At 43.8% G+C, this 144,179-nt stretch overlaps 2 protein-coding genes across 18 annotated transcripts; one reads left to right on the forward strand and one right to left on the reverse strand.

Annotated features, from left to right (window-relative positions):
• Window positions 1-26,351: 26,351 nt before the first annotated feature.
• Window positions 26,352-79,418, reverse strand: LOC147986251 (uncharacterized). The gene is made up of 3 exons (XM_087541935.1): window positions 79,393-79,418; window positions 26,833-26,993; window positions 26,352-26,758 (listed from the first exon to the last, which is right to left on the reverse strand). Exons 1-3 carry the CDS (start codon window positions 79,416-79,418, stop codon window positions 26,352-26,354), a joined length of 594 nt encoding a protein of 197 aa, XP_087398061.1.
• A 5,462-nt stretch (window positions 79,419-84,880) lies between these two features.
• LOC125539233 (uncharacterized) lies at window positions 84,881-93,387 on the forward strand. 17 transcript variants are annotated; one of them, XM_087544588.1, is made up of 9 exons: window positions 85,134-89,117; window positions 90,461-90,571; window positions 90,647-90,820; window positions 90,881-90,916; window positions 91,034-91,132; window positions 91,214-91,281; window positions 91,361-91,880; window positions 92,256-92,532; window positions 92,608-93,387. In XM_087544588.1, exons 7-9 carry the CDS (start codon window positions 91,863-91,865, stop codon window positions 93,261-93,263), a joined length of 951 nt encoding a protein of 316 aa, XP_087400714.1. In that variant the 5' UTR covers window positions 85,134-89,117; window positions 90,461-90,571; window positions 90,647-90,820; window positions 90,881-90,916; window positions 91,034-91,132; window positions 91,214-91,281; window positions 91,361-91,862; the 3' UTR covers window positions 93,264-93,387. The 17 variants fall into 17 exon arrangements, 16 of the variants coding, with proteins under 16 accessions (XP_087400705.1, XP_087400706.1, XP_087400710.1 ...); XM_087544579.1 differs by lacking the exons at window positions 92,256-92,532; window positions 92,608-93,387 and having other exon boundaries at window positions 84,881-85,956; window positions 86,086-86,171; window positions 86,456-86,563; ... (3 more) ...; window positions 90,647-91,281; window positions 91,361-91,850; XM_048702628.2 differs by having other exon boundaries at window positions 85,134-90,571.
• Window positions 93,388-144,179: the final 50,792 nt, after the last annotated feature.

Below are 144,179 nucleotides of genomic sequence, written 5' to 3' on the forward strand. Positions count from 1 at the left end.
ATATGTTACTACATTTATAGTGGAGAGTAACATATGTGAGGTATCGTGCAACACTTCATTTATTAGGGCATGTACAATGGTTGATAAGATAGTCTTATCTTAAATTTTGCATGTAATTTAGAGATGACAAAAAACATGTCTACAATGAGTCATCTCTTAGCCTTTATCTCCAATAACTAGTTATTCTAAAAACATGGTGAGACATATTATGCTAAGAGATCATCTCTTGTCTTCTATTAAATAAGAGAAGACAGGCATTTTCTTATAATTTCTCTCTCCTCCACCTCATCATTTATTCTACGTGACATTGATAAGATAAAACCATTGTACATGCCCATGTTGTAGGCTCATCTTGTCTTGGTATGTGTGATGTTACTCATACTATGAGTAACTAGTTATGTTACCACATGGCTATATTTCTTCATTAATTACTTGCGACATTATCTATTTTGCCTAGATATGTGTGATGTTACCACGTATGTTACTCCCACTGTGGGTAGTCTTATGATAGTACCATTATGATCAACCTAACTAACCAATTAAATCGCCCTATTAACTGTCACCGGCGCAAATGAATAAGAAAAGGATGCGACCACACCTCAAATTCAACTTTGACCATAAATTAGAAAATCAAATATGAATTATATGTAGCGGCCCGACCCCAATGGATCGAAGTCTCTGTGCGTAAGCGTCATCCCTAGATCGGTATGCCGACATTCATGCAAGTAGCGAGAGAAATAATAATTAAGGGTAACTTTAAGGTGGCCACATTAACACAACTCTGGGTGGAATGGTTGGGGCACCAGGGGAATTCAGTGCTTGCCCTAGGGTATCCCGGAGGACCCGTGTGATCACCTTACGGAATGCCACCTAGACTCAAAGTGATCATATTGTTGACACCAGATTTTGGCATGGTCAAAAACACAATTAAGACGGCCTCAAATGGAAAAGTGCTCAAAGTGAAAAAGTTGTGTATCGTCAAAAGGAGAAACTTTGATATTTGGGTCATAGCCATTCGATCTCATCTCTAAGGCAGAATTTGTGTTCGAAGTACTGAGATTTTATATTCAGAACACTATTCGGCTGATTACACCACCAAGACGGACTCATATGGAAAAATGATCTACATGAATTGTCTTTGTCTCGTCGAAACAACCGATTCTGATATAAAAATTGTCCCACTCCAAGTTCGTATGCAAAATTTAGAGCTATCGGAATGCAGCCCTGTCAAAAGGCGAAATATGGCGCGCCCCACCAGACACATGTCGTATGGGTAGCGCGAGCAAATGAATGCTTTGCATGACCGTTTTGGCCCATAAGATGGCTTCGAATCGAAAAACATTCAACATGAAAGTTGTCCGCCTCGTAGAATCGAGTAAATATGCTTTTAGGCGCGTTTTCATTTGAGGTAGTTTACTGCCACAAAAAAGACCCGCAAGGTGCAGCCAGTTTAAACCGAACAGTTTTGGAAAGTTCGAACAAAACCAATCCGAATTTAACTAGGGTGTTGGACGTGAATCCAAGCCTTTTCCTTGCATGGGAAGTCCAGCCGCCTCTTATATACCTAAGGGGTGACAGCCGATTGAACAATACACAATCGAACAAACGCATCTACTACTTTTTCGTGTTCATCTATCCCCTACCCTTGTATCTTTCTTCTCGTTCTACGTCTTTCTTCAGCAATGGAGGGCTGCGAATCCACGAGGCTCTAGGGGCGGTCAGGACGACCTAGGGCAGCCCATAGCCTCCGCGCACCCCGACGGGGTCCCTCCCGGGCGTGTGGGGCTTCGGGTCTACAAAAGCATCTGCCGGCTGACCTGTGTATCGCGCTGCTGGTCAGATCTCCTTCGACGTGAGCTGCGGTGCATCACCCCCGGCGTCGAGGGTACACGGTGACGTGTTCGTGTGCGAACACACTTTTTGGTGACTCCGCTGGTGACGAAGCTTTGCACGGTCTCCGGTCCGTTCTTGCTACGAAGAGATCGTCATCAAGTTGCTGCAATCTACAAAGGTAATATGAATACCCAATTCCCCTCTGTAGATGCAAATAATCCGTATGTTGTTGCTAGATCACCTAATGAGCATAATGTATCGGCTAGCCCTAGTTTTACCAATCATGCATCTAATTATGCGCAAGGGCCGATGCAAAACAATCTTCATGCTTCAAATTCTCACGATTTTAGCAACGTACAACATATGTATCCAAACTCCCATGCATCGGCAACCCCACAAATCCATATGCCGATGAACAACATTATGGGTTTGGCTATTCAATTTGAAACACCTCATGTTAAAACTTCCAATAGCATACAAGAAAGTGTTTCACCCTTTTATTCATCGGCGACTAATTTGCAATATGTGAATCCAACCTTGCCGGTGGATGGGAGAATTGGCCATGCTACCACTAGCTATTCGGCCAGTTACTCTCAACCATCATATGCTACACCTCATGTTAGTAAATTTTTAGCACCGTCTGCAACTGTAGATGTTCATAATTCGGCTCCGCACCTTCATGGTCATAGACGAATATGTTGGGGAACGTAGCATGCAACTTCAAAAAAATTCATACACTCACGCAAGATCTATCTAGGAGATGTATAGCAACGAGAGGGGGAGAGTGTGTCCACGTACCCTCGTAGACCGAGAGCGGAAGCATTTGACAACACGGTTGTTGTAGTCGAAATTCTTCTCATTCCGACCGATCAAGCACCGAATGTACGGCACCTTCGAGTTGTGCACACGTTCAGCTCGATGACGTCCATCGAACTCTTGATCCAGCAAAGTGTCGAGGGAGAGTTCCGTTAGCACGATGGCATGGTGCAGGTGATGGTGAAGTGATCCGCGCAGGGCTTCTCCTAAGCACTACATGAATATGACCGGAGGCGTAAACTATGGACGGGGGGCGCCGCACACGGCTAACAATGTTTGTTGTGTGTTATAGCGGTGCCTCCCCCACATATATATAGGTTCGAGGGGAGGAGAGGCAGCCAAGGGGGCACCCCAAGTAGGAGGAATCCTACTTGGGGTCCTCCCAATTCGGCATCCCCCCTTTCCTATTCCTATTCGGAGTAGGAAGGGAAGAGGGGGAAGGGGGAATCCTATTCCCTTTTTCCTTTTCTCCTTCCCCTTTTCTACTCTAACTTGGCCAGCCCATATGGGGGGAGCACCAGCTCCCTAGGGGCTGGTCTGTCCCCTTCTTGGCCCATTAGGCCCATATAGCTTGCTGGGGGTTGCCCGAAACCCCTTCCGGTGACCCGATACGTACCCGGTACCTCCGGAACGCTTCCGGTGTCCGAATACTATCGTCCTATATATGAATCTTTACCTCTCGACCATTTCAAGACTCCTCGTCATGTCTGTGATCTCATCCGGGACTCCAAACAACATTCGGTCACCAAATCACATAACTCATATAATACAAAATCGTCATCGAACGTTAAGCGTGCGGACCCTACGGGTTCGAGACCTATGTAGACATGACCGAGACACCTCTCCGGTCGATAATCAACAGTAGAACCTGGATGCTCATATTGGTTCCTACATATTCTACGAAGATCTTTATTGGTCGTACTGTAATGACAACATATGTTATTCCCTTTGTCATCGGTATGTTACTTGCCGAGATTCGATCGTCAGTATCTTCATACCTAGATCAATCTCGTTACCGTCAAGTCTCTTTACTCGTTCCGTAATGCATCATCCCGTAACTAACTCATTAGTCACATTGCTTGCAAGGCTTATTATGATGTGCATTACCGAGAGGGCCCAGAGATACCTCTCCGATACTCGGAGTGACAAATCCTAATCTCGATCTATGCCAACCCAACAAACACCTTCGGAGATACCTGTAGAGCATATTTATAATCACCCAGTTACGTTGTGACATTTGATAGCACACAAGGTATTCCTTCGGCATCCGGGAGTTGCATAATCTCATAGTCAAAGGAATATGTATATGACATGAAGAAAGCAATAGCAATAAAACTTAACGATCATTATGCTAAGCTAACGAATTGGTCTTGTCCATCACATCATTCTTCTAATGATGTGATCCAGTTCATCAAATGACAACACATGTCTATGGTTAGGAAACTTAACCATCTTTGATTAACGAGCTAGTCTAGTAGAGGCTTACTAGGGACACGATGTTTTGTCTATGTATCCACACATGTATCAAGTTTCCGGCTAATACAATTCTAGCATGAATAATAAACATTTATCATGATATAAGGAAATATAAAATAACAACTTTATTATTGCCTCTAGGGCATATTTCCTTCAAAATAAGTGAAAATTTGGTAGGAACACATGTGTCATCATCTAATACTGTAGCATATAATGCATGCTCTATGCAATTCAAGAATTTCGGCAACACTCACGAATCATTGCCGAAAGAATCTGAAAGTATTGCGGAGCAATCCCTTCCAGAAGCGGTTGTGGCTGCATTAAAAAAGATCTTGGCACAAAACAAGAGGATTAGTGCTCTTTGCCTTGAACAATATGAAAAGGGGTTGTTTCCTGATTATGCTGCAATAAAGGCTAGAGTGTTCGCAAGAAGATGAAACTTCATCAATTGATAGAATTGGCGAAAGAACATATGGTTATATAGGAGTGCATACACCTCCACCTTGTACCGCAACATATTATACACCCCCTACACAATTGCAAAATTTCGGCAACACTAACAATTCATTGCCGAAATATCCTAAAAGCATTGGGGGGCAACTGATCTAGGGCGGGATGAAACTGAGAAGGGAGTTAAAGCTTTGTGCGATAGGGTACAAGTGCTTTGCCAAGAGAGAATTAATAGGGATTTGGCCCAAAGAAAACAAGCCTTGCCAATTTGTGAATCAATAAAAAGAAGGATGATTCAGAACATGAAAGTGCTTCAGTTGAAAAAGCCAAACCAAGTAGTATATATTTTTGAATACATCAAATCCAAAGAGGCAAGCATCATTGAGAAAGGCATGGCAAGCATAGGAAAACAACAGTGCTTGATTTTTCTAAAGTTAATGGAACCTACTTCCTGCCCTATGAATTTCATGCCATAAAAATTGACAAGCCTCAAGGACAAGAGCAAGTAGACGAACAAAGTTCGGGAGACAACGATCTTCAAAGAAATGATGCATGAAATCAAGAAAAAGATGATGGCAAGGCGTTGGGGATCCATCCAAAGATGGAGCAAGATATTCTTCAAGTCGCACCACCATCATGCTCTCCCAACATACTTGAGGAGGTATGTCTTGTAAGTAATTTACCTGTTTTCAGATTTGGTCACAACTTTATTGTTGATGCATCTATTAGAAAAATCCTCATAAATAATTTTGAAAGACCAATGAAGAAGGGTAATTTACTTGTTAGGGATAAAATTGTTATTGAGCATATCGGTCAACCCATTGCGCTATTTTTAAAGACCGATAGTGACTTATTGTTGCAGCCAAGGCTTTCCCCGTTGCTTTATCTAAAGTTCATATCTATTTGGGTAGCTTTCCTTATTTATTACTTGGCTTGCTTTAGTCTCAATTGAGACATGTATATTCTAACTATGTTCGTTTCAGAAATTTAAAGCTAAGGTTAAATTATTTTGAGAAAACCGATGCTATTATATATCTTATCGGAAGACATCGGATATAGAGTGCAAAACACATTGCATAGTCAGATGGAGAGATTCCAAATCTGAACCATTCATTTGCTTGCCTCCAAAGCCGTTCCCACACCAAGATCGGCTAGAAAATAAGAAGTATACCTTCAATTCAAGCATGTGTAATCAAATATTTGATTTGTTGTTGAAAAATAATTACATAAGAATTCTTGATCACCATGTCAAGCCATCAATTCAAGGACGAATATATTGTAGGTTGCATCATTCATTCAAACATAATTTTGAGGATTGCAATATGTTTCACCAAATAGTCAAATCGGCCATTGATAAGGGACGACTGAGAATTGTTGAAACACGAAAGGATGACCAATCTATTTCGATTGGTCTTGATGGCAAAAAGTTTTAGCATCGGCTACTTCAAGCCGATCCATCTAAAGAGAGGGTAAAAACTACAGGTGACGGGATCAAGCTTTCAAGTAAAGAAATTGTTGAAGAGCACAATGAACATAAACTTGAGGGTGAGAATTCCATTGAAGCTACAATGAAGATGCCAAGGACTGGGGGGCAACAAGCAAATCCAATGATCGAGGAAACCAAACCAAAAGAAAACAGAGGCCGGAATAAGTGCAAGTGTAAGAAATCAAAAATAACTTTCGCTGAACTATTGGATAAATATCAAAAGAAGAGTGAAGAGAAGAATGCTTATCGGCCAAATCATGCAAAGAAACCAAGATCACCCCAAGGCGCAAACATGAGGATAGGTATTGGCAAAGTGAGAATCTTCATGCAACATATTCATATCCTTATTTTGGGCCGCCAATGCCAAAGCCTTGGATGCCTCCCTATGCTCATGTAGATCCATATCCATCATGGGACAAGTATGATACAAGGGCACATTCTCCATCTTATTTTAGACCATCTCACCAATATTATGCAGTTCCGAGAAGATCAACATTTGAACAATCACATGTTAAAGACCGTTTCAATCATAAGGAATCGGTCTGGAGCTTAAGGAAGAAGAAAGAGGTGGTCAAGCAAGTTTACCGTGTTAAAAGAGATGGTCGTAAGAATGCAACTTCAGATTTGATCTCAAATGAAAAAGAGCCAATTATAGTGTTGACATTGGCTACTAAAGGAAATGAGATGAAGCAACCAATTATCAAAGTGCCAATCTGAAGAAAAGAAGTTGAGAGTGCACAAGGCCAAAAAGGAATTGCCATTAGTCAAGACAGAATCACAGCCGAGATGCCCACTCGGCTTATTGTATTGGCAAAAGAAGAAATTACAAAATCTTAGCGCACAAGAGCTGAGACAGAAGAATATGGCATGGGTTCCCAAGAGGATGAATCATAACAAAAATCATGTGCATACTTCTATTGCAACAAGTACAATAAAAGTGAAGAAAGAGAAGAATGGAAGCAACAAACAATTAAGCCGAAGGTGTGCATCACAACATCAAAATCTTTGGTTAGCACATCATCCATTTTCTTCAACAATGCCATTGATGCCTTTGCCATGGAATTCATCCATAGGTATGATCGATTACCCTCCGTGGATTTATTGTGATCCATGGATGCAACATAATTTTCTATATAATGACATGGTATTACCAAATCACTATACATTTGGTTAGTTACATTTTTGTTACTAATACAAAGGGGCCGTAATATTTTATTTCTATTTCATTTGTTTATTTCGGCTATATATACTTTGGTGGGTGAATTCTACATGGACCTCATGGTAATGGCCGATATTTATCTATCGCCCTAAGAATATATCTAAGAATGGCCGGTGTGGTGTTCTAACATCGTCCTTAGTTTGAGTAGAGAATGAGATAAGTGCTTGCATAGAAATTTGTCAAATTGATGCCATTGAAGATATTATGCATAGACCAATTCACCAAAACTGCAAAGTGAACTTATGTTTTGATTGGGTGTGCTTTGGCTTATTAGTTTTCAGAATTTACGTAAGGCCAAATCATGGTTGATTTTATTACTGAGCATGATATTTACATCATGGATAGTATTGGTGAAAGATCGTGGATGTCGCCTAGAGGGGGGGTGAATAGGCGTTTTAAAATAATTACGATTTAGGCTTGAACAAATGCGGAATAAACCTAGCGGTTAATTGTCAAGCACAAAACCTAAAACAACTAGGCTCACCTATGTGCACCAACAACTTATGATAAGCAAGATAAGCAACTATGTGATAGCAAGATATATGACAAGAACCAATATGGCTATCACAAAGTAAAGTGCATAAGTAACGAGCTCAGGTAAGAGATAACCGAGGCACGCGGAGACGACGATGTATCCCGAAGTTCACACCCTTGCAGATGCTAATCTCTGTTTGGAGCGGTGTGGAGGCACAATGCTCCCCAAGAAGCCACTAGGGCCACCGTAATCTCCTCACGTCCTCGCACAATGCAAGATGCCGTAATTCCACTAAGGGACCCTTGAGGGCGGTCACCGAACCTGTACAAATGGAAACCCTTGGGGGCGATCACCGAACCCGTACACTTTGGCAACCCTTGGGGGCGGTCACCGGTACCCGTCAAATTGCTCGGGGCGATCTCCACAACCTAATTGGAGACCCCGACGCTTGCCCGGAGCTTTACACTACAATGATTGAGCTCCGAACAACACCAACCGTCTAGGGCGCCAAGGCACCCAAGAGGAACAAGCTCTAGGGTGCCCAAACACCCAAGAGTAATAAGCTTCTCAAACTTCACTTCCACGTATCACCGTGGAGAACTCAAACCGATGCACCAAATGCAATGGCAAGGGCACACGGAGTGCCCAAGTCCTTCTCGCTCAAATCCCACCGGAGCAACTAATGCCAGGGAGGAAAATGAGAGGAAGAACAAGAAGGAGAACACCAAGAACTCCAAGATCTAGATCCAAGGGGTTCCCCTCACATAGAGGAGAAAGTGATTGGTGGAAATGTGGATCTAGATCTCCTCTCTCTTTTCCCTCAAAAACTAGCAAGAATCCATGGAGGGATTGAGAGTTAGCAAGCTCAAAGAAGGTCAACAATGGGGGTAAAAACGAGCTCAAGAGATAAGGTTCATTGGGGAAGAAGACCCCCTTTTATAGGTGGGGAAAAATCCAACCGTTATGCTCACAGCCCGCACAGAGCGGTACTACCGCTCCAAGGAGCGGTACTACCGCTAGGGTGGAAGTACCCCTTTGAAAAACAACAGCGAGGAGGCAAAAGGCCAGAAGAACCGCCGGAGCGGTACTACCGCTCGTCCTCATGGTACTACCGCAAATGGTAGCAGTACTACTGCTTGCGAGCGGTACTAAAAAAAACATCCGGGCCTACCACCGCAAGACTTGGGACGAGTTTTTGGTCCGGAGCGGTACTACTGCTGTAGGAGCTGCGGTAGTACTGCTCTGGAGCGGTAGTAAAAAATTACATCCGCTCCAATTCGCGGTAGTACCGCTGCAGCCTTTTCAGAACACCAAAACTGCCACAACTTTTGCAAACGGACTCCGAATTCGATGAAACCAAGTTTGTTGGAAAGCTAGCGACAAGGGCTAACACAATATTCAAAGAAATATCAATAAGAAGCAAATGAGAAAAAGGCCCATAAGAAAATGGTGAGAACCCTTCCTCGAAAAAGACCGGTAAAACCTCCAACACCGAAAACATCATAGAAGATGCATGCGAACTCCGTTTTCGATGAACTCAAGCTTGTCATCAAGATGACCATAAGCTCTAAGACTCACAAAGAGAACCAAACAAGAACCAAGAAAGATGATGCAAGGATGCAATGGTTTGAGCTCTCTACTAACGATACGATCAAGCTACCAACTTGAGAGCCCCCATTGATAGTACGACAAACGATCTTATAACGCGGTCTCCAAACTACCACCATGAGACCGGTAAAATATAAAACCTATCAAGAGCAAACCTTTGCCTTGCACATGGTCCACTTGAGCTAGATGATGACGATCTTGACTCCCTCAAGTTGGACTACCTTTCTTGATTGTGTTGGCTTGATGAAGACTAGATGATTGCTCCCCCATAGTCCACTATGGGTGAGCCACTCTTCGGCACATCTTCACAAGTCCATTGTCACCACAATGGACGGCAAGCTTCAAGCACTTGATCTCTTCGCTATGATCCACTTGAACTTGCACACGGCAATCTTGATGACGATCACCACTTGATGTCATCCTCTCCATGGGTTGACTGATATCTTCCTCTTGACACAAGCCGTGAACACGTACCTAACCCCACGTAGAACTCTCACATAGACCATGGGTTAGTACACAAAGCACAATGAACAATGCTTACCAAACCATGGGATCACTTGATCCCTCTCGGTACATCTTCTACGCTTTGTGAGTTGATCAACTTGATTCACTCTTGACTTAGTCTTGATCAACCTTGAATCTTTCCAACTCCCTTCATTTGGATGATGTCTTGAAGGTAAACATGAATGATCACACAATCTTCTTCTTCAAGACATGATTTCAATAAGCTCAACTCTCACATGACCAAGCTTTGGATAATTCCGTAATAGCACCTTGGTCAACACAAACTCTCCTTGAAACCAACACATGTACTCCAAGAAAAGCCTATGGACAAAACCTTCAAATATAACTCAAGGCAACCATTAGTCCATAGAGATTGTCATCAATTACCAAACCCAAACATGGGGGCACCGCATGTTCTTTCAATCTCCCCCATTTTGGTAATTGATGATAATCACTTTCAAGAGAGTTTATACAAGGAATTATGCATCACATGCACTGCAACAACCAATAATGCATGCAAATGAGATGCAAAAGCTAAGGAAACATAAACCAAAGCTTCTCCACACAACTCTCTGAAACTTCTCCCCCATTGGCATCGATTGCCAAAATGGGCGAAAAGCTTAGAGGGCCAATATAGATTGTGGTCCTCCATAAATTGTGTATTTCCCAACAAGAGATTGGAATGCAATACACACATCCAACGGTAAATACTTGGAGGAAGACAAACTATATTGAGGCCCAAAGATTGCAAAAGGAAGATATGCCACAAAGACATAATCAAAGAGAGAAACAAGCAATCAAGCAATCAAAAGATACCAATTGAAGCAAGCTATCAAAAGATACCAATTGAACCAACTAGGCCAATGATCCTACGAGCCACATGAATAAATGATATTATGATATGAGCAAAGGAGTGTTCTAAAGAAACTAGAGAGGCTCCCCATGATTTGTGCACACATAAGAATATTTGAATATGGAAACAAAGTGCACAAAATAGGATCATAGCTCCCCCGAAATCAATAGAAACTTACAACAAGTGCAAGTGAGCATATAGGAAACTAAGCCTAGTACATGTAACAAACACATGGTTGAGCAATAAGTGAAAGAGGCAACTTAAGAATGGGCTCAACCAAAATGATGTGTGTGAGTCAAGGCAATGCACTTGAGAAGACTAATGTATGAATGAGCATTAAGCATCAATAAAGTCTTGAAAGAATGAGGCAACACAGTGCAAGGCCTATCATTGCCACACACAATAAGCAAATGGGTTCACAAGATTACTAATAAGCATATAGAGAACCTATGCTTGTGACAACCCGCGGTGAAGATAGAAGATGAAAGGCGCGTCAAGACGAGGGATGCCAATTAAGATGGCAAAAACCTCGTAAAGAAAAGCATGAGGAAAATAATGTTCACCACACAAGAGCACATCAAGATGCAACGATAGAAGACACGCACCTCAAGGCAAAAGCTTTCACGGAGCCACCAAAGAAATAACATAAGAAAGACAAGGTGGACATGAAAGAAAGGACATCAGCTAGATATGCAACTTATCTCAAGTGTATAAGATTCTAGGTAGACGAAATCATGATGATATATATCTACAAAGAAGGATGTACACCCGAAATAGTTACAACACGAGGAACAAGGCATCCAAAGGGAGGTCATACATATACCAATAAGATATTTGCTTGGAAGTATAGCACATGGCTAGATATGGTCTTATAGTATATAAATGAATTCCTACCACACACCCATCAAAGACATCACAACTAGCAACAAGACATCATTGTTGGGATGCTTTGAGAAAGGAAACAAGTATCACAAGAAAGAATGGATAACATGCCATGATACAACCTACACAAGGTTGATGCAAGAAATGTGTGCATGAAGTATATGAAGATACTTGTTACCGAGATAATATTGGAAGGATGTAGTAGATACCAATTGAAGGTACAAAGTAGTTCATTGATCATCCTAGCTTGACTCCAATAAGCACATGGTGACAACACCTTCCTTGTGAGTGAGCCGAGCATCCAATGCATCTCCACTTGTTCCTAAAACAATAACACAAACAAAATGGTACCCAAACTCATTGGGACCAAAGAGTTAGAGAACCAACAACACATAGGACAAACTCCACATAAATATGTGCATATAGATATGAAAATGAATTTCATGCACATCTCATCCAATTTGAGACTTGGTGGAGTTTCCCCTATATATTGGGTCAAAGAAAGAAAGCATGCCAAAGATACTACACGAAGTTAATATGCATGCTTAAGACTTTCAAGAACCGATACCAAATGATAGAGAAAAACCAACTGAAGAAAAGATACCAAATGAATAAAACATCACTTGGAGGATATCCATAAAAGATACATCAAGGAATGAGATATCCATTGATACACTCAAAATAGGTATCAAACTCCCAAAAAAGAGGATGGTTCCAAACAAACCAAGCTCTCTACAAAGTTTCATGATGGCACAAAGTACCAAAATGAAAACGGCTTGCCTTCCACCAACACAGACTTGATAAGGATCGCAAGACGAGTGTTTTATAGAAAATAGGATAGCTCCCCCAAGACTAGTGCATTGAGAGAATTTGCATTTGAATACAAAATGCACAAGGTGGGATCACCACTTACACTATATCTAGAAAACACTAAACAAGATCCACAAGTGGTATGGAAGACAAAGGGATATGATACAAACCTTGGCAAAAGAAAAGGCAAATAATAAACAAAAGCCAATGTAAAGATGATCAATAAATTCTACCACAAAAGTGAGTACCAATTGTCAAAAGACAATAAGTAAATGGAAATAATTCCCGGTGGTAGATAGCAAGGATATCCGACATCATCTTCACACCATACAAAAAGCAAATTGCAACTTGTAGAGCTAACATGCCACCTAGGAACAAGATAATTTACAATATCAACTCTAGATGATAATATCTGAAATGTACACATTTTCTAGGCTAGTAATATACACATAGCATATTACTCCCCCATAATGTGATACCAATTAAAGATAGACAAGAGGCAACTAAAGGATCCAACAAGAATAATTAATGGACTATTTAGAATTTGAATTTCTCATGAGAAGACATACCACATAGTGACTAGATAAGCTTGCAATATCAATACTAAGTGGTATTCCCCATGTACACACCTTTATAGGATTGTGAAGTGCACAAAGCACATCACTCCTCCATAATGGGATATTCCATTAATCTCTCACAAGAGCCAACTAAGAAATAAACAAGATGCAAAAGGCTCAACGCATGACACACATGTACATGATGTGCAAACCAACACACACATACTTGATTGCTCAAGATAATCAAGTTGGAAGCACAACATATACAAACACATGCAAGGAACAAAACCAAAACATGCAAGGGGGCAAGTAACTTTCAATGTAAGCAATTGAGGTACAAGTTACCGCAAGGAGGCACATTGGATATAAGATATAATCTTGATGATTCAATTGACTTGGCTTGAGACAATTAGAATGATGAAGTCCCCTTAATTCTTCATAAAGTAGCCAAGTCTCCAGTGCCCTCCAACAACACCTATTGATCAAGTTTGAGCTTGTTGGTCCCCAACCAAGTTGGGTCCTAAGAGGTTAGTCACAATAGGCTTGGCTACCCAAATGGTTCTCTTCTTGACACCACTTTGAGTACCAACAACTTTGGCAAACACATTGCCAACCTTATCCTTCCCAAGAGAATAGATATCATCAATAATAATTGGGTTGGATAAGTTACCACTAGTGCATGAAGAGGCGAGGTGACCTTTCTCACGACATAAGTAGCAACGTCTACTCTTCACTTTCTTCTCACTTGATTTCTCAACTTGAGAAGCATTAGCTTGAGGATTTTTGGGAAGAGGACTTTCTTCAACTTGTGGTTGAGCATGAGATCGAACTTGTGGCCGCTTCCCTTGTTGCTTGTCACTAATGGCCTTCTTCTTCAATGGGCAAGATCTAACATGATGCCCTTCTACTTTGCACTTGAAGCAAACAATCTTGGCCGAATTCTTGACTTGTTCTTGGCCCTTCTTTTTGTTCACTTTGGACTTCTTCTTCTTGTTGGAGTTGAATCCAAGTCCACCTTTGTCATTGGGGGATTTTTGCACACTCAAGATATTGTTGAGTATGAATTTTCCTTCATGAATCTTTTCCAAGTCTTTCTTCAAAGAAGTGACTTGGGTCTTGAGCTCTTTGATTTTCTCTGCATGGTTAGTCTCAACACAAGTACTAGAGGGAGTATAAGCTTCATCGTTAGAGCAACAAGGCAAGGAAAGCAATTCATCACAAGATGTACCAATGTTATGCATGGATGAATCACGAGGACTAGCACAAGGCAATATAGCATTTTGACCAAAAGTAGTGCTAGTATCCACATGAGGCTCACTAGATGTTACCTTAGCAAGCATGGCCTCATGAGCTATCTTTAGCACGTTATGGGATACTAGAAGATCATCATGAGAGCTTGTGAGGTTTACATGATTTTCTTCCAACATCCCATAATTGCTAGATAGCAACTCAAGTTGAGCCCTTAGCTCAACATTCTCCTTTAATATGGATGCTTCACAAGAGATAGAGTTAGTAGCACAAGCATCATCATTAGCAACAAGAGGAGAAGACAACTTGGCAAGCTCTTTTGAATATGAAGCTTTAAGTTGAGCATGAGACTCGGTGAGTTTGATGAGCTCACCCTTGATGACCCTTGAGCCATTTTCGAGGTGCTCAAAATCCTCAAGGAGTCTAGCATGAGCAACTTCAAGCTTAGCATTTTTAGTTTTGAAATCATTGGCCACCTCGAGTGCTCTATCATGAGATTCCTTTATTCTATATAATTCTAGAGCAAAGGTATCCTCAAGAGATTCGGATGTGGTTTGTTCGTGTTCAAGAGCTTGAGATAGCTCCGCGATCTCATTTGCGTAATCACGCTCATGAGCTTCCATTTTCTCAATGGTGACCTCATGCTCCTCTAGATGAGATTCCAACTCCTCAATGTATTTCTTGCCTTCAATGGCAAGAGACATGATTTCCATGAAGTTGGAACGAGCAAGTTTATTTTTGTGAAGAGCTTTAAAAATCATTTCCCCCTTAGTTTTTAAGGAGGCAACATTATCATTCTCTTCATCATAATCAACATCATCATCACTCTTGCCATCATCACAAGATATATTGGGATTCAAAGTGGGAGATACCTTTGAAGCCTTGGCCATAAGGCAAAATGCAATAGATGATGATGAAGGATCCGTTGAAGCACCATTCAAGACCACATCTTGTTCCATGGGGTGTTGGGTTTCCTCTACATTGTTAGCACAACAATTCGAGGACATATATGCATTTTTATCATGGCAACAAGACATAGTAAACATATCATCATGGGATTTAGTCAAGCAATTTCTACATGATATGCAAGGACTATCAACACAAGCATGTGAAACATTTGGAGTGCTCGAAGTGTTAAAGCCCAAAGAAGGAGCATTGCAATAAGATAGTGATGAAGGATCATCCACAATAAACATACTATCATCATTGCAATGACCAACACTACTCACCATATCATTACCTTGTGGCAAGCCACATGTAGGTGAAGTAGAAGAAGTTGAGAAGACTATACGGCCGGATGTGGAGGGAGAACAATCATCCCCACAAAACTTGGACACGCCATATTTATCTTGAAGCTTTGTCCACAACTCGTGAGCATCTCGGAACGGCATGAGTTGAAATATAACTACATTGCTCAAAGCATCGAAAAGCACATTAGAAGCTTGAGCATTGAGATAAGAGTTTTTCTCATCCTCTAAAGATAATCTTTGAGGATCCTTTGGATGAGAAAAACCCATATCTACAATTCACTCTAAATTTGGGTCCATGACCCTAAAGAGATTAAGCATGCGAATTACCCAAACATCAAAATTTGTGCCATCGAAACTAAGAATGTGAGAGAATCCTAATCCCCTAGTCGACATCTTTACTCTCTAGGCGGTTAAGCCTAACAAAGAGAGACGAGGCTCTGATACCAATTGAAAGATCGTGGATGTCGCCTAGAGGGGGGGTGAATATGCGTTTTAAAATAATTACGATTTAGGCTTGAAAAAATGCGGAATAAACCTAGCGGTTAATTTGTCAAGCACAAAACCTAAAACAACTAGGCTCACCTATGTGCACCAACAACTTATGATAAGCAAGATAAGCAACTATGTGATAGCAAGATATATGACAAGAAACAATATGGCTATCACAAAGTAAAGTGCATAAGTAAAGAGCTCAGGTAAGAGATAACCGAGGCACGCGGAGACGACGATGTATCCCGAAGTTCACACCCTTGCGGATGCTAATCTCCGTTTGGAGCGGTGTGGAGGCACAATGCTCCCCAAGAAGCCACTAGGGCCACCGTAATCTCCTCACGCCCTCGCACAATGCAAGATGCCGTGATTCCACTAAGGGACCCTTGAGGGCGGTCACCGAACCTATACAAATGGCAGCCCTTGGGGGCGGTCACCGAACCCGTACACTTTGGCAACCCTTGGGGGCGGTCACCGGTACCCGTCAAATTGCTCGGGGCGATCTCCACAACCTAATTGGAGACCCCGACGCTTGCCCGGAGCTTTACACCACAATGATTGAGCTCCGAACAACACCAACCGTCTAGGGCGCCAAGGCACCCAAGAGGAACAAGCTCTAGGGTGCCCAAACACCCAAGAGTAATAAGCTTCTCAAACTTCACTTCCACGTATCACCGTGGAGAACTCAAACCGATGCACCAAATGCAATGGCAAGGGCACACGGAGTGCCCAAGTCCTTCTCTCTCAAATCCCATCGGAGCAACTAATGCTAGGGAGAAAATGAGAGGAAGAACAAGAAGGAGAACACCAAGAACTCCAAGATCTAGATCCAAGGGGTTCCCCTCACATAGAGGAGAAAGTGATTGGTGGAAATGTGGATCTAGATCTCCTCTCTCTTTTCCCTCAAAAACTAGCAAGAATCCATGAAGGGATTGAGAGTTAGCAAGCTCAAAGAAGGTCAACAATGGGGGCAAAAACGAGCTCAAGAGATAAGGTTCATTGGGGAAGAAGACCCCCTTTTATAGGTGGGGAAAAATCCAACCGTTATGCTCATAGCCCGCACAGAGCGATACTACCGCTCCAAGGAGCGGTACTACCGCTAGGGCGGAAGTACCCCTTTGAAAAACAACAGCGAGGAGGCAAAAGGCCAGAAGAACCGCCGGAGCGGTACTACTGCTCGTCCTCACGGTACTACCGCAAATGGTAGCGGTACTACTGCTTGCGAGAGGTACTAAAAAAATACATCCGGGCCTACCACCGCAAGACTTGGGACGAGTTTTTGGTCCGGAGCGGTACTACTGCTGTAGGAGCCGCGGTAGTACTGCTCTGGAGCGGTAGTAAAAAATTACATCCGCTCCAATTCGCGGTAGTACCGCTGCAGCCTTTTCAGAACACCAAAACTGCCACAATTTTGCAAACGGACTCCGAATTCAATGAAACCAAGTTTGTTGGAAATCTAGCGACAAGGGCTAACACAATCTTCAAATAAATATCAATAAGAAGCAAATGAGAAAAAGGCCCATAAGAAAATGGTGAGAACCCTTCCTCGAAAAAGACCGATAAAACCTCCAACACCGAAAACATCATAGAAGATGCATGCGAACTCCGTTTTTGATGAACTCAAGCTTGTCATCAAGATGACCATAAGCTCTAAGACTCACAAAGAGAACCAAACAAGAACCAAGAAATATGATGCAAGTATGCAATGGTTTGAGATCTCTACTAACGATACGATCAAGCTACCAACTTGAGAGCCCCCTTGATAGTACGGCAAAAGATCCTATAACCCGGTCTCCAAACTACCACCATGAGACCGGTAAAATAGAAAACCTATCAAGAGCAAACCTTTGCCTTGCACATGGTACACTTGAGCTAGATGATGACGATCTTGACTCCCTCAAGTTGGACCACCTTTCTTGATTGCGTTGGCTTGATGAAGACTAGATGATTGCTCCCCCATAGTCCACTATGGGTGAGCCACTCTTCGGCACATCTTCACAAGTCCATTGTCACCACAATGGACGGCAAGCTTCAAGCACTTGATCTCTTCGCGATGATCCACTTGAACTTGCACATGGCAATCTTGATGACGATCACCACTTGATGTCATCCTCTCCATGGTTTGAGTGATATCTTCCTCTTGACACAAGCCCGTGAACACGTACCTAACCCCACATAGAACTCTCACATAGACCATGGGTTAGTACACAAAGCACAATGAACAATGCTTACCAAACCATGGGATCACTTGATCCCTCTCGGTACATCTTCTACGCTTTGTGAGTTGATCAACTTGATTCACTCTTGACTTAGTCTTGATCAACCTTGAATCTTTCCAACTCCCTTCGTTTGGATGATGTCTTGAAGGTAAACATGAATGATCACACGATCTTCTTTTTCAAGACATGCTTTCAATAAGCTCAACTCTCACATGACCAAGCTTTGGATAATTTCTTAATAGCACCTTGGTCAACACAAACTCTACTTGAAACCAACACATGTACTCCAAGAAAAGCCTATGGACAAAACCTTCAAATATAACTCAAGGCAACCATTAGTCCATAGAGATTGTCATCAATTACCAAAACCAAACATGGGGGCACCGCATGTTCTTTCAATTGGTTTTAGCTTTATCTCTCTAGTACCATGGAAATTTTATATTGGCGGTTAAATTTGTAGCAATGGCCAAGGTGTGGGTGTTGTTTATATCTCCTTATGGTGCTCTTTTGTGAAGCCTCATGCCGCTTAAAATATTTATGCACAAATGATCAAAGCCGAATACACATTGTTATTCGGGTTGGAGCTTTTCCTTGCTATAGCTGCTATACATATTGAGGCTTCGGGTGTTCATTATTAGTAGTGCAACAAATATCCAATGGTTATCAATGTTTTGACGAATAATTTTAGTTTATCTTGAGGTATGTCTGGATGTAAAAATTGCATTGGGTTGTTTTAATATTCATCATATATCTAGGCATGAAAACTGGAGAGGGTTGGCATAGCAAACATATGGCTACCATGTTGGTAATGGTGTATTGCACGTCTATCAATACCAGAAGAACATGGATAGCGCGAGCAAACGGATGTTTTGCTTGACCGTTCTGGCCTAGAAGGTGGCTTCGAATCGAAAAACGTTCAACATGAAAGTTGTTTGCCTCGTCGAAACGAGTAAATATGATTTTGGGTGCGTTTTCAACCGAGGTCGTTTACTGTCACAAAAAAGACCCGCAAGGTGCAGCCAGTTTAAACCGAACAGTTTTGGAAAGTTCGGACAAAACCAATCCGAATTTGACTTGGGTTTTGGACGTGAATCCAAGCCTTTTCCTTGCACAGGAAGTCCAGCCGCCTCTTCTATACCTACTAATAAAGCACCTATTGCTTCTGGTGGTACGCCATTTAAATTTCCCCTAAAATTGGCACAAATTACATACTATGCCACCCATAAATGAAGAAAAAAGATTCGTTATTTCTCGAAATCGCACCCGGGATGCATAGTTCTTATAAAATCTGCTGCATTAAGCACAAGGACCCAATCGGCTCAGTGGCAAAGACCTGCACGTTCACACGGGAGACCAGGGTTCGAACCACACTTTTTCCTCCCGCGCGTGGTGATGGGCCAGCCCATTTGCAGGTCGTTTTTTCTTTTTTTCTTTTTACCTTCTCATCTCTGTTTTAGATTTTTCTTCTTTAAATTAACTCTTGATTTCAAAAAAACAAATTTCAAAGTTGTAAGTTTTTTAAAAAATGTTGACAAATCGTAAACTATTAGTGAATACAAAAAAATCACAAAAATCATCATGATTTCAAAAACACGTTCACATATTATATAAAAATATGAATTCATATAAATTTTTATGAAATAAAAAATGTCATGACTTGTTAAAAAAGATCCAGTATTCAAAACATATTTTGGAATTTTATAAAGATGTACATGAAATTTCAGAATATGTTCACAAAATTAAAACAGATACTTAAATCATAAACATAACCATACCCCTTTTCTCTCGCAAGCGCGCCTACTCCTCCCGCACGCGGTAATGGGCCGGCCCATTTGCAGGTTGCGGCGCCCCTATTTTCTATTTTATTTTTTGCTTTTTACGTTCTCGTTGCTGTTTTAGTTTTTTCTTCTTTACGTTAATTCATGATTTCCAGAAGAACCAAATTTTAAAAGGTTGTGAGTTTTTTTTAAAAAGTATTGAGAGATCATAAACTGTTTGTGATTTCAAAAAACATTCGGAAAATGATAAAATGATCATGATTTCAAAAAATATTCACATATTATAAAAGATATGACAATTTGAAGTAAATGTTCGTGAAATAAAAAATGTTCATGATTTTTTTTAAAGATCTAGTATAAAAAAATCGGAATTTAATAAAATGTCCATAACATTTTAGAACATGTTCAAAAAAATAAAACAGACCCGTAAATAATGAACATAACAAACCATCACTTACGTATATGTTTTATTAGGGATCTGTATAGGTCGTTTTATGATTTTATTTAGTCCCTCGCTTTGGGTTAAAAAAAGGTTTCCGTGTCTTGTACAATGCTGAGCCCCCAAAAATTGGCACAACTTTCTATGAATTAGTTTTTGTAAGCTATATAAAAATGACTAAATTTCTATTTTGTCTCCATACACAACTATGTTTATTCTGGTGCCACATTACTGATTATGATAAACTGAGGTACGCTAGGTCGAAGTGAGATACTCATTCATCAGTCTAGCTCAGACAGGGTCCATCAATGCAGTCTGCTCAACAACATTTTTTTCGTTGTTACGCTTTAGAAAATCAAGTCGTGATGAGACCATCCTTTTTTTGTTTTTAAAATGACCTTTTAAAGGTCCCTTATCTCGTCATGATATCACTCTGATATAGTTTCTGGAAAGACATTTTAAAAGTCATTATCTCATCCTGGCATTTGATTAAGACTTATTTTATATCTATCACACGTGCATAATCTAATAGTTTTTATCTCGTTGCAACACATGGGCATATTTTCTAGTATATACCAAAGGGGTAATGGACGATTGAACAACACACAATCAAACAAACACATCTACTACTTTTTCGTGTTCATCTATCCCCTACACTTGTATGTTTCTTCTCGTTCTTCGCCGTTCTTCAGCAATGGAGGGCTACGAATCCACGAGGCTCTAGGGGCGGTCAGGCCGACCTAGGGAAGCCCATAGCCGCCGCGCGCCCCGACGGGATCCCTCCCGGGCGTGTGGGGCTTCGGGTCTACAAAAGCATCCACCGGTTGTCCTGCGTATCGCACTGCTGGCCACATCTCTTTCGACGTGAGCTGTGGTGCATCACCCCCGGTGTCGAGGGTATACGGTGACATGTTCGTGTGCGAACACATACGATACTTCATGCCTAGAAAGTTCCATGTGCGGCCACAAGCCATTATGGGCTCTGGTAGAGTTGAGTAAGTTTGTGTGAGCCTTGCCGGGTAGGCTAGCAGATGTAGGGGAAAGTAGGTGTATCGGCCTATCCACGATTAAGGGGAACACATTCAGAAAGACTATGTCTCGATCTTACGATCATGGAGGTGGTCGAGTCTTGTGGAGAAAAATGCGTAGGCTCAAAATTTATTGACGGTTCTATAATTTCTAAGTGCGGCACTATTTCCGAACGGCATAACGTGGGCATGCTTTCTCGACCGCGTACGTGGCTTTTGCACCATAGGATGCACCGCAATAGGTGATGTCAGCACACGTTTTGTTCCAACAATCGTGCGCGCTTATTATTACCATTGCGCACACTTATTTTAATTAGAATTTGTGCCCGTCTAGCGCACACACGTTGATCTATCTAACTGTTTCTGTTTGTTGTGGCTAATCGCAAATAGCTCATCTGTGTGAAGTGTATGCCGTCAATCGCAAACACGTTAATCTGGCTGACCGTTTCTGTTGTGTTGCCTAATCGCAAACAGTTCATCCGTCTGAAGTGTACGCCCTCAATCGCACACACCTTCATCTGGTTGCCCGTTTCTATTGTTCCGCCTCATCACAAACAGTTAATCCGGCTGAACTATATGCCGTGTATCGCACACGCCTTCATTTGGCTGCCCGCTTTTGTTCTTCTTCCGCATCGCAAACAGTTCATTGAATTGAACCGTATGCCCCGCATCATACACGTAACTAAAATCTGAACCATGTTTGATGTATCCGCCATCGCAAATGATTTGCATCTTTTTGGCGGGTTTTTTACATCACCGTTTGCGATTAATGCATCACACATAGTTTTGTCGAAGGGTCTCTGATTGTAGTGCCGCGTTAGCAGCGTCCTGCAGTAGTCAAACCACTCCAAGCTATTAAGTCTCAGGTACTAGCCGATTTTCTGGCCGAATGGACGGAAGCTGAGCTTCCCCGGAAATACTGCACGTATTCACACTGGACAATGTATTTTGACGACTCCAAAATGTTGGCCGGACTAGGGGCTGGTGTGATCCTTACGTCCCCCACTAGCGACACTATCTGGTACGTACTGCAGATCATGTACACCGAGTCCAACAATGCAGCCAAATGCGAAGCCCTATTGCATGGTCTTCATATGGAAACGTCAATGGGTGTTCAACGGCTCAAAGTGCAGGGCGATTCCAACCTTGCCATCTCCCAGGTCAATGGCGAGTTAGATGTCAAGGCTTTGTTGAGTTTTGTGTGATTGAAGTTTTCAAGTTTTGGGTTATCTTACGATGGATGAAGGAAGGATGTAAGAGCCTAAGCTTGGGGATGCCCCGACATCCCAAGCTATTATCCAAGAATGAGCAACCAAATAAGCTTGGGGATGCCCCGAGTGGCATCCCCGCTTTCTTCCAACAACTATCATGATATGTGTTTTGCTTGGAGCGTCTTGTATGATAAGTGTCTTTACTTGTTTTATTTTGTGTTTTAAGTCATCAATCCTTATTGGACACACCTATTTGAGAGAGCTAAAATTATGTCATGACTTGTTAGAATTGCTCTCTGTGCTTCACTTAAATCTTTTATGAGCTAGGACTTGCTCTAGTACTTCACTTATATCTTTTTAAGCACGGTGTGCTTGTTATTTTTTAAGAAATGCTCCCTCGCTTCACTTAGATTTATTTGAGAGTTAGTAAAATTTTGAAGAAATTCTCTCTTGCTTCACTTAAATTATTTTGAGAGAAATAAAATTTGTTATGCTCATGATCTTCACTTATATTTGTTTGAGCTTATGAAAAACAACACATGAAAATTAGTCCCAAAGCGATAGATATCCAAGAACGATAAAATAAGAAAAAAATGTCATCAAGATCATTGGACAAAATAAACTTGATTCTTAGTAATAGTTTTGAGATATGATGATGTGATATGTGAATTATGTCGATGAGTAATTGTGCTTTAGTAAGAATATTGGTGTTAAGATTTGTGATTCCCTATGCATGCACGAAAGTCAATAATCATGCAGTGAAAATTATATCCTACTAGTGGTGCATTATTCGGTGTTACTTATGCTTAATGCTTGCTTCACGGAATTATTTGTTTCTTGGTTGGTCGCTTCTCAATCTTTTTGCTAGCCTTCATTTTGCACCAAGTATGATCTCTACTTGTGCATCCAAAATCCTTTAAACCAGTTTTTCCACATGAGTCCACTATATCTACCTATATGCGGTATTCTTTTACCGTTCTAAGCAAATTTGCATGTGCCATCTCTAATTTTCAAAATAAACTTCTTCTTTGTGTGTTTGTTTCGCTTGCGGAACGGTAACAGGTGGCTAATATTTTCCATGCTGGATGTGTTATTCTCACGATGAGTGTTTATTCACTTGTCATTGCACGAGAGTAAGGTAAAGTTTTAGGGATTCCCAGTCCCGAAATGCAAAAATGAATTTACTTTATGTTGTCAAATAATAAATTCCTTGGAAAGTGTTGGTATGGAGGGCAACCGTGGAAAGTGAAAGAATGGTGGAAAAAGGAATAAACTTTATTTTCTGCTTGGGAACCGCCTATGGCATATCTAGCATGGAAAGTGTTCGTAGCTCTATGTTGTTTTCATTGGTGGAATGGATACACCTCCCAAAATATTTTTATCTCTAATTTTTTGCTTTGAGCTCTGGCACCTCTACAAATTCCTACTTTCCTCTGTGAACGTCCTTTCTTTACTTTATGCAATTTTTATTTTTGAATTTGAGTCTCCATCTTCTCTTATAAAAGCACCAACTAAGAGGCAATATGATCGTACTCAAGTATTGGGTGTAGCTAATATTCGAGTGTGTTTCATGAATGGATCAATGTTTGAGCATGATGGGCTAGCTTATTTTAGCGTTGATACTTTGAAAGACATGGTTGCTTGTTGATATGCTTGAGTATCTAAATTATTATGTCAAAACTAGACTATTGCTTTGAATCACATAAAAGTCCAAATGTCCATGCTATAAAGAAAAGAATATGATATGACTTGATGAACAACACTCCACATCAAAAATTCTGTTTTTATCACTTACCTACTCGAGGACGAGCAGGAGTTAAGCTTGGGGATGCTGATACGTCTCTAACGTATCTATAATTTTTCATTGTTCCATGCTATTTTATTATCAATCTTGGATGTTTTATAATCATTTTATATAATTTTTTGGTACTAATCTATTGACATAGTGCCCAGTGCCAGTTGTTGTTTTCTGCATGTTTTTTACATCGCTGGAAATCAATATCAAACGGAGTCCAAATGCCCCGGAACTTTTTGGAGATTTTTTATGGGCTAGAAGGGAGAAGATGGGCCCCGGTGGCACCTGAGGGTAGTCCCGAGGAGGGGACAACCCACCAGGGCGTGCCAGGAGGCCCAGTCACACCCTGGTGGGTTGTGCCCACCTCAGGCACCCCCCGGACCGCCTCTTTGCTCTATAAATACCCCAAAAATCCCAGAACCCTAGAAGCGTTGACGAAATATTCATCCAGCCGCCGCAGAGTCTAGAACCACCAGATCCAATCTAGACACCATCACAGAGGGGTTCACCACTTCCATTGGTGCCTCTCCGATGATGCGTGAGTAGTTCTTTGCGGACCTTCGGGTCCGTAGTTAGTAGCTAGATGGCTTTCTCTCTCTCGCTGAATTATCAATACAATGGTCTCTTGGAGATCCATATGACGTAACTCTTTTTGCGGTGTGTTAGTTGGGATCTCATGAACTTCGAGTTTATGATCAGTTATATCTTTTTATATCCATGAGAGTTATTTGAGTTTCTTTGATCTCTTATATGCATGATCTCTTATATCCTCGTATTTCTTCTCCAATATTTTGGTTTTGTTTGGCCAACTTGATCTATTTATCTTGCAATGGGAAGAGGTGCCTGGTAGTGGGTTCGATCTTACGGTCCTTGATCCCGGTGACAGAAGGGGAACCGACACGTATGTATCGTTGCTACTAAGGATAAAAAGACGAGATCTAATATCTGCCGTAATAGATAAATGGATCTTGTTTACATCATGTCATCGTTCTTATTGCATTAGTTCGTTTTTCCATGAGCTTAATACACTAGATGCATGATGGATAGCGGTCGATGTGTGGAGTAATAGTAGTAGATGCGGGCGGGAGTCGGTCTACCAATCTTGTACGTGATGCCTATGTAATGATCATTGCCTGGATATCGTCATGATTATTTGAAGTTCTATCAATTGCCCAACAGTAATTTGTTTACCCACCGTTTGCTATTTTTCTCGAGAGAAGCCACTAGTGAAACCTACGGCCCCCGGGTCTTCTTTCTCATATATTTGCCTTGTGATCTACTTTTCCTCTGCGTTTTTATCCAGATCTATTAGACCAAAAATACAAAAATACCTTACTGCACTTTATTTTATTTGTGATCTATTATTTCAATCTATTAAAATTTTCTCCCGTCAACTTGCCAATTTATGGCGTCGTTACCCGAAAGGGATTGACAACCCCTTTAACACGTCGGGTTGCGAGTGGCTGTTATTTGTGTGCAGGGGCAATTTATGTTTTGTTGCTTGGTTCTCCTACTGGTTCGATACCTTGGTTTCATCACTGAGGGAAATACCTACCGTTGTTGTGCTACATCATCCTCTCCTCTTGGGGGAAATACCGACGTAGTCCTAGCAAACATCACCATCGGTCTCCATGGGGGTTGCGCCCCCCATGTTCTTGGCAGCCGAGGCCTCAGGTGCCGTATTGGCAGCCTCCCTCACCTCTCTGTGGCCCAAAGAGGCCCTTCGGGACAACACTTCGGTGTCATCCGCAATGGTTGGCGGAGAGGCTTGCGGAGGCGTCTCGCTCTCCACCATCTCTTGTGCCAGAGAGTTCCCCTCAGATAGCGATTGTTGGGGGAGCTCGCGGGCCGGACTAAAACACACAACACAATATGTTATATTACAACCATAAAAGACCGGATATCTGTAAAGTATCCTTTGACACTTACGATGTGGCCAGGGGCTTTTCCCTGGGGCGCCTGTTGGGGGTGTGTTCGGCATCTGTATTCGAACCATCCGAGAGGGTTATCTTCTCCCTCTTGGACGCCCCCTCCTCCGGGTCTGCGGAGGCTGCTCTCTTCTTTTTCCTCCCCTTGAGGGGAGAGTCACTTTGTTCCTCTTCGTCTTCATCTCCCTCGTGGGAGGAGGGGACTTCGGTCTCTCCCGACACTATGTCTGAAGTACCTTTACGGCGGAGGCCACCCTTGGCCTCATTGCTCTTCTTCTTGGACTTCTTCTCCGGCGCCTGATAGGGCGCCAGAACCAACATCTTCATAAGCTGGGGTGTGGCTGGATCTTCAGGCAGCAGTGTCGGACACTTGATCTGCTCCGCCTTCGCTGTCCAACCCAGTGAGAGGGATAGAAAACTCATTATGCCAAAAAAATTATGGACCAAGGTGTATGTTCGAATAAAATACTTACCGGAGTGGCCGGATTCGCGCTGTCGAGGCCGATGTCTTCGGTCTTCTTTGGCCACATCTTCTGGGACTTGAAGAGCAGATTCCATATCTCTTCGTGTGTTGTGCTGAAGAAGCGCTGCAGGGTCTGGGGACCTTCCGGATTGAACTCTGATACATCTCCGTCGTATCTACTTTTCCAAACACTTTTGCCCTTGTTTTGGACTCTAACTTGCATGATTTGAATGGAACTAACCCGGACTGACGCTGTTTTCAGCAGAATTGCCATGATGTTGTTTTATGTGCAGAAAACAAAAGTTCTCGGAATAACCTGAAACTTCACGGAACATCTAGTTAAAAATAATAAAAAATCCTTGCCAAAGATGAAGACCAGGGGGGCCACACCCTGTCCACGAGGGTGGGGGCGTCCCCCCCTAGGGCGCGCCCCCTACCTCGTGGGCCCCCTGGAGCTCCTCCGACGCCAACTCCAACTCTATATATTTGCTTTCGGGGAGAAAAAATCAAGGAGAAGAAATAATCACGTTTTACGATACAGAGCCGCCGCCAAGCCCTAAAACCTCTCGGGAGGGCCGATCTGGAGTCCGTTCGGGGCTCCGGAGAGGGGGATTCGTCGCCGTCGTCATCATCAACCATCCTCCATCACCAATTTCATGATGCTCACCGTCGTGCGTGGGTAATTCCATCGTAGGTTTGCTGGACGGTGATAGGTTGGATGAGATCTATCATGTAATCGAGTTAGTTTTGTTAGGGTTTGATCCCTAGTATCCACTATGTTCTGAGATTGATGTTCCTATGACTTTGCTATGCTTAATGCTTGTCACTAGGGCTCGAGTGCCATGATTTCAGATCTGAACCTATTATGTTTTCATGAATAGATGTGTGTTCTTGATCCTATCTTGCAAGTCTATAGTCACCTACTATGTGTTATGATCCGGCAACCCCGAAGTGACAATAATCGGGACCACTCCCAGTGATGACAATAGTTTGAGGAGTTCATGTATTCACTATGTGCTAATGCTTTGTTCCGGTTTTCTATTAAAAGGAGGCCTTAATATCCCTTAGTTTCCATTAGGACCCCGCTGCCACGGGAGGGTAGGACAAAAGATGTCATGCAAGTTCTTTTCCATAAGCACGTATGACTATATTCGGAATACATGCCTACATTACATTGATGAATTGGAGCTAGTTCTGTGTCACCCTATGTTATGATTGTTACATGATGAACCGCATCCGGCATAATTCTCCATCACCGGTCCAATGCCTACGAGCTTTTCTTATACTGGTTTATGCTTATTTACTTTCCCGTTGCTACTGTTACAATCACTACAAAACACCAAAAATATTACTTTGCTTTCATTACTCTTTTGTTACCATTACCACCACTATCATATTACTTTGCTACTAAATACTTTGCTGCAGATATTAAGTTATCCAGATGTGGTTGAATTGACAACTCAGCTGCTAATACTTGAGAATATTCTTTGGCTCCCCTTGTGTCAAATCAATAAATTTGGGTTGAATACTCTACCCTCGAAAGCTGTTGCGATCCCGTACACTTGTGGGTTATCAAACTCCCACATATGGAGAGGCCGGAGTTGGGAGGGGAGGATCCGGCGGAAGAGCATCACCTGAATCAGGTCAGTGAGACTGGTGTTCTTGCTTATCATGTTTTTTATACGCTTTTGTAGCGTCAGCACTTCCGCGCTCGACCCCTAGTCTAGACCCTTGTTGGTCCATGACGTGAGCCGCATAGGGAGTCCGGATCTAAACTCAGGAGTGGCCGCCCATCGGGCGCCGCGTGGTTCGGTGATGTAGAACCACTCCTGCTGCCACACCTTGATAGTCTCCACGAAGGCCCCTTTAGGCCAAGTTGTGTTGGGGAGGTTTCTCACCATGGCGCCGCCGTAGTCCGCATGCTGCCCATCGACCACCTTCGGCTTCACATTGAAGACTTTTAGCCATAGGCCGAAGTGTGGGGGGATGCGGAGTAGCGCCTCGCACACGACGATAAACACCGAGATGTGGAGAAAGGAGTTTGGGGCTAGATCATGGAAATCTAGCCCATAGTAGAACATGAGGCCGCAGACAAAGGGTGGAGTGGAAACCCTTCCACGGAGAAAGTGGGGGATGAACACAACCCTTTCGCCAGGCTCGGGGGTGGGGATGACTTGCTCCTTGGCAGGGAGCCTGTGTGCGATGTCCGCAAACAAGTATCCCGCCTCCCGGAGGTCCTTTACGTCCTTCTTCGTGACGGAGGAGGCCTCCCACTTGCCCTTCGAGCTAGATCCGGACATGGCTGGAGAGGTTGGTGGCGGTGGGAAAGATCGAAGCTTGGGCGCTGGAGCTTGAGGATGGGAAAGCAGGAGAAGGAAGAAGGCGTGGGGAGAAAAGAGGGATCTTTATCCACTTATATAGGCAGTGAATATTACCCCCTCAAGCCTTTAAACTCGCCTATTCCCAAGGGGTCGTGCAAACAACACGGTTGGATTACCCAAACCCGTATTGATGAGGATCCCGCGATAAGCGGACACAATATCTATTTTGACAGGACGTGTCAATGGAGGCCGCGTCTCGAAACACGAAGCGGGAGGTAGGAAACGGTTCAAAATGTTAAAGGAGCCAAACGTGGCGTTTCGCCGAAAAAGTTGTTAGTTGACAGACATTACTTTGATTAAATATTTTGCCTTCGTGGTTGAGGGTTGTGACTGTAATGCAGAGCCGGATATAGTTCTTTTATTCAGAAGATTGCTTTGAAGTATTCGGGAGGAGGAACCCGCTTTGCAATGCCGAAGACAATCCATGTGCCAAACATATCGTCATTGAAGACTGGTTCAGGGGCAACTGAGGGAGTCCTGGATTAAGGGGTCCTCGGGTGTCCGGGCTGTGTGATATGTGCCGGACTAATGGGCCGTGAAGATATAAAGTAGAAGGCCTTCCCCCATGTCCGGATAGGACTCCCCTATGCGTGGATGGCAAGATTGGTGTCCGGATATGTAATTTTCCTCTTCTACAAGCCGACTTTGTACAACCCTAGGCCCCTCCAGTGCCTATATAAACCGGAGGGTTTAGTCCGTAGAGGCTATCAGAATTCATATAGGCTAGACATCTAGGGTTTAGCCATTACGATCTCGAGATAGATCAACTCTTGTAACCCCTATACTCATCAAAGTCAATCAAGCAGGAAGTAAACACTGTGCCCCCTTTGTCTCCTATTACCTTCGATCCTCAGACGCACAATTCGGGACCCCCTACCCGAGATCGGCCAGTTTTGACACTGACAGGGGCCACGTGCTAGGCGACGCAGCCAGGTCGCAAGCAGCGACAGTAGAGCCGGCAACAGTGGGCAGGGCCGCGGGGCGCGACCACCCGCACGCTGGCGAGGCCAGGGCGCGGTAGGCGAGCGGGCACACGCGTGCGGCGGGCGGACGGGGCGGCCAGGTGAATGTGGGCAGCGGCTACGGCGATGGATACGAGGGAGGAGCTCACGGGGAGGTGGTTGTCATGCTTGGGGAGGCCGGGGAGGCGTCGGAGTAGCGAAACGTTAGTGAGGCAGTGGCGGGGCCGACAGGCATGGGTGGGGGCGATCCGCTAGCAGGGGCCTCCGCGGCGTGCAGTGGAGGGCGGGATCGGCATGCGATGGTGCGATGGAGCTCCCGGACAGGGCAACGGGGACGTCAGTGGACGCGACTATGGAGGTAGCACAGTGATGGCTGCGCTCGGGCAAGTGCGGGAAAGAAGAAAAACGACACAGGGGGAGATCGAGGGAGGAGCGTCGGCGTCTTGTAGGCGGCCAGGGCGGTCACCAGATGGTCTGCACATGGCCATGGCGCCGGTGGATGCCTGCCACGGCCCCCTCCCGTGAACAAGAGGAAGGAGGAGGCGGGGGTGTTGCGGCTGGGTTGGGCCTCACTATGCACTTGAGGCCCAAGTGCACAGTGGGGGCTTTTATTTTTCCTTTTTCCCTTTTCTATTTTCTATTTCTCTATTGTTTTCTATTTATTTTAGCTCACAAATGAACTTTGTTAAATGTGCCACTTAGCACATAAATACTGGGCAATGTTTTAAGGCAGCACACAAAGTTATGATTCATTTTGAAAAGGTTAGACATTTATTTAAATTGAAATGGTCAATTTAATTGTTGCTAACCCTGTTTTAAATAGGTTAGTAGCATTTTATCAATTCAAAATATTTGGATAATTTATGATAAAAAGTTAGGAATATTTTCAACCCAGCCTACATTTTTATTTTACTACTAGCAAAAAGGCCCGTGCGTTGCAACAGGAACAAAAATCATCTCATATCTCTAGCTGGGCAGTTGAATAAATTGTGTGTGGCTGGTTGGCAGGTTATGAGATTGAACCCTCCCATCGATTATTTTATTTTTTTGTCAGCTTTTTGGACCTGGGCCAGAGTACGCCGTCAGGCGGGCTTCCTCCGTTGGGCCAAAACAGGTGGCAAGCAACGAAACTAAATAGCATACGTCAAACTAATTAAAGCGGAACCAAACGAAACGGGACGAAACCAAAAATATCACATCCCTTTAATAAGTAGGTATAGATTTGAAAATTTAATAATTTGACTTGCATTTGAATTTGAATTTGACCTTGATTTTTGGACAAGTGGCAATTAGCATAGTAATCATGATGACATGACCACATTTAGAGGGAGATTACTGTAGCATGATTCTCAGGATGTTACAGGGCTGTTGCGTGTATGCACGTATCTATATCGGCCCCACCCACAAATAAGAACATGCAGAGTGGCTTAGGAATCCACGTTGCATTGTGTTTAGGCAGCGCTATAGACGCACACTAGTGGGGAATCCAGACTCTTTGGGAACGTCTTAGTCCTATTGATTTCATCCCTTTATTTCAGGATCGTCATTACTTACTTTTATTTCAGCATTTTACCTTTAAACTCGCTATACCGTTTCCACCCATACTATCGTTGCTTTGGATTTCTTGCAACTCGCAGGCATCACTATTTAAACCTTTCAAGAGACAAAAGGCTGATTCATGTGCTCTATGTGAATCGATACTCTTAGACTGCTCACAGTGGGGAGTAACATAGAGTAGTAACTTGCCGATGTTACTACTCTATGTTACTATCTTCATAGTGGGTAGTAACATATGAGTGGTATTATGAAAGAGTTCATTTATTGGACTATAGACTCATTATTCCTTGAAATGTGTGATGTTACAGTAACTATCTAAATTACCACAAACCCCTCTCTCCTCATTAATTAGCTGCCACATAAGCAATGTTGTATTGAAATGTGTGACTAGTTAAGTTACTTCCATTGTGACTAGTCTTACTTTAAAAATGCTACAACTAAAATATGCGCACTTACAGGACATCATCACACCAGGCGGTTCACTCAACCTTTTTGACCGGGTTCAAAAGTAGTACTATCCAAAGCTTCCTAACTACCCAATTAAATTGCCCTATTAAATATCTCCAACGCAAATGTATACATTTTGAAAGTACTCCGCCATTCTAATGAATAAGATGTGCACGCACCTAAATTCAACTTTGACCATAAATTAGACAATCAAATATGGATTATATGTGATAAAATTGTATTATTGATTTCTTATTTCAGTGGTATAAATTTTAAGTCGTAAAAATATATAATATTGTTTTAAATTATGGTCAAAGTTGGATTTTGGGAAGCATGCACGCCTTATTCATTGGAATGGGGAGAGGATGTGTGATGCTAGCATAGAGATTTTCAGTTATTTGTCCCTCCATCTAGGTGTATAAGTCACCTTACGAAACCAAATAATCCCAAAACACTTAGGCGCATTGCATTTACTTCTACCTCGTTTGTTCTTTTTGACATAAATAAAACAATCAAATAATAAGAAATATGAGGCGTGTATGCTTTAATTGACTTGAGACTACCAAACACGACATGCAGTGGTTATTTCATTGCATACAATGTTATTAATTAGCAAATACTACCTCCATCCTTGCTTTATTGGTCCTCATTGTTATTTGTGTCAAATTTTGACCATAAATTTTATTAACAAAATGTTCATGCATGTCACCAAAAATTATATCAATGAAAACTATGTTCAAATATGAATCTAAAAATATAATTTTTGTTGACATGCATTAACATTTTATAGTTAAATATTTGGTCAAAATTTGGCACAAATTACATAGGGAACCAATAAACTAGGACAGTGGTAGTAAACATTAAGTTCTCTCGTTTTTTCCTCCGCCTTGGTCGCGGTGCATAACCTAAGATGACTTATGCACCTGTACGCAGGGAGTACTTTGTTTACTAGTCATTTTTATTGACAAGTGCTGCGTGGTGGTACTTCATTTGTCTCTTTTCCTTTTTAGTTAGTTGGCACATCATCTTTTTTGCCACATGTTATATGTATATGTTATTTTTAGTACGAGTAGTCTGAGTTGGCTTTAACAGTCCAATGCAGAAATCGAAGCGATTTTATAACAATGCTTCGGCGTAATAAACACATACAACTATATATGGCCCTTCGGCCTAATAAATTAGAATGGAGGGAGTAGTGACGTGCATGGCAACCCAACTATTGGTTTTGTGGGGCCGCTCGACCTCTTTGACATAAGCCTTTTCAATGTTTAGGTGATGTGCTAAGTGTATGAAAGAGTATAGCAACTGAAGTCCTCGACGCAGAGGTGCTTAGTCTTTTCTAACTAGGCTTCCTTATTTAATTATTATTCAGCGAATAAACTATTTCATGGTAAGCTTCTTTTTTATTCAAAAGTAGAAAAAAGCTGACCTTCAACCGACTGATAACGCTCGCGCGTCCGTCGGCTCCGCGTCCGCTGGATCGTCTGTCGATCAGATGGATGAGGTCGTCCCCGCTTCCGCCTCACGCGCGGACGTTTTCGAAACTTACCCGTTGTTCCAGAACTCATTTGTGCAACTCGATAATGCCCATAGCTCAGTTGACTCGTGGGGCTATGACGAAGGGCGACGGTAGTGGGACTTGGGACGGCGAGGGGGCGACCGCGGCGCACGGTGTGGGGTGACCGCGGCGCATCCAGCGTGGTGGCGATGGCAGCGGCTTCGAGATCGGCCGTGGCCGATGACGACACAAGCAGGTACGGCCGCGCGTGATCCTCCTCCACCCCCTATTTTTTCTGGTCGGCCCTGATGATGGTTATCCCCTGCTACGCGGCTCATCGTAGCGGTGCGCCGACGTCGGGAGACGCCCTCGCCGTCGCCACCGAGGCGGATGATGTAGATGATATAGGTGGTGTAGATGTGCAGTAGGCATTTGGATGTCGCAGATCTAGTGTTGCAGAATTTTTGATTTGACTTTCAGATGCGCTGCTGGAGCTCATGCTATCTCCTTGATGTGATGTAGCTGATCCTATCCTTTTCTGGATGTTTGTAGCTCAAAACTTCTGTAGCATTTTTTCACCTGGAAGTTAGTGATGCAGGATTTTGATGTGTTGTAGGGAATTAGTGGTACAAACTTGATGTGCTGCAAGAAACTAGTGATGCAGGATTGATGTGTTTTTCTGATTGTTTTTAGTTCAAAGCTTCTGTAGCTCATGCAGTTATCCAATTTGTAGTTTTAGAGAAACATATGTGTAATTTCAGAGAAACGGTAGCTAAATTTTAGAGAGAACTTACCTTTCTGAAGCTAGTTCGTAGGTTATGTTTATAGCATTTTATCTAGCTATGTGTTGTAGGTTATGCTACAGGGAATTTTTGCAACAACAACGTTGTTTTAGAATGATGGCAGCGAACGTTGACTGCACAAGTGCGCGACGCACCCGAAGATGTGTTGTAATTTTTGCAACATGTGTCTTGTTGCAAAAAATTAGATGCGGCAAAGATGTTGCTGCAATTTTTGTAATAAGGGTCTTGCTCGAGTAAATTAGAGAAGAAGAGATTACATAACATGGGTATTTTTGCAGGAAATTAAAGAAAAGAAAGTTTTACAACAAAACATTGTTGCGGAAAATTATACAAGAGAAGATTTTTGCAACAAATGCCTTGTTGCAAGAGGAATGGACACGTGTCCCTTGACTCCTCCCAAAATTTTCAAGAACAACATCAATGTTGAAGATTTTTCTCCCGTAACATAAGCTATGTTGCAAAAAGGTGAAGACACTTTTTTTTCAATAAACCTCAATTGTAAAAAAAACTGCAACAAGACCTCAGTTACAAAAAAAATCTTTGATACAGACCGTGTTTCAGAAAGTTAAATAGCATTCCTGATGTTTTGCGATAGGCATCCTGTTGCGGGACGTGTTCTGCAACACTACTCTTGTTGCGAAAGGGAGGTAACGCTCGTGGATGGGTAGATCGAATGGACATCCTCACGTCCATCCAACGGCCAGCGAGCCGGCGGATGTTTTCAGTCATCCGCCGGCGGACGCGTAGCGTGGCCCAAAGGGAAACGTTTCCTTTCTGCCGGCGGATCTCACAGGAACGTCAGCCGCCTCTACCGTGTGCCACGTGCCACCATGGCCCACGTCTTCCTCTCAATCTTATCTCTTCCAGAGAAATCAAGGCTTCTTCCTCTCCCCTAAAATATCTCTCATCGCTCTCCTTTATCTCTCAGTCACCACTTCTGCTGCTCCTAGCACCAAGCAGTCATGGCTTTCCTCTTTCCTTGCAGCAAGCAACCCTTACTCCTTCCACTCAACCCTTTTTGCAGCAAGCAATGGCGCCCAAGCTGCCAATGTGTGGATACGCGACTGAGATGTTCATGGTTGCTAGGAGCCACTACTGCGCCGTCTGGCCGCACTTCCATGAAGCTCGTTGCCAGTGCTCGGCTACTATGGCCACCGATGCTCTACAACAATCGGAGGAGACGTCATGTGGGCGACAGGCTCCCTGAAAGGATCGAGAAGAGGTGTCTAGAGGGGGGGGTGAATAGACTCTAAGTAAGAAAAGTTGTAGTTTTTAATTTCTTTAAGTTGAAATGGAGTTTTGGCACAAGCTTAAACATTCACTATACATATCAAGCAAGCATGACAAGAGTATATGAGCAGCGGAAAGTAAATCATGCAAGTTGTAAGAAAATAAAGGGATGGGATTGGAGTGTGCAAATGCAATTTGGAGACACGGAGATTTTTTATCCATGGTTCCGATAGGTGGTGCTATCGTACATCCACGTTGATGGAGACTTCAACCCACGAAGGGTAACGGTTGCGCGAGTCCACGGAGGGCTCCACCCACGAAGGGTCCACGAAGAAGCAACCTTGTCTATCCCACCATGGTCGTCGCCCACGAAGGACTTGCCTCACTAGGGTAGATCTTCACGAAGTAGGCGATCTCCTTGCCCGTACAAACTCCTTGGTTCAACTCCACAATCTTGACAGAGGCTCCCAAGTGACACCTAACCAATCTAGGAGACACCACTCTCCAAGAGGTAATAGATGGTGTGTTGATGATGAACTCCTTGCTCTTGTGCTTCAAATGATAGTATCCCCAACGCTCAACTCTCTCTCATAGAATTGGATTTGGTAGAAAGATGATTTGAGTGGAAAGCGACTTGGGGAAGGCTAGAGATCAAGATTTATGTGGTTGGAATGGAGTATCTTGACCTCAACACAAGTGTAGGTGGTTCTCTCTCAGAAAATGTATGTTGGAAGTGTAGGCATGTTCTGATGACTCTCTCCACAAATGAAGAGTGGGTGGAGGGGGTATATATAGCTTCCACACAAAATCTAACCGTTACACACAATTTACCAACCTCGGTGGGACCGATTCAGAGAACTCGGTGGGACCGATTTGGTTCATATTGTGACCATTAGGATTTTCGGTGGGACCGACATGTCAACTCGGCGGGACTGATTTCGTTAGGGTTAGGGCATAACGTAATCTCAGTGAGACCGATTACACAAACTCGGTGGGACCGATTTGGTAATAAGCTAACCAGAGAGTTGGTCAGGCAAACTCAGTGGGACCGATTCGCTCATCTCGGTTGGACTGAAACGTTACGAAAAGAAAACAGAGAGTTTGCATTGCAATCTCGGTGAGACCGATTGCATATCTCGGTGAGACTGAGATTATTGCAATAGGCAACAGAGAGTTTGCAATCCCATCTCGGTGAGACCGAAAAGACTACGGTTTCTGGCAGTGGCTATGTCAAGTGAACTCGGTGGCGCTGGATAGATCAAATCGGTGGGGCCGAGTTTGACTTTTGGTTTGGGACATATTTCGAAGTGAGAAAGTGGTTGAGGGCTTTGGAGCATATCACTAAGCACTTTGAGCAAGAATCTCATTAAGCAACACTTCACCCCCTCTTAATAGTATTGGCTTTCCTATGGACTCAATGTGATCTTGGATCACTAAAATAGAAAATACAGAGTCTTGAGCTTTGAGCTTGAGCCAATCCTTTGTCCTTGTCATCTTGAAGAGGTTCCACATCTTCTTGTCCACGCCACTCCATTTTTGAACTTATCTGAAATATACTAGGTGAAAACATTAGCCCAACAAGAGATATGTTGACATTAATTACCAAAATCACCCAGGGAGCACTTGTGCTTTCACTCCCTCGAGCAAATCCGCAGCTGAGTTTGTGCAACAACGGCGTTGTTGCGAATGACGGCGGCAAAGCTAGTGCAACTACGACGCAGTGACGAGTTTCCGCAACATGGTCTCTGTTGCCGCAACAAATATCCTGTTGCAGGAATACAACGTGGCAACGAGATTCTGCAACATGATTTCTGTTGTAATTTTTTTTGAAACAAAGGTCTTGTTGTAGAATACAGAAAAAAAGGTTGGAGATATTGTTGCAAATTTTGCCACAAAGGTCTTGTGGCAGAAATACAACATGAGATCAGAGATTCTTTGCAAGAAAGGTCTTGTTACAATAGAGGTTTTGCAATAAGGGTCTTGTTGCAGAAAAGTAAGACAGAGAAACTGTTGGGGAACGTAGTAATTTCAGAAATTTTCCTACGCACACGCAAGATCATGGTGATGCATATCAACAAGAGGGGAGAGTGTTGTCCACATACCCTCGTAGACCGAAAGCGGAAGCGTTAGCACAACGCGGTTGATGTAGTCGTACGTATTCACGATCCGAACGATCAAGTACCGAACATACGGCACCTCCGAGTTCAGCACACGTTCAGCCCGATGACGTCCCTCGAACTCCAATCCAGCCGAGTGTTGAGGGAGAGTTTCAGCACGATGGCGTGGTGACAATGTTGACGTTCTACCGACGCAGGGCTTCGGCTAAGCACCGCTACAGTATTATCGAGGTGGACTATGATGGAGGGGGGCACCGCACACGGCTAAGAGATCAATGATCAATTGTTGTGTCTCTGGGGTGCCCCCTGCCCCCGTATATAAAGGAGCAAGGGGGGTGCGGCCGGCCAAGAGGAGAGGCGTGCCAGGAGGAGTCCTACTCCCACCGGGAGTAGGACTCCCCCCTTTCCTAGTTGGAATAGGATTCGGGAGAGGGGAAAGAGGAGAGAGAGAAGGAATGGGGGGGGGGCTTCGCCCCCTCTCCTTCTCCTATTCGGACTAGGGGGGAGGGGCGCGCGGCCCAGCCCTAGCCGCCTCTCCTCTCTTCCACTAAGGCCCACTAAGGCCCATTAAGTCCCCGGGGGTTTCCGGTAACCCCTCGGTACTCCGGTAAAATCACTATTTCACCCAGAACACTTCCGATATCCAAACATAGGCTTCCAATATATCAATCTTCATGTCTCGACCATTTTGAGACTCCTCATCATGTCCGTGATCACATCCGGGACTCCGAACAACCTTCGGTACATCAAAACATATAAACTCATAATATAACTGTCATCGTAACGTTAAGCGTGCGGACCCTATGGGTTCGAGAACTATGTAGACATGACCGAGACACGTCTCCGGTAAATAACCAACAGCGGAACCTAGATGCTCATATTGGCTCCTACATATTCTACGAAGATCTTTATCGGTCAGACCGCATAACAACATATGTTGTTCCCTTTGTCATCGGTATGTTACTTGCCCGAGATACGATCGTCGGTATCTCAATACCTAGTTCAATCTCGTTACCGACAAGTCTCTTTACTCGTTCCGTAATGTATCATCCTGCAGCTAACTCATTAGCTGCAATGCTTGCAAGGCTTAAGTGATGTGCATTACCGAGAGGGCCCAGAGATACCTATCAGACAATCGGAGTGACAAATCCTAATCTCGAAATATGCCAACCCAACAAGTACCTTCGAAGACACCTGCAGAGCTCCTTTATAATCACCCAGTTACGTTGTGACGTTTAGTAGCACACAAAGTGTTCCTCCGGTAAACAGGAGTTGCATAATCTCATAGTCATAGGAACATGTATAAGTCATGAAGAAAGCAATAGCAACATACTATACGATCATGTGCTAAGCTAACGGAATGGGTCATGTCAATCACATCATTCTCCTAATGATGTGATCCCGTTAATCAAATGACAACTCATGTCTATGGTTAGGAAACATAACCATCTTCGATTAAGGAGCTAGTCAAGTAGAGGCATACTAGTGACACTCTATTTGTCTATGTATTCACACATGTATTATGTTTCCGGTTAATACAATTCTAGCATGAATAATAAACATTTATCATGATATAAGGAAATAAATAATAACTTTATTATTGCCTCTAGGGCATATTTCCTTCAGTCTCCCACTTGCACTAGAGTCAATAATCTAGATTACATAGTAATGATTCTAACACCCATGGAGCCTTGGTGCTGATCATGTTTTGCTCGTGGAAGAGGCTTAGTCAACGGGTCTGCAACATTCAGATCCGCATGTATCTTGCAAATTTCTATGTCTCCCACCTGGACTAGATCCCGGATGGAATTGAAGCGTCTCTTGATGTGCTTGGTTCTCTTGTGAAATCTGGATTCCTCCGCTAAGGCAATTGCTCCAGTATTGTCACAAAAGATTTTCATTGGACCCGATGCACTAGGTATGACACCTAGATCGGATATGAACTCCTTCATCCAGACTCCTTCATTTGCTGCTTCCGAAGCAGCTATGTACTCCGCTTCACACGTAGATCCCTCCACGACACTTTGTTTAGAACTGCACCAACTGACAGCTCCACCGTTCAATGTAAACACGTATTCGGTTTGCGATTTAGAATCGTCCGAATCAGTGTCAAAGCTTGCATGAACGTAACCATTTACGATGAGCTCTTTGTCACCTCCATAAACGATAAACATATCCTTAGTCCTTTTCAGGTGCTTCAGGATGTTCTTGACCGCTGTCCAGTGATCCACTCCTGGATTACTTTGGTACCTCCCTGCCAGACTTATAGCAAGGCACACATCAGGTCTGGTATACAACATTGCATACATGATAGAGCCTATGGCTGAAGCATAGGGAACATCTTTCATTTTCTCTCTATCTTTTGCAGTGGTCGGGCATTGAGTCTTACTCAACTTCACACCTTGTAACATAGGCAAGAACCCTTTCTTTGCTTGATCCATTTTGAACTTCTTCAAAACTTTGTCAAGGTATGTACTTTGTGAAAGTCCAATTAAGCGTCTTGATCTATCTCTATAGATCTTGATGCCCAATATGTAAGCAGCTTCACCTAGGTCTTTCATTGAAAAACTCTTATTCAAGTATCCCTTTATGCTATCCGGAAATTCTATATCATTTCCAATCAGTAATATGTCATCCACATATAATATCAGAAATGCTACAGAGCTCCCACTCACTTTCTTGTAAATACAGGCTTCTCCAAAAGTCTGTACAAAACCAAATGCTTTGATCACACTATCAAAGCATTTATTCCAACTCCGAGAGGCTTGCACTAGTCCATAAATGGATCGCTGGAGCTTGCACACTTTGTTAGCTCCCTTTGGATCGACAAAACCTTTCGGTTGCATCATATACAACTCTTCTTCCAGAAATCCATTCAGGAATGCAGTTTTGACATCCATCTGCCATATTTCATAATCATAAAACGCGGCAATTGCTAACATGATTCGGACAGACTTAAGCATCGCTATGGGTGAGAAGGTCTCATCGTAGTCAATCCCTTGAACTTGTCGAAAACCTTTCACAACAAGTCAAGCTTTGTAGACAGTAACATTACATCAGCGTCAGTCTTCTTCTTGAAGATCCATTTATTCTCAATTGCTTGCCGATCATCGGGCAAATCAACCAAAGTCCACACTTTGTTCTCATACATGGATCCCATCTCAGATTTCATGGCTTCAAGCCATTTTGCGGAATCTGGGCTCACCATCGCTTCTTCATAGTTCGTAGGTTCATCATGATCTAGTCGCATGACTTCTAGAACAGGATTATCGTACCACTCTGGTGCGGATCTTACTCAAGTTGATCTACGAGGTTCAGTAACAACTTGATCCGAAGTTCCATGATCATCATCATTAACTTCCTCACTAATTGGTGTAGGTGTCACAGAAACCGGTTTTTGTGATGAACTACTTTCCAATAAGGGAGCAGGTACAGTTACCTCATCAAGTTCTACTTTCCTCCCACTCACTTCTTTCGAGAGAAACTCCTTCTCTAGAAAGGATCCATACTGTTCGCATACGAACACGTCACGTGTACCCTCGACTCCGAGGGTGATGCACCGCAGCTCACGTCGAAGGAAACCTGTCCGGAAGCGCGGTACGCAAGCAATCCGGCGGGTGCTTTTGAGGACCCGAAACCCCACACGCCCGAGAGAGACCCCGTCAGGGCACGCGGCGGCTATGGGCTGCCCTAGGTCGGCCTAACCACCCCTAGGGCCTCGAGGTTCGCCGTCCTGCAAACGAAGAACGAGAAGAAAGATACAAAGGAGAGGGATAATGAACACGAAAAAGTAGTAGATGTGTTTGTTTGATTGTGTGTTGTTCAATCGGCCATCACCCCTTGAGTATATAAGAGGCGGCTGGACTTCCCGTACAAGGAAAAGGCTTCAATTCACGTCCAAAACCCTAGTCCAATTCGGATTTGTTTAGTCCGAACTTTCCAAAACTGTTCGGTAAAATCTGGCTGCATGTTGTGGGCCATGTTCGGGGGAGTAAACGACCTCGGATGGAAACGAACCCAAAAGCAATCCTGACTGTTTCGACGAGACGAACAACTTCCATGTTGAACGTTTTTTGATCTGAGGCCATCTTGAGGGGGGTTTCGGCTCTTTTCCGAAGTCTGCAGCAGCTAAATTCAAAACCCGGACTAACATACCCGGAGTGTCCGGTCATCCACAGAGAAAATCAAAACCCGGATGGTTGTCCCCGGAGTGTCCGGCCATCCCAGTGCAGCAGCGCCTTGTACTGGCTGTAACTTTTGCATATGACCTCGGATTAAGACGATTTTTATATCATAATCATCCGTTTCGACGGGACACACAACTTTCATGTTGAAACGTTTTCCATTTGGAGTCATCTTAATTGGGTTTCAAGCCATTCTTTAATCTGGTGTCACCATGAGCATCTCTGAACTTGTCATAACTTTTGCATCCGGACTCCGTTTTAGACCACTTTCATATCCATCTTGATCTTCTCAAAGAAAGCCATATCATGGTGACTTCCAATCATAAGTTTGAATTAATCTTGACATAGATTAAAGCAACTTTTACGGTTGTGCCACTTTTGAGCGTCAACACATGCCCCCCTGTTTTTCGGTAAAGCTAGCGTGCCAAAAAATAACTTGTACCATGTTTGTTCTAAGGACGATGTCAACACTCCATCGGCCATTTATATGCTTAGGGCGATAATTATATATCGGCCATTATTTTTTTTGAACCCTTGCTGCAAACTTGGGCGAAACCTTCTCAACTTCATTAACAATCCGATGATAAAGTTCCATAGATATGTGTCTCAAGGTCATCCTCTGAACCGTATTGTTCACCCTTTTGCTAGGATTTTGTAGATAATCAACAATAAAATCTCTCCAATCCTTACTTTCACCTGCATCAAAATTCATTAGTGGCCGAAGCGGTGGGCTTTGGTTCGGCCTTACCTATGTTGACGAGATGAAGCATCAGCTATTGAGAGAAATGCAATACACCATGATTAATGTAGTAGCCGGATGCTTGCTGTGCCAACTCTTTTGAATTTTCATGTCTAAATATAAGAACGATTTTAAAGCAACCCAAGGTAAATTTTGCATCTAGACATACCCCACGATAAACTATAAGTGATTCGTCAAAACATTGATAACCCTTGGATATTTGTTGCACTAGTTATAACGAATCACCGAAAGCCTCAATATGTATAGCACCTATAGCAAGTAAAAGAGTCAATCCGGATAACAATGTATATTCGGCCTTGATTAATCGTGCGTAAAAATATTCTAAGCGGCATGAGGCTTCAAAAATAGTACCATAAAGAGATATATAAACAACACCAACACTTTGGCCATTGCTATGAATTGAACCATCAAAACATAATCTCCATAGTACTAGAGAGACAAGGCTAATATCAACATTATGCATGTCATTAATTCGATGTTCAGTAATAAAATCAGCTATGATTTGGCCTTTTATAGATCTTAAAGATGCATAAGCCAAATCATATCCAAACAAAGTATAAGCCCACCAGTCAATTCTGCAACTATGAATTGGCCTATGCAGCATATATTCAATGACATCGATCATGATGTCTCAACTCCATTCAATCATAATATAGGCATACATATAAATTTCCATGAGCACATACCTTGTCTCGCTCTCCAATCGAACTAAGGACAATGTTAGAATACTACACCGGCCATGCATTGACATACTCTTAGGACGATAGATAAATATCGGCCATTACCATGTAAACTTCATTCAAAGCACATATAGCCGAAATAAACAAATGAAATGACAAATAAAGTATTTCGGCCCTTTGGATCAGCAACAAACTTGTAGCTAATCAAATGTATAGTGATTTGGCAATACCCTTTCATAATGTAAGAAATTATATTGCATCCATGGATTAAAATAAGCCCATTGAGGGTTACCAATCATACCTGATGACGAATTCCATGGCATAGGCGTTAATGGCATAGTTGAAGAATATGGATAATGTATAGACCGAGGATGTTGAAACCTTCGGCTTGGTCCTTCATAGTTTTCACTCTTTTCCTTCTTCAGCTTTGCCGCACTTCTTGTAATGGAAGCTTGCACATAATAATTATTTTGAGTACTTCCTTTGGGAACCCATGCCATGTTCCTTTCTTCAAGTTCTTGTGCACTAAGCTTTTGTAACTCCTTCTTTTGCCAATACGATAAGCCGAGTGAGCACCTCGATTGTGATTTTGTTTCAACCAATGGCAACTCTTTTTGGGCCTTGTGCACCATTAACTTCCTTTCTTCAGATTTGGCACTCTGATTTTGATCAATTGATTGGTTCACTTCTTTGCCTTTTGTATCCAATGTCAACACTTTAATTGGCTCTTTGTCATTTGAAATCAAATCTGAAGTAGCACACTTACGACCATCTCTTTTCACGCGGTAAACTCGCTCTACCACCTCTTTCTTCTTCCTTGAGCTTTGGACCGATTCCTTATGATTGAAACAGTCTTTGACGCGTGATTGTTCGAATGTTGATCTTCTTGGAGCTGCATAGTATTGGTGAGATGGTCTAAAATAAGACGGAGAATGTGCCCTTGTATCATACATGTCCCATGATGAATATGGATTTAAGTGAGCATAGGGAGGCATCCACGGCATTGGTATTGGCGGCCCAAAATAAGGATATGAATATGTTGCATTGAAATTCTCACTTTGCCAATACCGATCCTCATATTTGCACCTTGGGGATGATCTTGGTTTCTTTGCATGGTTTGGCCGATAAGCATTCTGCTCTTCACTCTTCTTTTGATATTTATCCAATAGTTTAGCAAAGGTGATTTTTGATATCTTACACTTGCGCTTATTTCGGCCTTTGTTTTCTTTTGGTTTGCTTTCATTGATCATCGGATTTCCTTGCTGCCCCCCAGTCCTTGGCGTCTTCATTGTAGCTTCGATGGAATTCTCACCCTCAAGTTTATGTTCATTGTGCTCTTCAACAACTTCTTTACCATGATCCTGTCACCTGCAGTTTTTACCTTCTCTTTAGATGAATTGGCTTGAAGTAGCCGATGCAAAAACTTTTTGCCATCAAGACCAATCGGAATAGACTGGTCATCCTTTGGTGTTTCAACAATTCTCAATCATCCTTTATCAATGGCCGATTTAACTATTTGACGAAACATATTGCAATCCCCAAAATTATGTTTGAACGAATGATGCAACCTACAATACATCCGTCCTTGAATTGATGGCTTGACATGGTGATCAAGAATTCTTATGTAATTATTTTTCAGCAACAAATCAAATATTTGATCACACATGCTTGAACTGAAGGTAAACTTTTTATTTTCTAGCCGATCTTGTTGTGAGAACGACTTTGGAGTTAAGCAAACAAATGGTTCAGATTTTGTATCACCCCATTCGGCTATGAATTTTATTTTGCATTCTCTTGCCGATGTCATTGGATAAGATATTATACTAGCATCGGTTTTCTGAAAAGAATCTAACCTTGGCTTTAAGTTTCTGAAACAAAAATAGTTAGAACATGCATGCCTCAATTGAGACCAAGAGTAAGCCAAGTATGAAACAAGCAAAGCTACCCATGTAGATACTAACTTTAAATAAAGCAACAGGGAAAGCTTTGGCTGCAACAATAAGTCACTATCGGTCTTTATAAATGGCGCAATGGGTTGACCGATATATTTTATAATGATTTTATTGCTAACAAGTAAATTACCCTTCTTCATTGGTCTTTCAACATTACTTAAGAGGATTTTTCTAATAGATGCATCAACAATAAAGTTTTGACCAAATCTGAAAATAGGTAAATTACTTGCTAAACATACCTCTTCAAATATGTTGGGAGAGCATGATGGTGGTGTGACTTGAACAATATCTTGATCCGCCTTTGGATGGCTCCCCAATGCCTCTTCATCATCTTTTTCTTGATTCCGTGCATCATTAGTTTGAAGATCTTTTTCAACCGAACTTTGTTCGACTACTTGTTCTTGTCCTTGAAGCTCGTCAATTTCTATGACGAAACTCATAGGGCATGAAGTAGGTTCCATTAATTTCAGAAAAATCAAGCATGGTTGTTTTGCTAGGCTTTCCATGCCCTTTCTCAATAATGCTTGCCTCTTTAGATTTGATGGACTCAGAATATATACTACTTGATTCGGATTTTCCAATAACCGAATTTTCTTTGTTACCTGAATCAATAACTTTATCTTTTTTAATTTGCAAGACTTCTCGCTCTTGTCTAATTTTAGCCCACATCTCAGCTTGGCGAGCTTTAAACTTTTTCATCTCAATTTCCATCCACTCCTCATGAGATTTCCCCCCAATACTTTCAGACTTTTCCGGCAATGAGGTGCCAAAACTTTGCAATTGTTTAGGGGGTGCACTGGATGGTACAACACTGGACGACTGCATCATTTGCACAACTCTAGCTTTTACTGCAGCAAAATCATGAGGCTTCCCGCCTTCTATTAGTTCCTTTGGAATGGAGTTGCACAAATCCCAAGAGAATGTAAGCTTGTTCTCAACTACCCAGTCTGGATATGGTTGCCCCCCGATGCTCTTAGACTCTTTCGGCAATGAGATGTTGCCGAAATTCTGTAATTGTGTAGGGGGAACATGATATGTTATAGTAGTAGGTGAACACACATGTGATCCTATAGAATTTTCACTTATTCGGTCATTAGCAAGAAGGTGCGAAGCCGAATTATGAATACCTTCAGTTGCATATGGTGCCCAAAAATTAGAAGCATGAGGTGTAGCATATGATTGTTGATGGCAATTGGCTGAATAACTAGTAGTACCATGGCCAATTCCCCTATCCACCGGCATGTTCAGATTAACATGTTGCAAATTAGTTGCCGATGAATAAAAAGGTGAAACACTTTGTTGCATGCTATTGAAAGTTCCTACATGAGGTGTTTCAACTTGATTAACCGAACGCACCATGTTGTTCATCGGCATATAAATTTCTGGGGTTGCCGATGCATGGGAGTTGGAATACATATGTTGCATGTTGCTAAAATTATATGAAGTTGAAGCATGAAGATTATTCTGAATCGGCTGTTGCGCATAACTAGATGCTTGATTGATAAAACTAGGGCTAGCCGACACATTATGCTGATTAAACGATCTAGCAACAACATATGCATTATTTGCATCTACATAAGTGAATTGGGTATTCATATTACCTTTGTAGATTGCAAACCCTAGATGACGCTCTCTTCGTAGCAAGAACGGGCTGGAGACCGTTCAAAGCTTCGTCCCCAGCGGAGTTGCCAAAAAGTGTGTTCACACACGAACACGTCACGTGTACCCTCGACGCCGAGGGTGATGCACCGCAGCTCACGTCGAAGGAGACCTGTCCGGAAGCGCGGTACGCAAGCAATTCGACGGGTGCTTTTGAGGACCCGAAACCCCACACGCCCGGGAGGGACCCCGTCAGGGCGCGCGGCGGCTATGGGCTGCCCTAGGTCGGCCTGACCACCCCTAGGGCCTCGAGGTTCGCCGTCCTGCAAACGAAGAACGAATGAAGAACGAGAAGAAAGATACAAAGGAGAGGGGTAATGAACACGAAAAAGTAGTAGATGTGTTTGTTCGATTGTGTGTTGTTCAATCGGCCATTGCTACATCTTGAGCTTGCGTTGGTTTTCCCTGAAGAGGAAGGGATGATGCAGCAGAGTAGCGTAGGTATTTCCCTTAGTTTTTGAGAACCAAGGTATCAATCCAGTAGGAGCCCACCCTCAAGTCCCTCGTACCTGCACAAAGCGATAGCTACCCGCAACCAACGCGATTAGGGGTTGTCAATCCCTTCACGGTCACTTACGAGAGTGAGATCTGATAGATAGAATATTTTTGGTATTTTTGATATGAAGATGCAAAGTAAAAAGTAAAAGCAAAGTAAATAGCAAAACAATATAAAAGTGATGGAGATTGATATGATGAGAATAGACCCGGGGGCCATAGGATTCACTAGTGGCTTCTCTCGAGAGCATAAGTTTTCTATGGTGGGTGGACAAATTACTGTTGAGCAATTGACAGAATTGAGCATAGTTATGAGAATATCTAGGCATGATCATGTATATAGGCATCACGTCCGTGACAAGTAGATCGAAACGATTCTGCATCTACTACTACTACTCCACTCATCGACCGCTATCCAGCATGCATCTAGAGTATTAAGTTAAAAACAGAGTAACGCTTTAAGCAAGATGACATGATGTAGAGAGATAAATTCATGCAATATGAAATAAACCCCATCTTGTTATCCTCGATGGCAACGATACAATACGTGTCTTGCTGCCCCTTCTGTCACTGGGAAAGAACACCGCAAGATCGAACCCAAAGCTAAGCACTTCTCCCATGGCAAGAACTACCAATCTAGTTGGCCAAACCAAACGGATAATTCGAAGAGACTTGCAAAGATAACCAATCATACATAAAAGATTTCAGAGAAGATTCAAATATTGTTCATACATAGACTTGATCATAAACCCATAATTCATCGGTCTCAACAAACACACCGCAAAAGAAGAAGATTACATCGAATAGATCTCCACAAGAGAGGGGGAGAACATTGTATTGAGATCCAAAAAGAGAGAATAAGCCATCTAGCTACTAACTATGGACACGAAGGTCTAAGGTAAACTACTCACACTTCATCGGAGAGGCTATGATGATGAAGAAGCCCTCCGTGATGACGGTCCTCTCCGGCGGAGCTCCGGAACAGGCCCCAAGATGGGATCTCGTGGATACATAAAGTTGCGGCAGTGGAATTAGGTTTTTGGCTCCTGTTCTGATCGTTTGGGGGTACGTGGGTATATATAGGAGGAAGGAGTACGTCGATGGAGCACCGAGGGGCCCACGAGGCAGGGGGCGCGCCCTGTAGGGGGGGGGGCGTGCCCCCTACCCTCGTGACCGCCTCCGGTACTTCTTGGAGTAGGGTCCAAGTCTCCTGGGTCTTATCCGAGAAGAAAATCACGTTCCAAAAAGGATTTTTCTGTTTGGACTCCATTTGATATTTTGTTTCTTCGAAACACTGAAATAGGCAAAAAAACAGCAATTCTGGGCTGGGCCTTCGGTTAATAGGTTAGTCCCAAAAATAATATAAAAGTGGAAAATAAAGCTCATTATAGTCCAAAACAGTAGATAATATAGCATGGAGCAATCAAAAATTATAGATACGTTGGAGACGTATCAGGCATCCCCAAGCTTAATTCCTGCTCGTCCTCGAGTAGGTAAATGATAAAAAGAGAATTTTTGATGTGGAGTGCTACTTGGCATAATTTCAATGCAAAATTTCTTAATTGTGGTAGGGATATTCAGATTAGAAATATTCAAGACGAAAGTTCATATTGACATAAAGAATAATAACACTTCAAGCATACTAATAAAGTAATTATGTCTTGTCAAAATAACATGGCCAAAGAAAGTTATCCCTACAAAATCATATAGTCTGGCTATGCTCTATATTCACCACACAAAGTATTTAAATCATGCACAACCCCGATGACAAGCCAAGCAATTGTTTCATACTCTAACTTTTTCAAAACTTTTTCAATCTTCACGCAATACATGAGCGTGAGCCATGGACGTAGCACTATGTGGAATAGAAGGGTGGTTTTGGAGAAGACAAAAAGAGGGGAAGATAGTCTCATATCAACTAGGCGTATCAACGGGCTATGGAGATGCCCATCAATAGATATCAATGTGAGTGAGTAGGGATTGCCATGCAACGGATGCACTAGAGCTATAAGTATATGAAAGCTCATCAAAAGAAACTAAGTGGGTGTGCATCCAACTCGCTTGCTCACGAAGACCTAGGGCAATTTGAGGAAGCCCATCATTGGAATATACAAGCACTAGTGTGGCCAAGTTCTATAATGAAAAATTCCCACTAGTATATGAAAGTGACATAACGAGAGACTCTCTATCATGAAGATCATGGTGCTACTTTGAAGCACAAGTGTGGTAAAAGGATAGTAACATTGTCCCTTCTCTCTCTCATTTTTTTATTTGGGCCTTTTCTCTTTTTTTGGCCTCTTTTTTTCGTCCGGAGTTTCATCCCGACTTATCGGGGAATCATAGTCTCCATCATCCTTTCCTCACTTGGGACAATGCTCTAGAAAATGATGATCATCACACTTTTATTTTTCTTACAACTCAACTATTACAACTAGATACTTAGAATAAATATGACTCTATATGAATGCCTTCGGCGGTGTACCGAGATATGCAATGAATCAAGAGTGACATGTATGAAAGAATTATGAATGGTGGCTTTGCCACAAATACGATGTCAACTACATGATCATGCTAGCTATATGACAATGATGGAGCGTGTCATAATAAACGGAACGGTGGAAAGTTGCATGGCAATATATCTCGGAATGGCTATGGAAATGCCATGATAGGTAGGTATGGTGGCTGTTTTGAGGAAGGTATATGGTGGGTGTATGATACCGGCGAAAGGTGCGCAGTATTAGAGAGGCTAGCAATGGTGGAAGGATGGGAAAAGGTGCATATAATCCATGGACTAAACATTAGTGATAAAGAACTCATATACTTATTGCAAAAATCTAGAAGTTATCAAAGCAAAGTATTACGCGCATGCTCCTAGGGGGATAGATTGGTAGGAAAAGACCATCGCTCGTCCCCGACTGCCACTCATAAGGAAGACAATCAATAAATAAATTATGCTCCGACTTCATCACATAACGTTTCACCATACGTGCATGCTACGGGAATGAAAGTGCAACTATCCCTAGGTGGTTTTGGTAATTCATAACAACATATAGCTCATTGAGCTAATGCTATTCCAAGATGATTATTTCAGGAAAGCTCAATGATTGGCATGGCATGGATGTGAAAGTGGAACCCTCAAAATGCTAAGGACAAAGGATTGGCTCAAGCTCAAAAGCTCAAGACTCTTCATTTTATATTTTAGTGATCCAAGATCACATTGAGTCTTTAGGAAAAGCCAATACTATCAAGGAGGGATGAGGTGTTGCTTAATGAGCCTCTTGCTTCATGTGCTTAGTGATATGCTCCAAAACCCTCAACTACTTTCCCATATCCACATTTGACCTAAACCCTAAGCCAAACTCGGTCCTACCGATTCTTCCTATCCGGCGCCACCGAGTTTCACTTGTCATTAGCCACTGCCAAACCCTAGCAATTCGGTCCTACCGATAAGGATCTCGGTCTCACCGAGATGGGGTTGCAAACTCTCTGTTTCCCTTTCGTAACTTTTTGGTCTCACCGAAAGAGCGAATCGGTCCCACCGAGATTGCAATGTAAACTCAGTGTTTCCCCTTTGTAACTTTTCGGTCTCACCGAGTTCCACTCGGTCTCAACGAAAGAGCAAATCGGTCCCACCGAGTTTGCCTGACCAACTCTTTGGTTAGCTAATTACCAAATTCGGTCTCACCGATTTTGTGTAATCGGTCTCACCGAGATTACGTTATGCCCAAACCCTAACCATATCGGTCCTACCGAGTTGCATGTCAGTCCCACCGAAAATCACTAACGGTCACTAGGTTTACATTTTCGGTCCGACCGAGCCTATTGATTCGGTCCCACCGAGATTGGAAAACTGTGTAACGGTTGGATTTTGTGTGGAGGCTATATATACCCCTCCACCTCCTCTTCATTCGTGGAGAGAGCCATCAGAACACACACATCATTCCAACTCATATGTTCTGAGAGAGAACCACCTACTCATGTGTTGAGACCAAGATATTCCATTCCTACCATATGAATCTTGATCTCTAGCCTTCCCAAGTTGCTTTCCACTCAAACCTTCTTTCCACCAAATCCAAATCCTATGAGAAAGAGTTGAGTGTTGGGGAGACTATCATTTGAAGCACAAGAGCAAGGAGTTCATTACCTACACACCATTTGTTACTTCTTGGAGAGTGGTGTCTCCTAGATTGGCTAGGTGTCACTTGGGAGCCTCCGACAAGATTGTGGAGTGAACCAAGGAGTTTGTAAGGGCAAGGAGATCGCCTACTTCGTGAAGATCTACCGCTAGTGAGGCAAGTCCTGTGTGGGCGATGGCCATGGTGGGATAGACAAGGTTGCTTCTTCGTGGACCCTTTGTGGGTGGTTGCTTCATCGTGGACCCTTCGTGGGTGGAGCCCTGTGTGGACTCGCGCAACCGTTACCCTTGGGTGGAGCCCTGTGTGGACTCGCGCAACCGTTACCCTTCGTGGGTTGAAGTCTCCATCAACGTGGATGTAGGATAGCACCACCTATCCGAACCACGGGAAAAACATCCGTGTCTCCAATTGCGTTTGAATTCTCCAAACCCTTCCCTTTACATTCTTGCAAGTAGCATGCTTTACTTTCCGCTGCCTATATACTCTTTGCATGCTTGCTTGAATTATGTGATGATTGCTTGACTTGTCCTAAATTAGCTAAAATCTGCCAAGAACTAAAATTGGGAAAAGGTTAAGTTTTTATTTGGTCAAGTAGTCTAATCACCCCCCCTCTAGACATACTTTCGATCCTACAAGTGGTATCGGAGCTTTGGTCTCCATTTGCTTGATCTCCATAGCTTTTGGTGGTCATAGCCTTGGTTTCACAACCTAGGAGAGTATGGCGTCTAGCGAGGGAAATTATCACCGTAGAGGTCCTTACTTTGATGGTACTAATTTTGCTAGTTGGAAGCATAAAATGAAAATGCATATTCTTGGACATAACCCCGCCGTTTGGGCTATTGTGTGTGTTGGTTTGCAAGGTGACTTCTTTGATGGGAGAGAACCAAACCGTGAAGCTACCGCGGATGAGTTGAAGATGTTGCAATACAATGCTCAAGCTTGTGATATTCTCTTCAACGGATTGTGCCCCGAAGAATTCAACAAAATCAGTCGTCTTGAGAATGCAAAGGAAATTTGGGACACTTTGATTGATATGCACGAAGGTACTGACTCCGTCAAGGAATCCAAGTTGGATGTGCTTCAAAGCCAACTTGACAAGTTCAAGATGAAGGATGGTGAAGGTGTCGCTGAAATGTACTCTAGGCTTGCTCTCATCACAAATGAGATTGCCGGCTTAGGAAGTGAAGAGATGACCGACAGATTCATCATCAAGAAGATTCTAAGAGCCTTGGATGGAAAATATGATACCGTGTGCACATTGATCCAAATGATGCCCAATTACAAAGATCTCAAGCCAACGGAGGTGATTGGAAGAATTGTTGCTCATGAGATGTCACTTAAGGATAAAGAGGAACTTCACAACAAATCAAGTGGTGCCTATAAAGCCTCATGTGAAGCCCCTACATGATCAAGTGATAAACAAGACTTCAATGAAGAATTGAGCTTAATGGTGAAGAACTTCAACAAGTTCTACAAGAGTAGAAGAAAAGATAGAAGCTTCAAGTCAAGGTCCTACAATGACAAAAGATCTTCTAGTCGAGAGCGAAACTGCTACAATTGTGGAAGACCCGGACACTATTCCAATGAGTGTATGGCTCCCTACAAGAGAAGAGAAGATTCTCCAAGAAGAAGAAGCAAAGAATCACCACCAAGAGAGAGAAGGAGTAGAGATGATCGTTATGAACGAAGATACTCACGGAGAAGCAAGGATTCGGAAAGGAAGGAAAAATCATCAAGGAGCTACACAAGACGAAGACATCAAGCTCATGTTGGTGAATGGGTATCCGGCTCCGACTCCGACAGCCACTCCGAGAGAAGTTATCACTCCGACTCCGAAAATACTCAAGATGAAGGTGCTGCCGGTCTAGCACTTGTGTCAACCAACTCCTACGACATATTTGACTCACCAAATGAAGGAATTGGAAGATGCTTCATGGCCAAAGGTCCTAAGGTAACACACCCCGAGTATGTTGATTTCAATAGTGATGAAGATGACTTGTTAGGTGATGATTTGCTTGTTGACAACTCTAGTGATGAATATTATAATGAAAGACCAATTAATCATGCTAATCAAGATAAAATGAATGACAATGATAAGGAGAAGATTGAGGCTCTAACTAAAGAACTAAACACTCTTAAGTTAGCTCATGAAACTATCTTCGAAGATCATCGAGAACTTTTTAAGAGCTCATGAGAAATTACGCTTTGAAAAGCTCAATCTTGAGCAAGAGCATGAGTTCTTAAAGGCAATCAATGATGATCTCCGCAAGAAAAGTTCTTCTTACATTGCCAAGCGTTTACTCTTATCCACTTACATGCCTCAAGTCAAGTCTAGTAACAAGAACAAGAAAGATTCTTCCTCTAGCAGTAACAATGATCATGTTAAATCCAATATTGTTGCTTCTAGTAGTTATCTTGATTCCACTAATGATTCTCTTAGCCAAGTTACACTTGAGCAAGAAAATAGTTTATTGAAGGGAATTATAGAGAAAGGAGTGTACAAAAGCCTTGCCGGGAGTAAGCAATTCGAGGAAATTGTACGCAAGCAAGGAATGCACCGGAAGAATCAAGGTGTTGGTTTTGAACGAAAGTTCAATGCCAATGGAGTTGAGTGGGAAGAAGATCAATACCCCAAGACAAAGTTTGTCCCTCAACAAGAGAAGTATGATGCTTCTTTCAAGGGGACACAAGCTCAATATGATCTTCCACCACAAGACTACAAGCAAAAAGGCAAGGACAAGCTTCAAGAGGAAATTGATGCATTTGAAGAAGCTCCTAAGACCTTAGTCAAGTGGATTCCCAAGACTACTTCAAGTTCCACTTCATCAAGTACGACTACAACTCCAAGGATTCCCATCAAGATGATGTGGATCCAAAAGAAGAAGAACTAGAGAGTTCTTGAGGGTGACTCCGCCAACATACTTCACTCTCATCATTTTGGCAAGAACAAGTGCAATCAACTTCCACATCTTGCACTAGTTCAAGGAGTCACAAACCCTCTTGTTGGTAAGACAAGGGACAGGGTAACGTAAAAGTTTTCATGGACATCATCTTGTGTGTGCATCACTCTATGTCTATGGATATCCTTGTTTGTTCCTTGTGGGACTAACCTATGTAGGTATTGAAAGTGCAATTCACTCAAATGGATAGCTCCAAGTGATCTACATCAACATTGAGCATCCACATCTTCAACATCTACATGAAGTCATAATCGACAAAACCCAAGGTTAGTTCATCCCTCTTAGGGGGGATATCACATCTAGGGGGAGCTTTACTCTAAGACTTGAGCTAAAGCAACTCTAAAGATGTGAACACAACAATGCTTTATGTAAAAGTGGTAACCCCACTTGAGCTTAAATGATGAGTATGACCTATGATCAAGTGCTCTCACTTGACTCCTAAGTCAATATACTCATATATAGATGCCCCAGTCATCACAAATTGCTTGATAGATGCTAGAATTGGTTGTGCATGCCTTATCACATATTTCATTTGCCATCTTATTGTGTGAGCATGCTGGTTGCATATTTTACTCATTCGAGGACATCCACTTGTTGTTTTGATTGTTCGGCTTTATTTATTTTTGCCAAGTGGATGGACAAGAATGCCTAAGAACCTCCTCTAGCTATCTATGCTTTTCTCGTCTCAAACTCTATTCATGCTGCATCACAAAATTTGATCAAGTCAGATTCGAACCACTCTGTGTGAGGAGCGCTCGGAGTCCCCGATTCGTCATAGACTTAAACTAACAAAACCTCTTTATGATTCTCGGTCTGACCGATACTCCACTTTCGGTCCTACCGAGATCATTAAGTTGATCTAGGTTTTCGATCTCGGTGCAACCGATTTGAACATTTCGGTCACACCGAGTTTCAGTAACTGCATGCGGTTATGAATCTCGGTGCCACCGAGTTGTTCCACTCGGTCACACCGACAGGGTCGGGCTATATATAGTCACGGGCAAAATTTTGGAAATTTCTCCGAACCCCTTCGCCTGCGCGATAGCCTGCTCTGCCCTCGTGGTCTTCGGATCGTCTTCTCGCCGCCAGACGCCTCCAGTAGCTGGTCTCCGTCACCGTCAACGGGAATTCTGCCCCGCCGTTGCCGCCGTAGCAAGTCCCCGCCGAACTAGGGTATGGACTTGATCTTTGTGCTATTCCTCAATCTGATTCCTAGCACATTGTGATCATCATGATTCTTGCCACGATTGAAACACTCCTATCCAGTCAAAACACCCGTAGATTAGGTTTGATTCGAAAATTCTAGGTTTAGGTTTCTGCCGAAACCATCTCGGACCCACCGAGTTGAAAAACTCGGTCCCACCGATTTGGCTTATGCCATTGCACAAGTGAGACTCGGTCTGACCGAGAATTACTTATCGGTGTGACCGATTTTGGAACTCTCTGAAACCCTAGCAGTCTCGGTACCACCGAACTGTGACTCGGTCCTACCGAGTTCACTAGTTTAGGTTCCAAAACTGCTTCGGTATCACCGAGTTTGAAAATCGGTAGATCCGAGATGATTTCAGTGGGAAACTAAAACTAAGTTTTTGGATCATTCTTTTTGCAAAAATCTCTGCATTTTGTGATGCTCATCCTTTCTACCTCATCTATAATCTGTTCACAGGGTCAGCAGTCAGAGCTTGCAGCATGTCAGACCAGAGTGATAGCCAGAACATGTCAGAGCAGCAGGTGCACATGAGTGAGGGCACTAGTCCCTCCAGCTCTTCTGATGAAGGCAGCAGGAGCACTCCTAGCAACTTGCCAAAAGATGCCACGAGACAGAGAAAGAAGAGGACTTCAGATTCCGAAGATGAAGACTATGTGGCAGAGGAAGAGGCCACTTCCAAGAGAGTTGAGCCAGCTCAAGGCACCAAGCCTGGCCTGAAAATCAAAAGGCCAGCAGGCAGGCAGCCAATGTCAAAGGCCAGAATGTCAACTGAGAAGCCCATAGAGCCAGTTGCAGCTGAGAGCAAGAAAAGAAAGGAAAGGGTGAAGAAGACTGTGGCTAGAGTGCTTGGCAAAGCTTCCATCATGGAAGAGGAAGAAGAAGAAGAAGTAGCTGCACCAGCACCCAAGGCACCCAAGCTAATGGGAGATGCCATAAAATCAGGGGGAGCTGCTTCCAAGGCCAAGCCAGCTCCAAAGCCAAAGCCAAAGAGGAACACAAGAAGCATTCCTGCAGCTGAGAAGAACAAGGCCCCAGTGCCTGAGACTGTTGCTGAAGAAGAGGAAGAGAATGTCCTAAGGAAGCTAAAGCCCAAGATCCCAGACCACAACGATGCTCATCCCGTGGCTGAGGACATGAAGCTTAGGAGAGATTCAGGGCTAAGGAAGTGGAGAGAAGCAGACCCATATGCTTCAAGGAGAAGGACAGCAGTTGACTACAGGTTTCACACCAAGGAGCAGCAGGATTTTTATGAGACAGTGTTGCTAGATAAGAAGCCCATTGTCTGTGATATGAGATGGGTTGATTGGACATACATCAAGGACAATGAGGAGCACTATCCTGGAGTGCAAGATAGCTTCGTAGCTTGTGGAGTAGCTAACTTTGTTGGGCAGAAGCTCACAAAGTGGAACGAGGAACTCATCATGCAGTTCTACTCCACAGCTCACTTTTATCCAGATGGGAGGATCACATGGATGTCTAAGGTTACAAGGTACCAATCCACAGTTGCTGAGTGGGCACAGATCATAAATGCCCCAGAGGAGCATGATGATGACATGGACATATATGCCAAGAAGAAGATGGACCACAACTCAATGTCAAATATGTACAAGGAGATCCCAAATGAAGCACTTGATACCTTCAAGTTTGGCTCAGTACATTACCTTCTGTCAGGACTCCCGACTATCAATTGGATCTTGAGGCACACCCTATTGCCTAAGTCTGGAGATCACAAGATGATCAGAGGCCATTCTATCAACTTGCTACATGTGTTTGATGTGCCCCAGAAGTTCAAAGTGATGAGCCTCATAGTGGAAACAATCAAGAGGACTGCAGCAGACCAGAAGAGGAGCTGCGGATATGCCCCTCAGATTCAGGAGCTCATCAACTCCAAGATGGGCACGGGCATATATTTATTGGACAAGGAATACCTGCCCATCCGTCCAGATTTTGAGAACAATGAAGTTGTGATGACTGAGAACGAGCCATCGTCTGCACAAGCGTACGCAAAGAAGGAGAAGGCGAGGAAGGAGAAAGATGCCAAGATGCCAACTCAAGAGGAGGCATCTGAATACTTCTTGAAGACCAAACAAGAGCAGCTTGGTTACTTGATTGAATCCACGCTGAGGATTGAGCAAAGTCTGGCCACCCTCACTCAGAATCAGTAGAGCCTAGAGAGAATCATGGAACAAAAGTTCTATGACTTGGATGTCAAAGTAACGGAAGTTCAGTCTGCAGTGGAGCAGCTCCAGGAGTACATGCAGGAGAGGAGAGGCAGGACTACCACTCATGCCTTTGCCAGAGTGCCAAGAGGTCCAAGGTCATCTGCCATGCCAGTTGCTGACACAAGAGCCACCACCTCAGCACCAGCCACAGCCTCAGTTCCACCAGCTCCATCATCTACTTCAGCTCCAACCCCAGCGTCTACTTCAGCATCTACCGAAGCCTTCGTTCTTGGAGTGATCCGGACTCCACCACCACCTGAAGATCAAGCCTGAGCGTCGACCTAGTGCTATGCATTTTCTAGGAACTTTTTGGTAACTTGTTGCCAAAGGGGGAGAAGATGTATAGATCATAGGCTTCGAGAGAGAGAGAGTGTTGCTTTTCTCTCTTGCTTTATTTGGTGGTTTTTCAAACTTGTTTGCTTTTGAGTGCTTGAGATACTATGCTTGTGAGACATTGATGATCATGTGTTTGATCATAAGCTGCACTTAATGTTTGCTTAATGCTATTATCCTATCTATCTTATGTGATCATTCACTATTCTTTGTGATGAGTGCATGTATTTCATTCTTATCATTTTAAGCGCTCCACCAAGATGTATGTGACATGGAAGAGTAACCCATGACTCTAACTCCTTGTGCATTTAAAAGTCCAAAGCAAATTTTAAATATGCACAAATTTAGGGGGAGCTCTTACTTATCACATACTTCTCAAAGCGACGATATATTTCATGCTTATTATCATTTGTCGAAGCTTTGATCTATATGTTGTCATCAATTACCAAAAAGGGGGAGATTGAAAGTGCAACTATCCCTAGGCGGTTTTGGTAATTCATAACAACATATAGCTCATTGAGCTAATGCTATTCCAAGATGATTATTTCAGGAAAGCTCAATGATTGGCATGGCATGGATGTGAAAGTGGAACCCTCAAAATGCTAAGGACAAAGGATTGGCTCAAGCTCAAAAGCTCAAGACTCTTCATTTTATATTTTAGTGATCCAAGATCACATTGAGTCTTTAGGAAAAGCCAATACTATCAAGGAGGGATGAGGTGTTGCTTAATGAGCCTCTTGCTTCATGTGCTTAGTGATATGCTCCAAAACCCTCAGCTACTTTCCCATATCCACATTTGACCTAAACCCTAAGCCAAACTCGGTCCTACCGATTCTTCCTATCCGGCGCCACCGAGTTTCACTTGTCATTAGCCACTGCCAAACCCTAGCAATTCGGTCCTACCGATAAGGATCTCGGTCTCACCGAGATGGGGTTGCAAACTCTCTGTTTCCCTTTCGTAACTTTTTGGTCTCACCGAAAGAGCGAATCGGTCCCACCGAGATTGCAATGTAAACTCAGTGTTTCCCCTTTGTAACTTTTCGGTCTCACCGAGTTCCACTCGGTCTCACCGAAAGAGCAAATCGGTCCCACCGAGTTTGCCTGACCAACTCTTTGGTTAGCTAATTACCAAATTCGGTCTCACCGAGTTTGTGTAATCGGTCTCACCGAGATTACGTTATGCCCAAACCCTAACCATATCGGTCCTACCGAGTTGCATGTCAGTCCCACCGAAAATCACTAACGGTCACTAGGTTACATTTTCGGTCCGACCGAGCCTATTGATTCGGTCCCACCGAGATTGGAAAACTGTGTAACGGTTGGATTTTGTGTGGAGGCTATATATACCCCTCCACCTCCTCTTCATTCATGGAGAGAGCCATCAGAACACACACATCATTCCAACTCATATGTTCTGAGAGAGAACCACCTACTCATGTGTTGAGACCAAGATATTCCATTCCTACCATATGAATCTTGATCTCTAGCCTTCCCAAGTTGCTTTCCACTCAAACCTTCTTTCCACCAAATCCAAATCCTATGAGAAAGAGTTGAGTGTTGGGGAGACTATCATTTGAAGCACAAGAGCAAGGAGTTCATTACCTACACACCATTTGTTACTTCTTGGAGAGTGGTGTCTCCTAGATTGGCTAGGTGTCACTTGGGAGCCTCCGACAAGATTGTGGAGTGAACCAAGGAGTTTGTAAGGGCAAGGAGATCGCCTACTTCGTGAAGATCTACCGCTAGTGAGGCAAGTCCTGTGTGGGCGATGGTCATGGTGGGATAGACAAGGTTGCTTCTTCGTGGACCCTTTGTGGGTGGTTGCTTCTTCGTGGACCCTTCGTGGGTGGAGCCCTGTGTGGACTCGCGCAACCGTTACCCTTCGTGGGTTGAAGTCTCCATCAACGTGGATGTAGGATAGCACCACCTATCCGAACCACGGGAAAAACATCCGTGTCTCCAATTGCGTTTGAATTCTCCAAACCCTTCCCTTTACATTCTTGCAAGTTGCATGCTTTACTTTCCGCTGCCTATATACTCTTTGCATGCTTGCTTGAATTATGTGATGATTGCTTGACTTGTCCTAAATTAGCTAAAATCTGCCAAGAACTAAAATTGGGAAAAGGTTAAGTTTTTATTTGGTCAAGTAGTCTAATCACCCCCCCCCCCTCTAGACATACTTTCGATCCTACAAGGAATCACAAACTTTAACACAAGTATTCTTTAAATTCACAACTACTAAACTAGCATAACTCTAATATTATCACCTCCATATCTCAAAACAATTATCATGCTTCAATCTTCTCTTAGTATTCAACGCACTCAAAAGAAAATTTCACATATCTTGAACACCAAGCATATTTATATTAAGCAAATTACCATGCTATTAAGACTCTCAAAATAATTTAAGTGAAGCATGAGAGATCAATAGTTTCTTTAAAACAAACCACCATCGTGCTCTAAAAGATCTAAGTGAATCACATAGAGAAAAATTATAACGCTCAAAAGATATAAGTGAAGCACGTAGAGCAAAACTACATAGCTCAAAAGATATAAGTGAAGCACATAGAGTATTCTATCAAATTTTAATTCATAGATGACTCTCTCAAAAGGTGTGTACAGCAAGGATGATTGTGGCACACTAACAAACAAAGACACAAATAATACAAGACGCTCCAAGCAAAACACATATCATGTTGGTGAATAAAAATATAGCTCCAAGTAAATTACCGATGGAAGTGGACGAAAGAGGGGATGCCTTCCGGGGCATCCCCAAGCTTTGACTTTCTGGTGTCCTTGGATTATCTTGGGGGTTCCATGGGCATCCCCAAGCTTAGGCTCTTGCCACTCCTTGTTCCATAATCCATCAAAAAGAATTCACCCAAAACTTGAAAACTTCACAACACAAAACTTAAAGTAGAAAACTCGTGAGCTCCGTTAGCGAAAGAAAACAAAAGACCACTTCAAGGTACTGTAATGAACTCATTCTTTATTTATATTGGTGTTAAACCTAATGTACTCCAACTTCTCTATGGATTATAAACTATTTTACTAGCCATAGATTCATCAAAATAAGCAAACAACACACGAAAAACAGAATCTGTCAAAAACAGAACAGTCTGTAGTAATCTGTAGCTAGCACAAGATCTGTAACCCCAAAAATTCTAAAATAAATATATGGACGTGAGGAATTTATCTATTAATCATCTTCAAAAAGAATTAACTAAATAGCACTCTTCAAATAAAAATGACAGCAGTTCTCGTGAGCGCTAAAGTTTCTGTTTTTTACAGCAAGTTCAACAAGACTTTCCCCAAGTCTTCCCAACGGTTCTACTTGGCACAAACACTAATTAAACACAAAAAACACAACCAAAACAGAGGTTAAATAATTTATTTATTAAATAACAGCAAGGAATAATATTGGGTTGTCTCCCAACAAGCGCTTTTCTTTAAAGCCTTATAGCTAGGCATAATATTTCAATGATGCTCACATGAAAGACAAGAATTGAAGCACAAAGAGAGCATCATAAAACACGTGACAAACACATCTAAGTCTAACATACTTCCTATGCATAGGAATCTTATAGGAAAACAAATTATCAAGGCAAGCAAAAACTAGCATATGTAAGGAAGCGGAAAGAAACAATAGCAATCTCAACATAACGAGAGGTAATTTAGTAACATGAAAATTTCTACCACCATATTTTCCTCTCTCATAATAATTATATGTAGGATCATAAGAAAATTCAACAAAATAGCTATCACATAAAAAAATTTCAACACGATCCACATGCATGCAAAGTTGACACTCTTCCAAAATAGTGGGATTAACATTAACTAAAGTCATGATCTTTCCAAAGCCACTTTTAATATTATTGCAAACATTATAATCAATCTCATATTCAACATGGGGTTTAAATAAATTTTCAAGATCAAAAGAAGAATCACCCCAATCATGATCATTGCAACAAGTAGAGGACATAGCAAAACTAGCATCCCCAAGCTTAGGGTTTCGCATATTATTAGCACAATTGACATCAAGAGAATTTATAATAAAATCATTGCAATCATGCTTTTTATTCAAAGATCTATCGTGAAGCACTTCATCACAATTTTCAGATTTACAGATTTCAGGCAAAAGCTTATAAAGATAATCTAGTGCATCCAAATCACTAGGAATTGGTTCATCACAATTGGATCTCTTAAAAAGATTGGCAAGCGGATGAGGATCCATAGATCTTAGGTTCTGTATTTAGTAATAAATAAACAACTATTCCAACCATACGAGCAAACAAGAAACGGGCAAAGAGAGGCAAATAGAGAGGGAGGCGAAGGAGATTGGGAAAGAGAGGGCAAATAAAACGGCAAGGGTGAAGTGGGGGAGAGGAAAACGAGAGGCAAATGGAAACTAATGTAATGCGGGAGATAGGGATTGTGATGGGTACTTGGTATGTTGACTTTTTGCGTAGACTCCTCGGCAACGGCGCCAGAAATCATTCTTGCTACGTCTTGAGCTTGCGTTGGTTTTCCCCGAAGATGAAGGGATGATGCAGCAGAGTAGCGTAAGTATTTCCCTCAGTTTTTGAGAACCAAGGTATCAATCCAGTAGGAGCCCACGCTCAAGTCCCTTGTACCTGCACAAAGCGATAGCTACCCACAACCAACGCGATTAGGGGTTGTCAAGCCCTTCACGGTCACTTACGAGAGTGAGATCTGATAGATAGAATATTTTTGGTATTTTTGATATAAAGATGCAAAGTAAAAAGTAAAAGCAAAGTAAATAGCAAAACAATATAAAAGTGATGGAGATTGATATGATGAGAATAGACCCGGGGGGCATAGGTTTCACTAGTGGCTTCTCTCGAGAGCATAAGTTTTCTACGGTGGATGAACAAATTACTATTGAGCAATTGACAGAATTGAGCATAGTGTTGGAAATATGCCATAGAGGCAATAATAAATTGGTTATTATTATTATATTTCCTTGTTCATGATAATCGTTTATTATCCATGCTAGAATTGTATTGGTAGGAAACTCATATACATGTGTGGATACATAGACAACACCATGTCCCTAGTAAGCCTCTAGTTGACTAGCTCGTTGATCAATAGATGGTTACGTTTCCTGACCATGGACATTGGATGTCGTTGATAACGGGATCACATCATTGGGAGAATGATGTGATGGACAAGACCCAATCCTAAGCCTAGCACATAGATCGTGTAGTTCGTTTGCTAAAGCTTTTCTAATGTCAAGTATCATTTCCTTAGACCATGAGATTGTGCAACTCCCGGATACCGTAGGAATACTTTGGGTGTGCCAAACGTCACAACGTAACTGGGTGGCTATAAAGGTGCACTACGGGTATCTCCAAAAGTGTCTGTTGGGTTGGCACGAATCGAGACTGGGATTTGTCACTCCGAGTAAACGGAGAGGTATCTCTGGGCCCACTCGGTAGGACATCATCATAATGTGCACAATGTGACCAAGGAGTTGATCACGGGATGATGTGTTACGGAACGAGTAAAGAGACTTGCTCGTAACGAGATTGAACAAGGTATCGGGATACCGACGATCGAATCTCGGGCAAGTATCCTACCGCTAGACAAAGGGAATTGTATACGGGATTGATCGAATCCTCGACATCGTGGTTCATCCGATGAGATCATCGTGGAACATGTAGGAACCAACATGGGTATCCAGATCCCGCTGTTGGTTATTGACCGGAGAACGTCTCGGTCATGTCTGCATGGTTCCCGAACCCGTAGGGTCTACACACTTAAGGTTCGATGACGCTAGGGTTATAAGGAATAGATATACATGGTTACCAAATGTTGTTCGGAGTCCCGGATGAGATCCTGGACGTCACGAGGAGTTCCGGTATGGTCCGGAGGTAAAGATTTATATATGGGAAGTCCTGTTTTGGTCACCGGAAAAGTTTCGGGTTTTACCGGTAGTGTACCGGGACCACCGGAGGGGTCCGGGGGTCCACCAAGTGGGGCCACCAGCCCCGGAGGGCTGCATGGGCCAAGTGTGGGAGGGGACCAGCCCCAGGTGGGCTGGTGCGCCCCCCCACCAAGGCCCAAGGCGCCTCCAAGAGGGAAGGGGGAAAACCCTAGGGCAGATGGGCCCTAAGGCCCACCCCAGGTGCGCCTCCCCTTCTCCCCCTTGTGGCCGCCACCCAGATGGGGTCTGGGGGGCTGCCGCCACCCCTAGGGAGGGAACCCTAGGTGGGGGATCAGCCCCTCCCCTTCCCCTATATATACTTGAGGTTTGGGCTGCCCAACACACACGAGTTCCTCTCCTTCTTGGCGCAGCCCTACCCCTCTCCCTCCTCGTCTATTGCGGTGCTTGGCGAAGCCCTGCTGGAGTGCCACGCTCCTCCACCACCACCACGCCGTTGTGCTGCTGCTGGATGGAGTCTTCCTCAACCTCTCCCTCTCTCCTTGCTGGATCAAGGCATGGGAGACGTCGTCGGGCTGTACGTGTGTTGAACGCGGAGGTGCCGTCCGTTCGGCACTAGGATCTCCGGTGATTTGGATCACGACGAGTACGACTCCTTCAACCCCGTTCTCTTGAACGCTTCCGCTTAGAGATCTACAAGGGTATGTAGATGCACTCTCCTTCCCTTCGTTGCTGGTTTCTCCATAGATTGATCTTGGTGATGCGTAGAAAATTTTGAATTTCTGCTATGTTCCCCAACAGTGGCATCATGAGCTAGGTCTATTGCGTAGATTCTATGCACGAGTAGAACACAAAGTAGTTGTGGGCGTTGATTTTGTTCAATATGCTTACCGTTACTAGTCCAATCTTGATTCGGCGGCATAGTGGGATGAAGCGGCCCGGACCGACCTTACACGTACTCTTACGTGAGACTGGTTCCACCGACTGACATGCTCTAGTTGCATAAGGTGGCTAGCGGGTGTCTGTCTCTCCCACTTTAGTCGGATCGGATTCGATGAAAAGGGTCCTTATGAAGGGTAAATAGCAATTGGCATATCATGTTGTGGTCTTTGCGTAGGTAAGAAACGTTCTTGCTAGAAACCCATAGCAGCCACGTAAAACATGCAAACAACAATTAGAGGACGTCTAACTTGTTTTTGCAGGGTATGCTATGTGATGTGATATAGCCAAAGGATGTGATGAATGATATATGTGATGTATGAGATGATCATGTTCTTGTAATAGGAATCACGACTTGCATGTCGATGAGTATGACAACCGGCAGGAGCCATAGGAGTTGTCTTAATTTATTTATGACCTGCGTGTCAACATAAACGTCATGTAATTTCTTTACTTTATTGCTAACCGTTAGCCATAGTAGTAGAAGTAATAGTTGGCGAGACAACTTCATGAAGACACGATGATGGAGATCATGGTGTCATGCCGGTGACGATGATGATCATGGAGCCCCGAAGATGGAGATCAAAAGGAGCAATATGATATTGGCCATATCATGTCACTATTTGATTGCATGTGATGTTTATCATGTTTATGCATCTTGTTTACTTAGAATGACGGTAGTAAATAAGATGATCCCTCATAATAATTTCAAGAAAGTGTTCCCCCTAACTGTGCACCGTTGCGACAGTTCGTTGTTTCGAAGCACCACGTGATGATCGGGTGTGATAGATTCTAATGTTCACATACAACGGGTGTAAGACAGATTTACACATGCGAAACACTTAGGTTGACTTGACGAGCCTAGCATGTAATGACATGGCCTCGAAACACAAGAGACCGAAAGGTCGAGCATGAGTCGTATGGTAGATACGATCAACATGAAGATGTTCACCGATGATGACTAGTCCGTCTCACGTGATGATCGGACACGGCCTAGTTGACTCAGATCATGTAATCACTTAGATGACTAGAGGGATGTCTATCTGAGTGGGAGTTCATAAGATGAACTTAATTATCCTGAACATAGTCAAAAGGTCTTTGCAAATTATGTCGTGGCTCGCGCTTCAGTTCTACTGTTTAGATATGTTCCTAGAGAAAATTTAGTTGAAAGTTGATAGTAGCAATTATGCGAACTAGGTCCGTAAACTGAGGATTGTCCTCATTCCTTCATAGAAGGCTTATGTACTTAATGCACCGCTCAGTGTGCTGAACCTCGAACGTCGTCTGTGGATGTTGCGAACATCTGACATACACATTTTGATAACTACGTGATAGTTCAGTTAAACGGTTTAGAATTGAGGCACCAAAGACATTTTTGAAACATAGCAGAACATATGAAATGTTCCAAGGACTGAAATTGGGATTTCAGGCTCGTGCCCACGTCAAGAGGTATAAGACCTCCGACGATTTTCTTAGCCTGCATAATAAGGGAGAAAAGCTCAATCTTGAGCTTGTGCTCAGATTGTCTGAGTACCACAATCACTTGAATCGAGTGGGAGTTAATCTTCCAGATGAGATAGTGATGTTTTTTCCAAAGTCATTGCCACCAAGCTGCTAGAGCTTCATGATGAACTATAACATATCAGGGATAGATATGATGATCCTTGAAATATTCGCGATGTTTGACACCGCGAAAGTAGAAATCAAGAAGGAGCATCAATTGTTGATGGTTAGTGAAAACCACTAGTTTCAAGAAGGGCAAGGGAAAGAAGGGAGACTTCATGAAACGGCAAATCAGCTGCCGCTCTAGTGGAGAAACCCAAGGTTGAACCCAAACCCGAGACTGAGTGCTTCTGTAATAAGGGGAACAACCACTGGAGCAGAATTACCCTAGATACTTGGTAGATGAGAAGGCTGTCGATAGAAGTATATTGGATATACATTATGTTAATGTGTACGTTACTAGTACTCCTGGTAGCACCAGGGTATTAGATACCGGTTCGGTTGCTAAGTGTTAGTAACTCGAAATAAAAGCTACGGAATAAACGGAGACTAGCTAAAAGGTGAGATGACGATATGTGTTGGAAGTATTTCCAAGGTTGATCAAATATCGTACGCTCCCTCTACCATCAAGATTGGTGTTTGCGTTGAGCATAGACATGATTGGATTATGTCTATCGCAATACGGTTATTCATTTAATGAGAATAATGGTTACTCTGTTTATTTGAATAATACCTTCAATGGTCTTGCACCTAAAATGAATGGTTTATTGAATCTCGATCGTAGTGATACACATGTTCATGCCAAAAGATATAAGATAGTAATGATAGTACCACCTACTTGTGGCACTGCCACGTAAGTCATATCGGTATAAAACGCATGAAGAAGCTCCATGTTGATGGATATTTGGGCTCACTCGTTTTGAAAAGTTTGAGACATGCGAACCATGTCTATTGGTGTACATGCATGAAGAAACTCCATGCAAATGGACCGTTTGGACTCACTTGATTTTGAATCACTTGAGACATGCAAATCATACCACATGGGCAAGATGACTGAAAGCCTCGTTTTCAGTAAAATGGAACTAGAAAGCAACTTGTTGGAAGTAATACATTTTGATGTGTGCAGTCCAATGAGTGCTGAGGCGTGTAGTGGATATCGTTATGTTCTTACTTCACAGATGATTTGAGTAAATGTTGAGTACATTTACTTGATGAATCACGAGTCTGAATTATTGAAAGGTTCAAGTAATTTCAGGGTGAAGTTGAAAGATCGTCGTGACAAGAGGATAAAATATCTATGATATGATCACAGAGATGAATATTTGAATTATGAGTTTGGCACAGAATTAAGACATTGTGGAAATTGTTTCACAACTAATACAGCCTGGAACACCATAGTGTGATGGTGTGTCCGAACATCATAACTGCACCCTATTGGATATGATGCATACCATGATGTCTCTTATCGAATTACCACGATAGTTTATGGGTTAGGCATTAGAGACAACCACATTCACTTTAAATAGGGAACCACGTAATTCCGATGAGTTGACATCGTATGAACTATGGTTTAGAGAAACCTAAGCTGTCATTTCTTAAAAGTTTGGGGCTGCAACACTTATGTGAAAAGGTTTCAGGCTGATAAGCTAGAACCCAAAGCGGATAAATGCATCTTCATAGGACACCCAAAATAGTTGGGTATACCTCCTGTCTCAGATCCAAAAGCAATAAGGGATTGTTTCTAGAATCGGGTCCTTTCTCGAGGAAAAGTTTCTCTCGAAAGAATTGAGTGGGAGGATGGTGGATACTTGATGAGGTTATTGAACCGTCACTACAACTGGTGTGTAGCAGGGCACAGGAAGTTGTTCCTGTGGCACCTACACCAATTGAAGTAGAAGCTTATGATGGTGATCATGAAACTTCGGATCAAGTCACTACCGTACTTCGTAGGGTGACAAGGATGCGTACTGCTTTAGAGTGGTGCAGTAATCCTGTCTTGGAAGTCATGTTGCTAGACAACAATGAACCTACGAGCTATGGAGAAGCGATGGTGGGCCCGGATTCCGATAAATGGCTCGAGGCCATAAAATTCGAGAGAGGATCCATGTATGAAAACAAAGTGTAGACTTTGGCAGAACGGCTCGATGGTCGTAAGGCTGTTGAGTACAGATGGATTTTAAAAGGAAGACGGACAATGATGGTAAGTATCACCATTAAGAAAGCTCGACTTGTCGTTAAGATGTTTTCCGACAAGTTCAATGAGTTGACTATGATGAGACTTTCTCACTCGTAGTGATGCTAAGAGTCTGTTGGAATTATATTAGCGATTACTGCATTATTTATGAAATCTTGCAGACAGGATGCCAAAACATTGTTTCCTCGACGATTTTCTTGAGGAAAGGTTGTATGTGATACAACCGGAAGGTTTTGTCAATCCTAAAAGATGCTAACAAGTATGCAAAGCTCCAGCAATCCTTCTAAGGACTGGAGTAAGCATCTCGGAGTTGGAATGTATGCTTTGATGAGATGATCAAAGTTTTTGGGTGTATACAAAGTTTATGAGAAACTTGTATTTCCAAAGAAGTGAGTGGGAGCACTATAGAATCTCTGATGAGTATATGTTGTTGACATATTGTGGATCAGGAATGATGTAGAATTTCTGGAAAGCATATAGGGTTATTTGAAAAGTGTTTTTCAATAGAAAACCTGGATTAGGCTACTTGAATATTGAGCATCAAGATCTATGAGGATAGATCAAAAAAAACGCTAAATGGTACTTTCAAATGAGCACATACCTTGACATGATCTTGAAGGTATTCAAGATGGATCAGTCAAGGAAGGAGTTCTTGCCTGAGTTGTAAGGTATGAAGTTAAGACTTAAAGCTCGACCACAGCAGAAGAAAGAGAAAGGACGAATGTCGTCCCCTATGCTTTTGTCATAGGCTCTATACGGTATGCCATGCTGAGTACCGCACCTGATGTGTGCCTTGCCACATATCTGGCAAGAGGGTACAAAGGTAATCTAGGAGTAGATCACTAGATAGCGGTCAAAATTATCCTTGGAGTAATAAGGACATGTTTCTCAATTATGGAGGTGATAAAGAGTTCGGCGTAAAGGGTTACATCGATGCAAGCTTTAACACCTATCCGAATGACTCTGAGTAGCAAACTGGATACGTATAGTGGAGCAACCATTTGGAATAGCTCCAAGTGGAGCATGGAAGCAGCATTTATAATATGACCTAGAGATTTGCAAAGTACATACGGATATGATTGATGCAGACCCGTTGACTAAAACCTCTCTCACAAGTAAAACATGATCAAACCCCAGAACTCATTGAGTCTTAATCACATGATGATGTGAACTAGTTTAGTGACACTAGTAAACTCTTTGGATGTTGGTCACATGGCGATGTGACCTGTGAGTGTTAATCACATGGCGATGTGAACTAGATTATTGACTCTAGTGCAAGTGGGAGACTGTTGGAAATATGCCCTAGAGGCAATAATAAATTGGTTATTATTATATTTCCTTGTTCATGATAATCGTTTATTATCCATGCTAGAATTGTATTGATAGGAAACTCATATACATGTGTGGATACATAGACAACACCATGTCCCTAGTAAGCCTCTAGTTGACTAGCTCGTTAATCAATAGATGGTTACGTTTCCTGACCATGGACATTGGATGTCGTTGATAACGGGATCACATCATTGGGAGAATGATGTGATGGACAAGACCCAATCCAAAGCCTAGCACATAGATCATGTAGTTCGTTTGCTAAAGCTTTTCTAATGTCAAGTATCATTTCCTTAGACCATGAGATTGTGCAACTCCCGGATACCGTAGGAATACTTTGGGTGTGCCAAACGTCACAACATAACTGGGTGGCTATAAAGGTGCACTACGGGTATCTCCGAAAGTGTCTGTTGGGTTGGCACGAATCGAGACTGGGATTTGTCACTCCGAGTAAACGGAGAGGTATCTCTGGGCCCACTCGGTAGGACATCATCATAATGTGCACAATGTGACCAAGGAGTTGATCACGGGATGATGTGTTACGGAACGAGTAAAGAGACTTGCTAGTAACGAGATTGAACAAGGTATCGGGATACCGACGATCGAATCTCGGGCAAGTATTGTACCGCTAGACAAAGGGAATTGTATACGGGATTGATCGAATCCTCGACATCGTGGTTCATCCGATGAGATCATCGTGGAACATGTAGGAACCAACATGGGTATCCAGATCCCGCTGTTGGTTATTGACCGGAGAACGTCTCGGTCATGTCTGCATGGTTCCCGAACCCGTAGGGTCTACACACTTAAGGTTCGATGACGCTAGGGTTATAAGGAATAGATATACATGGTTACCGAATGTTGTTCGGAGTCCCGGATGAGATCCTGGACGTCACGAGGAGTTCCGGTATGGTCCGGAGGTAAAGATTTATATATGGGAAGTCCTGTTTTGGTCACCGGAAAAGTTTCGGGTTTTACCGGTAGTGTACCGGGACCACCGGAGGGGTCCGGGGGTCCACCAAGTGGGGCCACCAGCCCCGGAGGGCTGCATGGGCCAAGTGTGGGAGGGGACCAGCCCCAGGTGGGCTGGTGCGCCCCCCCACCAAGGCCCAAGGCGCCTCCAAGAGGGAAGGGGGGCAAACCCTAGGGCAGATGGGCCCTAAGGCCCACCCCAGGTGCGCCTCCCCTTCTCCCCCTTGTGGCCGCCACCCAGATGGGGTCTGGGGGGCTGCCGCCACCCCTAGGGAGGGAACCCTAGATGGGGGCGCAGCCCCTCCCCTTCCCCTATATATACTTGAGGTTTGGGCTGCCAACACACACGAGTTCCTCTCCTTCTTGGCGCAGCCCTACCCCTCTCCCTCCTCGTCTCTTGCTGTGCTTGGCGAAGCCCTGCTGGAGTGCCACGCTCCTCCACCACCACCACGACGTTGTGCTGCTGCTGGATGGAGTCTTCCTCAACCTCTCCCTCTCTCCTTGCTGGATCAAGGCATGGGAGACGTCGTCGGGCTGTACGTGTGTTGAACACGGAGGTGCCGTCCGTTCGGCACTAGGATCTCCGGTGATTTGGATCACGACGAGTATGACTCCTTCAACCCCGTTCTCTTGAACGCTTCCGCTTAGCGATCTACAAGGGTATGTAGATGCACTCTCCTTCCCTTCGTTGCTGGTTTCTCCATAGATTGATCTTGGTGATGCGTAGAAAATTTTGAATTTCTGCTACGTTCCCCAACACATAGTTATGAGAATATCTAGGCATAATCATGTATATAGGCATCACGTCCGTGACAAGTAGATCAAAACGATTCTGCATCTACTACTATTACTCCACTCATCGACCGCTATCCAGCATGCATCTAGAGTATTAAGTTAAAAACAGAGTAATGCTTTAAGCAAGATGACATGATGTAGAGAGATAAATTCATGCAATATGAAATAAACCCCATCTTGTTATCCTCGATGGCAATGATACAATACGTGTCTTGCTGCCCCTTCTGTCACTGGGAAAGAACACCGCAAGATCGAACCCAAAGCTAAGCACTTCTCCCATGGCAAGAACTACCAATCTAGTTGGCCAAACCAAACGGATAATTCGAAGAGACTTGCAAAGATAACCAATCATACATAAAAGAATTCAGAGAAGATTCAAATATTGTTCATAGATAGACTTGATCATAAACCCACAATTCATCGGTCTCAACAAACACACCGCAAAAGAAGAAGATTACATCGAATAGATCTCCACAAGAGAGGGGGGGATATTGTATTGAGATCCAAAAAGAGAGAAGAAGCCATCTAGCTACTAACTATGGACCCGAAGGTCTGAGGTAAACTACTCACACTTCATCGGAGAGGCTATGATGATGAAGAAGCCCTCCGTGATGACGACCCTCTCCGACAGAGCTCCGGAACAGGCCCCAAGGTGGGATCTCGTGGATACAGAAAGTTGCGGCGGTGGAATTAGGTTTTTGGCTCCTGTTCTGATTGTTTGGGGGTACGTGGGTATATATAGGAGGAAGGAGTACGTCGGTGGAGCACCGAGGGGCCCACGAGGTAGGGGGCACGCCCTGTAGGGGGGGGCTACCCTCGTGACCGCCTCCGGTACTTCTTGGAGTAGGTTCCAAGTCTTCTGGGTCTTATCCGAGAAGAAAATCACGTTCCAAAAAGGATTTTCCTGTTTGGACACCGTTTGATATTCTGTTTCTTCGAAACACTGAAATAGGCAAAAAACAGCAATTCTGGGCTGGGCCTTCGGTTAATAGGTTAGTCCCAAAAATAATATAAAAGTGGAAAATAAAGCCCAATATAGTCCAAAATAGTAGATAATATAGCATGAAGCAATTAAAAATTATAGATACGTTGGAGACGTATCAGCCATCACCCCTTGAGTATATAAGAGGCGGCTGGACTTCCCGTACAAGGAAAAGACTTCAATTCACGTCCAAAACCCTAGTCCAATTCGGATTTGTTTAGTCCGAACTTTCCAAAACTGTTCGGTAAAATCTGGCTGCATGTTGTGGGCCATGTTCGGGGCAGTAAACGACCTCGGATGGGAACGAACCCAAAAGCAATCTTGACTGTTTCGACGAGACGAACAACTTTCATGTTGAATGTTTTTTGATCTGAGGCCATCTTGAGGGGGGTTTCGGCTGTTTTCCGAAGTCTGCAGCAGCTAAATTCAAAACCCGGACTAACATACCCGGAGTGTCCGGTCATCCACAGAGAAAATCAAAACCCGGATGGTTGTCCCCGGAGTGTCCGGCCATCCAGTGCAGCAGCGCCTTGTATTGGCTGTAACTTTTGCATACAACCTCGGATTAAGACGATTTTTATATCATAATCATCCGTTTCGACGAGACGCACAACTTCCATGGTGAAACGTTTTCCATTTGGAGTCATCTTAATTGGGTTTCAAGCCATTCTTTAATCTGGTGTCACCATGAGCATCTCTGAACTTGTCATAACTTTTGCATTCGGACTCTGTTTTAGACCACTTTCATATCCATCTTGATCTTTTCAAAGAAAGCCATATCATGGTGACTTTCAATCATAAGTTTGAATTAATCTTGACATAGATTAAAGCAACTTTTACGATTGTGCCACTTTTGAGCGTCAACACATTCTTAGCAACGAATGTCTTGCCTTCGGATCTGTGATAGAAGGTGTACCCAACAGTCTCCTTTGGGTATCCTATGAAGACACATTTCTCCGATTTGGTTCGAGCTTATCAGGTTGAAGCTTTTTCACATAAGCATCGCGGCCCCAAACTTTCAGAAATGACAACTTTGGTTTCTTGCCAAACCACATTTCATAAGGCGTCGTCTCAACGGATTTCGATGGTGCCCTATTTAACATGAATGTGGCCGTCTCTAAAGTATAACCCCAAAACGATAGTGGTAAATCAGTAAGAGACATCATAGATCGCACCATATACAGTAATGTAAGATTACGACGTTCGGACACACCATTACGCTGTGGTGTTCCGGTTGGCGTGAGTTGCGAAACTATTCCGCATTGTTTCAAATGTAGACCAAACTCGTAACTCAAATATTCTCCTCCACGATTAGATCATAGAAACTGTATTTTCTTATTACGATGATTTTCAACTTCACTCTGAAATTCTTTGAACTTTTCAAATGTTTCAGACTTATGTTTCATCAAGTAGATATACCCATATCTGCTTAAATCATCTGTGAAGGTGATAAAATAACGATATCCTCCACGAGCCTCAACATTCATCGGACCACATACATCTGTATGTATGATTTCCAATAAATCTGTTGCTCTCTCCATAGTACCAGAGAATGGCGTTTTAGTCATCTTGCCCATGAGGCACGGTTTGCAAGTACCAAGTGATTTATAATCAAGTGGTTCCAAAAGTCCATCAGTATGGAGTTTCTTCATGCGCTTTACACCGATATGACCTAAACGGCAGTGCCACAAATAAATTGCACTATCATTATCAACTCTGCATCTTTTGGCTTCAACATTATGAATATGTGTATCACTACTAGCGAGATTCATCAAAAATAGACCACGCTTCAAGGGTGCATGACCATAAAAGATATTACTCATATAAATAGAACAACTATTATTCTCTGATTTAAATGAATAACCGTCTCGCATCAAACAAGATCCAGATATAATGTTCATGCTCAACGCTGGCACCAAATAACAATTATTTAGGTCTAATACTAATCCCGAAGGTAGATGTAGAGGTAGCGTGTCGACCGCGATCACATCGACTTTGGAACCATTTCCCACGCGCATCGTCACCTCGTCCCTGGCCAGTGTTCGCTTAATCCTTAGTCCCTGTTTCGAGTTGCAAATATTAGCAACAGAACCAGTATCAAATACCCAGGTGCTACTGCGAGCTCTAGTAAGGTACACATCAATAACATGTATGTCACATATACCTTTGTTCACCTTGCCATCCTTCTTATCCGCCAAATACTTGGGGTAGTTTCGCTTCCAGTGACCAGTCTGCTTGCAGTAGAAGCACTCAGTTTCAGGCTTAGGTCCAGACCTGGGTTTCTTCTCCTGAGCAGCAACTTGCTTGCTTTTCTTCTTGAAGTTCCCCTTCTTCTTCCCTTTACCCTTTTTCTTGAAACTAGTGGTCTTGTTGACCATCAACACTTGATGCTCCTTCTTGATTTCTACCTCCGCAGCCTTTAGCATTGCGAAGAGCTCAAGAATCGTCTTATCCATCCCTTGCATGTTATAGTTCATCACGAAGCTCTTGTAGCTTGGTGGCAGTGATTGGAGAATTCTGTCAATGACGCTATCATCCAGAAGATTAACTCCCAGGTGAATCAAGTGATTATTATACCCAGACATCTTGAGTATATGCTCACTGACAGAACTATTCTCCTCCATCTTGCAGCTATAGAACTTATTGGAGACTTCATATCTCTCAATCCGAGCATTTGCTTGAAATATTAACTTCAACTCCTGGAACATCTCATATGCTCCATGACGTTCAAAACGTCGTTGAAGTCCCGGTTCTAAGCCATAAAGCATGGCACACTGAACTATTGAGTAGTCCTCAGCTTTGCTCTGCCAGACATTCATAACATCTGGTGTTGCTCCTGCAGCAGGCCTGGCACCCAGCGGTGCTTCCAGGACGTAATTCTTATGTGCAACAATGAGGATAATCCTCAAGTTACGGACCCAGTCCGTCTAATTGCTACCATCATCTTTCAACTTTGCTTTCTCAAGGAACGCATTAAAATTCAACGGAACAACAGCACGGGCCATCTATCTACAATCAACATAGACAAGCAAGATACTATCAGGTACTAAGTTCATGATAAATTTAAGTTCAATTAATCATATTACTTAAGAACTCTCACTTAGATAGACATATCTCTAATCCTTTAAGTGATCACGTGATCCAAATCAACTAAACCATAACCGATCATCACGTGAAATGGAGTAGCTTTCAATGGTGAACATCACTATGTTGATCATATCTACTATATGATTCACGCTCGACCTTTCGGTCTCAGTGTTCTGAGGACATATCTGCATATGCTAGGCTCGTCAAGTTTAACCTGAGTATTCTACGTGTGCAAAACTGGTTTGCACCCGTTGTAGATGGACGTAGAGCTTATCACACCCGATCATCACATGGTGTCTGGGCACGACGAACTTTGGCAACGGTGCATACTCAGGGAGAACACTTTTATCTTGAAATTTAGTGAGAGATCATCTTATAATGCTATCGTCAATCAAAGCAAAATAAGATGCATAAAAGATAAACATCAGATGCAATCAATATAAGTGATATGATATGGCCATCATCATCTTGTGCTTGTGATCTCCATCTCTGAAGCACCATCATGATCACCATCGTCACCGGCGTGACACCTTGATCTCCATCATAGCATCATTGTCGTCTCGCCAATCTTATGCTTCTATGACTATCGCTACCGCTTAGTGATAAAGTAAAGCATTACAGGGCGATTGCATTGCATACAATAAAGCGACAACCATATGGCTCCTGCCAGTTGCCGATAATTCGGTTACAAAACATGATCATCTCATACAATAAAATTTAGCATCATGTCTTGACCATATCACATCACAACATGCCCTGCAAAAACAAGTTAGACGTCCTCTACTTTGTTGTTGCAAGTTTTATGTGGCTGCTACTGGCTTAGCAAGAACCGTTCTTACCTACGCATCAAAACCAAAATGATAGTTTGTCAAGTTGGTGCTGTTTTAACCTTCGCAAGGACCGGGCGTAGCCACACTCGGTTCAACTAAAGTTGGAGAAACTGACACCCGCCAGCCACCTGTGTGCAAAGCACGTCGGTAGAACCAGTCTCGCGTAAGCGTACGCGTAATGTCGGTCCGGGCCGCTTCATCCAACAATACCGCCGAACCAAAGTATGACATGCTGGTAAGCAGTATGACTTATATCACCCACAACTCACTTGTGTTCTACTCGTGCATATAACATCAACGCATAAAACCTGGCTCGGATGCCACTGTTGGGGAACGTAGTAATTTCAAAAAAAAATCCTACGCACACGCAAGATCATGGTGATGCATAGCAACGAGAGGGGAGAGTGTTGTCCACGTACCCTCGTAGACCGAAAGCGGAAGCGTAAGCACAACGTGGTTGATGTAGTCGTACGTCTTCACGATCCGACCGATCAAGTACCGAACGTACGGCACCTCCGAGTTCAGCACACGATCAGCCCGATGACGTCCCTCGAACTCCGATCCAGTCGAGTGTTGAGGGAGAGTTTCGTCAGCACGACGGCGTGGTGACGATGTTGATGTTCTACCGACGCAGGGCTTCGCCTAAGCACCGCTACAGTATTATCGAGGTGGACTATGGTGGAGGGGGGCACCGCACACGGCTAAGAGATCAATGATCAATTGTTGTGTCTCTGGGGTGCCCCCTGCCCCCGTATATAAAGGAGCAAGAGGGGTGCGGCCGGCCAAGAGGAGAGGCGCGCCAGGAGGAGTCCTACTCCCATCGGGAGTAGGACTCCCCCCTTTCCTAGTTGGAATAGGATATGGGAGAGGGGAAAGAGGAGAGAGAGAAGGAAGGGGGCGCCGCCCCCCTCTCCTTTTCCTATTCGGACTAGGGGGAGGGGTGCGCGGCCCAGCCCTAGCCGCCTCTCCTCTCTTCCACCAAGGCCCACTAAGGCCCATTAAGTCCCCGGGGGTTTCCGGTAACCCCTCGGTACTCCGGTAAAATCACTATTTCACCCGGAACACTTCCGATATCCAAACGTAGGCTTCCAATATATCAATCTTCATGTCTCGACCATTTTGAGACTCCTCGTCATGTCCGTGATCACATCCGGGACTCCGAACAACCTTCGGTACATCAAAACATATAAACTCATAATATAACTGTCATCGTAACGTTAAGCGTGCGGACCCTACGGGTTCGAGAACTATGTAGACATGACCGAGACACGTCTCTTGTCAATAACCAATAGCGGAACCTGGATGATCATATTGGCTCCTACATATTCTACGAAGATCTTTATCGGTCAGACCGCATAACAACATATGTTGTTCCCTTTGTCATCGGTATGTTACTTGCCCGAGATTCGATCGTCGGTATCTCAATACCTAGTTCAATCTTGTTACCGGCAAGTCTCTTCGTTCTGTAATGTATCATCCCGCAGCTAACTCATTAGCTGCAATGCTTGCAAGGCTTAAGTGATGTGCATTACCGAGAGGGCCCAGAGATACCTCTCCGACAATCGGAGTGACAAATCCTAATCTCGAAATATGCCAACCCAACAAGTACCTTCGGAGACACCTATAGAGCTCCTTTATAATCACCCAGTTACGTTGTGACATTTGGTAGCACACAAAGTGTTCCTCCGGTAAACGGGAGTTGCATAATCTCATAGTAATAGGAACATGTATAAGTCATGAAGAAAGCAATAGCAACATACTATACGGTCGTGTGCTAAGCTAATGGAATGGGTCATGTCAATCACATCATTCTCCTAATGATGTGATCCCGTTAATCAAATGACAACTCATGTCTATGGTTAGGAAACATAACCATCTTCGATTAACGAGCTAGTTAAGTAGAGGCATACTAGTGACACTCTGTTTGTCTATGTATTCACACATGCATTATGTTTCCGGTTAATACAATTCTAGCATCAATAATAAACATTTATCATGATATAAGAAAATAATAATAACTTTATTATTGCCTCTAGGGCATATTTCCTTCAGAAACGACTGGAGGGCTCGTGTCGTACAATCCGACGGCTCGCGCCCCGACCGATCTTTTGAAAATATTATCTGATGGACTCGTAGCACGTCCTACTGTTGGAAAACGCTATCGATCATCCGGTTGAAAACGCACGCGCATCCGTTGCCTTCTATTTGCTACACGTGTCCCTATGGGCCCCTTGAACTTTATCTTCTTCCCCTGATCTCCTTCCCTTACTCAGGCTTATCCCAGCCTCTTTCTTCTTCTCAGCCACACACTTGCAGCGGCCATGGCTAGGTGAAGCTCACACGTGGGGTGCAAGGTGGAGCTCACATGCGCGAGTGCGTGCGCTGCGCTATAGGCGTGCGGCCGCGGCTGGGGTGCACATGCATGGCGCGGAGCGAGGTAGGAAGGGGCTGACCTGAGCATGAGCTTGTCCATGGCCATGGCGGCCGAGCTTGAAATTGTGCTGTGGCTTTTTTTGCAAGAGCCACGGTGTTGCAAACGGCGGTGACCGACGATGGTGCTTAACAATGGCAACATAGATAAACTCTTGCAACTGATGCGGCAAACGACGGTGGTGCTTAACGGTGTTGACTTTTTTTTGCAATGTAACCTTTGTTGCAGAAATATTTTTGCAACATCCACTATGTTCCAGAAGTGGTGCTCAATAGGGCGACAACGTTTTTGCAACATCATCTCGAATGCAAAAGTTTCCGCAACACCTTCTATGTTGCAAAGTTTTTGTTTCACAAGGAAATAGCGCTTTGGGTGGTATTGCAACAAAGCCCCTGTTGCGGAGGAAGAAGCGCAACAACCGGCTTGTTGCAATTCGGAGTGCGCACGTCTGGGGGAGATCTGACTGCTAATTATGTGTCTATTAGACGGGCCTAGAGGCGGTTGATGCTTTTGCGCTATCCGCCGGCCGACGCATAGGGTCGCCCTTTCCTAAAAGTATTGCATATGTCTACATGTTTGGCATTGTTTGTTTTCGGGTTATCAAAGTGTTACTCCCTCCGTCCCATAATATAAGAGCGTTTTTAACACTAGTGTAGTGTTAAAAATGCTCTTATATTATGAGATGGAGGGAGTATTTATTTTCTTAATTGCTTTGCCGCGTCATTTTTTTTCCTTGCATGGCAAGCTAGCACGTGTATATCATGGAGCATTGGATGGGTGTAACATGTGATACGAATCTTGTGATGTACTCCCTCCATTCTCTTATACAAGGCCACTATGAAAAATATATTTTGCATCAATATAAGGACACAAACAGTAATCGAGCCAAAATTAATGATGTTTCCTTGTACTAGCAACTTTCTAATACTTACATGCATGTAGTCATAATGACACTCAATCACTTACTTCCCATTCATTTGTTGCATCCTTATGATGTATTAATGATCCCAGTTAACGAAAAGAAAAATTGACTTGCAAATGAGTCATTAAATTTTATCTTGATACCTGTAATATGAGTTTGTGGCCTTATATAAGAGAATAGAGGGAGTACTACCTTCGTCTTAAAATGTAAGGGCCTCTTTGAATTGTAGGATTCTAAAAATACATGAACAATAAAAGTGTAGGATTGAAGTGACATATTCACTTAAATCTTATAGTATTAACAAGGATCCTAGAGCCATGGGGGTGCGATGGATCCTGGCAAGGGCCGGCGAGAGGGCTCCGTTTCTAGTCATTTTTTCCAGTTTTTGTTAGAGTTTGTGTTGTGCACAGGAAGCCGAGACGGCGGCGGCTCCTTAAGATGCAATAGAGGTCTTCCCTCCTAGCCCCCGTTCTTGCGGTGCGTCTAGTATCGTTGGTGGGCGTTTGGAGGTGTGTCTTCGGCGGATCTATCTTTGGTGGATTTGCCCAGATCTCGTCATTGTCCGTGTGTGTCTTCGGTTTGGATTCTTCCAATCTACGTTGTTCTTCATCGGCGGCGGTTGCTATTCTGGTGTGCTGGTCCTATGAGGCCTTAACACGACGACTTCCCGACTGTCTACTACAACAAGTTGTGTCCGACTCTGAGATGGAGGGGCGATGATGGCAGCGCGTTTTCGGCTCGCTTCAATGCTTGTCGTCGTCGCTAGGTGGTTTATATGTCTGGGTGTAATTTTTATTATTTATGTTGTTCGTTGTACTGTCATGATTAACAATGTATAAATCAAAAGTTTTTTTTTAAAAAGAATTGTTTGATGCCACAAAAAAAGGAAATTGTTAAAAGATATCAGAGTGGATGTTAAACTTCCTATGAAATGTACTTGAACTAAAACTCAGACAAGTATTTTAAAACGGAGGGAGTAGTACCAAAAAATTCATAGAAAAATCCTGTGAAATCCAATCATATGAATCAAATGACCAATGTAGAAAATTCATAATGATTTAAGTATTTCAAAAATCCAATAAAAATTCTTTGAATCAAAGAAATCCTATGACCGTTCTTAAGGCTAGCCTATGAAAACATCTGAGACGGAGGATTACGTTTCCAACAAAAATTAAACACTCCACGCAAAAAAAAAATTAAACACGGAATCCCATGATAAAAGTACAGTGGTACTCCACACGATGCTTGGCTGTTCTGCTTTGGTGGGTAGTCGAAGTTAAATGCCGCCGCGCGACACCACAGAGCACTGACTCCTCGCACCATCCAATTTCACTTACTTGTGGGGATAGCTCCTGTGGACCCACTGGGTAGCGACATGCCGAGCTATCAACCCATTCCCACTGTGACATTAAACCTTTTTACTCGTTAGATACGTTGTACCTGGCTATCCTCCGCAAAATAGCCCACTTGCAGGTGGGACCAAAGAGGCCTTCTGTGCGCATGGAGCGCTAAGTAGGACATGTCATGGATCCATGTGAATCGTTATGATTGGAGGATTTATGGGTTATGGTATGCTTTTCCATTTGTGTTTTCTTTCGCTCAGAAACAAGTATTTAATAAATTGATTTCCAACTTTTTTTTAAATGTGTGCCAAGTTTTGTATGATCTCCTTGTTTGTGCATCCAAGTGGCTCAGGAAAGGGCAAGTTTTTTTAGAGTAACCGCGTGCGTCATTAATCACAAACAAGGTGAACACAACCACGCATGCAGAATTGATCACCAAGGTCAAGAGGTAACACATGTCAACAGAACTTTTGTCACACCTTGATTTTTTGCCTTTTATTTTTGGTTTTTCTTTGGATTTTTTATTTGAATTGCTTTTTTTTAGACAAAAGCCACCGACCGAGCCCGAGAAGAGCTCGAACCTAACCCGACTTTGAATTAACAAAGCCATCAACTGACCAGGATTACAAAGGCACCATGATACAGATGAAATGCAAAGGAAAGCGGAAAGAAAAATACAAGGTACTAGATGAAACAACACAATGGCAACAGTAGAAACACTGATGTCGACGTCCAGCACTACGCCTACACCAACTAGCCAACTAAGAACACGGAAGGAGGGCCACACTGAGCAAGCATCGAGCGCCGGCTGCATCCACAGGCCAGACATGGGCTACACTTGAGCTGTCTCCACCGTCGCAAAGGGCAACTACCCTTTCACCCAGGCTCGATGAGTGCCGCACCGGCGAACAGCAGAATGGCTATCACAAAGCCCAACTCAAGGTGTCCAGCTACCGTAGGAGAAGCAGACGGAGCTGACCAGCGGACCACAGAGGACCAACCAGACGAGCACCAAGCCGGCAGTGGTAGCATGGAGCACGGGGCGCGAGCTGTCGAACGAAGGCGCACACCGATGGAGAAGACCAAAGAAGGCATCACTATGCACCGGGCGAAGCCGAGCAGGAAGTCGCAGGAAGACCAGGCCGTCATACTTCGGAGCCAAGCCACCAGCCGCTCCACCCCCAAGAGCACATCCCGGGCGCCGCCTTCAAGAAGGATCACGGCACCAAGGTGTCGTCGACGCCCAGATCAGGTGAGTGCCGACTTTCGCCGAAGCTCAGGGGGGAGGCGAATGGGAGAGGAGCCACCCCAAAGCCTCCAAAAAGGGGATCGGCGCCAAAGGCGTCGACTTTGGGGGGCCGCCGCGCCGGCCAGGGGTTTCCCTCGGATCCTCGCCCAAACGCCAAATCCGACCAGCAGTCACCAAGAAACGCCGACCGCAGCCGCCGGGGACCAACACAGGCATAGATCAGAGCAGATCGGGCGGCGCCGAAGCTTCTCCAAGGTGAACTGGCGGCCAGCGAGGCGCCACCGCAGCACCGACGTCCACGACCACCACCTGCCCACGCAGCCGTGGAGGCTGCCCACCAGCACCCGCCGGCGCCGCACGCCATCGGCCGGGGCCGCCGCCACGGGAGCCGCAGCCCTCCACCCAGGGAGGAGGCGCCAGATACCCCGCCGCCACCTTCATCGGGGCCGCGCGTGAGCGCCGCGAGCCCCGCGAGCCCCTCGGGCAGCGGCGGAGGGGAGGGAGCGCGAGCGGCAGCGCTAGGGTTGTCCCCGAGTCACCTCAGAGGAGACGACATGGGGGGGGAGGGCTGGGAGGAAATGATTTGCACTATGCCCAGTGACTACTCAAGATTCACTCTGTTTTGAATTGCTTTTCTGTGGCTCTCTGGTCATGAAACCTGAGAAGACCATCTCTTCTCAAGCTCCCAAGTGGCTTGTCATCCTCAAAACCATCCCAGGATCATGTCATCTCCCATCTTGAACCTATCCTAATATTTTTTAGAATATTCTTTTTTTTATTAAAGAAATATTTTTTTTGCCCTAGGTTGTGATGCAACCTATATTTCCGTCTTCCATAAAATTCCTACATAATTTTCATAAATTGTTTGGATCATACATGCCAGAAATATCCAAACTTTCCTTTCTTAGCCCAAAAATAATTCATCAATATTCATTCTTCAATTCTGTCCAGTGTGGCCTTTTGTGAAGAAAGTGCCACCTATATTTTCTTGATTGCTCCCAAACTTTTTGGGCATGCTGTCACATCCAAATTATTGCCTCATGCTAAAATTTGACTCCATTTGCCTAATAAATCTTCCTTAGCAAATTTCCAAAGTTTCTGTCAAATGGAAGCCTTTGTGAAGGAAGTACTAGCTAGAATAATCCAAATAAGTTGAAATTTTGCAAGCTACTTCATATGCTCAAATCATGGCAGTGCACCAATTTTCAGCTCCATCCAACTAACTATGTGATCGCACCTTCAAATCTTTGCTTCTGATCAGATTTTCGGGTTGTGAAGCAATTATATTTTATATTGCTTCATTATTGCTGAAATTTTACCAGGACATGCTACTACCCATATTAACTCTCTCCCAAATTTTTGGGCTGATTTCATCTAGCCATTAGTCCTTTTCAATTTTTCTAAAATTCTGTGCAGAGAGGTGCATTATGAAGGAAATATCACTTTGGCTTGTCCAAATGGTATGAAAATTTTATGGCACCTTCATATGCCTAAATAATCATGTCATGACCATTTTCATCTCAATCCAGTCTAGTATGTGAGTTCCACTTCATTGTTTGCGTTTCTGTACAGAATGGTGGTTTGTACAACAAGTGCCATTTATCTTCATCCAAACAAGATGCAAATTTACAGAGGTGATCATCTTAGTGTGTAATCACACCCAGCAAAGATCAGAATCTATCTCTTCTTGTATCTTCCTCACAACGACACAAACACCTAGCTGTTCCTAAGCATATCTGCTAGTTGTTGTCATCTCAAGCTCTATTATGCCCGTCTCTTTCTTCTTTAGCCTTCTCCCTCGTATGACGACAATTTTTCGTATTTTGATCTTTTTCTGAAACCTATTCAAGATTTGATCTTAGTTTAATTTTTTTCGAGATCTGACCTTTTTGCTACCGCCAAGGTCTATGGCGGTAGGGTGTAACAACCTACCGACAGAGACCTTGACGGTAGGAAATATCCCTACCGCCAAACAGACTAGCAGTAGCCTGTACAACCCTACCACCAAGGTGTTTGGCGGTAGGCAAGAGCACGCACTGTGTTCAATATTTAGCAGGATTTTGCGGTAGGGCATGCAACCCTACCGCCAAGGACCTTGGCGGTAGGCTGTTACACCATACCGTCATAAACCTTAGCGGTAGCAAAAGAGTTAGATCTCGAAAATTTTTCAAACTAGGATCAGATCTCGAATAAGATTGAGAAAATGATCACGAAATTTGTCCTCGTATGACCAATCTACCGGACATGGTAGTGCCCCTGTTCACGCGGTGCCTGTGTGGCCGACATGCAGGTCCGCACGCTCTGGCAAACCGCGAGGCTGTGCTTGTCCGCTACCTCCTCCTCTCGAGTCCTCTCCATGTCTGGTAGTTGCCCCGCGACCGTGCGGTCATTTCCCCTTTGCTGCCCTCTCCTATATCGTCGGCGTTGCGTCGCCATCGCCGTGCCCGTGACGCTAAGCTCTCTGCTCCTCCATTGTCCGTCGGTCGGCCAGAGCTTCTCGACCGCTCCCGAGCTCTCCCTCTACTATAAATAGCTTGGCCGCCCTCCTCCGCAGCTCGCCGATCTCTTATCGGCCCTCCTAGTCCACCGGAGCCCCTCCACCTCGCCTCTGTCCACCACCGTCCATCATGGCCGCCTCGGCCTCGGCCTAAATTTCGGCCAGCCGAGCTCCTCCTCCACCCCCTGACCCCACCATATTCTTCCCCACACGCCGGCGCACCTCCCCATCCTCTCCACTCCTCGCCGGAGTAGCCATGGTTGTCGCCCCCATGCTCGGCTGCCGCCACCGCTGCTCTTTGTCCCCGCGTGGCGTTGCCACTCCGCCCCTCCCCGGCGCCCGCAACCCAGCCCGTTGGACGCGCCTCCTTCCCTCGAGCTCGCCGGTGCCGCCCACTCGGCCGGAGACCGCCGTCGCCGGCCGGGCCGTCGTCAGCCAGAGCCTCCCCTGCTCCCTACTCTGTTTCCATCGGGGGCAGGGTGAGGAGGAAGAAGACATGGGCCAGGCGAGCCCCCTCCTCCCCGCGGGACCCCACCCGTCAGCCCCTCCGCGTTGACCCAACACGGGCCACGTCAGTAAGTGGAAGCGTATTAGAGAGAATACGTTTTCCTCCTGTGAAAACGTCTTTTAATTCGTCTTCAGTTCAAAATACGCTTCTCTGTTCTGAAAACGCGTTCTCAGAAAAGGCGTTTTCTGTTTTTCAGCCGGGGACTTGTTTGTGGAGCTATTTTTACACATTGTTCCCTAATCTTCCACCGCTCGTATCTTCGCGACTCTAACTCCGAATCAGGTGATTCCAAAGCCCACGTCTTCGTCTCATCGAGCCTGATCTGTTGGTGTCATTTTCACTATGTGTTCGCATACTAGAAATGACCATTTTGCATTGTTGAGGAAATCGTTAACTGGTAGCTGCTCGGTCGGCCGGTGAGTAGGGGATTAATAGGCTAACCGGCAAGTTAATCGGCCATTTAATCAATTAATCGGATGATTTATCGGGTAATCGGCTACTCGGGGACCCTATGAGTAGGGATTAATCAGCAAGTTAACTGGTTAATCGGATGAATTCTTGAACAGGGCCATTTTGCCCTTGCCCTTATCTAGCCCCCTCCGAGAGAGAATATTTTTTGGCGAATCGTTCCGCGACTTCACCGCACTTCTTCCTGGAGTATTCTTCATCCCCAGGCAAGCCACGACATCCACTTACATGATGGATTTGCAGTATTCATGGTTTTTACATGAATGTTTAATAAATGTTTGCTCATTTACTACTGATGTTGCTATTTCGGTTATGCTTGTGGATCCCTGCTTATCATCATGCTATGCTTTTATGCACTCTGTTAGTTATATGGTTAGTTGCTAGTAGTATTGTTCTCGTATTTCATGCTGGTATTTATGTCAAGCTAGTGATAGTGATGTTCATCTGATGCATGATTATCGTCAGTTATGAAAATTATCTGTGATGTGCATGATCATCGCTATGCCATGTCCATCTGCATCCAGTAGACTAAGTGCTTTATTATTGTTGATGCTAAGGTTGCATATGGTTATAACCCCCATCCATGTTCATGTTAATATCATGCTCGTATGCATTGTCGTTTCATCATGTTTATTATGGCTCAGCTATTTACTTATCAAAGTTTAATCGAATATTAAATGAACTTGAACACCTGTTGGCCGAGTCTATTGTCATGCCTCTCGTCGGTGCCTCCAACTAGGGAAGGTTATGTACGCGCGCTGCCCTGGCCCGGTAGGCGGTGATAACCATGTGTGCCCGAGTTGTTTGCGCGCTTTTGTCCCCGTTTGGGACCGTTTATGTTTTGCCACGATGGTGGTCATTGCGTGTCACGAGGTGACATCAGGGTCACCCATGAATTAGCCCGAAGGCGGGTTTGTCAGAGTGGCTGGGAGAGTGTCATGCAATAGATTGGTTTTGTCGGAACGCCGTTGGTCCACCCGAATGGAGCACGAGGCCTTGGGTTTCGTAGTGTGGGTACAGTGTACTAACCTCTATGGAGTGCATAACATATCGATAGCCGCGCCCGTGGATATGGGCCCATTTCATAGTAGGTCACACTATGGGCCAATAGAAATAATAACCTGCTTAATGATAACCCTAGTCCGATGAGGAAAGAAGTTTGTTGATCTTTATGTGATCGTGAGAGGATCACAGTGGTATCGTTGATACCGAAGCTGGTTGATGTTTGTGGTGTTATGCGATAATCACGGGTAAGGATCAAGCTCCTTGTGGTCAGGTAATGATTACTATGGTATTGTTAATACAAAGCTTGATTTGATCCTGAGGTGATCGTGTGATGTCCATGATGGTAAGTGGTACATGTGGTGGTTATGAGGTAACCCCGAACAGAGTAAGTTGAATCATGATAGTTTAAACATGTTGCATGCTAGCATCATCATGTTCATAAGTTCATGCCATGCTTATAATGTGCTAGTGGTATCATGTTCCTCATTGCTTTAACTTGTAAATGCCATGATATTGTTTGTCTGGAGTGCTTTTGCTTGTTGTGAGCTTGTGAGTACATTCAAAGTACTCACCTGGCGTGTCATGCCAGTTTGCAGGTCATGCTGTGTTTGCTTGATTCCCGAGGATCCCAAGTTTGCGAGCTAGGATACGCGTTCCAGCCAGAGTCCCTGCGGAGTGGAGTCCATCGTTGTCGCCGTTGTTTCGCTGCTAGAAGATATTTCGCTACTACGAGTTGTTCTGTTGCTAGCATAGAGCAACCTTGGCAGGCGTTGTCGTGGTTTTGTCATGGCAGATGTCCTAAAGAAAGGACTTAGTCGTGGAGCCGTCGCGACGGGTTAGCTTAAAGGGGTTAAAGCGGACAAGGGACGCAGAGAGTTTATACTGGTTCGGCCCCTTGCGATGAAGGTAAAAGCCTACGATCCAGTTGTTGTGGGATTGCTTGGGTTTCGATGACCAGGGAGCGAATACGCTTTGCCTGGGTCTCGAGTTGTTTTCTGTTGTCCCTAAACCGCCGCCGGGTCGTCCCCTTATATACATGGGTTGACGCCTGTCGGTTTACAGGGTTCCGAGGCCGGCTCATAAACGTGTCCGGCCCGGTCTCTACTTATTTCTGCCTTATAATACAAGCTTACATATCAAGGTCGGTTTATGACTACATGCCTTAATCCGCCTTTGGGCCCTGGGCCTTCATAAAGCGTCAACATCTTTGTCTTCATGGGCTTCAAATATAATAACTCATTATAGGGATAACCCGGCCTCGCCTGGCCGGTTTACGCCCAGTAGTAATATCCCCAACATTAGGCCCTAGATTGATTTGAACTGGTTCATGTCAATCTCCAATACTTGAGAAGATTTCTTCTTCAGCACCTTCGCATTAGTCTCGTAAACCGCCATGACGTCATCTTCTAGGATCATGATAAACCGCCATGACGTCATTTGTTATTAAAAAATTGCATATAGCTCACCTTCATTAATAAACCTCCGACAATTGAGGCGACAGCTCCGCCACATATCCAATTTTTGGGCTCCTCAATTTTCGCGCTTGTCACTTATCCCTTTGCCTTTATAAATAGGACCAGGGGTCCTTTCCATTTTTCCCCGCGTGCCTCTTCGCATCGTCTTCTTCCTCGCGCCGACCGAACCTTCGAGCTCTGCCGCCGCCGTCAATCTTCGCATCTGCCTCAACAATGGCTGCTACATCAACCTGTTCGTACCAGAAAGCCGCGGCGTCTCTCCGCTGTTCCTCTGTCATTGGTAAGCCTTCTCTCCCTCCACCCTAGATCTTACCATTAGGTTTTGTACTTATCGGAGTTCTTCGAAGTTCTTGGAGCTGTTCTTCCTTGTTCCTCTTCAGTAGTACCAATGGCGAGTTAGATCTGATATTTTTCAGTGCCCTTGTAGTTTAAACTCCTTTTTCCATATTAGGGCATCTGCTTTATATAAAACTCATCTGAACTTGCTAAACTGTTCGAGCACTTGAAATTAGGTCAGAATATATTTTGATTTTCCAACGCACGACATATCTGAAATTACTATGCCAGGCTGTGAAACTTGTTTTTCCTTCACTTACACATCTTAGATCTGTATCTTCAATACCAGATTAGGTGGTTTAATCTCATAGAAAAATGATGATTCGGTAGGTACCATTAGTCCCCTGTTGAACCGCCAATGCATTTATCTTTGCACTTTCTCCATTGTCAGACTCCGGTTTACCAATAACAAACTCCGGTTTAATAACATGCATATATCCTTGCACCGCTTTATAGTTGTCCATTGTGAATCTTAAACCGGCAATAATCATGTTTCAGCTTCCCATTGAAATGGTCAAGCAAGTCTATGAATGCAACTGGGTTCCTTCTCGGGTCACTGAAGACCAGTTAAACAGATGTGTCGCAACTGTCTCTTTAGCCAAGAAAGAGGTCATTCACTGGAGGGCCCCTGGTACGGAAAATCCTCCTGAACCCAAGGATGGAGAAGTAATCGTTTTTGTTGACCATCTGGGTCGAGGCTTTAGCCCTCCCGGTTCAAAATTCTTCCGAGATGTGCTTGCCAGTTTTCAGCTTCACCCTCAGGACATCGGTCCAAACTCTGTGTCCAACATCTGCCATTTCCAAGTCTTTTGTGAGGCTTATCTTCAAGAGGAGCCCACAGTTGAATTGTTTAGGGATTTCTTCCACTTAAACCACCGCACAGAATTTATAGATGGACCCAATACTGAACTCGATGGAATGGCGGTTCAAAAAAGGAAGGAAGTCAGCTTCCCTCACGCCAAGCTTCAAAGTCACCCCAAGGAGTGGAACCAGACATGGTTTTATTGCAAAGACACATCTCCAACTGATGAAAATCCTTTACCGGGTTGCCACCCTCACTGTCTTAGCAATACACATCCCTTTCCTCAGAGGCTAACTGCCAAGGAAAGGGCCACCTATGCCCCACAACTGTCAAAGCTTAGAGCCTTCATGGCGAATGGTTTAGCAGGTGTTGATTTTTCTCGTTGTTGGTTAAGCTGGAGTATTCTGCCCTTAAGCCGACGCCCCGGTTTAATGTGTGAATACACCGGGAGCTTGAAGGACCCTCAATGACACATTGATATTCAGCTTACAGATGATGAAGTTACCGAGGCTGTGAAGAAGATGCTGAATGAACCAGAGGCTATTTGTAGCCAGACCGGATTAAGTCCTTTCTGTACCTCCAACAAACCGCCAGCTGTAAGAATCACATGACTTCTTTGCTTTCAGCTTAATCCCTTGAAATACTCTCAAAATTTTGTTCATCTTTGCCAGGGTGATGATCCGTTCTGGAAGAAAAAACCACAGGATAAACCGAAAAAACCACAAGACAAAGCGGCAAAGCCACTTCGCCCGAAGACCAAGGTTGTTAAAAAACCTGCCAAGAAAAGGACCACTGCGTCTTTCGAGCCAAATGCGGATGCCGATGTGGCTAATTCGGACTTAGAGGTAGAACTTGATTCTCTTGGTTCATTTTTCATACACCTCATTGACAATGATTATTATCAGGACGACGCTGAAAGCAGTCAAGCCGACGACGTAGAGGTAATTATCCTTTCCCCCGGTTCAGATCCTGTGCCAACCTTAAAAATCCGCCGAGCAAACCGGAAAGTAAAATTTTCTCACCCCCTTGCTTACTTGGACCCAAACTTTCTTTTGAAGACGCAACAACACGAAGCTCGCCGCACAACCCGGCACAATGGCCAAGTAGTTACCTCCGCCGGTTTACCGAATACTCTGGATCGGAAACGCCGATCAGAGGTCTCTTATACTCTTGACACTTCTTGCCCCAAGGCGGGTTGTTTCCGTCAGCCTCTTAACCCGTCTAATTCAAATTATCAGGGTACTTCCCACTCATCTTCTGGCGAGTCATCAACCACAAAGCTTCCACCCCTCAAAACAGTTCCTGGGTGAGTCATACCTTTAATTTTATTTTCAATGCCTTATGCTTGACACAATATCTTGACCTTTTATATTTGTTTTTCTCAGTGCCAAACCAAGACCCAGAAAGAAGGCTCGGCTAACTAAACCGGCTGACGATAATGTGGTTGTTGAACCGGAAAAGACTCTAGACCCGGAAGAAACCAATGCTGATGCCATGCTTAATGATCCGCCGCCTCAAGGCCATGACTTCTTTGCTGAACAAGTATAAGTTGACACCACAAGCCATGCTGACAAGCCGACCAGCCCTGTCCGAACTGATGATAAACCGGTCAGTCTAGCTAAGGATACTAATAAACCGCCCACTCCAGTGAAGGATGCTGATGATAAAGAGGTTGATGTTATGATTACTAGCTTTGGCCATACCGCTCCTGGAAATCCTGTCGCTTTATCCAAACACAGCGCCAAGGACGAACTTTCTACCATGGGCAAAGGCAAATGGAGCATAGATCTGTGAAGTTATGCTCACCTCAACGCCCAAGAGATTCATTCTGGTTTTTTAAACCGTCTGTACGCAAGCCGCGACTTTGAAGCCGGCTTAGTAAATCTAATGAAGGAGCAATATGAGGTAACTACATAACTGTTTTTCTCTTATGTCCAATTGCAAATATCAACTTCAATAGCCCCCAAGTGACGTTTTATGATACCAATCTGAACCGGGACTTTGTAATATCTCAATTTTGCATACTTAGTCTCCGAGGGCCAGTTTAACTTATGAAGATGAATTGGGACTGTGTAGAAGAAAACCCACAATGTCACTTTGATCAAACATACATTAGCCCCCAAGTGCCAAGAGCAATACTTGTATTGTGCTTGGGACTTTGCAGAAATTTCTGACCCAGAGCAAATATGCATTAGCCCCCAAGTATCAGGTGCATAACTTGTTATGTGCTTGGTACTTCAAATATGTACTATCAACTCATTATACGTCTGTCTCTTATAGGCTGAGCTGAGCAAAAAGGAAGCTCAAACCGCTGATTTGCAAGAAAACATCAAGTCCCAGCAAGCCGAAACCTCCAAAGCCAAGGATGAGTTGTTCGGCGCTTTAGCTGCTATGGAAAAACTGAAGGAGAGTTTCAACAAAGAGCGGGCGGATTGGGACACAGAAAAATCCGCTTTACAAAAAAGAGCCGAGGATGCCGAAGCCGCTCTTAAACCGGTGGTAGATGAGCTGACTGGCGTAAAGCGGCAGATACATGCCATGACTACTGCTGTGTTCGGTAAACATCCTTGCTTTACACTTTTAACATATCATCCCATACGTTGCCGGTTTACTGACGCTTGTAATGATGCAGGAACTCGCATTGGTCATCTGGGCTCTGACGTACAGAAGAAGCTGAAGGCTCCCTACACTTTGATAGAGCAGTTGTATACCAGCGTGCAACGAATCATCTGCACTGCTTCTCACAATAAACCGCCCCCAACGTTAATCAAGGATACCTTAGAAAGGCTGTCTATGCTGCCTGCCCGGGTAGAAGAACTAAAGAGATCAGCTGCAAGGGCTGGTGCTCTGAGCGCACTAATCCGGGCAAAGGCATGGGTGCCTGACCTTGATCCGGAGGATGTCAACAAAGGCTATCCGAGCTTAAAAGAAGACGGATCAGAATTTAGAAATGAGGACCTCCAAGCCATGAACCGGGAAGTACGTCCACTGGCTTGCCAATTAGCTGAAGAAGCTGATCTTTCACATTATCAGGTGAGTTATGACATCCACAACAAACGGGTTGCTGCAACAACTCCAGAGGTTCAAAATCTCATCCCGCCAATTCGTAAGCATACCTATGCCCCTGACATTGAACCGTCCACCCTTATAAGCAACGAAGCTGTGTTCCAAGCCCTAACTGGGATCGACTGGACAACTATTGACTTCCATCCGCTGGGTAGAGACGAAGAGGATGAACCGGCGCAAGATGATCTGCAGCTGTCAGGTCAAGCTGGTGATGAAGCATGATCTAGAAGCCGGTTTAGCCTTCCACATGCCATAACAGTTATCAAAAGACAATTATTCTTTTGGGCACTTAAACGCCTTGTAATAGGCTAGTTAAAACACTTGGTCTGCTATGCCATCATGCATATTTATCTATGCCTGACATTTTTGCTAATCCACCATACTTAAGACATATGATGTTCATAATCCATAGCAATTTATTCAAGCTATCCCTGCAGACAAGAAGTTTAAAGCGCCCTGGCGGTTTACCGCCGGACGGGTCATGATGCCAGATATATAGCCAAGGTATATAACCAAGGTCATAAAAAGATAATCAAAATATAAAAATAATTGATACTTGTGACCTTGAGTCATAATGTTGGCTGACCAACTTTGAAGTGAGGGTGATAACCCTAACCTTGAGTAACAGTAACTCCTTTCATATTGTGCCAGTTTATGATAAAACCGTTCCAGGTTGTGATGAACACCGATTTATCCAGACTCATTTCTAGTGACTCATAGTCGAAACCAGATCGGGCTAATAGTCTCCGGATTATGACTGATCATATACTGACAATTTGTAGTAGAAAGTCAAGCCGGGTTAATGCACGCCGGTCTATCAAAAAAATTTATAAATCTCATCAAAGGAGAAGAAAAAACTTTTCGAATAAGAGTAGATGAAAACTTGTAGTCGAGGCTTTTCACGGGCTGCCAGGCCCCAAATGCGAGGCTTTTCATGGGCTGCCAGGCCACTGAGTTAAACCATTTTACAAAGCCTTTTAAGATGGTCCTCAATCCTTAACCAATCGTCGTTTTAACTTGACAAGTTTAGGTTCTTATAAGAGTAACTTGTCAAAGTTCGACGGGTCATACCAGGTTTACCTGGGCAGAGTGACTTACTTAAGAAGGCAGGCTAACCCGGGGTTTTAGGTGTATACACCAGGCTTCCAAGCCGTGGCTTGATAGCCTATTACAAGTGTAGATTCTTTGTTCATTGCGACAACAAAGAATCCCCAAGTAACATTTTGAGCTGTGGTCAGTGGGTGCCTATGTTTGAGTTGTTGTTTTGCAACACTCTCTTTTGCCCCGGAGTAATTTGGCTTTGAGCCGATCAAGAGGTGTGACTATGGTTCGAATACGACCAAGCCCCCAAGTGATATTGTGGCATTGCGCCGATCAAGAGGTGTAGCTATGGTTCAAATGCAACCAAGCCCCCAAGTGATTTTTACATAAATCTTTGATAAGCTAAATCAAGGGGTAAACCGGACGCCGCTTTATGAACAGAAGCCCCCATGTAACCACACATGATATAAGAAAAACAACAGATACCCTGCTTTAGCCGAGGCTCCGGTTTATTATATTAATTATAATATATACATTTTCATAACTATGTACATGAGCAGAGCCTATGGCTCAAGTATAGTAAGGCCGAAGATGAGCAATATTCCACGGCCGGTGGGTCTCCTCCTCCGATTTACGTGAGTCTTTGCGCTCTCGAACATCTATAAGGTAGTATGACCCGTTGTGCAGATTCTTGCTGACCACAAAAGGTCCTTCCCAAGGTGGGGATAACTTGTGCATATCCGTCTAATCCTGGATGAGTCGGAGCACCAGATCACCTTCTTGAAAAGTTCCGGATCTAAACCGGCGGCTGTGATAACGACGCAGATCTTGCTGATAAATTGCTGAACGGGCTGCTGTAATGTCACGCTCCTCATCCAACAGGTCAAGTGCTTCTTGTCGTGCCTTCTCATTGTTAGCTTCGACATATGCCGCCACACGAGGCGAGTCATGACGGATGTCACTAGGGAGAACCGCCTCCGCTCCATAAACCATGAAAAAAGGCGTGTAACCCGTGGATCTGTTGGGCTAGTATTGATGCTCCATAACACAGAAGGTAACTCTTCCACCCAACAACCCGGCGTCCGTTGCAAAGGAACCATAAGCCGGGGCTTGATGCCTCTCAAGATCTCTTGATTGGCTTTCTCTGCTTGACCATTAGACTGGGGGTGATCCACTGATGATACATCAAGCCGGATGTGCTCACGTTGACAAAACTCCTTCATAGCTCCTTTGGACAGATTTGTACCATTATCAGTTATAATGTTGTGTGGAAAGCCAAACCGGAAAATCACCTTCTTGAGGAATTGAATCGCCGTAGCTGCATCACACTTACTGACTGGCTCTACCTCCACCCACTTAGTGAACTTATCAACTACCACCAAAAGGTGAGTCTTCTTGTCCTTGGATCTCTTAAAGGGCCCAACCATATCCAGCCCCAAGTTGCAAACGGCCAAGTGATTGGAATCATCCGCAATTCTTGAGCCGGTACATGAGCGCGTCATGAGAATTTTTGACATCCATCACACCTTTTGACCAAGTCCTCGGCATCAGCATGAGTCGTCAACCAATAGAAACCGTGACGAAACGCCTTGGGCTACCAGAGATTTTGAACCGGCGCGGTGACCACAATCTCCTTCGTGGATCTCACGCAAAATTTCGCATCCTTCTTCAAGAGATACACATCATTGAAACGCCCCTATCACGCTACAATGATGTAACTCTCCATTGATAATAGTCATGGACTTGGACCGCTGGATTATCTGCCTGTTCGAAGTTTCATCTTCTGGTAACTCGCCCCGGTTCATATACGCCAAATATGGAACCGTCCAATCCGGGATAACATGAAGAGACGCCACCAACTAAGCTTCTGGATCAGGAACATCCAAATCCTCTTCACCAGGGAGCTTGACGGACAGATTATGCAACACATCCAGGAAAACATTGGGTGGAACCGGTTTACGTTGGGAACCCAAGCGGCTTAAAGCGTTTGCCGCTTCATTTTTCCGCCGGTCCACATGATCGACCTGGTAACCTTTGAAGTGACTTGCAACAATATCCACCTCTCGACGATATGCTGCCATGAGTGGATCCTTAGAATCACAAGTACCGGACACTTGTTGAGCCACCAGGTCTGAGTCACCGAAGCACTTAACTCGGCTTAGATTCATCTCTTTAGCCATTCGAAGACCATGGAGTAAAGCCTCATATTCAGCTGTATTGTTAGTGCAAGGGAACATTAAACGGAGAACATAACAAAACTTATCACCTCGTGGGGAAGTTAATACGACTCCAGCCCCCGAGCCCTCCAACTGCCTGGACCCATCAAAATGAATAGTCCAATAAGTATGGTCCGGCTTCTCTTCTGGCGCCTGTAATTCTGTCCAATCATTGATGAAATCCACAAGTGCCTGAGATTTTATCGCCGTCCAGGGCATATATTTTAACCCGTGAGGCCCAAGCTCAACAGCCCACTTAGCAATCTGACCGGTTGCTTCCCTGTTCTGGATTATATCCCCAAAGGAGCAGAGCTGACCACAGTGATGGGATGACCTTGGAAATATTGCTTAAGCTTCCAGCTTGCCATAAAAACTCCATACACCAGCTTCTGCCAATGTGGGTACCTTTGCTTGGACTCAATAAGTAGCTCACTGATATAATAAACCGACCGTTGAACCGGATACTCCTTTCCGGCCTCCTTGCGCTCCACCACAATAGCCACGCTAACAGCCCGGGCATTAGCTGCCACATATAGCAACAATGGCTCCTTATCAACAGGAGCAGCAAGAACCGACAGATTAGCAAGCTGCTGCTTTAACTCCTCAAATGCTTCATTGGCGGTGTTACTCCAGATGAAGTTATCCGTTTTCTTCAGCATCTGATATAAAGGGATGGCCTTCTCCCCAAGGCGGCTGATAAACTGGCTCAACGCGGCAATCCGACCTGCCAGGCGTTGAACATCATTGATACACTTCGGTTTAGCCAAAGAAGTTATAGCCTTGATTTTCTCCGGATTAGCTTCGATGCCTTTGTTAGATACCAGAAAACCCAAGAGCTTGCCTGCCGATACACCAAAGACACACTTGGACGGATTAAGCATCATTTTATAAACCCGGAGGTTATCAAAGGTCTCCTTCAAGTCATCAATCAATGTCTCCTCCTTTCTTGATTTCACCACAATATCATCCACATAGGCATGAGCATTGCGGCCGATCTGATCATGAAGACAATTCTGCACACACCGCTGATAAGTCGCCTGAGCACTCTTGAGCCCAAAGGGCATAGACACATAGTAGAAGGCTCCAAAGGGAGTTATGAAGGCTGTCTTCTCCTGGTCCTTAACTGCCATTTTGATCTGATGGTAATCAGAATACGCGTCCAGAAAGCTCAAACGCTCGCAACCCGCCGTAGCATCAATGATTTGATCAATACGAGGGAGGGCAAAATGATCTGCTGGACAAGCCTTGTTGAGATTTGTGTAGTCCACACACATACGCCAAGTGCCGTTCTTCTTGAGTACCAGCACCGAATTAGCCAACCACTCAGGATGAAACACTTCAATGATAAACCCAACCGCCAAGAGCCTGGCAACTTCCTCACCAATAGCCTTGCGCCTTCCTTCATTGAACCGACGAAGAAATTGCTTGACCGGTTTATACTTGGGATCAACATTGAGAGTGTGCTCAGCGAGTTCTCTCGGTACACCTGGCATGTCAGAAGGCTTCCACGCAAAGATGTCCCGATTCTCAAGGATGAACTTGATGAGCGCACTTTCCTATTTCGGATCCAAATTAGCGCTGATTCTAAACTGCTTGGATGAATCGCCAGGAACGAAATCAACAAGCTTAGTCTCATCATCCGATTTAAATTTCAAGGCCGGATCATGCTCTGTAGTTGGTTTCTTCAATGAAGTCATATCTGCCGGATCAACATTGTCCTTATAGAACTTCAACTCTTCGGTCGCACAAACCGACTCAGCATAAGCCGCATCACCTTCTTCACATTCTAAAGCGATCTTGCGGCTCCCATGGACCGTGATGGTCCCCTTATGACCCAGCATCTTGAGCTGCAGATAGACATAACAGGGCCTAGCCATGAACTTAGCATAAGCCGGCCGTCCAAACACGACATGGTACGGGCTCTTGATTTTCACCACTTCAAAAGTCAATGTCTCTGATCTCGAGTCATGCTCATCCCCGAAAGCCACCTCCAGAGCTATCTTACCAACAGGATATGCCGATTTACCAGGCACCACACCATGGAAAACCGTATTGGACGTCTTAAGATTTTTATCTGTTAACCCCATGCGATGGAAGGTTTCATAATAAAGGATATTGATACTACTCCCCCCATCCATGAGTACCTTACTGAACTTATAGCCTCCCACCTGAGGTGCCACCACCAATGCCAGATGACCCGGATTATCAACCCGGGGTGGATGATCCTCTCTACTCCACATGATCGGCTGCTCAGACCAGCGCAAGTAACGGGGCATCGCCGGTTCAACGGAATTCACTGCCCTTTTATGAAGCTTTTGATCACACTTGCACAGGCTAGTGGTGAAGACATGATACTGCCCACTATTCAACTGCTTCGGGTTGCTCCGATAACCCGACTGCTGCTGTTGCTGCTGATTGCCCTGATGATTATAACCACCTTGGTTGCCCTGATTGCCTTGATTGCTATGTCCGCTCTGATTACCGTGAAAACTTGAACCGGAACTGCCTCCGCCGTAACCTGGGCCATGAGATCCGGGACCTAAACCGCCGCCCGGTCCATGATCGTACCGAAAAAATCGAAATTTTTGAACTCCTGCATGATATAACTGAAGGAAATATGCCCTAGAGGCAATAATAAAGTTATTATTTATTTCCTTGTATCATGATAAATGTTTATTATTCATGCTAGAATTGTATTAACCGGAAACATAATACATGTGTGAATACATAGACAAACAGAGTGTCACTAGTATGCCTCTACTTGACTAGCTCGTTAATCGAAGATGGTTATGTTTCCTAACCATAGACATGAGTTGTCATTTGATTAACGGCATCACATCATTAGGAGAATGATGTGATTGACATGACCCATTCCGTTAGCTTAGCACACGATCGTATAGTATGTTGCTATTGCTTTCTTTATGACTTATACATGTTCCTATGGCTATGAGATTATGCAACTCCCGTTTACCAAAGGAACACTTTGTGTGTTACCAAACGTCACAACATAACTGGGTGATTATAAAGGAGCTCTACAGGTGTCTTCGAAGGTACTTGTTGGGTTGGCATATTTCAAGATTAAGATTTGTCACTCCGATTGTCGGAGAGGTATCTCTGGGCCCTCTCGGTAATGCACATCAATTAAGCCTTGCAAGCATTGCAGCTAATGAGTTAGCTGCGGGATGATACATTACGGAACGAGTAAAGAGACTTGCCGGTAACGAGATTGAACTAGGTATTGAGATACTGACGATCGAATCTCAGGCAAGTAACATACCGATGACAAAGGGAACAACGTATATTGTTATGCGGTGTGACCGATAAAGATCTTCGTAGAATATGTAGGAGCCAATATGAGCATCCAGGTTCCGCTATTGGTTATTGACCGGAGACGTGTCTCGGTCATGTCTACACAGTTCTCGAACCCGTAGGGTCCGCATGCTTAACGTTACGATGACAATTATATTATGAGTTTATATGTTTTGATGTACCGAAGGTTGTTCGGAGTCCCGGATGTGATCACAAACATGACGAGGAGTCTTGAAATGGTCGAGACATGAAGATTGATATATTGGAAGCCTATGTTTGGATATCGGAAGTGTTCCGGGTGAAATAGTGATTTTACCGGAGTACCGAGGGGTTACCGGAACACCCTGGGGACTTAATGGGCCTTAGTGGGCTTTGGTGGAAGAGAGGAGAGGCGGCTAGGGCTGGGCCGCGCGCCCCTCCCTCCTAGTCCGAATAGGACAAGGAGAGGGGGGCGGCGCCCCCCTTCCTTCTCTCTCTCTCCTCTTTCCCCTCTCCCGAATCCTATTCCGACTAGGAAAGGGGGGGAGTCCTACTCCCGGTGGGAGTAGGACTCCTCCTGGCGCGCCTCTCCTCTTGGCCGACCGCACCCCCCTTGCTCCTTTATATAAGGGGGCAGGGGGGCACCCCAGAGACACAACAATTAATCATTGATCTCTTAGCCATGTGCGGTGCCCCCCTCCACCATAGTCCACCTCGATAATACTGCAGCGGTGCTTAGGCGAAGCCATGTGTGGGTAGAACATCAACATCGTCACCACGCCGTCGTGCTGACGAAACTCTCCGTCAACACTCGGCTGGATCGGAGTTCGAGGGACGTCATTGGGCTGAACGTGTGCTGAACTCGGAGGTGCCGTACATTCGGTACTTGATCGGTCGGATCGTGAAGACGTACGACTACATCAACCGCTTTGTGCTAACGCTTCCGCTTTCGGTCTACGAGGGTACGTGGACAACACTCTCCCCTCTCGTTGCTATGCATCACCATGATCTTGCGTGTGCGTAGGAATTTTTTTGAAATTACTACGTTCCCCAACAGTGGCATCCGAGCCAGGTTTTATGCGTTAATGTTATATGCATAAGTAGAACACAAGTGAGTTGTGGGCGACATAAGTCATACTGCTTACCAGCATGTCATACTTTGGTTCGGCGATGGTTGTTGGATGAAGCGGCCCGGACCGACATTACGCGTACGCTTACGCGAGACTGGTTCTACCGACGTGCTTTGCACACACGTGGCTGGCGGGTGTCAGTTTCTCCAACTTTAGTTGAACCGAGTGTGGCTACGCCAGGTCCTTGCGAAGTTTAAAACATCACCAACTTGACAAACTATCGTTGTGGTTTTGATACGTACGTAAGAACGGTTCTTGCTAAGCCCGTAGCAGCCACGTAAAACTTGCAACAACAAAGTAGAGGACGTCTAACTTGTTTTTGCAGGGCATGTTGTGATGTGATATGGTCAAGACATGATGCTAAATTTTATTGTATGAGATGATCATGTTTTGTAACCGAGTTATCGGCAACTGGCAGGAGCCATATGGTTGTCGCTTTATTGTATGCAATGCAATCGCCCTGTAATGCTTTACTTTATCACTAAGCGGTAGCGATAGTCGTAGAAGCATAAGATTGGCGAGACGACAACGATGCTACGATGGATATCAATGTGTCGCTCCAGTGACGATGGTGATCATGACGGTGCTTCGGAGATGGAGATCACAAGCACAAGATGATGATGGCCATATCATATCACTTATATTGATTGCATGTGATGTTTATCTTTGATGCATCTTATTTTGCTTTGATTGACGGTAGCATTATAAGATGATCTCTCACTAAATTTCAAGATAAAAGTGTTCTCCCTGAGTATGCACCGTTGCCAAAATTCGTCGTGCCCAGACACCACGTGATGGGGGGTGTGTGATAAGCTCTACGTCCATCTACAACGGGTGCAAGCCAGCTTTGCACACACAGAATACTCAGGTTAAACTTGACGAGCCTAGCATATGCAGATATGGCCTTGGAACACTGAGACCGAAAGGTCGAGCGTGAATCATATAGTAGATATGATCAACATAGTGATGTTCACCATTGAAAGCTACTCCATTTCACGTGATGATCGGTTATGGTTTAGTTGATTTGGATCACGTGATCACTTAGAGGATTAGAGGGATGTCTACCTAAGTGGGAGTTCTTAAGTAATATGATTAATTGAACTTAAATTTATCATGAACTTAGTACCTGATAGTATCTTGCTTGTCTATGTTGATTGTAGATAGATGGCCCGTGCTGTTGTTCCGTTGAATTTTAATGCGTTCCTTGAGAAAACAAAGTTGAAAGATGATGGTAGCAATTACACGGACTGGGTCCGTAACTTGAGGATAATCCTCATTGCTGCATAGAAGAATTACATCCTGGAAGCACCGCTGGGTGCCAGGCCTGCTGCAGGAGCAACACCAAATGTTATGAACGTCTGGCAGAGCAAAGCTGATGACTACTCAATAGTTTAGTGTGCCATGCTTTACGGCTTAGAACCGGGACTTCAACGATGTTTTGAATGTCATGGAGCATATGAGATGTTCCAGGAGTTGAAGTTAATATTTCAAGCAAATGCCCGGATTGAGAGATATGAAGTCTCCAGTAAGTTCTATAGCTGCAAGATGGAGGAGAATAGTTCTGTCAGTGAGCATATACTCAAGATGTCTGGGTATAATAATCACTTGATTCAACTCGGAGTTAATCTTCCGGATGATAGCGTCATTGACAGAATTCTCCAATCACTGCTACCAAGCTACAAGAGCTTCGTGATGAACTATAACATGTAAGGAATGGATAAGACGATTCCCGAGCTCTTCGCAATGCTAAAGGCTGCAGAGGTAGAAATCAAGAAGGAGCATTAAGTGTTGATGGTCAACAAGACCACTAGTTTCAAGAAAAAGGGCAAAGGGAAGAAGAAGGGGAACTTCAAGAAGAACATCAAGCAAGTTGCTGCTCAGGAGAAGAAACCCAGGTCTGGACCTAAGCCTGAAACTGAGTGCTTCTACTACAAGCAAACAGGTCACTGGAAGTGGAACTGCCCCAAGTATTTGGCGGATAAGAAGGATGGAAAGGTGAACAAAGGTATATGTGATATACATGTTATTGATGTGTACCTTACTAGAGCTCGCAGTAGCACCTGGGTATTTGATACTGGTTCTGTTGCTAATATTTGCAACTCGAAATAGGGACTACGGATTAAGCGAACACTGGCCAAGGATGAGGTGGCGATGCGCGTGGGAAATGGTTCCAAAGTCAATGTGATCGCGGTCGGCACGCTACCTCTACATCTACCTTCGGGATTAGTATTAGACCTAAATAATTGTTATTTGGTGCCAGCGTTGAGCATGAACATTATATTTGGATCTTGTTTGATGCGAGACGGTTATTCATTTAAATCAGAGAATAATGGTTGTTCTATTTATATGAGTAATATCTTTTATGGTCATGCACCCATGAAGGGTGGTCTATTTTTGATGAATCTCGATAGTAGTGATACACATATTCATAATGTTGAAGCCAAAAGATGCAGAGTTGATAATGATAGTGCAACTTATTTGTGGCACTGCCGTTTAGGTCATATCGGTGTAAAGCGCATGAAGGAACTCCATACTGATGGACTTTTTGGAACCACTTGATTATGAATCACTTGGTACTTGCGAACCGTGCCTCATGGACAAGATGACTAAAACGCCGTTCTCCGGTACTATGGAGAGAGCAACAGATTTATTGGAAATCATACATACAGATGTATGTGGTCCGATGAATGTTGAGGCTCGTGGCGGATATCGTTATTTTCTCACCTTCACAGATGATTTAAGCAGATATGGGTATATCTACTTGATGAAACATAAGTCTGAAACATTTGAAAAGTTCATAGAATTTCAGAGTGAAGTTGAAAATCATCGTAACAAGAAAATAAAGTTTCTACGATCTGATCGTGGAGGAGAATATTTAAGTTACGAGTTTGGTCTACATTTGAAACAATGCGGAATAGTTTCGCAACTCACGCCACCCGGAACACCACAGCGTAATGGTGTGTCCGAACGTCGTAATCGTACTTTACTAGATATGGTGCGATCTATGATGTCTCTTACTGATTTACCGCTACCGTTTTGGGGTTATGCTTTAGAGACGGCCGCATTCACGTTAAATAGGGCACCATCGAAATCCGTTGAGACGACGCCTTATGAACTATGGTTTGGCAAGAAACCAAAGTTGTCGTTTCTGAAAGTTTGGGGCTGCGATGCTTATGTGAAAAAGCTTCAACCTGATAAGCTCGAACCCAAATCGGAGAATGTGTCTTCATAGGATACCCAAAGGAGACTGTTGGGTACACCTTCTATCACAGATCCGGATCCAAGACATTCGTTGCTAAGAATGGATCCTTTCTAGAGAAGGAGTTTCTCTCGAAAGAAGTGAGCGGGAGGAAAGTAGAACTTGATGAGGTAACTGTACCTGCTCCCTTATTGGAAAGTAGTTCATCACAAAAAACGGTTTCTGTGACACCTACACCAATTAGTGAGGAAGTTAATGATGATGATCATGGAACTTCAGATCAAGTTGTTACTGAACCTCGTAGATCAACCAGAGTAAGATCCGCACCAGAGTGGTACGGTAATCCTGTTCTGGAAGTCATGCTACTAGATCATGATGAACCTACGAACTATGAAGAAGCGATGGTTAGCCCAGATTCCGCAAAATGGCTTGAAGCCATGAAATATGAGATGGGATCCATGTATGAGAACAAAGTGTGGACTTTGGTTGACTTGCCCGATGATCGGCAAGCAATTGAGAATAAATGGATCTTCAAGAAGAAGACTGACGCTGACGGTAATGTTACTGTCTACAAAGCTCGACTTGTTGCGAAAGGTTTTCGACAAGTTCAAGGGATTGACTACGATGAGACCTTCTCACTCGTAGCGATGCTTAAGTCTGTCCGAATCATGTTAGCAATTGCCGCGTTTTATGATTATGAAATATGGCAGATGGATGTCAAAACTGCATTCCTGAATGGATTTTTGGAAGAAGAGTTGTATATGATGCAACCAGAAGGTTTTGTCGATCCAAAGGGAGCTAACAAAGTGTGCAAGCTCCAGCGATCCATTTATGGACTGGTGCAAGCCTCTCGGAGTTGGAATAAACGCTTTGATAGTGTGATCAAAGCATTTTGGTTTTGTACAGACTTTTGGAGAAGCCTGTATTTACAAGAAAGTGAGTGGGAGCTCTGTAGCATTTCTGATATTATATGTGGATGACATATTACTGATTGGAAATGATATAGAATTTCTGGATAGCATAAAGGGATACTTGAATAAGAGTTTTTCAATGAAAGACCTCGGTGAAGCTGCTTACATATTGGGCATCAAGATCTATAGAGATAGATCAAGACGCTTAATTGGACTTTCATAAAGTACATACATTGACAAAGTTTTGAAGAAGTTCAAAATGGATCAAGCAAAGAAAGGGTTCTTGCCTGTGTTACAAGGTGTGAAGTTGAGTAAGACTCAATGCCCGATCACTGCAGAAGATAGAGAGAAAATGAAAGATGTTCCCTATGCTTCAGCCATAGGCTCTATCATGTATGCAATGCTGTGTACCAGACCTGATGTGTGCCTTGCTATAAGTCTGGCAGGGAGGTACCAAAGTAATCCAGGAGTGGATCACTCGACAGCGGTCAAGAACATCCTGAAGTACCTGAAAAGGACTAAGGATATGTTTCTCGTTTATGGAGGTGACAAAGATCTCATCGTAAATGGTTACGTTGATGCAAGGTTTGACACTGATCCAAACGATTCTAAATCGCAAACCGGATACGTTTTTACATTGAACGGTGGAGCTGTCAGTTGGTGCAGTTCTAAACAAAGCGCCGTGGCGGGATCTACGTGTGAAGCGGAGTACATAGCTACTTCGGAAGCAACAAATGAAGGAGTCTGGATGAAGGAGTTCATATCCAATCTAGGTGGCATACCTAGTGCATCGGGTCCAATGAAAATCTTTTGTGACAATACTGGAGCAATTGCCTTCGCGTAGGAATCCAGATTTCACAAGAGAACCAAGCACATCAAGAGACGCTTCAATTCCATCCGGGATCTAGTCCAGGTGGGAGACATAGAAATTTGCAAGATACATACGTATCTGAATGTTGCAGACCCGTTGACTAAGCCTCTTCCATGAGCAAAACATGATCAACACCAAGGCTCCATGGGTGTTAGAATCATTACTGTGTAATCTAGATTATTGACTCTAGTGCAAGTGGGAGACTGAAGGAAATATGCCGTAGAGGCAATAATGTTATTATTTATTTCCTTATATCATGATAAATGTTTATTATTCATGCTAGAATTGTATTAACTGGAAACATAATACATGTGTGAATACATAGACAAACAGAGTGTCACTAATATGCCTCTACTTGACTAGCTCGTTAATCGAAGATGGTTATGTTTCCTAACCATAGACATGAGTTGTCATTTGATTAACGGGATCACATCATTAGGAGAATGATGTGATTGACATGACCCATTCCGTTAGCTTAGCACACGATCGTATAGTATGTTGCTATTGCTTTATTCATGACTTATACATGTTCCTATGACTATGAGATTATGCAACTCCCGTTTACCGAAGGAACACTTTGTGTGCTACCAAACATCACAACGTAACTGGGTGATTATAAAGGAGCTCTACAGGTGTCTCCGAAGGTACTTGTTGGGTTGGCATATTTCGAGATTAGGATTTGTCACTCCGATTGTCGGAGAGGTATCTCTGGGCCCTCTCGGTAATGCACATCACTTAAGCCTTGCAAGCATTGCAGCTAATGAGTTAGCTGCGGGATGATACATTACGGAACGAGTAAAGAGACTTGCCGGTAACGAGATTGAACTAGGTATTGAGATACTGATGATCGAATCTCGGGCAAGTAACATACCGATGATAAAGGGAACAACGTATGTTGTTATGCGGTGTGACCGATAAAGATCTTCGTAGAATATGTAGGAGCCAATATGAGCATCCAGGTTCCGCTATTGGTTATTGACCGGAGACATGTCTCGGTCATGTCTACATAGTTCTCGAACCCGTAGGGTCCGCACTCTTAACGTCACGATGACAGTTATATTATGAGTTTATATGTTTTGATGTACCGAAGGTTGTTCGGAGTCCCGGATGTGATCACGGACATGACGAGGAGTCTCGAAATGGTCGAGACATGAAGATTGATATATGGGAAGCCTATGTTTGGATATCGGAAGTGTTCCGGGTGAAATAGTGATTTTACCGGAGTACCAAGGGGTTACCGGAACCCCCCGGGGACTTAATGGGCCTTAGTGGGCCTTGGTGGAAGAGAGGAGAGGCGGCTAGGGCTGGGCTGCGCGCCCCTCCCCCTAGTCCGAATAGGACAAGGAGAGGGGGGCGACGCCCCCCCTTCCTTCTCTCTCTCCTCTTTCCCCTCTCCCGAATCCTATTCCAACTAGGAAAGGGGGGAGTCCTACTCCCGGTGGGAGTAGGACTCCTCCTGGCGCGCCTCTCCTCTTGGCCGACCGCACCCCCTTGCTCCTTTATATACGGGGGCAGGGGGGCACCCCAGAGACACAACAATTGATCATTAATCTCTTAGCCGTGTGCGGTGCCCCCCTCCACCATAGTCCATCTCGATAATACTGTAGCGGTGCTTAGGCGAAGCCCTGCGTCGGTAGAACATCAACATCGTCACCACGCCGTCGTGCTGACGAAACTCTCCCTCAACACTTGGCTGGATCGGAGTTTGAGGGACGTCTTCGGGCTAAATGTGTGCTGAACTCGGAGGTGCCGTACGTTCGGTACTTGATCGGTCAGATCGTGAAGACGTATGACTACATCAACCGCGTTGTGCTAACGCTTCCGTTTTCGGTCTACGAGGGTACGTGGACAACACTCTCCCCTCTCGTTGCTATGCATCACCATGATCTTGCGTGTGAGTAGGAATTTTTTTGAAATTACTACGTTCCCTAACAATAACAATCCTTCCAGAGGTGCGTAGCCGGTTTGTCCTGTGACCTGTGCTTTGGGCAAGGTTGGTTTAACAGATAAGACAGGCGCTCCGGATTAGGACTTGGCCCTCCACCATGCCGGGGCGGTTTACCCTTATGCCGCTGGCCCTTGTCCTGCGCATTGGTATTAGCCACAAAATCTAAACTGTTATCCGCTTTACGCTTACCGCTGTTTCCATGACCCGCCGGGTTATGCTGCTACCCCTTGGTGTTGCCGCTCTTCCTTCCCTTCCCTGTCTTGTCATCATCAGACTCGGGGTCCTTGGTACTATCAGAGTCGGCATACTTTACCAGAGCTGCCATTAGTGTTCCCATGTCATTACAATGACGTTTGAGCCGTCCCAACTTCAACTTCAGAGGTGCAAACCAGCAATTGCCTTCCAATGTCAAAACTGCTGTATCAGCGTTGATACGGTATGATGAATGCAAAATCTCCGAAACGCGGCGCACCCAACAGGTTGTTGATTCTCCTTCTTCCTGGACACAGGCAGCTAAGTGCACAATTGACATGGGTTGTTTGCATGTATCCTTGAAATTCTGGATAAACCGGGCCCTCAACTCGGCCCATGACCCAATGGAGTTAGCTGGCAAGTTTTTCAACCAAGTGCGAGCCGTTCCTTCCAACATCATGGTGAAGTATTTAGCGCACGCCGCATCATCCACATCCAACATCTCCATTGCCATCTCATAGCTTTCGACCCACGACTCGGGGGATAAATCAGCAGTGTAATTCGACACTTTACGTGGGCCTTTGAAATCCTTGGGTAGGCGCACGTTGCATAGTGCTGGGACGAGACACGACACTCCCAAAGAGCTGGAAGTAACCCCTGGTTCCACCGACGTGGTTGGACGAACCGGAGTAAGTTGGCGGGACTCATGCTGTGCCGCTAACTCGGCCTCTCGACATGCCCTAGCACGATCCACCACATCCTGAGCATCACCGCCGCCCCCGCTAGGTTATGACCACGAGGTGGATCACGGTTTCGCGCACTGCTTGACACGACCGGTTCATCGATATGCCTGCTGTAACTCCGGCTTGGGCGGGGAGTAGAATGAATCCTTTCGCGACTATATGAATAAGCCTGCTGCTGAGTTAAAGCTGTCTAAAGGAGCTCCCTAGCCCATCGCGTTTCGACCACTACTGGGGACTCACCTTCGATCGGGAGAGCCGCCAGTCGTGAAGCGGCAGCGACAATGTTATCCATCGGGTTAGGGTAGTGACCCGGCGGTGTTGGGATGTGCTGTGACGGACCATTGTTCTGACAGGGCGGATCTGTTGGATGCCGCTGAACCGGTGCTCCCGTTCCGGGTGCCTCTGCCTAGTTTACCACTGGCGGATTACTGGTCCCTGCTCCTAGGGTATTAAAGAGGTTCATGGCCTCATAAACCGGCGGTAGGTGAGACCGGTATCTTCTCCTCATGACATTGTTTGATGCACTCTGATCTAACATAAGCCGGTAAGCTTGTGCATCCAATGCGGCCCGTTTTGCAACCATCCTGGCCTCCTCAGCTGCCGGATCGGCCTTGGCCTGAGTTATCTGGTCTTTCACTTTCGCGATCTCCGCATTATGTTCATCTTGATTTGCTGGATTAGCCTCCGCCATCAGCGTTGCCAGAGCGTCAAATAAATTAGATAAAACCTGAGCCGGCGATCGCACGGGGCCTCCTGCCCCGGCCGCTGTCGCTGCTGCTGATTCGGAAACCATCACCGCTGTGGTCGAAGAGTGGAGCGCCGGCTGTGTACCGGCCATAAAGATCGCAACCCGGTTTGGCGGATCAAAGGGGTCCGGAACACTGTCGCCATCGGAATAGCCCCCAATCCGTCCATCTTGCAACTGGTACAAGGACTCGGTCTCTCCGATCGATGACTCGTCGCCAGAATAAACGTTGGTTTCACCACCAGATTCTGATCTATCCTCAGATTCCACTCCATGGATGACTCCCACGAAGGCACGCTTCATGACAGGCTTAACCCGGGCAGATCTTGCACGTTGAGCCGTCTCGACGATGTCGGTGCAGATGTCCGGCTCAGGGCCTGGTTCACCAATCTTGCCAATGAAAACGTGGATGCCACCGAAGGGGACCCGGTACCCGTACTCGATTGAGCCGGCCTCGGGGCCCCAGCCCACATCGTCGATGTAGAGTTTGTCGCGACGACTCTTGGTCATCCAGCCCACAGTGTAACCCTTGAGACCTTCGAAGCTGCCCTCTAAGAACTCGAAACCATTGTGCGATAGCCCCACGGTGGGCGCCAACTGTCATGGTTTTGTCACGACAGATGTCCTAAAGAAAGGACTTAGTCGTGGAGCCATCGCGACGGGTTAGCTTAAAGGGGTTAAAGTGGACAAGGGACGCAGAGAGTTTATACTGGTTCGGCCCCTTGCGGTGAAGGTAAAAGCCTACGATCCAGTTGTTGTGGGATTGCTTGGGTTTCGATGACTAGGGAGCGAATACGCTTTGCCTGGGTCTCGAGTTGTTGTCTGTTGTCCCTAAATCGCCGCCGGGTCGTCCCCTTATATACATGGGTTGACGCCCGTCGGTTTACAGGGTTCCGAGGCCGGCTCATAAACGTGTCCGGCCCGGTCTCTACTTATTTCTGCCTTATAATACAAGCTTACATATCAAGGTCGGTTTATGACTACAGGCCTTAATCCGCCTTTGGGCCCTGGGCCTTCATAAAGCGTCAACATCTTTGTCTTCATGGGCTTCAAATATAATAACTCATTATAGGGATAACCCGGCCTCGCCTGGCCGGTTTACGCCCAGTAGTAATATCCCCAACAGGTGTAGTGTCGCCGTACCGATGTAATTCCATGTTATATCGGGACCCTTGTATCCTCGAGTATTTGCAGTAAAGAGCTGATTTGTTATATGCCAAGCAGTGCCGTATTTCAGAAGACTTGATCTCCGGGCTGGAATACGGGGTGTTCCGGTCTCTCTGAGCCGGGGTGCCACAACGGTTGGTATCAGAGCAGGTCTGGCTGTAGGATGCCCTAGTCCGTGCGAGCGTTAGAAAGCGGTAGTATAGAGTCTAGACGGTTGATGCATTTGTTTGTTGCATAGCATGCATATAGACTTATCGTCTTGTCGCTAACGGTTGATCTTATGAGTGTAGGTCGTATCGGTTTCGATCCACTACCTGCACCCGTCAAGTCTTGCATACCTGCTTCTCGGTGTTTGGCGTCATCCCTGTCCCAGTGGAGTGATGCCGTGGTACCAAGTGTTCCAGACACCATTTGCAGGAGTTATGCTCAGGTATCGCATCGATATCTTTCCGTCAGCCACCACTATTGTTTCGGTGATAGACATGTTTCTATCCCGAATCATGCCATCCCACTCGCTGCTTTGGCAACCCTTACAGATCTTGGCTATCTAAAAAGGACAATGCCAGCAAGCCCTGTTTTTCATCGCTATCCCACTCTGTCACTCATTCTGTGGACGAGTACGGGTGCCTTCCGTTTACTTGATGACGATGTGGTCGTGACCTCCGTGTTCCGCTACATGATCACCAAGTCCGTCCTCACCCCCGTGTCTGTCTAAGTGTTGCCGGTGTTAAGCCAGCGCTTGGTGTAGCCTTGTTTACACCAACTCCTTCCACACATGGATTCACTTTCGTGCACACCGCCACAACATATTAGATCGCAGTACCGGAGTTTCCGCGAGATTTCTGTGCTTAAGTATGCATGCATATTGTTGCTGTGATTAGCTGTAATATATGATATTGTTTGTATGCCGTGTGTGCTTTTGTTTTATTCATTTATTTTGCTTCTTTCTTTGGGCCCTTGGTGTTACCTTATTTCCCCTTATTAAAGTTGCTCATCAACCGACACCGGGCCCAAAGAATCAGTGAGGAGTTAAAATATTTGGAAGCTCAGCTAAATATTATGGAGTTCTCAGCCGACTGCATTATATTGGAAATATCTAGTCTGAATACAAATGATATCCTGGATTGATTGCCAGCATACAAGTATACATCGGTGTGCACTCTTCACAACAGTAAGGATAAAATCAGCTAGAAGATAAATGGCGTGCAAGACCAACAGTACAGTTTCCGTCAAAGGTATGGTTCACAAACAAGGTTTGATTATGCTATGAGTACGCTTTGAAATATGCTATTGTTGGGAAATGTTGCATGGAAAACAAAAAATTTCTACGCACACGGAATGATCTATCCATGGAGATGCATAGAAACAAGGGGGAGTGTGTGTCTACGTACCCTTGTAGACCATAAGCAGAAGCATTTGGCAACGCAGTTGATGTAGTCGAACTTCTTCTAGCTCCGACCGATCAAGTATCGTACGCACAGCACCTCCGAGTTCTGCACATGTTCAGCTCGGTGACGTCCCTCGCCTTCTTGATGCAACAAGATGTCGAGGTAGTAGATGAGTTCCGTCAGCACGACGACGTGGTGACGGTGATGGTGAAGTGATCCTCGCAGGGCTTCACCTAAGCACCACGAAGATATGACTGAGGGTGTAAACTGTGGAGGGGGCGCCGCACACGGCTAGGCAATTGTCTGTTGTTGTGTGTTCTAGGTGCCCCCCTCCCCACATATATATATAGGTGGGAGGGGAGGAGAGGCAGCCATGGGGCGTCCCAATTAGGATCTGAATCCTACTTGGGGTTTCCCAAGTGGTGCCCCCTTCCTTATTTTATCGGAGAGGAAAAGGGAAGGGAGAAGAGAGAGAAAGGAAGGGGGGGGGGGCGAACCCCCCTTTTCCTTCTCCAATCCGGCCAGCTTCCATACCGGGGGGCACCCCTTGTGGGCTAGTGTGCTCCCCTCTCATGGCCCATATGGCCCATATATTCCTCTCGGAGGTTCCGGTAACCCCCCGGGTATTCCGATAAATACCCGATACTATCCGGAACACTTTCGGTGTCCGAATACTATCATCCTATATATATATATCAATCTTTACCTCTCAACCATTTTGAGACTCCTCGCCATGTCCGTGATCTCATTCGGGACTCCGAATAACATTCGGTCACCAAATCTCATAACTCATATAATACTAAATCGTCATCGAACGTTAAGCGTGCGGACCCTACAGGTTCGAGAACTAAGTAGACATGACCGAGACACTTCTCCGATCAATAACCAATAGCGGAACCTAGATGCTCATATTGGCTCCTACATATTCTATGAAGATCTTTATCGGTCGAACCGTTATGACAACATACATTATTCCCTTTGTCCATCGGTATGTTACTTACCCGAGATTCGATCGTCGGTATCCACATACCTAGTTCAATCTCGTTACTGGCAAGTCTCTTTACTCATTCCGTAATGCATCATCTTGTAACTAACTCATTAGTCACTTTGCTTGAAAGGCTTCTTATGATGTGCATTACGGAGAGGGCCAGAGATACCTCTCTGATACTCGGAGTGACAAATCCTAATCTCAATCTATGCCAACCCAAAAAACACCTTTGAAGATACCTGTAGAGCATCTTTATAATCAACCAGTTACGTTGTGACGTCTGATAGACCACAAGGTATCCTCCGGTATCCGGGATTTGCATAATCTCATAGTCGAAGGAATATGTATTTGACATGAAGAAACCAATAGCAATCAAACTGAATGATTGATACGTCTCCAACATATCTATAATTTTTGATTGCTCCATGCTATATTATCTACTGTTTTGGACTATATTGGGCTTTATTTTCCACTTTTATATTATTTTTGGGACTAACCTATTAACCGGAGGCCCAGCCCAGAATTGTTGTTTTTTTGCCTATTTCAGTGTTTCGAAGAAACGGAATATAAAACGGAGTCCAAACGGAATGAAACCTTCGGGAACGTGATTTTCTCACCGAACGTGATCCAGGAGACTTGGACCCTACTCCAAGGGAGCCAAGAGGTGGTCACGAGGGTGGGGGCGCCCCCCCTTAGGGCGCGCCCCCTGCCTCGTGGGCCCCTCAGAGCTCCACCGACGTACTTCTTCCTCCTATATATACCTACGTACCCCCAAACGATCAGATACGGAGCCAAAAACCTAATTCCACTGCTGCAACTTTCTGTATCCACGAGATCCCATCTTGGGTCCTGTTCCGGAGCTCCGCCGGAGAGGGCCGTCATCACGGAGGGCTTCTACATCATCATAGCCCCTCCGATGAAGTGTGAGTAGTTTACCTCAGACCTTCGGGTCCATAAATAGTAGCTAGATGGCTTCTTCTCTCTTTTTGGATCTCAATACAATGTTCTCCCCCTCTCTTGTGGAGATCTATTCGATGTAAATCTTGTTTTTGCGGTGTGTTTGTTGAGACCGATGAATTGTGGGTTTATGATCAAGTCTATCTATGAATAATATTTGAATCTTCTCTGAATTCTTTTATGTATGATTGGTTATCTTTGCAAGTCTCTTTGAATTATCAGTTTGGTTTGGCCTACTAGATTGGTTTTTCTTGCCATGGGAGAAGTGGCAGAAGGGGCAGCAAGGCACGTATTGCATCGTTGCCATCGAGGATAACAAGATGGGGTTTATTTCATATTGCATGAATTTATATCTCTACATCATGTCATCTTGCTTAAGGTGATACTCTGTTTTTAACTTAATACTCTAGATGCATGCTGGATAGCGGTCGATGAGTGGAGTAATAGTAGTAGATGCAGGCAGGAGTCGGTCTACTTGTCTCGGATGTGATGCCTATATACATGATCATACCTAGATATTCTCATAACTATGCTCAATTCTATCAATTGCTCAACAATAATTTGTTCACCCACCGTAGAATACTTATGCTCTTAAGAGAAGCCACTAGTGAAACCTATGGGCCCCGGGTCTATTCTCATCATATCAATCTCCATCACTTCATTCTTGCTTTGCTTTTTTACTTTGCCTTTTACTTTTAACTTTGCATCTCTATATCAAAAATACAAAAAAATATTATCTATCATCTCTATCAGATCTCACTCTCGTAATTGACCGTGAAGGGATTGACAACCCCTAATCGCATTGGTTGCGAGGAGCTATTGCTTTTGTGTAGGTACGAGGGACTTGAGCGTGGCCTCCTATTGGATTGATACCTTGGTTCTCAAAAACTGAGGGAAATACTTACGCTACTCTGCTGCATCATCCTTTCCTCTTCGGGGAAATCCAACGCAAGCTCAAGAGGTAGCAAGAAGAATTTCTGGCGCCGTTGCCACGGAGTCTATGCAAAAAGTCAACATACCAAGTACCCATCACAATCCCTATCTCTCGCATTACATTAGTTGCCATTTGCCTCTCGTTTTCCTCTCCCCCACTTCACCCTTGCCGTTTTATCCGCCCTCTCTTTCCCAATCTCCTTCACCTTCTCTTTCTCCGTTTGCATTTTTCTTGCTTGCCTTTTGTTTGCTCGTGTGTTGGATTGCTTGTTTGTCACGATGGCACAAGATACTACCAAATTGTGTGACTTCACCAATACCAACAATAATGATTTCCTTAGCACTCCGATTGCTCCTCTTGCCAATACTGAATGTTGTGAAATCAATACTGCTTTGTTGAATCTTGTTATGAAAGATCAATTCACCGGCCTTCCTAGTGAAGATGTTGCTACTCATCTGAATTGCTTCGTTGATTTATGTGATATGCAAAAGAAAAAAGATGTCGATAATGATGTCGTTAAATTGAAGCTATTTCCTTTTTCGCTTAGAGGTCGTGCTAAAGCTTGGTTTTCGTCTTTGCCTAAAAATAGTATTGATTCTTGGAACAAGTGCAAAGATGCTTTTATCTCTAAGTATTTTCCTCCCGCTAAGATCATCTCTCTTAGAAACGACATTATGAACTTTAAACAACTTGATCATGAACATGTTGCACAAGCTTGGGAGAGAATGAAGTTAATGATACGTAATTGCCCTACTCATGGCTTGAATTTTTGGATGATTATACAAAAAATTTATGCCGGATTGAATTTTGCTTCTAGAAATCTTTTAGATTCAGCCGCGGGAGGCACTTTTATGGAAATCACTTTAGGAGATGCTACTAAACTCCTAGATAATATTATGGTTAATTATTCTCAATGGCATACTGAAAGATCTTCTTATAAAAAAGTGCATGCGATAGAAGAAATTAATGTTTTGAGTGGAAAGATGGATGAACTTATGAAATTATTTGCTACTAAGAGTGTTTCTTCTGATCCCAATGATATGCCTTTGTCTACTTTGATTGAGAATAATAATGAATCTATGGATGTGAATTTTGTTGGTAGGAATAATTTTGGTAACAACGCATATAGAGGGAATTTTAATCCTAGGCCTTATCCTAGTAATCCTTCTAATAATTATGGAAATTCCTATAACAACTCTTATGGAAATTTTAATAAGATGCCCTCTGAATTTGAGAATAGTGTTAAAGAGTTTATGAATTCACAAAAGAATTTTAATGCTTTGCTTGAATAGAAACTGCTTAAAGTTGATGATTTGGCTAGGAACGTTGATAGAATTTCTCTCGAGGTTGATTCTTTAAAGCTTAGATCTATTCCTCCTAAGCATGATATCAATGAGTCTCTCAAATCCATGAGAATTTCCATTGATGAGTGCAAGGAAAGAACCGCTAGGATGCGTGCTACAAAAGAGGCCTTTATTAAAGCATGTTCTTCCAATTCTTACGAAAATCAAGATGAAGATCTAAAAGTTATTGATGTGTCCCCTATCAAATCTTTGTTTTGCAATATGAATCTTGATGAAACTGAATATGATCTTCCTTTACCTAGAAGGCGTTCCAAAAATTCGGAATATTTAGATCTTTATGATGAAATTGATGAAAGTGGGATTGAAAGAAATAAAACCCTAGATGTTGCTAAACCCACTATATTGGATTTCAAGGAATTTAATTATGAAAGTTGCTCTTTAATTGATTGTATTTCCTTGTTACAATCCGTGCTAAATTCTCCTCATGCTTATAGTCAAAAGAAAGCCTTTACGGAACATATTGTTGATGCCTTGATGCAATCTTATGAAGAAAAACTTGAGTTGAAAGTTTCTATCCCTAGAAAACTCTATGATGAGTGGGAACCAACTATCAAAATTAAAATTAAATATCATGAGTTTTATGCTTTGTGTGATTTGGGTGCTAGTGTTTCCACTATCCCCAAAACTTTGTGTGATCTGCTAGATTTCCGTGTTTTTGATGATTGCTCTCTAAACTTGCATCTTGCGGATTCCACTATTAAGAAACCTATGGGAAGAATTAATGATGTTCTTATTGTTGCAAATAGGAATTATGTGCCCGTAGATTTTATCGTCCTTGATATAGATTGCAATCCTTCTTGCCCTATTATTCTTGGTAGACCTTTTCTTAGAACGGTTGGTGCGATTATTGATATGAAGGAAGGGAATATTAGATTCCAATTTCCATTAAAAAAGGTCATGGAACACTTTCCTAGAAATAAAATAAAATTGCCATATGAAACTATCATGGGAGCCACTTATGGATTGCCTACCAAAGATGGCAATACCTAGATCTATCCTCGCTTTTATGCCTAGCTAGGGGCGTTAAACGATAGCGCTTGTTGGGAGGAAACCCAATTTTATTTTTAGTTTTTAGTTTTTTCTTCTGTTTAGTAATAAATAACCCATCTACCTTCTGTTTGGATGTGGTTTTGTGTTTTAATTAGTGTTTGTGCCAAGTTAGAGCTATTGGATCCTCTTGGATGATAGTTATTTGATCTTGCTGTAATTTCCAGAAACTTTGCACTCAGTGGCCGAATATTTAAAAATCACCAGGACGTGATAAAATACCGATTCCAATTGCTTCTGATCAATAAACAAATTTTCTAGGTCTTTCAATTTTGTTAGATGTTTTGGAGTTCCAGAAGTCTGCGTTAGTTACAGATTACTACAGACTGTTCTGTTTTTGACAGATTCTGTTTTTCGTGTGTTGTTTGCTTATTTTGATGAATCTATGGCTAGTAAAATAGTTTATAATCCATAGAGAAGTTGGAATACAGTAGGTTTAACACCAATATAAATAAAAAATGAGTTCATTACAGTACCTTGAAGTGGTCTTTTGTTTTCTTTCTCTAACGGAGCTCACGAGATTTCTATTGAGTTTTGTGTTGTGAAGTTTTCAAGTTTTGGGTGAAATCTTTTGATGGATTATGGAACAAGGAGTGGCAAGAGCCTAAGATTGGGGATGCCCATGGAACCCCCAAGATAATCCAAGGACACCAAAAATTCAAAGCTTGGGGATGCCCCGGAAGGCATCCCCTCTTTCGTCTACTTCCATCGGTAATTTTACTTGGAGCTATATTTTTATTCACCACATGATATGTGTTTTGCTTGGAGCATCTTGTATTATTTGTGTCTTTGTTTGTTAGTGTGCAACAATCATCCTTTCTGTACACACCTTTTGAGAGAGCCATACATGAATTAGAATTTGATAGAATACTCTATGTGCCTCACTTATATCTTTTGAGCTTGATAGTTTTGTTCTATGTGCTTCACTTATATCTTTTGAGCTTAATAGTTTTGCTCTATGTGCTTCACTTAGATTTTTTAGAGCATGGTGGTGAATTTGTTTTAAAGAAACTATTGATCTCTTCACTTAAATTATTTTGAGAGTCTTAAATAGCATGGTAATTTGCTTAATAATAAGATGCTTGGTATTCAAGATTTGTAAAACTTTCTTTTGAGTGCGTTGAATACTAAGAAAAGTTGGATGCTTGATAATTGTTTTGAGATATGGAGGTAGTAATATCAAAGTCATGCTAGTAGAGTAATTGTAAATTTGATAAGTGCTTGAGTTAAAGTTTGCAAGTCCCGTAGCATGCACGTATGGTAAACGTTATGCAACAAATTTGAAACATGAGGTGTTATTTGATTGTCCTCCTTATGAGTGGCGGTCGGGGACGAGCGATGGTCTTTTCCTACCAATCTATCCCCTAGGAGCATGCGCGTAATGCTTTGGTTTTTGATGGCTTGTAGATTTTTGCAATAAGTATATGAGTTCTTTATGACTAATGTTGAGTCCATGGATTATATGCAGTCTCACCCTTCCATCATTGCTAGCCTCTACGGTACCGTGCATTGCCCTTTCTCACATTGAGAGTTGGTGCAAACTTCGTCGGCGCATCCAAACCCCGTGATATGATACGCTCTTTCACACATAAACCTCCTTATATCTTCCTCAAAACAGCCACCATACCTACCTATTATGGCATTTCCATAGCCATTCCGAGATATATTGCCATGCAACTTTCCACCATCCAGTTTATCATGACACATTCATCATTGTCATATTTCTTAGCATGATCATGTAGTTGACATAGTATTTGTGGCAAAGCCACCATTCATAATTCCTTCATACTTGTCACTCTTGATTCATTACATATCCCAGTACACCGCCGGAGGCATTCATATAGAGTCATACTTTGTTCTAGTATCGAGTTGTAATCATTGAGTTGTAAATAAATAGAAGTGTGATGATCATCATTCAATAGAGCATTTTCCCAAAAAAAAAGAAAATAAAAAGGGGCAATGCTACTATCCTTTTTTCCAAACTTGTGCTTCAAAGTAGCACCATGATCTTCATGATAGAGAGTCTCGTGTTTTATCACTTCCTTATACTAGTGGGAATTTTTCATTATAGAACTTGGCTTGTATATTCCAACGATGGGCCTCCTCAAGTGCCCTAGGTCTTCGTGAGCAAGCAAGTTGGATGCACACCCACTTAGTTTCTTTTGTTGAGCTTTCATGCATTTATAGCTCTAGTGCATCCGTTGCATGGCAATCCCTACTCCTTGCATTACCATCAATCGATGAGCATCTCCATAGCCCATTGATTAGCCTTGTTGATGTGAGACTTTCTCCTTTTTTGTCTTCTCCACATAACCCCATCATTATATTCTATTCCACCCATAGTGCTATATCCACGGCTCACACTCATGTATTGTGTGAAAGTTTATGAGTTTGAAATTATTAAGGTATGAAACAATTTCTTGGCTTGTCATCGGGGTTGTGCATGATGAGAGCATTCTTATGTGACGAAAATGGAGCATGACTAAACTATATGATCTTGTAGGGATGAACTTTGTTTGGCCATGTTACTTTGAGAAGACATAATTGCTTTGTTGGTTTGCTTGAAGTATTATTATTTTTTATATCAATATGAACTTTTGTCTTGAATCTTTCGAATCTGAATAGTCATACCACAATTAAGAAGATTTGCATCGAAATTATGCCAAGTAGCACTCTGTATCAAAAATTCTCTTTTTATCATTTACCTACTCGAGGACTAGCAGGAATTAAGCTTGGGGATGCCTGATACGTCTCCAACGTATCTATAATTTTTGATTGCTCCATGCTATATTATCTACTGTTTTGGACTATATTGGGATTTATTTTCCACTTCTATATTATTTTTGGGACTAACCTATTAACCGGAGGCCCAACCCAGAATTGCTGTTTTTTTGCCTATTTCAGTGTTTTGAAGAAACGGAATATCAAACGGAGTCCAAACGGAATGAAACCTTCGGGGACGTGATTTTCTCACCGAACGTGATCCAGGAGACTTGGACCCTACTCCAAGGGAGCCAAGAGGCGGTCACAAGGGTGGGGGGCACGCCCCCCCTTAGGGCGCGCCCCCTGCCTCGTGGGCCCCTCGGAGCTCCACCGACGTACTTCTTCCTCCTATATATACCTACGTACCCCCAAACGATCAGATACGGAGCCAAAAACCTAATTCCATCACCGCAACTTTCTGTATCCATGAGATCCCATCTTGGGGCCTGTTCTGGAGCTCCGCCAGAGAGGGCCGTCATCACGGAGGGCTTCTACATCATCATAGCCCCTCCGATGAAGTGTAAGTAGTTTACCTCAGACCTTCGGGTCCATAGTTAGTAGCTAGATGGCTTCTTCTCTCTTTTTGGATCTCAATACAATGTTCTCCCCCTCTCTTTTGGAGATCTATTCGATGTAATCTTCTTTTTGCGGTGTGTTTGTTGAGACCGATGAATTGTGGGTTTATGATCAAGTCTATCTATGAATAATATTTGAATCTTCTTTGAATTCTTTTATGTATGATTGGTTATCTTTGCAAGTCTCTTATAATTATCATTTTGGTTTGGCCCACTAGATTGGTTTTTCTTGCCATGGGAGAAGTGCTTAGCTTTGGGTTCGATCTTGCGGTGTCCTTTCCCAGTGACAGAAGGGGCAGCAAGGCACGTATTGCATCGTTGCCATCGAGGATAACAAGATGGGGTTTATTTCATATTGCATGAATTTATCTCTCTACATCATGCCATCTTGCTTAAGGCGTTACTCTGTTTTTAACTTAATACTCTAGATGCATGCTGGATAGCGGTCAACGATTGGAGTAATAGTAGTAGATGCAGGCAGGAGTCGGTCTACTTGTCTCGGACGTGATGCCTATATACATGATCATACCTAGATATTCTCATAACTATGCTCAATTCTGTCAATTGCTCAACAACAATTTGTTCACCCACCGTAGAATACTTATGCTCTTGAGAGAAGCCACTAGTGAAACCTATGGCCCCCGGGTCTATTCTCATCATATCAATCTCCATCACTTTATTCTTGCTTTGCTTTTTTACTTTGCCTTTTACTTTTAACTTTGCATCTCTATATCAAAAATACCAAAAATATTATCTATCATCTCTATCAGATCTCACTCTCGTAAGTGACCGTGAAGGGATTGACAACCCCTAATCGCGTTGGTTGCGAGGAGCTATTGCTTTTGCGTAGGTACGAGGGACTTGAGCATGGCCTCCTACTGGATTGATACCTTGGTTCTCAAAAACAGAGGGAAATACTTACGCTACTCTGCTGCATCATCCTTTCCTCTTCGGGGAAATCCAACGCAAGCTCAAGAGGTAGCAACGATCAATATGCTAAGCTAACGGATGGGTCTTGTCCATCACATCATTCTCCTAATGATGTGATCCCGTTCATCAAATGAAAACACATGTCTATGGTTAGGAAACTTAACCATCTTTGATTAACGAGCTTGTCTAGTAGAGGCTTACTAGGGACACGGTGTTCTGTCTATGTATCCACACATGTATCAAGTTTCCGGTTAATACAATTTTAGCATGAATAATAAACATTTATCATGGTATAAGGAAATATAAAGTAACAACTTTATTATTGCCTCTAGGGCATATTTCCTTCCGTCTCCCACTTGCACTAGAGTCAATAATCTAGTTCACATAGCCTTGTGATTTAACACCAATAATTCGCATCTTTATGTGATTAACACCCATAGTTCACATCACCATGTGACCAACACCCAAAGGGTTTACTAGAGTCAATAATCTAGTTCACATAGCTATGTGATTAACACCCAAAGAGTACTAAGGTGTGATCATGTTTTGCGTGAGAGAAGTTTAGTCAACGGGTCTGCCACATTCAGGTCCGTATGTATTTTGCAAATTTCTATGTCTACAATGCTCTGCATGGAGCTACTCTAGCTAATTGCTCTTACGTTCAATACGTATCTAGATTAAGATTTAGAGTCATATAGATCAGTGTCAAAGCTTGCATCGACGTAACTCTTTACGACGAACTCTTTATCACCTCCATAACCGAGAAACATTTCCTTAGTCCTTTTTAAGGTAACTAAGGATAATTTTGACCATTGTCCAACGACCTAGTCCTAGATCACTATTTTACCCCCTTGCCAAACTCATGGCAAGGTACACAACAGGTTTGTTACATAGCATGTTATACTTTATAGAACCTATGGCTGAGGCATAGGGAATGAGTTTCATTCTCTCTTTATCTTCTGCCATGGTCGGGTTTTGAGTCTTTACTCAACTTCACACCTTACAATACAGGCAAGGACTCCTTCTTTGACTGATCCATTTTGAACTCCTTTAAAATCTTGTCAAGGTATGTACTCATTGAAAGTCTTATCAGGCGTCTTGATATATCTCTATAGATCTTGATGCCCAATATGTAAGCAGCTTTACCGAGGTCTTTCATTAAAAAAATTCTTATTCAAGTATCCTTTTATGCTATTCAGAAATTCTGTATCATTTCCGATCAGCAATATGCCATCTAGATATAATATCAGAAATGCTACAGAGCTCCCATTCACTTTCTTGTAAATACATGCTTCACCGTATGTCTATATAAAACCATATGCTTTGATAACCTCATCAAAGCATATATTCCAACTCCGAGATGCTTGCACCAGTCCATAAATGGATCGCTGGAGCTTGCACACTTCGTTAGCACCTTTAGGATCGACAAAACCTTCTGGTTGCATAATATACAACTCTTCATTAAGATATCCATCAAGGAATGCAGTTTTGACGTCCATTTGCCAAATTTCGTAATCATAAAATGCGGTAGTTGCTAACATGATTCAGACAGACTTAAGCATCGCTACGGGTGAGAAAGTCTCATCGTAGTCAACCCCTTGAACTTGTCGAAAACCTTTTGCGACAAGTCAAGCTTTGTAGACAGTAACATTACCATCAACGTCAGTCTTCTTCTTGAAGATCCATTTATTATCTATGGCTTGCCGATCATCGAGCAAGTCCACTAAAGTCCACACTTTGTTCTCATACATGGATCCTATCTCAGATTTCATGGCCTCAAGCCATTTGTCAGAATCTGGGCTCATCATAGCTTCTTCATAGTTCGTAGGTTCGCCATGGTCTAGTAACATGACTTCCAGGACAGGATTACCGTACCACTTTGGTGCGGAACGTGCTCTGTTCGACCTACGAGTTCTAGTAATAACTTGACTGAAGTTTCATGATCATCATCATCAGCTTCCTCTCTAGTTGGTGTAGGCATCACGGGAACATATTTCTCTGATGTGCTACTTTCCAAATTGAGATAAGGTACAATTACCTCATCAAGTTCTACTTTCCTCCCACTCAGTTCTTTCGAGAGAAACTCCTTCTCTAGAAAGGACCCATTCTTAGCAACAAAAGATCTTGCCTTTGGATCGGTAGTAGAAGGTGTACCCAATAGTTTCCTTAGGGTATCCTATGAAGATGCACTTCACCTATTTGGGTTCGAGCTTATCAGGCTGAAGCCTTTTGACATAAGTGTCACAATCCCAAACTTTAAGAAACGACATCTTTGGTTTCTTGCCAAACCATAGCTCATACAGTGTCATCTTAACGGATTTAGATGGTGCCCTATTTAATGTGAATGCAACTGTCTCTAATGCATAACCCCAAAAGGATAAAGGCAAATTGGTAAGAGACATCATAGAACGCACCATATCCAATAGAGTACAATTATGACATTTAGACACACAATTACACTGTGGTGTTCCAGGTGGCGTGAGCTGTGAAACTATTCCACATTGTGTCAAATGAAGACCAAACTCGTAACTCAAATATTCACCTCCGCGATCGGATCATAGAAACTTTATTTTCTTGTTACAATGATTCTCTACTTCACTCTGAAATTCTTTGAACTTTTCAAATGTTTCAGACTTGTGTTTCATTAAGTAGATATACCCATATCTACTCAAATCATCTGTGAAGGTGAGAAAATAATGATACCCGCCGCGTGCTTCAACACTCATCGGACTGCATACATCGGTATGTATTATTTCCAATAAGTCATTAGCTCGCTCCATTGTTCCGAAGAACGGTGATTCATAATCAAGTGATTCCAAAAGTCCATCCGCATGATGTTTCTTCATGCGCTTTACACCAATATGACTTAAACGGGAGTGCCCCAAGTATGTTGCACTATCATTATCAACTTTGCATATTTTGGCATCAATATTATGAATATGTGTATCACTATGATCGAGATTCAATAAACCATTTACATTTGGTGTATGACCATAGAAGGTTTCATTCATGTAAACATAACACCAATTGTTCTCTGACTTAAATGAATAACGGTATTGCAATAAACATGATCCAATCATATTTATGCTCAACACAAAGACCAAATAACATTTATTTAGGTTCCACACTAATCCCGAAGGTAGAGGGAGTGTGCGATGGTGATCTTATCAACCTTGGAATCACTTCCAACACACATCGTCATCTCGCCCTAAACTAGTCTCTATTCATTCTGCAACTCCTATTTCGAGTTACTAATCTTAGCAACTCAACCGATATCAAATACCTTGGGGTTACTATGAACACTAGTAAAGTACACATCAATAACATGTATATCAAATATACCTTTGTTCACTTTGCCATCCTTCTTATCCGCCAAATATTTGGGGTAGTTCCGCTTCCAGTGACCATTCCCTTTGCAATAGAAGCACTTAGTTTCAGGCTTATGGTCTAGCTTTGGGCTTCTTCACGGGAGTGGCAACTTGCTTGTCATTCTTCTTGAAGTTCCCTTTATTTCCCTTTGCCTTTTTTTTCTTTAAACTAGTGGTCTTGTTAACCATCAACAATTGATGCTCTTTCTTGATTTCTACCTTTGCCGATTTCAGCATCGCGAAAGCTCGGGAATATATTCCGTTATCCCTTGCACATTATAATTCATCACGAAGTTCTAATAGCTTGGTGATAGTGACTAGAGAACTTTGTTAATCACCAACTTGTCTGGAAGATTAACTCCCACTTGATTCAAGTGATTGTAGTACCCAGACATTATGAGCACATGCTCACTAGTTGAGCTATTCTCCTCCATCTTATAGGCAAAGTACTTGTCAGAGGTCTCATACCTCTCGACATGGGCATGATTCTGAAATACCAATTTCAGCTCTTGGAACATCTCATATGCTCCATGGCGTTCAAAATGTTTTTGAAGTGCCGGTTCGAAGCCGTAAAGCATGGCGCACTAAACTATCAAGTTATCATCGTATCGAGCTTGCAAAACATTCATAACGTTTGTATCTACTCCTGCAACAGGTTTGTCACCTAGCGGTGCATCAAGGACATATTTCTTCTGTGCAACAACAAGGATAATCCTCAGATCACGGACCCAGTCTGCATCATTGCTACTATCATCTTTCAATTTTTCTCTAGGAACATATCAAAAATATATAGGAGCAATATCGCGAGCTATTAATCTACAACATAGATATGAGCTATATCGCGAGCTATTAATCTATATCATAGATATGCAAATACTATCAGGGCTAAGTTCATGATAAATTAAGTTCAATTAATCAAATTACTTAGAACTCCCACTTAGATAGACATCCCTCAAGTCATCTAAATGATACGTGATCCAAATCAACTAATCTATGTCCGATCATCACGTGAGATGGAGTAGTCATCAATGGGGAACATCTCTATGTTGATCATATCAACTATATGATTCACGTTCGACCTTTCAGTCTCCAGTGTTCCGAGGCCATGTATGTACATGCTAGGCTCGTCAAGTTTAACCCAAGTATTCCGCATGTGCAAAACTGTCTTGCACCCGTTGTATGTGAACGTAGAGTCTATCACACCCGATCATCATGTGGTGTCTCAACACGACGAACTATAACAATGGTGCATACCCAGGGAGAACACTTTTACCTTGAAATTTAGTTAAGGGGTCATCTTATAATGCTACCGCTGTACTAAGAAAAATAAGATGCATAAAAGATAAACATCACATGCAATCAAAAAATATGTGACATGATATGGCCACCATCATCTTGTGCTTTTGATATCCATCTCCAAAGCATCGTCATGATCTCCATCGTCACCGGCTTGACACCTTGATCTCCATCGCAGCGTCGTGGTCGTCTCACCAACTATTGCTTCTACAACTATCGCTAACGCATAGTGATAAAGAAAAGCAATTACATGGCATATGCATTTCATACAATAAAGAGACAACCATAAGGCTCCTGCGAGTTGCCAGATATCTTATAAAACATGATCATCTCATACAATAACATATATTACATCATGTCTTGACCATATCACATCACAACATGCCCTGCAAAAACAAGTTAGACGTCCTCTACTTTGTTGTTGTTGCAAGTTTTATGTGGCTGCTACGGACTTCTAGCAAGAACCGTTCTTACCTACGGCAAAAACCACAACGGTGATTCGTCTAGTTTGTTGCTTAACCTTCATCAAGGACTGACCGTAGTAAGATTCAATTCAACTAAAGTAGGAGAAACAGACACCCGCCAGCCACCTTTATGCAAAACTAGTTGCATGTGAGTCAGTGGAACCGGTCTCATGTGCGTGCACATGTAAGGTTGGTCCGGGCCGCTTCATCCCACAATACCGCCGAATCAAAATAAGACGTTGGTGGTAAGCAGCATGACTAACACCGCCCGCAACTCTTTGTGTTCTACTCGTGCATATCATCTACGCATAGACCTGGCTGCCACTGTTGGGAAACATTGCATGGAAAACAAAAATTTTCTATGCACATGCAATGATCTATCCATGGAGATGCATAGCAACGAGGGGGACCGTAAGCGGAAGTGTTTGACAATGCGGTTGATGTACTCGAACTTCTTCTAGCTTCGACCGATCAAGTACCGAACGCACGTCACCACTGAGTTCTGCACACGTTCAGCTTGGTGACGTCCCTCGCCTTCTTGATCCAGCAAGATGTCGAAGTAGTAGATGAGTTCTGTCAGCACGACGGCATGGTGACGGTGATGGTGAAGTGATCCTCACAGGGCTTCGCCTAAGCACCACGAAGATATGACCGAGGGTGTAAACTATGGAAGGGGGTGCCGCACACGTCTAGGCAATTGTCTGTTGTTGTGTGTTCTAGGTTCCCCCTCCCCACATATATATAGGTGGGAGGGGAGGAGAGGCAGCCATGGGGCGCCCAAATTAGGATCCGAATCCTACTTAGGGTTTCCCAAGTGGCGACCCCCTTCCTTATTTTACCGGAGAGGAAAAGGGAAGGGAGAAGAGAGAAAGGAAGGGGGGAGGCGAACCCCCCTTTTCCTTCTCCAATTCGGCTAGCTTCAATAGAGGGGGGGGCGCCACCCCTTGTGGGCTGGTGTGCTCCCCTCTCATGGCCCATATGGCCCTCGTCCACCACCATCTCGACCCACCATTACTAAAATTTTCAGTAGCCGCGGCGTATCCTCAAACAACCCCTCCATAGTCCCCCACACGGCCCCCTCACCCCTCGAACCCTAGCTCGCGGCCTCCGCTGCTACCTCTTGAGCACTGCGTTGGTTTTCCCTTGAAGAGGAAAGGGTGATGCAGCAAAGTAGCGTAAGTATTTCCCTCAGTTTTTGAGAACCAAGGTATCAATCCAGTAGGAGGAGGCCACGCACAAGTCCCTCTCACCTACACAAACAAATAAATCCTCGCAACCAACGCAATAAAGGGGATATCAATCCCTTCACGGTCACTTACGAGAGTGAGATCTGATAGATATGATAAGATAATATTTTTGGTATTTTTATGATAAAGATGCAAAGTAAAGAAAGCAAAATAAAGACGGCGCCAGAAATAGCTTGTTGACAGGAGATTAATATGATGGAAAATAGACCCGGGGGCCATAGGTTTCACTAGTGGCTTCTCTCATGAGCATAAGTATTATGGTCGGTGAACAAATTACTGTTGAGCAATTGATAGAATTGAGCATAGTTATGAGAATATCTAGGTATGATCATGTATATAGGCATCACGTCCAAGACAAGTAGACCGACTCCTGCCTGCATCTACTACTATTACTCCACACGTCGACTGCTATCCAACATGCATCTAGAGTATTAAGTTCAAAAGAACAAAGTAACGCTTTAAGTAAGATGACATGGTGTAGAGGTATAAATTGATGCAATATGATATAAACCCCATCTTGTTATCCTCGATGGCAACAATACAATACGTGCCTTGCTGCCCCTACTATCACTGGGAAATGACACCGCAAGATTGAACCCAAAGCTAAGCACTTCTCCCATTGCAAGAAAGATCAATCTAGTAGGCCAAACCAAACAGATAATTCGAAGAGACTTGCAAAGATAACCAATCATACATAAAAGAATTTAGAGAAGATTCAAATATTGTTCATAGATAAACTTGATCATAAACCCACAATTCATCGGTCTCAACAAACACACCGCAAATGAAGATTACATCGAATAGATCTCCACAAGAGAGGGGGAGAACATTGTATTGAGATCCAAAAAGAGAGAAGAAGCCATCTAGCTAATAACTATGGACCCAAAGGTCTGAGGTAAACTACTCACACATCATCATAGAGGCTATGGTGTTGATGTAGAAGCCCTCCGTGATCGATGCCCCCTCCGGCGGAGCTCCAGAAAAGGCCCCAAGATGGGATCTCATGCGTACAGAAGGTTGCGGCGGTGGAATTAGGTTTTTGGCTCAGTATCTGGTAGTTTGGGGTACGTAGGTATATATAGGAGGAAGAAGTACGTCAGTGGAGCAACGTGGGGCCCATGAGGGTGGAGGGCGTGCCTAGGGGGTAGGCGCGCCCCCTACCTCGTGCCTTCCTGGTTGATGTCTTGACGTAGGGTCCAAGTCCTCTGGATCACGTTCATTCTGAAAATCACGTTCCCGAAGGTTTCATTCCGTTTGGACTCCGTTTGATATTCTTTTTCTGCGAAACTCTGAAATAGGCAAAAAACAGCAATTCTGGGCTAGGCCTCCGGTTAATAGGTTAGTCCCAAAAATAATATAAAAGTGTATAATAAAGCCCAGTAATATCCAAAACAGTATATAATATAGCATGGAGCAATCAAAAATTATAGATACGTTGGAGACGTATCAAGCATCCCCAAGCTTAATTCCTGCTCGTCCTCGAGTAGGTAAATGATAAAAACAGAATTTTTGATGTGGAATGCTACTTGGCATAATTTCAATGTAATTCTCTTAATTATGGTATGAATATTTAGATCCGAAAGATTCAAGATAAAGGTTTAATATTGACATAAAAGTAATAATACTTCAAGCATACTAACTAAGCAATTATGTCCTCTCAAAATAACATGGCCAAAGAAAGTTCATCCCTACAAAATCATATAGTTTAGTCATGCTCCATTTTCATTGCACAAGAATGCTCTCATCATGCACAACCCCAATGATAAGCCAAGCAATTGTTTCATACTTTAGTAATCTCAAACTTTTTCAACCTTCACGCAATACATGAGCGTGAGCCATGGATATAACACTATGAGTGGAATAGAATATAATGATGGGGGTTATGTGGAGAAGACAAAAAAGGAGAAAGTCTCACATCAGCAGGACTAATCAATGAGCTATGGAGATGCCCATCGATTGATGTTAATGCAAGGAGTAGGGATTGCCATGCAACGAATGCACTAGAGCTATAAATGCATGAAAGCTCAACAAAAGAAACTAAGTGGGTGTGCATCCAACTTGCTTGCTCATGAAGACCTAGGGCATTTGAGGAATCCCATTGTTGGAATATACAAGCCAAGTTCTATAATGAAAAATTCCCACTAGTATATGAAAGTGACAAAATAAGAGACTCTCTATCATGAAGATCATGGTGCTACTTTGAAGCACAAGTGTGAAAAAGGATAGTAGCATTGCCCCTTTTTATTTTCTCTTTTTTTGGGCCTTCTTTTTTTATTTGGCCTTTCTGTTTTTTATTAGGGCAATGCTCTATGAAAGATGATCATCACACTTCTATTTATTTACAACTCAATGATCACAACTCGATACTAGAACAAAGTATGACTCTATATGAATGCCTCCGGCGGTATACCGGGATAACAATGAATCAAGAGTGACATGTATGAAGAATTATGAATGGTGGCTTTGCCACAAATACAATGCCAACTACATGATCATGCAAAGCAATATGACAATGATGAATGTGTCATGATAAATGAAACGGTGGAAAGTTGCATGGCAATATATCTCGGAATGGCCATGGAAATGCCATAATAGGTAGGTATGGTGGCTGTTTTGAGGAGGATATAAGGAGGTTTATGTGTGAAAGAGCTTATCATATCACGGGGTTTGGATGCACCGGCGAAGTTTGCACCAACTCCCAATGTGAGAAAGGGCAATGCACGGTACCGAAGAGGCTAGCAATGATGGAAGGATAAGAGTGTGTATAATCCATGGACTCAACATTAGTCATAAAGAACTCACATACTTATTGCAAAAATCTACAAGTCATCAAAAACCAAGCACTACGCGCATGCTCCTAGGGGGATAGATTGGTAGGAAAAGACCATCGCTCGTCCCCGACCGCCACTCATAACGAGGACAATCAAAGAACACCTCATGCTTCAAATTTGTTACATAACGTTTACCATACGTGCATGCTACGGGACTTGCAAACTTTAACACAAGTATTTCTCAAATTCACAACTACTCAACTAGCACAACTTTAATATCACTACCTCCATATCTCAAAACAATCATCAAGCATCAAACTTCTCTTAGTATTCAGCACACTCATGAGAAAGTTTTTTTACTAGTCTTGAATACTTAGCATACTAGGATTAATTTCCCAATTTAAGCAAATTACCATGCTGTTTAAGACTCTCAAAATAATATAAGTGAAGCATGAGATAATAATAGTTTCTATAAAACAAAACCACCACCGTGCTCTAAAAGATATAAGTGAAGCACTAGAGCAAAAACTATATAGCTCAAAATATATAAGTGAAGCACATAGAGTATTCTAATAAATTCCGAATCATGTGTGTCTCTCATCAAAAGGTGTGTACAGCGAAGATGATTGTGGTAAAATAAAAAGCAAAGACTCAAATAATACAAGACACTCCAAGAAAAACACATATCATGTGGTGAATAAAAATATAGCTCCAAGTAAAGTTACCGATGGAAGTAGACGAAAGAGGGGATGCCTTCCGGGGCATCCCCAAGCTTTGGCTTTTAGGTGTCCTTAGATTATATTGGGGTGCCATGGTCATCCCCAAGCTTAGGCTCTTTCCACTCCTTGTTCCATAATCCATCAAATCTTTTACCCAAAACTTGAAAACTTCACAACACAGAACTTAACAGAAAATCTCGTGAGCTCCGTTAGCGAAAGAAAACAAAACACCACTTCAAGGTACTGTAATGAACTCATTATTTATTTATATTGGTGTTAAACCTACTTTATTCCAACTTCTCTATGGTTTATAAACTATTTTATTAGCCATAGGTTCATCAAAATAAGCAAACAACACACGGAAAACAGAATCTGTCAAAAACAGAACAGTCTGTAGGAATCTGTAACTAACGCAAACTTCTGGAATTCCAAAAATTCAGCCAAAATAGGACGACCAAGATAATTTGTTTATTGATCAGCAGAAATTGGAAATCAATATTTTATCACGTTTTGGTGATTTTTAACAATTATTTTCGTGAACAGAAAGTTTCTGGAATTTTCAGGAAGATCAAATAACTATCATCCAAGAAGATCCTATAGGTTAAACTTGGCACAAACACTAATTGAAACATAAAAACAAATCTAACAAGAGGCTAGATCAAACATTTATTCCTAAACAGAAGTAAAAAGCAAAAAAACCAAAAATAAAATTGGGTTGCCTCCCAACAAGCGCTATCGTTTAACGCCCCTAGCTAGGCATAATAGCAAGGATAGATCTAGGTATTGCCATATTTGGCTTTCAATTTTTTAGTGGAATCATGCTCGAATCCGGGAGGTTCTTTACGTTTCCCTTCATTTTTGGAAATTTTTAGATCTAAAGAATCCAACCGCTTATTTCAAAGGGTAATCAACATATTCATGCGGTGAATATTTCTGCTAACGTTCTTAAGAGGTTCAAGAGACTTTTGTAAGATCTTAGTTACTTTGCAAATCTTTTAAAAAACTTGTGTTTCTTCCTGGGTATGTTGTGGCCCCTTTTTTTGAGGTAGTGTTCCCACTATCCCCTCTATGATTTCATGCGCAACACTGAGATCAATTTCAATAAATTTCCTTTGGCAACACAATCCAAGAGTTGTCTATGGGACATATTCAGTCCAACATAAAAACTGCGAAGCAAAATTCTAAAACTCACCTCTAAGGTGCAATTACGATAAGCTTCTATCATCCTATACCAAGCATCTTTTAAATTTTCTCCTTGTCTTTGTTTAAAGTGAAGAACTTCAAACTCAGGGGACAAAGGAGCAGATAGGGGACTAGCCATAACGACAAGCAAGCGAAAAAGAGGCAAACATAAAAAGAGAGGGCGAATAAAACGACAAGGGTGAAGTGGGGGAGAGGAAAACGAGAGGCAAATGGAAAATAATGTAATGCGGGAGATAAGGGTTTGTGATGGGTACTTGGTATGTTGACTTTTGCGTAGAATTCTCGGCAACGGCGCCAGAAATCCTTCTTGCTACCTCTTGAGCACTGCGTTGGTTTTCCCTTGAAGAGGAAAGGGTGATGCAGCAAAGTAGCGTAAGTATTTCCCTCGGTTTTTGAGAACCAAGGTATCAATCCAGTAGGAGGCCACACACAAGTCCCTCGCACCTACATAAACAAATAAATCCTCGCAACCAACAAAATAAAGGGGTTTTCAATCCCTTCACGGTCACTTACGAGAGTGAGATCTGATAGATATGATAAGATAATATTTTTGGTATTTTTATGATAAAGATGCAAAGTAAAGAAAGCAAAATAAAGACGGCGCCAGAAATAGCTTGTTGACGGGAGATTAATATGATGGAAAATAGACCCGGGGGCCATAGGTTTCACTAGTGGCTTCTCTCATGAGCATAAGTATTACGATGGGCGAACAAATTACTGTTGAGCAATTGATAGAATTGAGCATAGTTATGAGAATATCTAGGTATGATCATGTATATAGGCATCACGTCCAAGACAAGTAGACCGACTCCTGCCTGCATCTACTACTATTACTCCACACATCGACCGCTATCCAGCATGCATCTAGAGTATTAAGTTCAAAAGAACAGAGTAACGCTTTAAGTAAGATGACATGATGTAGAGGGATAAACTCATGCAATATGATATAAACCCCATCTTGTTATCCTCGATGGCAACAATATAATACGTGCCTTGCTGCCCCTACTGTCACTGGGAAAGGACACCGCAAGATTGAACCCAAAGCTAAGCACTTCTCCCATTGCAAGAAAGATCAATCTAGTAGGCCAAACCAAACTGATAATTCGAAGAGACTTGCAAAGATAAGATAACTAATCATACATAAAAGAATTCAGAGATGATTCAAATATTGTTCGTAGACAAACTTGATCATAAACCCACAATTCATTAGTCTCAACAAACACACCGCGAAAGAAGATTACATCGAATAGATCTCCACAAGAGAGGGGGAGAACATTGTATTGAGATCCAAAAAGAGAGAAGAAGCCATCTAGCTAATAACTATGGACCCGAAGGTCTGAGGTAAACTACTCACACATCATCGAAGAGGCTATGGTGTTGATTTAGAAGCCCTCCGTGATCGATGCCCCCTCCGGCGGAGCTTCGAAAAAGGTCCCAAGATGGGATCTCACAGGTACAGAAGGTTGCGGCGGTGGAATTAGGTTTTTGGCTCCGTATCTGGTAGTTTGGGGGTACGCAGGTATATATAGGAGGAAGAAGTACGTCGGTGGAGCAACGTGGGGCCCACGAGGGTGGAGGGCATGCCTAGGGGGATAGGCGCGCCCCCCTACCTCGTGCCTTCCTGGTTGATGTCTTGACGTAGGGTCCAAGTCCTCTGGATCATGTTCGTTCCGAAAATCACGTTCCCGAAGGTTTCATTCCGTTTGGACTCCGTTTGATATTCTTTTTCCGTGAAACTCTGAAATAGGCAAAAACAACAATTTTGGGCTGGGCCTCCGGTTAATAGGTTAGTCCCAAAAATAATATAAAAGTGTATAATAAAGCCCAATAATGTCCAAAACAGAATATAATATAGCGTGGAGCAATCAAAAATTATAGATACGTTGGAGACGTATCAGCCGCCGGCGCCAACCCCTGCCGGTCTTCCCATTCCTCCTAGCTTAGATAATAAAGTTCAGGTTACCCAGTGATTCCCATACCATCGCCCCACTCCCGTGAGTCTTTAGATGAGGCCTGCAGTGTCCCTCCCCGCTAGATCCACATCCCCTGCGCCAGAATGTTGCAGCCTAAGCTCGGCCATGTATCCCGGGGAGCCCAACGAGCGTTCGGCCAAGAAGAGGTTTATCATGGCCTCTCCAGCAGACGTTGGTGAGGTGGCCGCCGTTCACCTCGACCTGTCGATCCCGGAGCAACACGTCACCGCAGAAGCCGGCGAAGATGTTGACTATGTTGCCATGCCGAAGGCTTCATGTCAGCGGGCTAGCGTATTATTGTATCTAGGGAAAGCTGGCTACGACATCAAGCTTGTCCACAACGATGGCTTCACGCGGGCCATGTCACAGGTTAAGTGGTCCATCCCCAACCCCTCTGGTTCAACCGCCATCGATCTCTTTGACGGCCCTACCGCTGATCTCCTCCGCCAAGCGGTCAAGGATTTGCGATCCTTATACTCCATCGAGCACATTTTGTCATTTCTGAAGGACATGTTCTACGGCGGCGGCTTGGGATCCTCAATTGCCAAGTCAGATCTCATCGACCACGACCATGACCACGAGGAGGGCACCCATGAAGGTTCTTCCAAGGTGAAACAACCCATCTGTGACATCAGAGAGCGCACCATGGGTGTGTGCTCTTCCAACTAGAAGGATCCTGTTGGGGATATAACTATTGAGTATAAACTGCCCAGGAGGGGCCGGGTTATGCTCATGATGATTTACCAGTATTGAAGCCCATGAAGACATAGAAGATGGCGACTTGCGAAGGAGACTTCATAAGAAGGCCCAAAGCCCAAAGGTGGGTTAGGGCCCATAGATGTAAACCGCCATAGGTGTATAACTTGTATTGTAAGATAGGAAAGAGTGGATACCGAGCCGAACACGTTTATGAGCCACTTGGGATTCTGTGAACTGCCGGGCGTCAACCTGAGTATATAAAGGGACGACCCAATGGCGGTTTAGCGACAAGAAACAACAACTCGAGAGCCAGGCAAGCATATTGCTCCCTGGTCATCGAAACCCTAGCAATACCACCTCAAACTGGATTAGGCCTTTACCTTCACCACAAGGGGCTGAACCAGTATAAACTCCTCGTGTCCTTTGTCCCGTTCAACCCCTTTATGCTAATCTCGTTGTGATGGCTCCACGACTAAGTCCTTGCACTAGGACATCTGCCGTGACAATCCCACGACAGTTGGCGCCCACCGTGGGGCTACCGCACGATGGTTTCAAGTTCTTAGAGGGCAACTTCGAAGGGATCAAGGGATACACCATGGGCCGGATGACCAAGAGTCGTTGCGGCAAGCTCTACATCGACGACGCAGGCTGGGCCCCCGAGGCCAGCTCAATTGAGTACGGGTACCGAGTCCCCTTCGGCAGAATTCACGTCTTCATCAGCAAGATCGGCGAACCGGGCCCTGAGCCGAACATCTGCACCGACATCATCAAGATTGCTCAGCGTGCGAGACCCGCCCGAGTTCAACCCGCCATGAATCGTGCCTTCATGGGATTCATCCATGGAGCGGAATCTGAGGATAAATCGGCATCTGGTGGTGAGACGGTTGTTTATTCTGATGGTGAGTCATCCACCGGTGAGACCGAGTCACTGTATCAACTGCAAGACGGCCGACTTGGGGGCTGTTCCGTTGGCGACAGTATTCTGGACCCCCGCGAGCCGCTGAACCGGGTTGCAATCTTCATGGCCGGTACGCAGCCAATACAACATTCTTCAACTACAGCGGCATTGATTTCTGGGTCAGCAGCGGCGATGGCAGCCGGGGCAGGAGGCCCTGCGCACCCGCCGGCTCAAGTCTTGTCCGATTTACTAGACACCTTGGTAACACTGCTGATGACGGTGGTTAACCCGGATAACCGAGATCAGCATAACGCGGAAGTCGCAAAATTGTGAGATCAGATAGCTCAAGCTAAGGAAGACCTGGCGGCTGAAGACACCAGGATGGCCATAGAGCGAGTCATGTTGGATGCTCAGGTGCAGCGGATTCAGTCGGAGTCTTACCGCCTCATGCTAGATCAGAACGCTTCAAACGAGATCATGAGGAGGAGGCATCAGACTCGCTTGCCACCGGTTTACGAGGCGAGTAATCTCCTTAACACGCCAGGAGCAGGAACCAGTAACCCGCTAGTAGTAAACCGGGTTGAAGTGCCTGGGATGGGTACGCCGGTTCAGCCGCGCACGACGGACCCGCCTCATCAGAACAATATCCCGCCACAACACGTGCCGACGCCACCGGGTCATTACTCTAACCCTTTGGATAACATGATCGTTGTGGTGTCACAATTGGCGGCTCTCCCAGTTGAAGGCGAGTCTCCAACGGTGGTTGAAACATGGAGGTCTAGAGAGCTCCTTCAGACAGCATTGGTTCAGCAGCAGGCTTATTCTTACAGTCGTGACAGGATTCATTCCACCCCTCGCCCGAGCCAGAGTTACAGCAGGCATATCGACGAGCCGAGTATGTCAAGCAGTGGGCGGAACCATAACCCGCCTCGCGGACGTAACCCGGCGGGTGGTGGTGTTGATGCTCAGAACTTAGTGGATCAAGGTAGAGCACGTCGAGAGGCCGAGCTGGCGGCACAGTATGCGGCCCATCAACCTTCTCCGGTTCGTCCGACAACTTCGGTGGAGCCAGGTGTAACCTTTAGGAATTTGGGCGTGCCATGTTTAGTACCGACTCTACGTAATGAGCGTCTGCCCAAGGATTTCGAGGGTCCTCGCAAGGTGCCTAACTATATAGCCGACTGACCTCCTGAAGCATGGGTCGAGAGTTATGAGATGGCCATGGAATTGCTAGATGTTAGTGATGCTGCGTGTGCTAAATATTTCCCCCTGATGTTGGAGGGAACGTCCCACACTTGGTTGAAGGCGCTCCCTGCCAACTCCATTGGGTCATGGACCGAGTTAAAAGCCCGATTTATCTAGAATTTTAAAGATACATGTAAGAAGCCCATGTCAATCATGGATTTAGCCTCCTGTGTCCAAGAAGAAGGTGAGTCAACAACCCATTGGGTGCGCCGGGTCTCAACAATCTTGCATTCGTCGGATCGCATCAATGCCGATTCAGCAGTCTTGATGTTGGAGAACAATTGTCGTTTCACGCCCTTAAAGCAGAAATTAGGGCGGCTCAAGCGGCACTGCAATGACATGGGGACACTCATGGTGGCTCTGGTTAAGTACGTTGACTCTGAGGGTACCAAGGACCCCAAGTCTGATGATGAAAAGCCGGGAAAGGGAAAGGAGAGCAACAGTACCAGAGGGCAGCAGCATAATCCGGCGAATCAGGGAGGCAATGATAAGAGCAAAGCTGATAATAGTTTGGACTTTGTGGCTAACACCAATATGCAGAATAATGGTCAGCGTCGTAAGGGTAAACCGCCCCCACGGACTGGAGGATCGGGCCTTAATCTTGAGCAGATGCTAAATCAACCCTGCCCAAGGCATGGTACGCGAGAAAGACCATCTGGGCACCTCTGGAAGGATTGCTTCATTATGAAGGAGTACAAAAATTCCAATCTTTTTCAAGACAATCATGGGCCAGGTGGTGGCTCAGGATCCGGCTCTCATGGACCGGGTTACGAAGGTGGTGGCTTTAATTCTGGATTCCAAGGAAATCAAGGCAATCATGACAACCAGGGTGGTTACAATCAGTAGAGTAATCAGGGGAGTCAACAGCAGCAACAGTCTGGTTATCAGAGTAACCCGAAGCAGTTGAATAGTGGACAGTATCATGTCTTCACCACTAGCTTATGTAAGCGCGACCAGAAGCTTCATAAGAGGGCAGTCAATGCTGTTGAGCCGGCGGTTCCCCGTTACTTGCGCTGGTCTGAGCAGCCCATTGTGTGGAGCCGGGAAGATCACCCACCCCGGGTTGATAATCCGGGTCATTTGTCTTTGGTGGTCGCACCTCAGGTTGGAGTATATAAGTTCACCAAGGTACTCCTGGACGGAGGAAGAAGCATCAATATCCCTTATTATGAAACTTTCCGTCGCATGGGGTTGACAGATAAAATTCTTAAACCGTCGAACACTGTTTTCCATGGCATGGTGCCCGGTAAGTCGGCGTACCCAGTTGGTAAGATAGCTCTAGAAGTTGCTTTTGGAGATGATCATGACTCTAGGTCAGAGACATTGACCTTTGAAGTAGTCAAGATTCACAACCCGTATCACACTCTGTTTGGACGGCCGGCTTATGCCAAGTTCATGGCGTGGCCTTGTTATGTTTATCTACAGCTCAAGATGCCGGGTTACAAGGGGACCATCACAGTGCATGGGAGCCAAAAGATAGCTTCGGAATGCGAAGAAGGTGATACAGCTTATGCTGAGTCGGTTTGTGCAATGGAGGAGTTAAAATTTTATAAGGACAATGTTGATTCGGCGGATATGACATCTTTGAAAAAACCAACTGTAGAGCATGATATGGTCTTGAAGTTTAAATTGGTAGATGATACCAAGCTGGTTGATTTTGTTCCTGGTGATTCATCCAGGCAGTTCAGTATCAGTGCTAATCTTGATCCAAAATAGGAAAGCGCGCTCATCGAGTTCATCCGTGAGAACCGGGACATCTTTGCATGGAAACCTTCTGACATGCCAGGTGTACCGAGGGAACTCGCTGAGCACACTCTCAATATTGATCCCAAGTTTAAACCGGTCAAGTAGTTTCTTCATCGTTTCAATGAAGAAAGGCGTAAGGCCATTAGTGAGGAGGTAGCCCGGCTCTTGGCGGCTGGGTTTATTGTTGAGGTTTTTCATCCTGAGTGGTTAGCTAACCCGGTGCTGGTACTTAAGAAGAACGACACTTGGTGTATGTGTGTGGACTACACGGATTTAAACAAGGCTTGTCCGACTGATCCCTTTGCTCTCCCTCGCATTGATCAGATTATTGATGCTATGGCGGGTTGTGAGCGTTTGAGTTTTTTTGGATGCTTATTCTGGTTATCATCAGATCAAGATGGTAGTTAAGGACCAGGAGAAGACAACTTTCATAACTCCCTTTGGAGCCTTCTGCTATGTTTCTATGCCTTTTGGGCTCAAGAGTGCCCAGGCGACTTAACAACGATGTGTGCTGAATTGCCTTCATAATCAGATTGGGCACAATGTTCATGCTTATGTGGATGATATTGTGGTGAAATCCAGAAAAAAGGAGACATTGATAGACGATTTGAAGGAAACCTTTGATAACCTCTGGGTTTATAAGATGATGCTTAACCTGTCCAAGTGTGTTTTTGGTGTGCCGGCAGGCAAGCTCTTGGGATTTCTGGTGTCTAACAGGGGCATTGAAGCTAATCCGGAGAAGATCAAAGCCATCACTTCTCTGGCTAAACCGGCGTGTGTTAATGATGTGCAACGTCTGGCGGGTCGTATTGCGGCGTTAATCCGGTTCCTAAGCCGGTTGGGAGAAAAGGCCATCCCTCTGTATCAGATGATGAAAAAGACAGATAATTTTGTTTGGAGTGATGCCACTAATGCAGTGTTTGAGGACTTGAAGAAGCAGCTGGCTGAGCCACCTATTCTGGCTGCTCCTATTGATAAAGAGCCATTGTTGTTGTACGTGGCTTCCAATGCCCGGGCTGTCAGCGTGGCTATTGTGGTGGAATGGAAGGAGGCAGGCAAGGAATATCCGGTTCAAAGGCCGGTTTACTACATCAGCGAGGTGTTTATTGAGTCCAAGCAGAGATATCTGCACTGGCAGAAACTTGTATATGGGGTGTTCATGGATAGTCGGAAGCTTAAGCAATATTTTTTGGGTCATCCCATCACTGTGGTTAGTTCTGCTCCTTTAGGGGATACTATTTAGAATAGAGAAGCCACAGGTCGGATAGCCAAGTGGGCCATTGAGCTTGGTCCTCATGGTTTGAAATATATGCCTCGCACGACCATCAAGTCTCATGCACTGGTGGATTTCATCAATGACTGGACAAAGCTGCAGATGCCCAAGGAAAAGCTAGATAACACGTATTGGACTATTCACTTTGATGGGTCCAGGCAATTGGATGGCTCGGGGCCTGGAGTTGTGCTCGTTTCCCCTCGAGGTGATAAATTTTGTTATGTTCTCCGTTTGATGTTCCCTTGCACTAACAATGTAGCTGAATATGAGGCCTTGCTCCACGGTCTTCGGATGGCTAAGGAGATGAACCTAAGCCGGGTAAGGTGCTTTGGTGACTCAGATTTGGTGGCTCAACAAGTCTCTGGTACTTGGGATTCTAAGGATCCACTCATGGCGGCTTATCGACGGGAGGTGGACGTTGTTGCTGGTCACTTCAAGGGTTATCAAGTTGAGCATGTTGATCGGAGGAAAAATGAAGCGGCTGATGCCTTAAGCCGGTTGGGTTCTCAACGTAAACTGGTGCCGCCCAACGTTTTTCTTGACGTTTTGCATAACTCGTCGGTCAAGTTACCTACAGAGGAGGATTTGGCTATTCCTGACCCGGAAGCTCAGTTGGTGGCGGCTCTTCATGTAATTCCTGATTGGACAGTTCCATATTTGGCTTATATGACCTGGGGCGAGTTACTTGAGGATGAAACTTTGGCCAGGCAAATAACCCGGCGGTCCAAGTCAATGACTATTGTCAATGGGGAGCTACATCATCGCAGTGTCACAGGGGCATTTCAACGTTGTGTTTCACCTGAAGAAGGCTGTGAGATTCTGCGGGAGATTCATGAAGGAGATTGTGGCCACCATGCTGGCTCTAAGTCTCTTGTGGCCAAGGCTTTCGTCATGGATTTTATTGGCTGACGGCTCATGCTGATGCCGAGGATCTGGTCAGTAAATGCGACGGATGTCAGAAATTTTCACGACGAGCCCATGTACCGGCTCAAGAATTGAGGACGATTCCAATTACTTGGCCGTTTGCAGTTTGGGGGCTTGATATGGTTGGACCTTTTAAGAGGTCCAAGGATAAGAGGACCCACCTTTTGGTGGCGGTTGATAAGTTCACTAAGTGTGTAGAGGTAGAGCCGGTCAGTAAGTGTGATGCAGCAACGACAGTTCAATTCATGAAGAAGGTGATCTTTCGTTTTGGCTTTCCACACAGCATTATAATAGACAATGACACTAATATCTCCAAGGGTGCTATGAAAGAATTTTGTCAACGTGAGCATATCCAGCTTGATGTGTCGTCAGTGGCTCACCCCCAATCTAATGGTCAAGCTGAGAGAGCCAATCAAGAGAACCTGAGAGGCATCAAGCCCCGGCTTATGGTTCCCTTACAAAGGACGACAGGTTGTTGGGTGGAGGAGTTACCTTCCATGTTATGGAGCATTAATACCACCCCAACAGATCTACGGGTTACATGCCTTTCTTCATGGTTTACGGAGCAGAGGCGGTTCTCCCTAGTGACATCCGTCATGACTCACCTCGTGTGGCGGCTTATGTTGAAGCTGACAATGAAAAAGCACGTCAGGAAGCACTTGACCTGTTGGATGAGGAGCGTGACATCACAACGGCTCATTCGATGATTTATTAGCAAGATCTGCACCATTACCACAGCCGCCGGGTTAAAACCAGAACTTTCCAAGAAGGCGATCTGGTGCTCCGGCTTATCCAGGATCAAACTGATATGCACAAGTTATCCCCACCTTGGGAAGGACCTTTTGTGGTTAGTAAGAATCTCAACAATGGGTCCTACTACCTTATCGATGTTCGAGAGCACAAAGACTCACGTAAGTCGGAGGAGGAGACCCACCGGCCGTGGAATATTGCTCATCTTCGGCCTTACTACACTTGAGCCACTGGCTCTTCTAATGTACATATTTTGACAATGTATATATTATGATCAATATAATAAAGCCGACATCCCTTTTAAAGCAGGGCCTCTGTCGTTTTCTCTTTAAATAACGAGTTTTTGGTCACTCGGGGGCTTCTGATTTATAAAGCAAAGCCATGATTACCCTTTGATCCGGCTTATAGGCCATATATAAAAAAACAAAAAACAAACTTGGGGGCTTGCTACCCAGGTTAGATGGACCAAAGAGAGTCTGTTGCAAAAGCACAACTCAAACATAGGTGCCTATTGAGCATAGCTCAAAAATATTGCTTGGGGGCTCTTTGTTCTAAAGAACAAGAGTTTTTATAACCCTTGTAATAGGCTTAAAAGCCAGGCTTGGAAGCCAGGTGTATTCACCTAAAACCCCGGGTTATCCTGCCTTTTTAAGTCTGCCACTCCGCCCAGGTAATCCTGGAATGACCCACCATACTTTTGACAAGTGAATCTTATACAGACCCTGAACTTGTCAAAGTTAAAACGATGATTGGTTGTGTGAGGTCCGACTTATAAGGTTTGTATAAAGGTTTAACTCAGTGGTTGTGCGGCCCGTGAAAGCACTTGAGTTTTAGGCCTGGCCGCCTATGAAAGCCTTGATTTTTTTGTTGTTGTTTGATTTGAACATTTTTTGAGGTTTTTTCTCATGTGACATAGTAATACATGGTTAAAAAGCCGATAAGGGCTGTGATGCCTTATGGTTTATATATGAAACTACCCGGTGTTTATTAACCCGGCCTGGCTTTCGAATATAAGTCATCAGTATGAGATAAGATAATATCCGGTGTTTATTAGCCCGTCCTGGCTTTGTTCATAAGCCGGCAATATATGATAATTACAAGTGCTCAAATTTTGGGCTATCACCCTTATTACACTGGCTTGGTAAACCAACAGTGTGATCAAATATCACAGGTATGATATATTTTCAATTATATATGGTTATCCTTAAGTCCAGCCTTGGTTATAAACTATGTTAATTTCCCATGGCTTTATATTGGGCATTATAACCCGTCCAGCGGTAAACTGCCAGGACACTTTTTAATCTGTTGAACGCAGGAACAAATTCAAATTGCTAATATCATAAGCATACGTGGCATATCTTAGCATGGCGGAACAGCAGTGTCATGCAAAGCAAATATGCGCTATGGCATAGCAGATCAAGTGTTTAAGCTAGCCTATTACAAGGCATGTGATGCCCAAAAGAATAATTGTTTTAACAAGTCTTGCAGAGAGCAGATGTTTAGCCAGCCTCCGGTTTATGAATCTTGGCTTGGTGGACTTGAAGGTTGTGGATCATCCATCACCGGTTCATCTTCCTCTTCTCTACCCAGTGGCTGGAAGTCAATGGTTGTCCAATCAATCCTAGTTAAGGCTTTGAATACAGCTTCATCACTTATAAGTGGGGAGGGGTCAACATCAGGGGCATAAGTGTGCTTACGGATTGGGGGAGTAAGGCTTGGAGTATCATAAGTTGGCACTTAAACTCTCTTATTTTTGGCATCGTAAACCAACCGATAATATGAAAGATCGGTCTCCTCAGCCAATTTACTAGCCAGGGGGCGCATTTCCCTCGTAATGGCTCCGAGGTCATCAGTATTAAAGTCTGACCCATCCTCCTTTATGCTTGGGTAGCCATTCACCAAATCAGTTGGATCAAGATCAGATATCCATGCTTTGGCCCAAGTCAGTGCGGTAAGAGCACCTGCCCTTGCAGCTGATTTTTTTTGTTCTTCAAACTGGGCAGGCATCATAGACAGCCTTTCCAACATCTCCTTGATCAAAGTTGGGGGCGGCTTGTTATGGGAAGCTGTGCAGATGACCCGTTGTACGCTGGTATATAATTGCTCTATAAGTGTATAGGCAGCTTTCAGTTTTTTCCGCATATCCGAGCCAAGATGAGCAACAC

The sequence above is a fragment of the Triticum urartu genome, chromosome 2A (assembly GCF_056163025.1).
Source record: "Triticum urartu cultivar PI428250 chromosome 2A, HENAU_Tu73, whole genome shotgun sequence".
In the NCBI taxonomy this organism is placed as follows: domain Eukaryota; kingdom Viridiplantae; phylum Streptophyta; class Magnoliopsida; order Poales; family Poaceae; genus Triticum; species Triticum urartu.

Excerpts from the sequence above, each read along its gene's own strand:
- LOC147986251 (XM_087541935.1), bottom strand. The coding sequence starts at position 79,418 with ATGGCCATGGACAAGCTCATGCTCAG. Across the intron at positions 26,994-79,392 it reads ATGGACAAGCTCATGCTCAG|ATACGACGGAGATGTATCAG; the intron begins GTCAGCCCCTTC and ends TTGGAAAAGTAG. Across the intron at positions 26,759-26,832 it reads CGACAGCGCGAATCCGGCCA|CACTGGGTTGGACAGCGAAG; the intron begins CTCCGGTAAGTA and ends TTCTATCCCTCT.
- LOC125539233 (XM_087544579.1), top strand. Across the intron at positions 89,118-90,467 it reads CCGCTGTTCCTCTGTCATTG|ATGATGAAGTTACCGAGGCT; the intron begins GTAAGCCTTCTC and ends TTCAGCTTACAG. Across the intron at positions 90,572-90,646 it reads CCTCCAACAAACCGCCAGCT|GGTGATGATCCGTTCTGGAA; the intron begins GTAAGAATCACA and ends CATCTTTGCCAG.